The following is a 144,179-nucleotide window of genomic DNA, read 5'->3' as shown; positions in this document are numbered from 1 at the left end:
CTCACCTTCCCTGTGCAGCAGTAAGGAACCAACGGATTACCTCCCCCGGAGCAAGGAACCGACGCATCACCTTCCCAGAGTGTAAAGAACTGACTCTTCACCTTCCCTGCGACCCTTTTTGTTTGTGCATGCGGCACATCCAAAGTACTTTATGTGAAAAGTGTTGCATCTGCAATTTGCTTTGAACTGAACTATTTCTACCATTTGAAAGTCACATTTTTATTACTTTATTGTGGATTTTGTCATTTTGGACTTGTTTGGTTTTGATAAAGATTACTTATTTTTCTAAACTGATGTAGTGTCCATTTGTAGTGTTGTCACTGTATTACTGTATGTGTTCACAAATGCTTTACACACTGCCTCTGAGATAAGCCTGTCTACCAAGGGGGTGAGCAGGGGTTATTTTAGAAGGGTTTCCCCCTTACCCTGACTAGAAGCAAGGGTCCCTATTTGGACGAAGGTACCTTCCTCTGCCAACTAGAGACCCCCATTTCTAACATTGATGGTCAGCAGTGACGATCTGGACTTGCGTTTGTGTCTTACATACAGTTATTAGTGTACACTACTAGTACAGTGCAGACCATTACACAACCACATACTATTTTTCCCTGTTTCCCTTTGGAATTTGGTTGTTGGAACTCTGGTTAGTTGTTGCGCTTGTTGGGCCTTGTCAAAACGGAAGCCAACTATTGGCACCTGCACATCTACAAGATGAGGCAACTAAAAGTCTTTTGCAAGGAGAGGGGGCTACCTGTGAAGAGGAGATCCACAAGGCAGAATCTTGAGGCAGCCCTGCATAGCTATGAGGTGCTACGCTGGGTGCAACACTAGCAGATGACTCTGAGGAGGAATCTGAGGGGGAGGATCCCCAGCCTGAATATGAAGAGGGCAGTGGCCCTGAGGAGGAAACATTTTGGGAAAGATTGGCTTGTGAAGAGAGGAATCGTATTTGTGCTCGTGACTGGAGGCTGAGGAAGCTAGACCAGGAGTGCGAGGAGATAGAGGGAGCCTTAGCTGACAAAGAAATGTGTGTAGCTCAGGAAGTGAGCTTGGCTGGGCTGGAGGTGGAGTCCAGCTCAGATGGTGGCAGCAAAAAGGTGTTATCTAGTGCTGAGAAAGATGTACACACACCCAGAGATGTGACGCCTGACTTGAAGGAGGGGGTTGGCATACACCAGGGGGTTCAGGTTTATGAGGTAGCTCCAGTGGTGAGCAGTGTTCCTGAAGTGGATTGGGGAACTGGCACAGGGGATCATATTCCTAAAGGTGAGAGGTGCACTCTACTGACTCTAGTTGACTGGTGCAGGGAGAGGGGTTCCCTCATGGTAGAGGTCCTGGTCTGTTAGTGTGGAGACTGCCCAGAAGGGAGTGGGTTGAATGACAGGGACAGTCAGACACTGTCTTGCCCATCTTAGGAGAGTGATGTGGGGTACTTGCGTGAGGCACTGGATGGTGAGGTGCAGGGTAGCTTGGTTAACACCTGAGTGAGGCTGTGTGATTCAATTGGTGGAGAGCAGATTTTAAGTCCATGTTTTCCAGAGCTATGCCAACACCTGGTGGAGCGTGAGTTCTCTGACCCCAGGGAGCTGACACTGGAGGCAGACCTTTTGGTGGATTCCGGCGGTGGCTCAGGTTTTCCCAAACCAAGTGAGGTAGGGGAGGGTCGTGATGTCCCATGTCCCAGAGTAGTGGGAGGAGCGTTGGGTCCCATGTCCCATCTCAGAGGAGAAGGAGTGGGAGTGGGCTGTGTCCCAAGGTGCCTGAAACCCAGTCTCAAGGCCTGGTTGGTTCCATGAGGGAACAGCAGGAGGGGGGCCTAGTCTGTACCAGGAGGCCATTCCCTGAGGGGGATCCCAAGGTGTCTGTAGAGCTGTGAGAGACTGCTGTAACTAGAATTCCACCATCTCTGGTGTCTGGCAGCACCTCTCCATTTGAAGGGGTGTGTGAGTCCAGAGAGAGGGGTGAGGGGGGATGCATTCTCCAGTGGAAGGACCAGTGGGTCAGGGGTTCCCAGCTCTGAGGTCAGAGCCACCCAGGACTGACCCTGGTGAGGCCTCTTCTGCCCTGGGGGGGTCTTCATGCTCTGTCAGGTAGACAGGAGGTGGGAGATCTGCGCCAGGCAGACTCTTACACAACTCCAGAGGAGTGTTTCCCTTGGGGGGCATGGTGTACTCCCCCAGAAGTCCTGGGTTGCCAGGCACAGGTCCAGCCTAAGGGTACAGACCCTGGTTTGGAGGGCCAGGGTCAGGCTGTCCCCCTGACCTGAAGAAAGGATTGACTACTAACAATACCCCTAGCGGGTTGTCTTATGGGGGCACTGCTCTAGGTGGATGGGTGCAGGGCCAGAATAAGGGGGCAGGCAGAGGGCAGCCTCAACCCTGACCTCTGCCCAGTCTAAGGGTACAGACCCTAGGCTGGGATCTCAGTTGCAGGATAAAACCCCTGAACTGGTGGGCAAATTGTGCAGGATACCTGCCACAGGTGCCTTGACAATTCTGGAAGGGGGTACCGGTCCAGGTGGGAGGGTGCAGAGCTCCGAGGAGGAGAACTGGGTGTGGGAAAGCCCACCCCAGTCTTCTGTCCAGCCACGGGGTACAGGCCCAGGGCTGGTGGGTCAGTGTCAGGATGTCATCCCTGACCTGACAGGAGGGAAACATTCATTCTTCCCCTCACCCTGAAAACAATGCCATTAGTGAACAAAGAGGCAAGTCAGTTGTTATGTGCGCTCTTTGGGTAGCCTGGGTTTCTATTATTCATGAACAACATTAATAGTTTATTAAATCAAACACAGGCGAAGGTTCTCTACAGTGCACATCATAAAGTCATGCATTTGAAGTTCTCTTTTATGCAAAGGAGGGAACGTGAAATAAAACAACTGCCTAGGATCACCCAATTTGGTCAAGTGGGGAAGCCGGGATTAATCTCAGTTTTTCTGGTTTCTTATTGTGCAATTCAGCGACTAGAATTTAAATGCTTCTCTTCCCCACACCCACCATACTGGCACTAGCCCCTAGAACTCCTCCCCGACTGCCACACCGCTAGCATCAATACAGCCTTCATTCACATCGCAAACCAAACTTTGAGTCCTCTGGAAAAATGCGTGCGAGTAACCATGCTCTAAAGAAAGCTGACAGGACATCCACATGAATATACCCTAATTGGATTTGCTACTTTTTAGTGGTTTATCCTAATCCCCTGAACTCTACATGCTGACTTAAATGTTGGTTAGGTTAGGATTACATTTAGGATTACATTTAGGGCTAGTATACATAGTCCTCAATATGTTTACTTTAACCAAAGTAAAATTAATGAAGTTAATAAAAAACAATGGAATCTTTTCATTTATTATTGACATGAAAATTTCCTTTGAAACACATTTAATGTAACTATATATTAGAAATTAAAATAGCTATTAATGAAGTATTTACTATAGTGTATGGTTAAATGTATGTTTAGGTGAGGTGTGCATTTTAAATTAACTAATTAAAAGTTTCATAATAAATACTAAATTAATACAATAAAATCAGTTTTATTGGTAAAAAAGGCTGTGTGTGGATATTAGCGATGAGTAATGAATCATAAATAGGAGGTGTTGATATAATGCTGAAATTTTGATAACTATAGATGAACATGCTGACAAACTAAATTAAATTGTTAAGCTAATGGCAGGAGAGATAGTGGCGTTGAAGAGTTAATGGTAATCAGTCAATGAAAGTAGAGTTAATGTCACTGAAGGTAATGGTACCAACCCATGTGGCATACACAAGTGCACACATATGAACTGCAGAGATTTGCTCATCCTGCAAGCACATTACAGCTGTTCTATTGGTCATGGCATCCGCCTTTCTGCGCCAAATTAATGACTGTGGATGGTGTGCAGCATCAAGCATCTGTAGCCACAGGCTTTACTTAATTTGCTATCACATGTTTAGTTTATCTTGTTTTTTTCCTGAGAAGATTTTTCTATATAAAGGAATTGCCCCAACTACATCTCCTGAATCAATATGGGCCTTTGAAGAACAGTTGACCACTCATGCCTCTTGCCTACTTGAAGTAAGCATAAGTTAAAAAGACAATGGCCCTGATTACGATGTCGGTTGGAGTTGCCTCTGACCGATACCGTTTTGGTGAGGGAACCGCCCGACCATAGGTCGGCGGTTCCGAACACCTGATTACCATGCGAATACACATGGAGCGGTCACAAATTCCCATTTCTCTATGGGAGCTTGTGCGCTAGGCGGAAAACTCCTGCAGCACAAGCTCCCATTGAGAAATGGGAGTTTGTGACAATCCCTGCACTGGTGGCAGGCATCTCACGGTGCCTGCCACACGGTGCAGGGATTTTCAAGATGAGGAGGGCAATGGGGCTCTGCTAGAAACCCCCAATGTCGATTTCCGACAGCATTTCCATGTCCGGAAGGCCAACATGGAAAGGCTGTCGGAAACCAACATCATAATCCCGACTGCGGAAACGCCATCCTAAAGGGGTTATGAGGAGCTTCAGACTGACCAACAGACTCTGTTGAAAAGCGTTGGTTGGTCCCTCCGATTGCTGCCTCGACTGCACGCATCGTAATGTGTCAGTCGATGCAGTTCGCGAGTTGGGGGCAGGAGTCGCGAGTATCTCAGGTGGGCTTGCGGGTGGGGGGGTGTTGCGGGATTTGGTCTGAGCACTGTGACACGGCACTCAGCCAGGGGCTGTAGGGATGGGCATGTTCTCCATGCAGGCTGTAATGCAGCCTGCATGGAGAACAGGGAAGTGCTCATGACTGCTTTGGGCGGCCCGAGAGAGCCGACCAAACAATAACTGTGCACTTGAGTGGGCAAACCACTCCGCCCCTGCCCTGCTCCGTGAGCAGAGCAGCCCCGCCCACCCTCCTGTCCGCAAAGGAAACATAACATGATAACTGAAAGCTATTATCATGTTATGTTTCTTCTTCTCGCACTGCTTGAGAGCAGTGGGGCGACGTTCCTCCGCCATTGTGGAATGAGCCACCACTGCTCAATCAAGGTTTCGAGCTGAAAGAAGAACAGAACAGCACAAGTTCTTGCTTTAGTCTAAATTACAGCAAATCAACATTTCTGCAACGCGTTGCTTCCAACAAAACCTGTAAGACTCATTGGTAAGATAAAATATCCTAACCTTTTTGACTGAACTAAGTACAGAAAATGACAAATAAAAAGCGTGTTTTGTGCCTCCTCAAATAGCTGACACTTTTAGACGCATTAGCCCATTTCTGTCCCTAGTACCTGCCACTGCCTGGCTATTCTTGCAACCTCGTTCTTCTATGGCAACACCCTTCTTATTGAGACCTCTGCTTTTCTTGCAACTCATTCATCAGCTAGAACAACAATAAAGTAACCATGGAGAGTGCGCATGACTCCTGTGCATTATACCTACTCCTGTTACGTCTTGCCAAATGCTCACAGCTCGGTCAGTGGTCCATCGAGCATTGAATGGAAATAGCAAGAGAGACATGGCTACTTACATCTCTTAATAGAGCTGTGGTGTTACTTCTTAAGATGTCAGCAGAAGTGTTGCAGTTTTTTGGCCTGTCAGGGGATTATTCTTCCTATCGTCTTTTGGGAACTGTTGGACTTGGCTCTTTTTGCAGGGTCATCCCTAAACTGTTTGCCTTTCTCGTAGCCTTTTCTCTGACATGGTGTTGGTGGTTTTAGGACTCTGGGCAATTTAGCACTGCTGTCCAGTGTAAAGTGCGTGTGCTCTCTGTGATAAATATGGTAAGATTGGTCTACACCTGTTTGGCCATTTAGTTTACCTGTCAGTCCCGTGAGAGTGGTATCTCATATACCCAGGGCTGGTAACTTAAATGCTACTGGTGGGCTTGCAGCACTGATTGCGCCACCCACCAAAGTAGCCTTTCAAACCTATCTCAGGCCTCTGCCATTGCAGGGCCTGTTCGCGCACTGTTACTGCCGCTGTGACGTGGCACCTAAAGTGTGTGCCATGTCTGTGACCCCCCTTTTACTGCATGTCAGTCACCCCTAAGGTAGGCCCTATCTAGCCCCATGGGCAGGGTGCATTGTAGGTAAAAGGTAGGACATGTACCTTAAGTGCGTGACATGTCCTGGTAGTGACAAACAGCCATTTTGGTTTCTCACTACCGTGAGGCTGCCCACCTATAGGAATGCATTGAGGATTCCCTGATAAGTGTTTCAGTGGTAATTCCTGATATAAGAGGAGCAGCATGGTCAAGTTTAGTATATTTGAAATAGTAATAATCAATGCTGCGCAATGGTGTGCGCAGATTTATTATAACTATTTTAGAAATGCCACTTTTAGAAGTTGGCATTTCTGTGAGCTATGTTTCTGCCTGCCTGATGTGACTTGCATGTCTGGCTTTTGAGTGACAGGGGCTGGTGATGTGTGTGTGGCTCCAGGAGGGGCAGGGTGAGTCAGCACTAGGCTGAATGGGACATCTGCATTTAGAGTAGTGGGAGGAAAAGTCTCTGGACCCTGAATAGGTCTGTGCCTAGCCTGTACAATGCTGGCTCCATCCCTGTGGTGAGTCTGATCACCCAGTCCCCACCTGACAAAGGGAAAGAGGAGCCTTGTAAAGAAAGTGCTCCAATTCCCCTTTGAACCAGTTTTGGCTGGTTCCGCCAAGCCCTGTGCGAGGGCAGACAAAGCCAAGATGTCATATAAATATAGGGGCTGTGACCCCATGAAATGTTGTGGTGTTCCTGTGCTTGGGGGGCTTGCTGCTGCTGGGCCTCAGGAGGAACCACCATGAGGGACTGCCTCCCTTCTGGAGGTCCCTGTGTGCTGGCCTGCCTGGACCCAGCTCTGCCCCCTTAACCTCTAAGGACTTCTAAGGTCCTAGTGCCTCGTGGGCGCTCTATTCACCTTTCCAGGAGGGTGTGGCCTGGCAGCGCGGGGCTGTGACGTGCCCAGAGGTAATTCCAGCACGTGGGAACCACCTGCACTGTTTTCTTCAGCGGGAGCCCACCCCGCATTTTGCCGATCCGAGCGGGAGACTTCCCCACTTTATGAATATTTTATAGGCAGGTGTCCAACCTGCATTGTGGTGCATTTAGAGCGGGTGCTCACCCGCATATCTGCTTGAAAACTGGAACGGGAGTCCACCCTGCATTGGCACCTTTGCGGCGGGTGCCTACCCCGCATCCACCTTTAATTTCGCGGGTGCCCACCGAGCTTTGATGATTTATTAACAAGCTGGTGCCCACCCCACATTGATGATCGAGAGGGAGCCTACCCCGCATTTGAGGTTCGTTGCGGGTGCACACCCGTCTTGCTGCCGAGGAGAGGAGCTGCCGGCCACCGCGATCATGTGGTGACATGGAAGTCAGGCAAAGCTGCCTGATGTTGGGCAGAGCTAAGGCCCAGCCGAGGAAGCTCCCGTGAGTGCGTGGGAGGCCCATGCCTGCACGGAGGAAGTCTGGAGTGGTCCTAGTGCAGGGGGACCCAACAAGGCACATTGCCAGTCCTTTCCCCCTGCCTATCACACTGAGGAGCCGCGCAGGCTCTATGTCCAAGTCCTGGTCCCAGGAAGAGGGACCACGCGAAGTGTGAAATATGGAGGTTCCTGGAGACCGGAAGAGTCCTGCCCAGAGCCGGTGAGTGGGGGCTCGGTGTTGCACCATGTTGGTGCGGTCGAGGCACATTGTCAGTACCTGAGCGGACCCGCAGGAGAGCGGGTCGCTCCAACGTGGGCCACATTGTTTTTTAGGGCCCCAGTGGGAGTTCAGAGGGAGTGCCAGTGCCCACATTCATCTCCTCAGTTATGCCGCCGTAGTGGGCTCCTACAACGTTGGGTACATTTGTTTTGCCAAGTCCCAGTGGGGACCAGGAGGCACAGCAGTGCCAGCGCCATTATTTCTTTGGGGACATTTTTCTGAGAAAGGAGTGAGATACACTCCTGCACTGCCCCAGCACAGTGTGCACTTGGATACTGCTACATTGGCAGCCCAGCCCTGACATTTTGGACATAGGGCATTTGAGCACCAGAGAGAAGACCAGTTGGCCAGTAATTACAGGTTGTGTTCTATACTTATTATTTGTGCTTTGTGATGGTTCTGAGAGTGGCCCAATTGGCGCTGTCATGTGTATATAATCCCCTGTAAATATTGCCTAGTGCCAGTTGGCACAGTTTATATTGTGTGATTACTATTCTAATGTGTTTTGGATAATACAAAGGCTATTTTTATATATAACCTTGTGTGGAGTTTCTTTTGTGGTGTGCCTAGTGTGTTGCTGCTGTGTGTGTGTTGCGCAAACGCTTTACACATTGCCTCTGGGATAAGCCTGACTGCTCGTGCCAAGCTATCAAGGGGGTGAGCAGGGGTTATCTTCAGCGTGTAACTCCCTTGTCCTGACTAGAGTGGAGGTTTCTCCCTGGCTTTGGTGCTAGCCCTAGCCAACCAGAAATCCCATTTCTGACAGGAACCTTAGATCATATCCTCTTAGGAAGACTGTTCGAGAATTTATTCAATTAATTGTAGTCATTGTTTTTTTTACCGCTCCACTGTAACCTTTCATTATGGTGGTTTTAGCGCTTGGATGCATCATATAGGTCTAAAGCACTATATAAATGTGTTGGATGGAATTTGTAAGTTCACATTCTGGAGTTGATAAAATAAACATCATTGATTTGAGAGATAAAAGCACCTTCTATTTAGAAATTAGAAATTTTGGGGCATATCTGCAAGCGGCAGCGATAATTATCGCTGGCCGCATATAACGTGCAAAATCCTAACACCGCCTAACGCCGGATTCTATCGCCCGGTCAGCGCAATATTTACAACGCGCATTGCCGAGGCGATAGAAATTCCGGCAAAAGCGTCGATAGGCATAAAATATCGCAGGAATACCAGCGATATATCAAACAGTTAGAGAAAACCTTGTAAATAGGGAGAGGTGTATCTAGCATTATGATCCACCTCCCATGCAACATATTGCTAAGTCTTGAAATTATCAGGCGTAAGGAACCGGCGAAATACCCGGTTAGCGTTACTATTAATGTCGCTAGACGTGTTCGCGATTAACTAGTTAATAGAGAGTAGCCCTGTTAGCAATTATTACCGCGGAGTTTCATTCAGGAACGCCTACCTCGCATCTCATTAGCGATGCAAGGCGAGGCAATAAGAAAAGGGGCACACAGGCTTGGATTCACGCGTTAGCGTGTCCATGCTGATAGGGCATTAGAATTATCGCCACTTTTCGTCCCAAAACGGATGCTAAAGCGGCGATAATTCTAACGCCGTCCCTTGTAGATATGCCCCTCTATTTCTAGTTATTATTAAGCAAATGCTACCTCTTTAGAGCGTAAAAAGCAGCCCCCAGGGAAAAGAGATTGTGTACGTAGTGGTACCACTGCTGTGCAAGATAAATATTTGACCAGAATTCGTTTTGGACATATATTATTCAGTGAAAGGGAATTACCAAGCAAAGAAAAGCGAATGTATAAAATACAAACAGAATAGCATAAAATAAATCCCTGTATGCATGAACGTTTCATTATCGAAGAACCCTTCGGGGGAAAAGAGTTCATTTCAGTTTTAAAACGTTCTATTCTTGTATCATGCTGTTGTACCAGACTCTGAGGTCTACACAAAAGTCGCATGGCATGCCCTTGATGCTTCAACAAATGGGCATGCAGCAATCACTGGAACAGTAGCCATGAAACCATGGAAACCTCCTCACCCCCTCCTGCAGTCCAGCTCTCAACTCCTCTATATCTGCTGTCAATCTTACTGAATGCTGTGATAAAATAATTTTATTTTCTTCTTACTGCGCTGCCCCACTTAATGCTGTATGTATTTTAGAAGCTCCGCTGGACGATAAAATATCCTGCCTGCTCTCACAAAATCCGATGTATTTATTGGTTAAGTTCCAAGTGCTTGCAGTGGGCTGTACAGCATTCTTGAGCTTGCCTTTATTACTCACTATCTTTAAAATGCATCCCTTTAATATTTATGGCATTTCCTTGTAACACAAATTTCTGATGTTTTGTTTAGCTGGTAAATGTTTTATTTCAGTCTCACCAGGGCCTAGCTTAGTCAGTGTGGTTGGGGGAAAGGGGGTAAGGGGGTATGAATGTCAAATTTCCAAACAAAAAATACAGTGGTCTGCAAGGTGGGGAGGGGGGGGTGAGATGACCAAGGTTTAGGATGGCAAGTTTCCATGAGGAACAGCCTTGGCACTGATTGGCTTGGGGTAAGCCTCTGTCTATAGTAGCACAGTGAGCGAACATAGATGGGTTGGAAAACTTTGAATCCCAACCAGCCGACGACGACATCCACAGCCTCCTCGCTCCCACAGTTGCTACCTCCGACCACCGGACCACCGCCTGGGACCGTCTCACCATGCAGAACATCACAGACATCATGCACTCCATCCACTCAGGAGCACCCCAAGACCCCTGCCCGCCCCCCCCCCCCCACATGTTCAACCTCGGCAATAGGACCATTGGCAACAGGCTCACAGCCATCCTCAACTCATCCATCACCTCTGCCACCTTCCCAGATGAGTAGAAACACGCTAATGTCAACCCCCTCCTCAAGAAACTGTCCGCCAATTGAATTAGCTCAGGAACCAGCCCATCTCAATGCTCCCTTTTCCAGCCAAGGACCTTGAAAAGGCCATAAACCTCCAACTCACGGAATACCTCAAATGCAACAATCTTCTCGACACATCCCAATCTGGATTCCGCACCAACTACAGCACGAAACCGTCCTGATCGTGGCCACTGATGTCATCAGAACCCTCCTAGACTGGAATGAAGATGCTGCCCTGATCAATCTCAACCTCTCAGCTGCCTTTAACACTGTGTCTAACCACATCCTGATCAAGAGGCTTCATCAGATCCGACTCCAAGACGACGCCCTCAAATGCATTGCATCCTTCCTCCTTGGGAGAACAAAGAGAATCTGACTTTCACCGTTCATCTCGGAGCCAGGAACATAATCTGCAACATCCCTCAAGGTTCATCCCTCAGCCCTACTCTGTTCAACCCCTAGATAACCCCCCCCATCGTCAGAAACCACGGACTGAAATCATCTCCTTTGTAGACAACATCCAGTTCATCCTCTCCCTTTCTGTATACCCATCTTCCATAAAGGCCAACTTTCATCCGGGCACGACCAGCGTCACCGACTGAATGCAAAAGAACTGCCTCAAGCTCAACACAGATGAGATGCAAGTGCTGAGCTCTGGGAACAACACCTCCCTGTGAAATGACTCCTGGTGGTCTGCTGAACTAGGATCCTCTCTCGCCCCTTGGACCAATCCTGAAACCGCAGCATCATCTTGGACAGCAAAGTCACAATGAAGAACCAAATAAATACAATCTTCTACGCTTGCTCCCTCACTCTCAGCATCCTTCAAAAGATCTTCAAATGTCTCCCAGTCTCCAACAGACACATCATCACTCAAGCCCTCACCACCAGCTCCTTGGACTACTGCAACACACTCTACACAGAAATTACCACACACCTCCTGAAATGACTGCAGACTATTCAGAACTCAGTGGTCAGACGCATACTTGACCTCCCCAGACAGATGCACATCACTGCTCATTTGAAAAAAATCTCAGCTGGCTCCCTGTCCACAAGAGATGCCAATTCTAGATTTTGACGGTGCGGGCGGAGAACTCCGCTTTGCCACGGAGTGTTCTGAGATCTGCATACTCCGTGTTCACTGCGGAACGTAAAGTAGGCAAATCTCTGCTCACTCTGCAGCGGAGCGGAGTTGGCCACTCGCCTCCACCGTGGTGGAGGCGGGTGGCGGAGCAGAGCGGAGTTCCACAGAGTTGGATCCCAAATCCATGGACCTCCGCATAGTCCTGCTACGCCAGCTATGCCCAGGGTTAATTCTGACCAACGCCTACAGAACTCTGCATAACCAAGGACCAGCATTCATCAACCCACGCTTGAGCTTCCACCAACCCACCAGACTCCTGTGCTTAACCTTGCCCATACCCCCAGCATCTGCTGAAGCAACAGTGGAGAACTCTCCTTCTCCTACCTCTCCCTGCGAAGTCCTGGAACAGCCGCCCACCTCCATCCCCAGACTCAACCCTCTCTTCGGGAATGCCAAAGGGGACACAAGGCTCTGCTTTTTAACTAATGTCAGACAAGCAGCTTGGCTCTCAGCAACTGGATACCCTCGCTGCGGATCAGCTGTGCTTTATGAATCCTGATTCATTGATTGATTGACTATGTTGAGTGATAGCCACTGGTTAGTCTATTTACAGGTATTCATCCCGTCACCTTTTGGTTGTCTGATTGCCAGCAGTGTGGCTATAAATCGGAGATTGGAGCAGCTTTCCAAGCCTACTACTGCCAATGCTTGTGAATGTCAAAAGTATTACATTTGCACCCATTAAAGGAGTGCCCCTATGGGTCAGGTTTCCGATTTTTGATGAACCAGTCAATATATACATTTAAGTTTCAATTCCTAAAAAAAGTGAAAAGCTCTTAGTGAAATTAGACTAACAAGAAAAATGGAAACAGACATAGCAAACATGCCTCAGGCCGCCAGACCCAGCTCCTGAGCCAAGAATGCATTTGGAAGGTGTCACAACCAAACCCCACCAACCAAAACGTATGCCCATGCCCCTGTCCGTCTCACCTGGGCATGGTAGTTGCCCCTGAGAACCCATGTGTATGGTTATGTACAACACAATGACCTGGAGTCCCTGCACTGGGATAACCTATTTTAGATATATTTCACTGCACATACTCTTCTTTTCTCTGCTATGGGGAACCTTGATGGTAGAGTCGTCAAATTGGTGCATGCACTCTGGGATCCATGTTTCCAATCCTTGTCTTTTACAAATCATTTTATCAAGTGACTGATAGTCCCATTACTAAGCCCAAGTTGCAAATGGAGTTGGTGTGCCCGCAAATTAATAGGGCGACCTGAGTCCGAGCCGAGGCAAGGGCCTGGCATGGCTCTAAGAGTCCAAGCACAAGTCAAGCCATGAAATTGTTTGACATGTATTACATGCAACAAACTTAATATAAGAATATGATACAGTCTCTTCAAAATTCAAAAAAGTGTATTTCTTTAACATACTAAAACAATAGACAGTGGACCATACACGAAGTGCAGCACCTGTACCGTAAATCACCCATACAGTAACAATAATAGACAAGAATGTGTGCTAACAAACCAAAAGGGCCCCCTGTCCAGGAGCACCTCCCCACTAAATGGGAAACAACACAAACAACCACAAGATTGGTTCAGCACCGCAATCTGTCAATAGCAAAATTCGTAATTGTACAAAACTAGTAACAGAGAAAACAAGTCACTGCTAATACAAGATCGTCTTGTCTCTTTCTTCTTTTTTATTCCTTTTAATCAGAAAAGTTTTTTTCATCAGCCGACGCGTTTCGTCCTGTTGACTTAGGACTTCTTCAGGGCTGAAATTTAAAAACAAAAATATGTACAACCTTACAAAAGACACTGTACAAACACATATATAACCATATTTACATATCACAAACAATATTTACACAATTTTATGTACAAAAAAGAAAAACACATATAGAAACAAAACAATATAATTGTGCACCATACCCAAAACCTGATCTCTAATAGTCAATTATTTTCTTGATGGACATGTGCATATGTTTTAGTTTTTTTTCCTAAAATTCTGTCTTATAATTTCTTAATTGTTTTGTATAAATAAGTGACTATTAGAGATCAGGTTTTGGGTATGGTGCACAATTATATTGTTCTGTTTCTTTAACATACTGAAGCATTTCACTTTAGCTTCTCAGGATATATCAATGCATAGCCAGACATTAAATTAAAGTGATACTTTGTAAACATGAACTTGGAAATATTAATGGCTTCCCCCAAAGAGAATGCCATTAGTGAACTAAGGAGTACATCAGTAATCATGTAAATCCTAAACATTGTCTATATTCTTATTATAGAGAGAGCAACATTATAATCTATTAAATAAAAACTGATAGGTGATTGTACAGTGCGTTTCCTGAACGCAAGTATTTAGAAACACTCTCATGTGTGATAATGAAGAAAAAAGAGGTGCTGTGAAATGAAATCTTTGCCTAGGATCACACAATTTGAGCAAGCAGGGGAGCCAGAATTGATTCCTGGTTATCTGATTTCACATTTTGGAATTCAGCCTGCAGATGTATTTCTCTGTTTTTTATCTCTCTTCTGTTTTACATCAAATGTCACTTTTTTGTTATTTATTCTTGTTGTACAATAAAGTCTGACACAGACATTGCAGACCCAAGCCAGTGCCTCCAGACCCAACTACCAAGCTAAGAATGAATTTATTTGTGGGGTACCACAACCTAAATCCCCCCACCCACCTCCAAAGCTACACCCCTGAGGCTCATAGTATAATCAAGGGATATAGCAGTACATGGGTTAGTCTAGTAGGTCTATGACCTCAGATCTGCCAATGGGGAATGAAGTGGAGTGATTTGTCTGCTTCCTACAGTCGATAAGAGGGGGCTCGAAATCTGCTGAGGCCTGTTTAAGAATTGTAGACTGGTTAGGCTCCTCATATACAGGCTCAAGGCATTCCAGACTAGAGAGACGAGCACTCAGATTAATATGACCCCTTTTTTCATGCATTTGCATAAAACGTGCAGGGTTACAGGTCTAGGTCTTAAACATAGCTAAGAATGTACCTCGTCTTTAAATTGAAAATTGATTCACACTGTAGGTGTTCTCTCGCAAGCATGTTTTACAACACACATCCAAATATTGTACTTGGGGCAGTGTACTATGAAAAAGGTGGGTGTCGTTCAGGAAGAACTAATGTATCCAGGCCCCTTACCTGAGGAAACAACAGCTGAGGTGATGATCAAGGCTCTTTAAAGCAAGCACTGGACAAACCAATAAATTTGGCTTTTGAATAATGAAAGCGTTCTCTCAATACTCACTAAAACACAGCAACAGCCATCACATAGCCGTCAGCAGGCAGAATATCAGAGTCAGAATACTGTCTGTCATAAATATTTTTGTAAATGATATTTAGGGCATTATAATTTTCAGATACAATATTTCTAACTATGATACACTGACATACATACTAGTGCAGTAACAATGCAAGCTTCCCTCACAGTATCAGCAGTGCAGGCATCCCGCACACAAATAGATAGAGTGAGCATAAATAGAGCAAGCATCCTTCACACAAACAGAACCAGCAAAGGAAAGGCGGAGCCAGTGCTATGGTGTGAAGACCATTACAGCGAGAACGAGACACTCACCACCATCATAATGGCCCTAGATGGCGGAGTGGACCCTGAAACTGCAGAAATCCCTGAAATTCTATTGCATGCATACATGGTATTCGGCCAATATTGAATACCCCCCGAAAAGGTAATTACTCCATGCCTTGAGTTAAAAAAACATTCTGAAACAATGCATATCATAGATCCTTACAATGAGATAATCCTATTGAAGTCATTGCACTGACATTCATGTAATGGTGTCGATAGAGTCAACATAAATGCCTCAGTATGCAAATGGTCGCTGCATATGTCTGATGCCATCAGTGCCTGCTAACCTCACCCAAAGCATACCCCTTTAAGAGAACTGCAAGTCACTTCTCTTCTCGGATCTTGAAATGTTTTCCTTTAGCATGTGTGCCATCAAGGAGCTGGCAAAGATATTTGCTAAATCTGTGCTAGAGCAAAGCATGTGCCACCTAGCAAACCTTTTTGTAACAACTGCCTTCTTTCCAGACACACTTTAAAAACATATCTGTTTTTCTAACTCTCATGGTCATTGCTGGGTCCATTGTAAACAGCCGCACCTTGAAGGAAATTGCAATTACACACACTTTTAATGGTTTCTACTCGATCAATTAATTGAATAGGAGATTTAAACATGTTGCCAGATGAAAGAAAAAGACTACACCACTTTTATTGGCAATATAGTATAAAGTTTTTAAAAAGCATAATGAAGACCAGTCGGCTCAGTGGAGCTGGAATCTGAACTTCAACTTACAATGTGGTGGACAGTTTCTTTTAAACATTTTTAACAGCAAATATATCATACATTTGCATATCTAATCAACTCAAGCACAAGAATATATCTAAAGGTAATACTTTCTACAAAAACAGCTAGTCGCGCAGTTATGGACTGCATCTCATCCGCACATGTTATTTGTTACATTTCAACACCACCGCTGTACTACTGGTGTCCTTGGCTTGTCCCTTTAAAGCCTAGCAGTGCTCTACTCAATACATGGCTACTGCTCTGCAAGGCATAATATCCCAGTATTCTGTGCCTCTGTGCTGCTTTATCTACATATTTTCTCAGAGACTTGTTCTTACAATGCGGGTCTGTGACTTTCCATTTCTACTGTGTCTAATTATATTTCTCTATTCTACTAAAGCTCGTGTCTACCTCCCTCCCCCCAGGTCCTTACTCCATTTGTGCTTTCTATTCTGCTACCGCAGACCGCTTAGGCCTGTATTGTTCCCTTTAACACAGACCTCTGTCCACATCTTCCTACTGATGCTTGCATTGACACAAGTGGGCCTTCTTCATTTTCTACATTCATAACAACTGACATTTATTGAACTGCAAAAAGAAAGGTTTTGTTGATTCCAGTTGCACCTTATTACTTTTTATTGGTGTCCATTGATATAATGTTCAATGTTCATGTATAACGTATGACTGTGCTTGCTTTATTTTTGGACATTTTGCCACCAAAGTGGAAAGACAGCTGGTCCTTGTAGAGATCATTTCCAGTAGGTCGACTGCAATTTTAAAAAGATGGGCGGTGTAGTGCAATTACAGTGAGTCCAGTGCAACTAAAAACTGATTATCTTCCATCTTGATCTGTAACCACTGCTGCTTGGCAGGCCTCACCCCCGTCCTTCCATCTGTATATGCCCTGGGGAAGCCATTAAGAGACTTGATTTTCGACTAACTGTGGATGAGTTAGGCTTATGATGTTTTTGGCTTACATGGAAAAACATACAGAGTGGAGAAACAACAAAAGAAGAAATGGGTAGGGAGTCAGGGAGGGGAGGTAAATAGAGAGTACTCTTACGTGGTGAAGAGGAAATGACTCTGTTTGCAGATTGAGACAATAACAGACAGACAAGATGACATAACGGGAACTTAGGTACATGCTGTAGCCTGATGAGCAGACGAAAGACAACCAACGGATCGGAAATAAAGCACTTTGTAAGGCATGTTTAAGAAAGGTGGATGTGTAAGGGGTGCGTGTTTTTCTGTATGGCAAATGGTATGTGTGCAAGGTCTGTGTGTGAAGTATGTACACATTGTATACAATCTGAGTGTAAGGTTTGTAAGTGTTGGGGGTGCATTTTTCCATGTGCTGTTTCTCTGCATTTTAAGTGACGTGAGTTATGTCTATATGTGGTTTTCAGTAGTGAAATGAATAGTAGGTGATGCCCCCAAACCAATTATAAGGTGCATTGAGAGCCCTTCTTAAGGCACAGTCAAAGTGCACAAACGCACAGTGGCAGCACCTTCTAAGGGCCCGAGTGAAAATGATAAGGAATTCTCAGAAATCCCACCATACAGACAGTGAACAAATAAAATACATACTCGTTTTTACATCTTTTCATGCACATGTCACAGAAGCTTTCCATGAGTGTCCGACTAGACAAATATGCCCCTTGCGGTCTCAGGAAATTAGTGACAATAAAGTTAGACAAGCATTGGCATAGCCAATAGGTTTCGCCTTTTGTAATTTATAAGTGTTTAGCCATGCAGCACATTATCAAGGCTAAAATCCCTTTTAACACATACCTTGGTGAAAAGGGTTGATTGACTGTCATTAAAAGTACATAACACAATGCCTGGAGAAGATGGCGGCAGGTCCCTGATGCTGCGGAGGCGGCGATGACTATTTTGCGGACCGACGCCGTTCTCCCTTTTGTGTGGAGCTCAGGATGAGGAAATGATTGTATGAAAGGAGGTGGCACACGATGAGCTTCTTTTCGCTCCTTTATTCGGCCTGTGGGCGGTGCTGCCTTTAATGCGCACTACGAGGCGGCTCCGTTTTTGACGCGGCTGCCTTCTTCTTTCATCTGCCGTGCTAAGGAGATTCCCAGCATGACGCCTCAGGGAATGCACGTCAGGATTTTTTTTTTGGATGCCGTTGTGGATGCTGTTTGATGTCCTCTATTTGATCCAAACATTGCTATAAGCCCCATTCATCTGAGAGCTCGAATTTCAAGTTATTACGGTTGGTGGCATTTTCAAAACAGACTCTGCTGGTATTAGCTCCTCTCAGTTGGAGAGTCATTCTACCTGTTTCAGTTAGGCTTTGTCTTTCATGACTACTGGAACTTTCATTTTTACACTTAAACATTAAATATAGAAATGTTTTCTTTTTTATACCTGGTTATATCACAGCCATTATTTTCTCTCACGTATATTTTTTCTTCATGAAGATAGACTTCATTACTTTTATGGCGACTTTTATTGGCCTGCTACTTTATGCTGCACATCGTTGAGTATACCTTTTTGAATTATACAACCTACAACCTGCAACTAATGTATCTTTTGCTGATTTTTGTTTTTGGTCTTATTACAATAACTCAAAACTGCTTTTACAAATATTTACTGTATTTTAATGTGCCTTTTATGGGGAAGTTGAGAAATCTTAAACTTGCAGCGCCCTCTAAAGCTTCCAGGATATCTGCGTGTTCAGATTTCGATTCAAATCCAAATGGTTCTGAAATGGAAGACCTTCCTCCTCAGAAATCTGATGTTTCCTCTGGTGCTATTTCAAAAACGCACTTATCTAGTAAGCTTCCTGCTGTATCTACCAAAAGACTCAAAAACCACCCACCTTCTCCTGAGAAAACCTATCCGACACCCATGGAGGTAATACTTGAAGAGATTCAAGCTCTAAAACCCGTCATAGAAAAAACCAAAAAAAATTTGCAATTTCTAAACGATAAATGGTCTTCTTTGGAGTCAGGAGTACTCATTGTTGAACAGCGAACAGACTCTCTTGAATCTTCATGTTTGCGTATTTCATCTCTGGAAACTGAAGTGTCTCTTCTTAAAAAACAGGCAGAGGCTTTGGAAAACAGGAATCGTATAAACAATCTTCGACTTTACGGTCTTCCTGAAAACATTGAAGGTTCTAACCCCACCACCTTTTTTCAGTTCTTCTTACCCAAACTCTTGGATTTACCAGCTACCACTTCACTCAATATTCAAAGAGCTCACAGATTTGGCCCGAAAGTTTCAGCGAAACCTCGTGTGTGATAATGCTTTTTCTGCAATACACCGACCTCCTTCAAGTTCTTTTAGTGGTCAAATCCAAGAAACAGGTTTTTTGGAAAGGTCTTTGTCTCTTCTTTTCTCAAGATGTAGCCAAAATAACTGCAGATCACCGGAAAGAATTTCTTGATCTCCGTCCTCAAGTGCGTTCTCTCAATGCCAAGTATGGCCTTCTTCATCCATGTATATTCAAGGTTACATATAAAGATCGAACTACAACTTTTGATGACCCCGCAGCACTGCAGAAGTTTCTTATTCTTCATGGAGCTGATACTATGGACACCTCAAGACCTACTTAAAATGTATATGCGTTTCATGTTACGCTGTTGTTCTTTTGTTACTTGTTCTCAAACTGTTTAAGTGATTTTTAGCTCTGTTTGATGTAATTGTAATGCCTCTATAATTGTTATTTCTCCTCTTTCGCTTCTATTTCTTCATATTTTTCTTTTATTTTGCATTTTGTGAATATCTCTTTTTCATTAATTCCCTTTTCTTCTAACTCACAGGTGTTTTTACCCTCGTCAATTTTGCTCTCTCCTGACCTTCCTATAGCGTTGACATCCTTGATTGTGGTCCTTTCTGGATTCAATGTATTCTCACAGCTGTCGTTGTCTTCTTCTGGTGTAGTCTTCCCCCAATCGTGTTTGTTTTGTAGGTATGATGTTCAGTCGTCTTTGTAAGACATGTACCGTCCTTTTGTTCTCTATTGCCTCCATTTTACTGTTTCTTTTTTGTTTCTTCCTTTTCACCCTCTCTGATTTTCCCTCTTTCTTCTCCCCTTTAGCTTTTATACCTTTTTCTTCCACTTTCCCTATTCTTTTCTTTATTCTTAATATCCTATATATTTTTTACACTTTACGTATTTCTCAATTCTTTTTTATCTTGGAACTGCCTTTTTCCTTTCCATTTATTTTTCTCTACGTTTATAAAGCCAATGTAACTACTCTTTTTGTAAGCATAATGTTTGTTCATATTTCTCATACTGAGTCACATTTCGGGTTACTACCTGGAATATCAAAGGATTTAATAATCCTATCAAACGGCAATGAGTACTATCTCTCCTAGCAAACTTGAAAACGGACATTGCGTTACTTCAAGAGTCTCATATCCCTGATTCTGAAGCTTCTAAGTTAAAGAGAGGCTGGGTAGGTCATGTGTTTAATTGCCCTGCCCTAGGTAAGAAAAATGGCGTTTTGATTCTGTGCCACAAAAAGTTGAATGTTTCTGTAGTTCATCATGAAGTTGATACAGAGGGCCGATGGGTTATTGTTAAGTTGCTTACAAATAAGATTCCTATTGTTATCTTTAATGTTTATGGTCCCTCTTCAATTGATAAACTTTTTTGGTATAACTTATCAGACAAATTACTTATATAATGATTATGTTATACTTGGTGGAGATTGTAATAAAACTCTAGACCCCATTCTTGACCGACACTCTACTGTTAAGTTTACACCTTCTAAAATGCATGCTCAATTTGTTTCCTCCATTCGACGTAAAGCATTAGTTGATATTTGGAGATTGTGTCACCCTGACCTTAGGGAATACAGTTTTTATTCTGCTGCCCACCACTCACAATCCCGTATTGATTATCTTTACTTAAGCAAATCGCTATCACAACGTGCCATCCACTCAGAAATTGGTTCAATTCTAACATCTGACCATGCCACTGTCCTTGTTGATATTGATTTGATCCCCTTTTCCCCTCACCCTGGTAGATGGTGTTTTAACAATTCCCTGTTACTCCACCCCAATTTCTGTCAAAGGTTTAAATCCTTTGTCTTGGAATTTTTAGCCTTTAACAACACTCCTGAATCCCCTTTTGTGATGGTATGGGATTCCTTTAAAGCAGCCGCTACAGGTTTTATCATGAGTTATGTGTCACAAAAAAAGAAATCTTTTGAAGCCCAATCTTCTCAATTACTTAGCAAAATTAAACAATTGTAATATACATATTACCACTCTAATAATGAATCTAATTTGAAAAATCTTCTTGATGCTAAAATTACTTTTAAAGAATTGACCACTGATGGAGCCTCAAATTACCTTCTGAAAAGCAGTTCTCGTTACTATGGTGGCCAAAACATAATGGGAAAACTTTTGGCTAATTATTTAAAGATTCGGAAAGATAGAGTTAAAATAGAGTCCTTACAATGCCCTGCAGGTACCCCTATTTATAAAGATAAGGATATCTTGAATGAATTTGTTTCTTTCTATAAAAAATGTTACACTCCTGAATCTATACCGGATAATTCCGATCTTCTTGCTTATTTTCGATCCATTCCTTCTCCATCATCTAATCACATTGATTTTGATTCTTTAGGATCTGATATTTCCCTAGCAGATATAACTCAGGCTGTATCAGTACTGCGACGTGGGAAAGCACCTGGACCTGATGGTTTTACTATTGAATTTTATTCTCATTTTGCGACTATTCTTTTACCTAAGCTTTTATGTCTCTTTCAATCCTTTGGAGCTACAGGCTCCTCCAGTGGTACCTTTCAAGAAGCATTGATCTGTTTAATTCCCACAGATGATAAAGATGACTCTCTTTGTTAAAATTATCTACCTATTTCATAAGTCAACACTGATTACAAACTTTTTGCGAAGATCCTGGCCCTATGTATGGATCCTATTTTGCCTGATCTTATCGGTCCTGAACAGGCGGGCTTTGTCAAACGGCGACTTGCTTCTGATAATTCTCGAGTCTTTTTCAATATACTTAGCAAGGCCTCCTCTTAGGATCACCAGTTTGCAGCAATTTCCCTGGATGCAGAGAAAGCTTTTGACTGGATTTGTTGGGATTTTGTGTTTCAGGCTTTAAGATGGGCTGGTTTTCCTCTTAAACTGATATCTTTAATTTCTCTATTATATTCTGACCCTCGTGCTTCCATATTCGCAAACGGTCATTCTTCCGATTTCTTTTCACTTCGTAGGGGAGTAAGACAGGGTTGCCCTCTGTCCCCTTTATTATTTGTCATTGCCCTTGAACCTTTTCTAGCCAAAATTAGACTGGATGATCAAATCACAGGCTTCCAATCTGGCTCTCATCAAGTTAAGCTGTCAGTTTATGCTGACGATATTCTTTTATATTGCCCCAGTCCTGAAACATCCCTTAATCCTTTTCTTCAACATGTATCTTTATTTTCTAATCTCTCAGGTTATCGTTTGAATGCTTAGAAATGCGAAATTTTACTTTTAAATTTTCTCTGGCAAAGACATCTGTTTGATTCATTTGGTTTTTCCTGGCAGCCTATTAAAATAAACTATCTTGGTTTATGGTTCACACCTTTCTTAGCCAAAACACTTAAAGTAAATTTTGACTGCATTATTAAAAAATTAAATGATAATATTAGCTGATGGCACCCTCTTTTCCTCTCTTGTTGGGATCGGTAAGACTCTATTAAAATGATGCTTTCCCCTCTAGTATTATATATGATATTGATGATTCCTATTCATATCCCTCAATATTACTTCAAAAAAATTGATTCCCTCTTGATAACATTTTTATGGAAAGGTAAATCATCGCGTATAGCTTTATCTTCTCCCAAAAAAGATAGACCTAATGGCGGTCTTAAGTTCCACGACTTTAAAACGTATCATGCCGCTTTCTCACTAAAACAAGCTGCTAAGTGGATTTCTCTAGATCTTCCTCTATATCCGCCTCTTTGGTTGCAACTAGAAAAATACTTTATTACCCCTTTTGGTTTTCAAAAAGTACATAACACATATAATTTCATGATGAGGGCAACTGAAGGCCTTTATAAGTATATTACAGAAATGATTTAAGTAAAATTAAAAGGTCTTGGCTAACTCCAGACCTAATAAGGGCTGCAGAGAGGATGAAAAGTAATCACAGCTGACAGCACTAGGCACATTTAGAAGGATGCAGCAAGAAGGCTCCCAGATTTAAATGTTTGCTGCAGACCTCTCTATCCGACCTGTCATTCATTCCTGTGCGGCGTTGATGTCCTGGCGCTCAGCAACATGGAACTGGGAGGAGAGGGCTTTTAGAACGGGTTTAAAAGCCCCTGTGAAAGCTAATTTGCCCTCTCTATGCTTCGGGTTGAATCAGGCCAGCACCAGATAGTGGCTGGTACCTCATGTTTTCCCCAGTCGCCCATTGAGATTTTGGGAGGCTAATGGGTGTGAGTTTGATTAGTTCAAGTATTTGGTGTGTATTACTGTTTAAGAAAGTCGCTTTATGGATTGGTCGAACTGTTGTGCTAAGGGTCAGTGGAGTATGGTCGTGTTTGGGGGCCTTCAAGGGTATTGTCTTTGCATACTAGAAGGGATGAGACAGTATTGAGTTTACAGTATTCCCCAGCTGTGGTCTAGACTAGTTCACTGGCCTTAGGGCAGCTGTGGGTGGGCCGCTTCACTGGTGTGGGGGCAGGACTTTTATGTTGCCCTGTTTAGACATCGGAGTTTACACCACCCACAGTCCACAGGGTGGACCTAATCCGTCTGGGCCAGAGGGTCCAGGTTACTCGGGACTAGTACTGCACAGTGTTGGGCACTCAGCACTGTGAATATTTGGTTCACCCACTGTTAAGGGGGTGGTGATGTGTGTCAACACACTCTGACAGATTTATTAATATTAAAATGTGGCCTGCTCTGTGGTAAGTGTAAGCAAACCCTGACACAGTTCTTAATCCTATAATATCTGTTTGATCTCAGGTATGGGAGTGCTGGTAGTTGCATAAACACAAAAGTGAACTGCCCTCGAGAACAGTTAATTTTACACTTTGGGAGGTGTGTTGTACCCAAATTAAAGTGGAAGAATAAATATGTCGCCTGTGGCCCTTCTTAAGCTTGTGTCATCATTATTTGCCATGTCTTGGAACTATGTAAAAACAAGGGCAGGTGACACTATATTGCAAGCAATATAGTGCATGGCAATACGCTAGTAAGGGGAGTCATCATATCTCGCATGTCAATATTGATTCGCTACTTCGACCTTTCGCTATAGGGTTATTGCATAGTTACTGCCCGTAGCTACGCCCAGTTAAGAAGAGGGCATGCGTATCTGATTACACAGTGGTAGGTCGATATAATAGTGCTAAGCAATCAAAACAAGTGCATATTATCTGGGTCATCTGTCGTTGTTTCATCAATGCCAGATGTTTAAGATATTTGCATCTCACATATGTGCATGCAAAGCGTCCAAATGGGGTGAGTCACGTGTTTTATGCATCTCCTACACATTTGGCTGGGTTTTTCTGAGGTGGACCAATTTTGGACAACCATGTTTCAATTTGTAAGTTAAAATAACGTACAGAAAAGGTCTTGAAATAAATACATAAGACGCAGGGGTGGGTACTAGGGTGCACAATTCACTCCAGCCCATTGTCGGAACTGCTTATAGTCCTGAACTTTTCCCTTACAAATCATTGTTTTCAGGTGTGTTTGTCTAAAAATTCCAGTGCAAGCATAACATGACTACAGCACCTGCAATGCAATAGGCCAGGACTGGAAACCTCTGTAATGACCTGAAGGGAGGAAGTTACCCCAGAGGAACACATTCAGTGAAGCATTGCACAGGTGTTCTTATAAAGAAAGGCAGAGACAGTCTGATTAATATTTTTCTTCTATAAGGAAGGTGAGGGGGCAGTGAAAGTTCTACTCATAAGAAAAAGTAAACACTGACATAAAAGACTTGACCTATAGCACTACTCTTGCAGGGGAAAAACAAAAAGGAGAGAAATCCACAATCAGATTAGTGAAAACCTTCAGAGCACCATCCCCACTTGTGAAGTGGGAGGGGCGTCCAATTGTCAGCATGCACAAATGCGAAGAGGCACAGTTTAACATTGAATAATGACTTAGCGGTGATATTAAAAAGCATGGACAGCACAATGGGAAATGATTACAAGGGTCTTGCCAGGTGACATCTCGATGATCATAGAGTCAGCCGGCTGACGAGGAATGGCAAACACAGAGACTAGAATGTTGGAATATTTAGCGTGCAGTGATAATGTGACGTGCCCAGAGACCACATATCACCAGTGCCTAGAAGCTTTCCGTTACTAGTTCCATATAACTATAATAAAAATGAACTAGCAGTAGGAAACCCTCACAAGACAAATAAAAATACTCTAATGCCTTCTTATGATTGACAGGTATGCAGTTTTTGGAAAAATAATTGTGCGACGAAAATGCTATAATTCCAAAAAGACGGTCCTGTAAATCTGACTACTTCTCTTTTCCTGTAAAACAACAGGACATGAAAAAATAGTAAATGTAAAATAATAACATGATATTAAAACATAGAAGGGTATCGCTAAAGATACCTGTTAAGGGCAAAATATATGCTCTCATGTTTGCTACCCACTTATTTCAAGAGCCTTGATCTCAATCAACAGGAAATTAAAAGTGCCATAGCAATGGCAACTTGTGCTTTTATGGCAAAATAATAATAATATGTATAGATACTCCCTCTACCAATATTTAATGGAGCCTCAATTTATGTATTTTCATACAAAAACGTAAGACTGCTTGATCGAAATAAGCAGCAGTCTTTTGGTTTTATCTACATGCCTCGTGAGGTTGGACTTCTAGCTTACCTCAGACACAAGCTGATGCCACCTGGGCTGAGAGGTATAAACATATGTTTATTGAAACGTAACATGTGCAGCGGCCAAAGAGCATGTGCCCTTCAGAGATGCAGGTTTATGTGCCCCGCGTCGATGTGAGGGACCTAAGCCCCCTCCCTGTAAAACTGAAATATCTCTTTAATTTTATTTTTGTGCATGTTTATCCAGTAATACCCTCTCATGTGGAATGACATGGATTTTGCACTAACATGTGAGTGTTCCTTATTGTAAGAGGAGTTTGGGGTAAAACCGACCACCAGAAGGTCTGCCCCTCGGGCAGATTGTGAGGGTGATGCTGTCCATGGGTTGCCATTTTTTTATTTTGGGCTAGGTATGTAGGCCAATGTAGCCCAATCAATTTCTTAAGGGGTAATTTTAGGCTTACTGACACCATTTTAGGTTCAGATGACCTGGTGGCTGGTGGCAGGGAGGCTTTGTGACAGTTTTCAGCTTTAGTGCATTTGTCAGAGAATATATAGATTGTGTTTGTTAAGAGTGTGTCAAATATATTGCCTTGTGGAGTGTATTTACTTGTAGCGATGGCATCAGATGCATGTGTCTTGGAGGTGCTGCGGGTCCTCAAGGAAGCTGGAAAGCTTGACCTTGTGGTCGGTGATGAGGCCTCAGTGGCTGGTGTCGCCGCAGCAGTGGTGGCCTGCTCACTGCTGTGGAAATGGCGGCTGCAGCAGGACAAGAGGTTGTGGTAAGTGGGAGGGGCTACTCCATAGCCAGACGGGCAGCACCTCAACATTATGCCAGGGGTTAGCCGGGGTCCCCAGGGGTGGGCCGGGCATCTTCTCTGGTAGCGGTTGAGGCCTCGGGGGTGTTTGGGTGATGGGGTCAGAAGCGGGAGGGGTGTGAGGTGCAACAAAGCAGTGATGCGGCTTTTACCTCAAAGCCCGTCTGCGCCCGTCCACGCCTGACCGGGACCAGGGGCCAGAACCCCTGCATCTGGGCCCCTAGAAAGATTCTTCTATTCCAGCTCTGTGCTTAAGCAACTTAACACAATCCCAAGTCCCAGCTGTATGCATACCATTTCCTTGGACGAGTAGCATGATAGGTGCCGTTACTGTGATTTCAGACCTTCCCCACGGGTCCCCCCTGCTGTTGCAACAGGCCTCACCTACCAGCTGCTCTTGCTTAGTTGCAGATCCCTGCCTAAACATACGGCCGAGATTTTCATGCTGCTTAATGACCTTGAGCCGGAGGTTCTGTTCTTCATGGAGACATGGCTTAACCCCTGCTCAGAACCAGACATTGTCCAAGCACTTCCTCCTGGATATCTAATCCAGAGGAAAGATAGGATGTCAGGGATGGGCGGTGGGATTGCCATAATCTATAAAGATCACTTGATCTGCAGATTATTAGAGAGTCCATTATCAGACTGTGAGAATGCTCATTTTGCAATTGAATTTACCCCCTCACTGTCATTCTCGGACATTCTTATTTACCGCCCGCCTGGGTCAATGGGTCAATTTGGCAAATCCCTGATGGAGACTGTTTTGACCCTAGCTAGCCCTTCTTTAACCTTTATTCTCCAAGGAGATTTCAATCTGCACATTGACGATCCTTCAGCAACATCAGTGACTAAATTAACCCAAGACCTGATGGCATGTCAACTCCATCAGAAGATCTCCCAAGCAACTCAAATCAAGGGTCACCTTCTGATCCCAATTTTCTCCAACCTGATGGACCTCAAAGCCAAAGCTCCCTCACCAATACCTTGGTCTGACCATTTCCTTATCTCCACAAGATGGGCCCCATCAACCAGCGTACTGCATCCACACTCAAATCGTACACTGGTACGACCTTGGTCCAAATTCCCGTTGGAAGAATGGATTCGGGTAATGGAAAATACTGGACCTCATTTAGAACTTAATCCTATCTCAGACTATCTGAAGTTCACACACTGGATCGAGGAATCACTGAACATAGTGCTTCCAAAGAAATTAATCCAGAAGAAAGTAGGCTGCAATAAGAACACATGGTTTTCCCCTGAGCTGCGGGCACTAAAACAAAGATGCAAACGCCTAGAAAGGATATGGAGGAATGATTTCTCTGTAGCTAAGAAACAGGAATATAGGATAGCTATCGGAAATTATAAAACTGAAATAAAACGAGCTCAAGCTTAATACTATGCGGAAAAGATTTCCGGAGCAGCCAATTCCTCCAGAGAAACTTTTTTAATTGCAAAAAACTTCTTAAAACCCCAGATCCCCCGGTGGCCCCGGATTCACTGACCGCTGTAATGAACTCGCAGATTTCTTTGCCACTAAGGTTCACAACATTCTTAAGCATCTCCCACAAAAAGACAATGACTCCCCTGAGTCGATGGCCACGGGCCAGCTTGGAAATAAATACAATTTGGAGACCTTCACACCATTGACTCAGGAGTCATTCTTAGCCACCTTAACCAAAGTAAAATCAGGGTCACCATTGGACCCTGCACTTCTTAATGTTTTAAAGTTGGCAGCATCTACGGTGGCCCCCAGTATGACCAGTCTGATCAACTCATCCCTCTCATTAGGGACTGTCCCCCCTGAATTGAAGAAAACTGTGGTAAAGGCTCTGTTCAAAAAGCCAAACCTGGACCCGGCAGGTTTGGGCAACTATCGTCCCATTTCGCTGCTTCAGGCAATGGGAAAAATTGCAGAGAAAGTTTTCAACCATACTCTCTCCACGTTCCTGGAATCTAATCACCTGCTCCACCCCTCACAAATGGGCTTTCACCCACGCCAAGGTACAGAGACCACCTTACTGGCGGCTGTGGAGGAAGCAAGGAAGTTTCTTGATTGAGGAGGCACAGCCGTCATAGTACTCCCTGACCTAAGTGCGGCCTTTGACACGGTGAACCATCACGTCCTGGCTCACCGTCTCAGGAATTTATGAGTATCCGGCAAGGTGCTATCATGGCTCCAATCCTTCCTGGAGGATAGGTCTTTCCAAGTGTTCTCAGGGGACACCCTATCTAAATCTATCCTACTCAAGTGTGGTGTTCCACAGGGCTCATTGCTAAGCCCAACCCGTATTAATGTCTTTATGCATCCACTGGCAGAGACTGCTGCCCCCTTTGGGATCCATATAGTTACACACGCCGATGAGACCAAGCTGGTGGTGGCCTTAACCCAGACCAACCATACACCCCCGGATCTCCATCACTGCCTCGAGGAAGTCACCAAGTGGATGAGTCTATCCCACCTAAAACTCAACGGTGGCAAAACCGAGCTTATGATACTTGGCAACCAACTAAACTTCAAAGTCAACAATATGTGGCCAGCTTGTATGGGATCAGCACCCATCCCTAAAACAGAGATAAAACGTCTGGGTTTCTGGTTGGACCATGATTTCCCATTTAAAGTTCAAGCCAGGAAAACCACCGCGCTCTGCTGTGGCCTGCTAAGAATGAATTTCAAAGTCCTGCTGCTACTTCCTGACCAGGCAAAAAAACCTCGGTCCAAGCGCTCATCCTATCAAGAATAGATTATGGTAATGCCCTTCATCTGGGCGCTCCCAACCATGTCATTTCAAAATTGCAGACCATGCAGAACTCTGTGGCAAGACTGCTCACGGGAACCCAGAAACGATGCTCTGCTAAACCGGCACTACGCATGCTCCATTGGCTACTGGTGCAGGAAAGGATCAACTTTAAGGCCCAGTGCATTGCTCACAAGTCACTAGGTGGAAATTGGCCTCCTATGTTCAAGTCTTTGATCCACCCCTACAAGGCTAACAGAAGCCTTCGCTCAGACGAGATGCATCTGGCAGTGGTTCCAAGGATCAGGAAGGCCAGAAGTGGAGGCCTTCGCTTCGCGTATTATGCCCCCAAGCTGTGGAACAACTTGACATTGCAACTGCACAGACAGCCTAATCACTTAGCTTTTCGTAAACAACTTAAAACCTGGCTCTTTCCATAGAGGGTTAGGCCAACTCTAGTGACCGCACAGCGCTAGGATGCTTCCGGGTAGCCATGCGCTATACAATAAACCCTTCTATTCTATTCTAATGCCACTCAAGATCAGGGTGTGTATAAGGCACCAGCAGGAAAAAAAGTGGGCAGAAGTGGGTGGCGTCTGTGGAGCCGTTTGCACTCCTAGATGTAGGGGCGAGGAGAAGCCAAGCACGGCGAGCGTAATAGGCTGAGTCACTCACCATGTCCAAAGCAGACTGGAGCAGGAAGGAGGAGAGGTAGGAGAGGGGCCCGATTGGGGAGTTGAAGCTCATGGCAGCACCAGGTATGAGGCAACAGGCAGAGAGTTTCTCTCAGCCAGCAAAGGAGACTCTATCAGAGGAGAGTGACAAGGATGATTAGGAGGTACCAACAAGCCCTGGAATTGAATGGGACGTGGCAGACCGATAGGGGTTAGATGACTACCTGGGGAGAGGTGGGTCCCTGCAGGGGTCCACTCAGGGGTCAGTGGCCCTGGGTGCTGAAAGGTGGCTTGGGGGGGGGGGGGGGCAGGGGAGATGGATCCAGTTGGGGTTTGGAGGGAGTACCCTGGGAGCTGGGCCTCAGTCTGCCATTTTGGCAGCCAGGTTAGAATGTAGCGGGGAGGAGAATGTGGGGGACAGGCAGTTGGAGGACAACTTTTATACTGGAAACGACTAGTCAGTAGCCCCAGGGAGGGGGCTTGGGGGAAGGGGAGAGCGCAGAAGAAGTTGCACAAGGTTCAGGTTTAATGGATTGATCCAGGGCCTTCCGGGGTGCAGAGAAGCTGCTTGTGCAGGCACGAGGTGCAAGCCCACCAGTCTTGTTGTCTCTTTTACAGGTACAGAAGCAACGCAGATATTTGGACTTAGCTTGTAGTGGCTCCAAAGTGCTGGGGGGAAGAGAGGGTTGGGCCCATAGTGGTTCTCTTGAAGTCAGCTGTGGAGCCCTACATGGCTGACACAAAAAGTTCTTGCTCAACCTCGTTGGCCCCAACAGCTGGTAGGTCGAAGACGGCCTCTCGCAGGTGCAAAGCAGAGGGCAGGAGAGTGGCGCCGGTGGACTAGCAGGTACAGGTTATTTTAGCCCCCTCAGACGTCACACGTTGGACCGCAATTGGGGCTTCACAGGCGGTTAGCAAGCCCAATGTGTGTACGGGACCCAGTTGGGACACTATGATGGACTCACTGGGGATCATAGAATTAGATTATGATGAAGATAGCTTGGAAGAAGGTGATGTGAGGGAGAAGTGCCAAGGCATGAAGGGGTTTCACTAACCAGATGTCCAGGCTGTCCGATTGTGTCAGGCATTGGGTCCCTTTTGGAACGCTTAAGCAAATTTTGGGACCACTTCTTGCATCCCCTTGTGAAGAAGATCCCATCATATCTTCAAGATACAAGAGATGCCTTTAACATGATCACTGGGATCGAGATAAGTAATGAGATCAACTTGCTGATGACTCTCGACATGGAGGCATTATACACCAACATCCCCCAGGAAGCAACACTCACTGTTGTAGAGTCATTCCTGTCAGCAAAAAACTGGACCTCCCAGACTCGATAAGTTTCATAATGATGTGAAGAAGAACCCATTATATCTTCAAGATACAAGAGATGCCCTTAATATGATCACTGGGATCGAGATGAGTAATGAGATCAACTTGCTGATGACTCTCGACATGGAGGCATTATACACCAACATCCCCCCAGGAAGCAACACTCACTGTTGTAGAGTCATGCCTGTCAGCAACATGTACGACATTATCATCTGGAGGAGAGATGAAGCAACCTGCGAGTCCTTTTACAAGTGGATCAACACACTTAATCCTTTTTTAAAGTTCACTAGCACAGTTTCCTTAAACAGAAATCCATTTCCTGGATCCATCAATCACACTAAGGAATGGACAACTGGCTACAAGCACCTTCAAAAAACCCACGGACTGTAACAACCTACCATGCTATGATAGTCACCATCCTAAAGGGCTCTGGGATAACCGCCTCTGTGGCCAGTTCCTACGTCTGTACAGAAATTGTAGCTCTCTCACGGAATTCCACAACTAAGCCACACAACCGAGCAAGAACTTGGAAGCCAGAAAGTGCCCGACGTCCGTGATAAAGAAATCCCAGAAGAGGGCTCAGAACAATCACAGAGAGGCACTTTTGGAAGCTAGGCATAAAGAAGAGGAAGACATAATCACCTGTGTGACCACTTTCACACCAAACTCCAACAGGATACAGAAGGTGATAAAGAAACAGTGGCGGATTATCCAATCTGGAAACTTTGACATCCCGATGCCACGCTTCGCCTTCAAGCAAACTAGCATCCTACGAGACATGCTGGTCCACACCCACCCACAAACAAGCACAAAGAACACTTTGGAATCTACCTGCCGTCAAGGGACACTAACCCTGCTGTCAATGTGGCGTGTGCCACTTGACCAATCACTCGAAAGAAGTGGTCTTCAACCAGATCTGGATCCAACGAACCCACACCAATTGCAATACAAAAAATTGCATTTACCTGATCGAATGTCCATGTCCACTGAGATACATAGGCATGACCACCAGAACAGTAAAAATCAGAATCGTCCAACACCGGAGCAACATCCGTTGTAAAAGGAACATGACTAAAATGAGCACACACTTAATTGATCACAATCACAATCAGTCAGTGGAGGAACCATACTGGACGGTTCTTGAAACTAACATATCCTGGGATAAGAGGAAACACTTTGAGATGCAGCAGCGTTGGATTTTCCAGTTGTCCACTCACACTACAGACCTAAACAATGACATATCATGGCAAGAGCCCAACATATGACCACTCACGGACATACACCCTGCTATCACATATCCTGCCTCCTGCCCCTAGCTATACATCCGGTTGACCTTCTCTGGGTAGCCCTCCCACTTGGCCGGTAAGGGATGAACACACAGTGAATTGATGTGGGACTCCCCTTCCGACTTCGGGCCCCACTAGTTGGCATACTTTTACAACCAACTCTGATATTGCCATGGCTGAACACCCGGTTGACCTTTTCTGGGTTGCACTCCCACTGGGCCAATAAGGGGTGGACACACAGTGAATTGATATGGGATTCCCCTTCCAACCTCGGGCCCCACTAGTTGGCATACCTTTATGACCAACTCTGCTATTGCCACCTAAGTTTGTGGTCCCCCGCTCTAGACTTTACACAAAAGCGATACCTATACCTTTACAAAAGACTCTATGCACAATATACACCCGCGCTCCCATGATAGGATTCCCCTTCAGGGCGTTCATGAATAAGGGCTTTTTCATTTGGATATTATTACTACAGGTCCTGCTCTACCACACTTGCCATCACCTCCACATCAAGCAAATGCCTCCAAGTTCTTCTTACGTCATTGAGCACAGGCACTTCTCTGGCCATGATACTAGCACAGAGGTGCCACACCTGTAATTCTTATGTCTACTCGGAGGTGGTATGAGGATTCCCATAACCATACTACAGAAAACACAAGACATTTACCCATTTTGGCACTCCCAATATGGCCGCTGCATTGACGCACCACGTATGGATAGCTGTTCAGCTAGGAGAAAAGAACACGCAACCACGTGAACAGTACGTCTATTTGAGAGACCCGGCCTCGCAGCCATGGTGTTCTAGGATGACGGAGGAGGTTAGGTTAGACCAATGTGTCCCGACCACCAAGAAGTAAGTGCGCCGAGACTGGGAGCCTTCCTGCACCGCATGCGTAACTTCATGTTAAGACCCATTGCACCCTGTCGAAAACATTGCCCTACGCCTCTCATGGGTAAACTACATAGAGTAAGTGAGCGCTCTGTGAACACGGTAAGATCAGTCTGACCCTTGTCCCGGGGTTGTTCTTCTTTTTTTCCCCCCACCACTGATTGCAATTCGTCAAACTGAGGCCCCACAGCAACAGGAGCTTCCCTTTGAAATTCACATCTTTTTACCAATCAGTTATAATTTGACCACTTGTCTCCCGCAATTGCTGCCTTAATCAGATACGCTAGCATCGCAGTATGGCCCTAGCGTCGAGAACAGCGCATATTGGATTTTACTCTAACTGAAACCTGCAGAGTAAGAGTGATTTTTAATTCAAGTATCTTCTTCTGTTTTATTGACATAACCTCATTCAACCTTTATAGTTCCTCATACAATTAGAGTGCATGTCATTCTAAATATGTGACAGCTGATGTTTAACCTACGATCCTGAATGCATTATTACTCTCACAATGAAGGTGTCCCACTTAATGACATGAACCTTCCGCCTTTCCTAAGGAGACTTATCCTGCCTCTTTCGAGGTAAGTCACTGTCATGTCCAAATTTGGATCCTACCACCACATGTATGTATGTCTTCTTTCACCTGATCACATATGCGGATTAAGATATATGCATCCCATCCACCACACTGTTCCTCTAGATGTTTTTTACCTAGATATATAATTTTTGTGTATGCTTGCTGAGCTTCGATCACTGACCTTTGATCAGCGAGCGTTGGTCAGCTGGTATAGTCAGTTGGTATGGCTGATCAGACACAACGTCACCCCCTCTAGATACTTGGATGAAGTCACTTGAGCACCATTAGGGTGACAGAGAATTTAGCTTTCTAATCACCTGTCGTATGTACCTTTCCACCTTATGTCTTCCTTTCTTTTAGGTGGAACAATAGGCCGGCATTCCCAAAGGGACCAGCGGGTCAACTTTGTTGGGTCATCCCCTACTAAAGGGAGACCGAAAGCCCCAGACAGGGGCATAACTCACTTACCTCTGGTCCTGACGAATTGCCCTCCTGAACCTAGGGCCTTTAAGGCACAAAACATGTTGACCATTCCACATTAGAAGCTATTCTGGTACTTGAAGACCACATGATAGCACTATTGTTTTTAATTAGACCTGGTATCTACTCTCTAAACTTCATTCTTTGGATACCAGAGCCTATGTTAGCCACCACTCACATATTCCACTAGTTACACTGTTAGGTAGCCCCCTCACTTGCATTCATCTTTACGGCGACCTCAGATCAAAAAGATCTCCGACAAAGAGCCTCCAGGCCCGTCAGGGATTGCCGCGCTGGCCTGATGAGGAGCGCCCAATGATGAAGCATGATACCCTAACGGTTGTGTGAGGGCTCTAAGATCTGACCTTCAGGTTTTCCTATGACAGGACTATTAGCCACAAGGGTCAATCTAACATGACCGCCTTTGGCTAAGGAGGAACTAACCCTATCTTGAGATCCGTTATATTTTCCCCAGGGAGGACCTCATTAAAACAGTTTGCTCTTCCTTCCCACATTTGATTTTGACAGTGTCTTACAGGCTCATACGGAGAGGTTGCCTTGGCTTTTGGATACAGAGAGGCCCCAAGTGAGGCAGACTGCAACAGCAAGGGCACCGACCTTGACGTCAGGTAAGACCGTAGACTTACCAGGGATCCCAAAGATGGTGTCCACAGGGGTTGATGCTGGAGAAATGCCGTGAGGGGGAGAGGGCATTTACATAACGCAAGATGTGTGTGGGCACCGTCGAACAGCACAGGGCTAAGAACGAGCAAAACAGGGTGAATAAAACAGAGGATGGGTAGGTGCAGAGACCAGTAGTGAAGGGGCAGGAGAAGTAGGGAATAAAAAAGAGGGTCAGAAAAGAAAGGAGCTTAACATACAACACTTGCAATATGTAGGGGACACGAAGCCGTTGGGGACTCACCTTATGTTGGTGACAAAAGAGCGGATTTGGAAAAGAGAATATGTGGAGATGCTGAAACTACTCCGCCAGAAGGTGCGCTCCAAGGAGCTCTTGAAAGAAAAGGATTATGAACTGGCAAAGCAGCCCAAGGGTCCTCTAATGATAGAAAATTCGACCACAGCATTTTTTATTTGTGCCAGAGTGTATTGTGAGAAATATCCAGTGGGTTGTGTTTCCATGTTCAAGTACATGAATGTAATTCGTAAGGCTCAAATAATGGGGGGTGGATATGCATGGGCCCAATATGATGAAGATTTTAGGGCGTGTTTGTCTTGGGATCTGGAGGCAAAATGGGGGGAACTGGATTCTGATCTATGGCAACACACAATGGGAGCCCCAAAACTGCGTAAGACCATGTTTACAGCTAGTAGTTTGCCAATTGTATATTACCCCATTCAGGGCCATCCTACCCGGGGCGGGTGGGGATGGCAGCAAAGGCACAGACAGGGACAGGAGACACTTGCTGGGATTTTAATAAAGAATTACTCACTCTGGAATACTGTAAATTCCACCATGAGTGCTCAAAGTGTGCGGGCTGACATCCCCTCGTCAATTGCTTTGGAGCCACTGCCCTGCCCACTGCACCAACAACAACTTTCCCTGGTTTTATGCTGGGGGAGGGAAACTCCGGGATCTGGGGCAAAAGACTCTTACTCTGGTTAATATTGACAGGTTGGAGTATTGGCTGGGGTTTTACGGGCGTCCTGAAGAAGTGGCGTTGTGGTGGGAGGGGTTCCATTGGGGATTCCATTTAAAGTATAAGGGTTTGGTGGTTGGGGGGGCAATTTGCTATCAGCAAAAGAGCACAGGCAGGTGGTTCAAGACAAATTGGAGAGAGAGGTCTCAACAGGCCGGATGGCGGGACTCTTTCACGATTGGCCGATGAAGAACTTGATAATTTCACCTGTTGGGATGGTGCCTAAAAATGAGAAGGGCCAATTTCGTTTCATTCAGCACTTCTCCTGGCCCAAAGATGGGTCAGTGAACAATTTAATTTAGGAGGAAGTAGCATAAGTGAGGTACTCCTCAGTTGACGTGGCCATGTCACTGGTGATGACGTCAGGCCCGGGGCCTTTGATGGCAAACTGTGATGTGAAGTTAGCTTTTCTGCTACTTCCTGTGCACCCTGCCCATTTTCAGCTCCTATGTATCCACTTTGAAGGCAAGTGGTATGTGGACAAAGCCTTGCCAACAGGATGCTCCATATCATGCACCCTGTTCGAATGCTTCAGCAAATTTTTGTTGTGTTGTTTACATGGCAGATAGGCCATGAGCTGGTAACCCAATACTTGGATGATTTGTTTTTCAAGAATGCACCCAGTTCGGCAGAGTGCCAGGGTCTTCAGGTAAGATTCGAAGAGCTCATGGCTGACCTAGGTTTAACTCTGAAGCCGGAAGGGTCAGTAGGTCTCAAATGGAGCTACATTTTTGGGCATTTGAAATTGACTGAAAGAATGGAAGCCAGGTTGCCACAGAACAAAAAAGAGAAGATGCTCGCACTCCTAGCATGTTAGCAAGGAAAAAGGTGAAAGTGAGGGAAGTACAGTGCTCTTGAGTCACCTGAAATTCACATTCAGGGCGTTAAGGGCAGATAGAACCTTCTGCAGGCAGTTGTGTCAGGCTGTCTCTGGGTTTTCTTTACCTCATCACCATGTCAGGCTGTCAGCGGTGGTCAAGGAAGACTTTGGAATGTGGTAGTTCTTCTGCAGTCATTCACTGGCATTCCCTTAGCACGGCATGATGCTTTGAAGTGGGATGTTCAGATTTTCTGGGATGCAGCTGATGGTGTGGGTTTCGGTTTATACTGGCACAAGAGATGGTGTGCAAAGCCATGACCAGATACCTGGCTCCAAGGGGGTAGAAGCATAGCCTTCTTAGAACTTTTCTCTCTGGCGGTAGCAATAACTCTGTGGGGTGAAGAGTTAGCACACAGGAAAGTGCTCTTTAGAGTCAACAGCATGCCAGTGGCGGAGGTGGTGAGTCAACAATCTGCCAGGGACCCTCAGGTACTGAAGTTTCTACAGGTTTTTGTGTTGGGAGGCATGTGGTATGACATATCTTTTAAAGTGCAGCATGTTTCGGGAGTAGACAATGGCATTGCGGATGCTTTGTCTCATTCACAGTGGGGGAGATTCCATGGATTGGCCAAGGACGCCAACAGAGACCCAACGCCTCTGCCAATAAAGTTGTGGTCTGTGGGCAACGCCGCATGGCACAACTGGTGGTAGGTTCCCTTGCTGAATCGGCATTGATAGCATACTTGCAGGCATGGAAGGTATTTCTGGGTTCAGAGGCGTGCCGTCAGGAGAAAAGTTGATTGAGGGCTGAAGACGTGATTCAGAACCTACTGCACTTAATAGAGAGGGGTCAAACTTGGATTACCATTACAGGGAAATTGGCATGAATTGCCTTCATGGGCAAATTACAATAGGGTCACCCCCCATCTTCGGGTGAATTGGGCCGCAGGATGTTGGAGGGTTGGGTGCATGGGCAGGGGGGACAGGTTAGGGAGACAATATCTTGGAGATTACTGGGCAGGGTGCTGAGTCAGTTGCCAAAGGTGTGCATCCATGCGCCAGAAGCTTTCTTGTTTTCCACACTTATGACGTGGACATTTGCAAAAATATAGCTGTCTAAAATATTGATTTTTTAAATTAGTGTTATGTATTTTAGTATATATATTTTAAATGTATGTGATATATTGTTTATGTTTTTTAATATCTGTGTTACATTTTTACCTGTTATCAATTTTATTTGAATTAAATTTAGCATTTTTTAGTTCTATTGTGGGTTTATAGGGGATTACAGTGGGAAGTAATTTAATTATAATGAATTAATGATATTGTTTTCATGTCATTTCACACAGCTTTATTCGATCTTTGTAAACAGACCATAAAAGCACAAGAATACATGTAAAAAATTTCCAGATCAATAAATATCCATATATACATTAGTTAAATCATTTTTAAACAAATTTTGCTGTGGTCCAATTAAAACCTTTAAAATCAGTTATAGTAGAAATAACAGTTCATAATATGGTTACAGGGTGCTGCTAGAAACTATGCCTAACCTTTTCCTCTCACTGAGGCAGGCCCATAAATATGAGGCAACACAGAAACAGACAAATGGATCACGTAGGGCTTTTAAGAAATACATTGCGACCCAACATAGCCTAAAATGATGATGCCTCAGAATTGGCAGTATAAACAATTTCCTTTCCTGAATGTTTTTGACAAAATAGTAGGATATGCAGGTCTGTCTGCACCGCAAGGTTGTTACAGGGGCAGCAATCGAGATCTGCTTGCCTATACTTTTTTGTGGATATCCCAGGAGTAATGGGATCATGTTTAATCTGAAGTGCAGTAAAATAAATCTGTGCTGGGCGTGTTTATCTGTGCTATGTAATGGAAACCATCTCCTGGTATTGACGGGACCAAGTCATACGCAATAGTAGAGTGATGGATCAGTTTTTTGCCCCTGCGGGCGTATTCTGCTCTTTGGGAAGATAGATCTTTTAACCGTTTCTTCGTGACCCCCGTTTTTCCATCCCTATAGCCTTCAGTACAGTTTCTACATGATTTAGCCACCCAATTCTTTTGTAATAATCTAGGTTGCAGCATTCTCTTATAATGGCTTGTGTCAAGTTGACCATAGTTCTTTGCCAAATAGATAGCCACAAGAGGACCGGGGCCATTCTTATGGTGTCGCTCAAAAAGGGGAGCCCTAATTCGAGATGTAAAATATAATTTGAAGCCGATTGGGGTAAGGACACACGTTTTTTAAAGAAGGAGTCTTCCATTTGCTCTAACAGACCAGTATTGGCTAGCCCCCACATGCCTGCTCCATATGTTGTGGCTGATTTTATTTTGGCTTGGTAAATATTTTTAGTTACGTCCAGTGAGCTTCCACCCAATTTTTTTGCAAATCTTTGAAATGCGTTTAGGCTTCTTTGCATACCCTGGGCTCTTGTTTTTACTGGTTTGGACCAAGAATGATCCTTATCAAAGAACACTCCTAGGTATGAAAAGGAGTCCACCACCTAATTTAATTGCCGGCCATCTGGAAGTGTGGGAGTTTCTCTCTTCTAATCTCTCCGGCCACAATTATGAAAGATTTTGTTTCATTTACTTTTAAGTCAAGGGAAGCCATAAAGATGGAGTAAGTTTTAATAAGTTTTTGTAGGGCCAGGCCGTTCTTGCCATCAGCACCGCATCATCAGCGTATGCCAAAATCGGGAGGGGGGTTTGGTCAAATTTGGGTACGTCCAAAGAGAGGGCAGACAGGGAGGACTCAACTCTGTTCGTATAGATTGAAAAAAGGAACGGGGCGAGCAAACACCCCTGTCTAACTCCTTTTTCAATTTTAAAGTGAGGTGTGCGCTCCCCCTTTCTACCATACCTTACACAGGCAGTAGCATTGGCATACAGCTAGCGGATGAACCCAATAATCGGGGGGGTCTATACCCATGTCCTCCATCATGGACCATAGCTTAGAATGTGACACACAGTCAAAGGCTGATGTTAGGTCCATGAAGGCCATGTATAGTTTCCCATTTCTGCCCTTCGAGTACTTCCCTATAGTTAGGGAAAGGTTTAGGCACTGGTCGACTGTCCCCATACCTCTCCGGAACCCATGTTGCGCCTTCATGATTATATTATGTGTTTCTGCCCACTCCTCCAGTCTGACCAATAGGACCCTCCCCATTAGTTTGGCGGTGGTATAGAGTAGGGATATAGGGTGGTAATTCTTTGGTGAGGCCCTATCCCCTTTTTTATAAATCGGGACTATTACGCTATGGTTCCACGAAGGCGGTGGGCCTACTAGCACAATGCTGTTAAATGTGTTTGTAAGTAAGGGTACCCACATATCACAATCAATTTGGAAGAGGTCAATTGGAACACCTGGTGCCTTGCCCGGGATACAGGATTTTAGTGCCCTTCGGAGCTTGGGTGTAGTGAAGACTGAGGAGTGTTAGGTGGAGAGGGTGTTTGTTTGAATGGAGGAGGGGTTAACCTAAAGATCTCTTCAAAATGTCTCACCCAAGACTCTTCGTCTACATGAACATCTAATACGGGGTCATTAGTATCTTTAAAATAAGGAGTGCTTTGCTACTGCCCGAGCTGGCTGCTTGTTCAAGATCATCCCACGCCTGTGTTTTTAAGTAATTCTCTCTCACCCTCCTGGCTATTTTATATTCTAAGCGTAGTAAACGGATCTTAGGGTAGTCCCTGGGGAGTTTTTTTAAAGAGTTTACAAGATCTGTTTTGGCTTTAGTGCAGGCTGAGTCGAACCACCCCTTTTTTGCCACGAAATTTGATGACTTTCCCCGCGTAATTGCTATTTTTATTTTTGCCAGAAGGGCAGTGAATCTGGTGATCATGTCTGCGGGGGTTAGGTCTTCTCCCAGGCATTCTATAATGTCTTTCTTTATGTATGCCAGAATTTCAGGGACCAACTTTGATTTTATTACCACTGTCCATTTCAGTCGGTAACCATTTTTTCTGGACAGGTTCACATCCGCAAGAACCAGATTATGTCCTTTGGGTGTAGGAAGGATGTTTAGCTGAGTCCGTAGGATGGTGTGGTCGCTATGGGGTGTGAACCTAATGCTCTTAAGGTCAACCTTCTGTAGTAGATGTCCCGACACTAAAACAAAATCAATGGTGGTTTCCTGAGTGCCTCTTCTAAAAGTTAACCCTTGCCCTTTTTCATTAGACTCGCTTAATATAAACAAATTCCACTGGGATAACAAATTGTATAAGGCCTCTCCATACCCATTGTGCGAGAAATGCAGGAGGGGGTTACCGTCGGTGGTTTCTACACCACAAACTCTAGTCCCAGTAAGTTTACATAGATGCGTATTAAAATCCCCCGCACATATGAGATTCATGTTTCCCCCTTTCTTCCCTTTATACAATTTGTCAATCTCCACCGCTAAGGCATCCACCACAGCCCTAGAGTTTCTCCCAAATTCATTGTCATAGAAGTTGATAAGAGCACAAATATTCTGTTTCCTAATGTCCAACTCTAGTATCTGGAAATGGGTGTGAAGCGGCCCGACTTGTCTGACTTGGAATGGTAGGGTATTTGAGATTAGTGTAAGTAAGCCCCCCTTTGCCCTTCCTGAAGCTGCAGGCACAGCTGGGGAGTGGAAGGAATGAAACCCCATAGAAAAGGGATGGTCTGTTGCCCAAGTTTCCTGAAATAGGACTAACTCCATATCCTGCCACTCATTCAGCCAATGTTGGTTCATTAATTTGGAGGCTAAGCCTGACACATTCCACGATAACATATTTGCTCTGGAGCCCTTGATTATATTCGTGGAGGGTGTGGGGGTCTGCCCAAGTCCCTGAGTTCCTTGTGCCAGAGTTACATCTACAGGGACCACTTCAAAAGCTTCTGGATTAAGTGGAGGTGCCCGCAAACTGTTTTCTGCTATGGCCGTGATGGGAGATTTGATGGATAACTGGGATGGTGACAGGGTTAGTCAATCACAATCCTCCATGTTAGACAGGGTAGCGAATCTATTTTGTAGACTAATCCCAAGATTTATGTTGGGACCCCCGTTCCAGTCAGTTAATAAAATCCTAGTTTTGCCCATTTGGGCCCTCCCCCTGGGTTCATCCGGCCGGCATAAAAGTATTCCAACGCTAGGGGTATTATCTGGGTGTTCCCTAATGCAGGAATATGTAGATTAGCCAGGAGGGAGGCACTTGCGTGCGAGTTATTAAAATTGATTACCACGCAATATCCATCATAATGTTAACTTTGTCCCCCCACCCATCCAACTCTCCTGGCCATAATCAATTAATGAGCCAACACCTTCCTCCCCCGATCGATCACGTTAACATTATGCAGTAACCAGTGCAGACATTTGTCCATTAACTGTCCAGTAGTTTCACTCTGATTTTCATGGAGGAGAGGGACGTTTGCCAGAACCAGGACCAATGGGGCAGCGGCAGGTGGAAGATGAAAGATGTGATGCCTGAACATCTGTTGCGCTCCGACATTTTGATCTTGGCTTCTTGCCTTATGTGCAACTCTAATTTTTGCCTTCTGGTATAATAATGTCTGGGAGGTGATGGCTCTTTCCTTCGGGCCTGAAAGGCTTTGCATGGCCCCAATTGGATTGGCATTTTGGGGAGTGTTGGAGTCTTGCATTAGATGACTAGCAAGGCCTCCAGATGGTAGACACGGTACTAGTGGTTGCTTCAAATTTGCCACTAGAGGAGTGTCGCGAATTCCAGTTGATGGTTTTTGAGTTATGGATGTTTATTGGTGGGGGCGCTGATGGCAGGCATTCTGGCAAGTAGAATCTGATTCTGCTATTCCAACTCCGCCAAGCGGAACAAGATTTGGGTCGGTTTGTCAAGAATAGTACCTCATTTATTTTTCCTATAATCTCCAGCCTAGCCTCTATGCCGCTAGAGTCCGGAGGTAACAAAGTGATTGCTTGCTCCAGTAAGGATATTACCTTTGGGTTCATGGCGTTGGCCTTCGTTTGGGCAGGTTTAGGTTTCAGGGCACGAGTGGTGTTGGGTTTTTTGGGTATTGCACCATTGATGGCCCCGCCTGCCCAGGTTCGTTTGGCGGGTGGCAGCGGTGAAGAATAATTCAGTGGGGAGACAATCTGGGGGGAGCGATCTAGGCCCCTTCCTGCGGCAGGTTCTGTAATGTGGTTTACAGGAAGACAGCCACTCTTATCTAATACCAGGACTGTTGGAGTTACAGGAATTGGCAGCGTTGTAAGTGGTAAGGTGACAGACTCAGGAGGTGGTGTCAGGGATAAACTCAGTCTTAGTGAGGTAGAATCCAGAGAAAGACGTCTTTCGGTCAAATCTATCTCATGGGAGAGGACACTTGCTCTCTTAGTAGGAAGGAGTCCAATGTTGCTCCGACCCTCCCTCCGGACTTCTCTTTGCAACCCTTTCCTTTCAACATTGTTGTAGGCCGGGATAATAAGGGATAAACTGTACCTTAAAAGGAATGCATATGAAAGGGAGTAGGCCCAGCCCAGCCTCCTCCGGGCTCCTCCGGGGGTGGACAGGCCCGCCCTTGGCCCGGGCGCGTCCCGCGCTGTGGTAGGATTCCCTGAATTAAGTAGGTGCCTCCGGGCGCGTGGTCAGCTGGTCTGGTGCAGTGGTGACAAAGGAGCCTTGGACGTGTTGTCCAGTCCCGCTCGTGCTCCCAAACGAAGTACCAGAAGTAGCAGTGTTGGCGGTGTCCTCTCAAGCGGCAAGACGTGTTTCCATGAGTTTTTCAGGTAGCCGCTGGACCCGGACTGGACCCTCCTGCTTCTCTCGAGCTTCCCCTATTGTTTTATTTATTAATGTTTATTAATTTGAGATTTTATAGTGTTAATTGCGGGAAGTATTTTTAAAATTAATTATTAATTTTTTGTTAATTACAATTAATTCATTAATTGAAAATTAAATACGGAAATAGTGTAATTAATTTTAGGTGTGGATTGTAGGGTTTATAGTGGTATTGGGTGGGAAGTAATTTATTTTTAGTTATTTATTAATTAGTTGTTAATTATTATTAATTAATTAATTGAAAATTGAATATGGAAATTGTGTAATTAATTTTAGGTGTGGGTTGTTGGGTTTACAGGGGTAAAGGGTGGGAAGTAATTTATTTTTAATTAATTAATAATTAGTTGTTAATTATTAATAATTAACTGAAAACTAAATATATAAATTGTTTAATTAATTTCAGGTGCAGGTTGTGGGGTTTATAGGGTTAAAGGACGGGAAGTAATTCATTTTTAATTAATTAATAAGTAGTTGTTAATTAATATTAAGGGGCCGATTTCGATCTGGGTCGGAGAGCTCTCCGACCGAGCAGGATTCTGAGAGTTTTCCGACCGAGCCGGACTCCTGCAGTCTGTCCGAGCGAGTACGATGCTGCCGTATGCTGTCGGACTCGATTCGGTCGGACTCCCATAGAAGTCAATGGGAATCGGTCGTACGACGCTTACATGGGTTCCCATTGACTGAATGGGTACGTTGCGCACAAGTGTGCCCCCTACAGTGGGTACATGTTGGTGCCATCGGCACCGTACATACCTGTGTTGGGGAGACCCATGGGTCTCCCCCTGTGCCCGAGTCGTAAGGCTGCGGGTGACGGGTGGTCCGACGCGGACCGCCGAAGTCCGCCTCCGGGAGCTTTTGTGAGCCGGACGCTCTGACTCGATCCGGGTGTCCGATTTGAGCATCGTACTAGCTTGGTCGTGAAACGTCTCCATTGCGCAGCATGGTTTGCTTGTGACCGAGTCGTACGGAGCGGTTCGGAGCTGGAAGCGATTCGGACGGAGATTTTGCACTTGTTCGCATCGTACTTGGACGTCCAGACCTGTGTTCGACTCGGTCGGAAAATAAGCCTCCGAATCCGATCCGCTACTGCCGAACCCGATTCGGTGCCCTTCCGACCGAGATCGGAATCGGCCCCTAATTATTTAATTGAAATTGCAATATATAAATTGTGTAATTATTTTTAGGTGCGGGTTGTGGGGTTTATGGGGTAATGGGTGGGTAGTAATTTATTTTTCAATAATGAATTAGTACTTACCTGTTAATCATATTTTATTAACTGGAAATTAAATACAGGAATTGTGTAATTGATTTTAGGTGCGGGTTGTGGGGTTTATAGGGGTAAAGGGTGGGAAGGTAATTATTTTCATTCTGGAAGTACATTTTATTTTTAATTTAGATTTGGGATGTGTTTGGTGTTATAGGGTAGAATGTAATAAAATAAATGTATGTAATAATGTTTTTGTTTATAAATAATTTCTAGCTAAAAATACTTGTTTATTGAAAATTATTTCTATATTTTATTTAATATAGTATTTGAAGGTATTCACGATATGTATTTAACATTATAATATGTTTTTATTTTTTTAATTTATAATATTAAATATATTTGTATTTTTTTTTTTACATATTTAATTTTGTTAACTTATTTTATTTTTCAAATATTTGTTGTTGTTGATATTTTGTTTGTTTTTAATTTTGAATTGACTGTAGTGGGAATAGTCATTTTTATCCCTCAGCAATCCAACACTTTCCTTACTGTTACACTCACTGGAGTGGGAGTAGTAATTTTTACCCCTCTGCTATCCAACATTTTCCCTACTGTTGCACTCATTGGAGTGGGAATAGTAAGTTTTGCCTTGCCGCTATCCAACACTATCCCTACTGTTTCACTCACTGGAGTGGGAATAGTAATTTCTACCTCTCTGCTATTCAGCACTTTCCCTACTGTTGCACTGACTGGAGTGGTAATAGTAATTTTTACCCCTTCACTATTAACTTTTTAAGTTAAGATTATTTGTTGTTTTTGTTAAAATGTATATAATACTTTTTTTTTTTAATTACGTTTATTATTTAATATTTTTTTTTTTTTTTTTTATATAAATAAAAAACGATATTTTTATTTCTATATTTATGTCATTGATATTTTTTTCCAATATTTTTGGACTTACCTTTATAAATATAGGATGTCGATATTTTTAAAATCTATATTTATGACTCGATATTGTGGTATCGGGATGTTTTGGGTGTCGATGTTTTGTCAGTGAACCATCAGGCAAGAGCAGTTCTATAAAATTTGACTCATTTCCAATTGTACTTTTTATATTGATGTTTTTGTTATTTTCATTAGTAAAGCACTCATGCAGACTTAATTTGCAATTGCAATGAAACTGAATTGTTCCCCTACCCTGGAATTCTCTTAGAAGTTCGGTTTTGTGCTTGGAGTTTTCACGAGATGAGCTTTTGGACGTTAGAAACTCGCGCGGTGCAGCCGCCCCGGGAATTGTAGAGTTGTCCCTGGCAGAACCGTCATCGCGATGCAGTGCTTTAAATGGGCCCGGTACTGTCCGGTACGGAGTACCAGCACTTTGTTTAATGTGGGAGGGTACCGGCACTTCTCAAGAGAAATGCTATACTTTTAATTGGAGAGTACCGGCACTTCTCAGAAACAAGCAGATACTCTGCTACAGAGTAGCTGCACTTCTATTTTTCCATTTCAAGCACTGGATAAGAGGGCACAGTCTGCATCTTTCTAGGACTAAGGACAGGGGCAGCTACACTATTTTGCCTCGTTTACATGAGTGCACCGACCTTGTGGAGGTACAGCTTCAGGCGCGTTGAATCATTTTGGTTACATACTGGGCACTAGCGGTCGGCCGTTATTCTAGCTTGGCGCAGCAGAGCGCAACGTCGTAAACTCCCCCCACCCCCGCAAACATAAATGCCAATTTAGATACCAGTCGCCGACATAGCAAGCTGGCTGTTTTATTGCTTCATGTCATCTAAAGCGCTTGCCATCTCCTCCCTCTACAGAACCTCAGCTCTACACAAACCCATCTGGACAGAGCTTTTTCCAATGTTTTTATTCAGAAACCCAGCAAAGGGTTTTCAATGTGCCACTGGCACCAGGGGTGGGTAGTGGGCGCGAGGCAGTGGGTGCTTTGTTTTCTGCACCAAAACCGTTTCTTCAGATACTGTTCCTGGTGGGGGTGGGAGCCTGTGAAACAGTGAAAGGTAATAATAAAAGGAAACGCGAGTCAAGGGTGCAGCGAGCAGACAAGCATTTAAAGAGTAGAAACATCGCCGTGATCGTTTTATGGAGCAGACAAACCGCCTTGGCCATTTCGTCGAACACACAAAATACCACAGTGATTTCTTCGACCATATCAAAGGGCACGGTCATTTCCGTGAGCATCAGGCAAAACACCGTGTTAATGATTTCACAAGCAGGCTTTTGCACATTTCATCTTTCCTAAACTTAACTGGACGATGTTTAGCAAAAGTGCTGAGATCCTGGTGAATTCCACCGTGCTGACCCAGAATAACAAGCATTGGCATAGCCAATAGGTCTCGCCTTTGGGACCTTGTAAGTGTTTAGTCATGCAACAGTTGATGTTGTTGCACCAAAGATATTGTGCTGGATAACTAAACACTTAAGGTCCCAAAGGCGAGACTTATTGGCTATGCCTAACCCTGTACTATAGCAGCTAGAGGTGTGGTGGGTGTTGACATGAGCCACTTGGCTGATAAGGCACTAAAATGTTGACTCTTTTGAGAGCTTTGTCTGTCTTCAGGTTTGCAGAACAGAAAGAGCTGAGGCGTTTAGGCCTACGGCTGACAACTGAGCCAAGTGCGTGAAGGAGACAGAGGACTGAATGAATAAAAAGTGGAAAACCAGAAAAGTAGAGGCATCAGACAGATAGAGGTACATAGAAAGATAATAAAGTAAAAAATCAAAGAGGAAAGAAAAGAAATAGATTGCTAAATATAAATGGTGAAATGAGGAAGGGAAACAATGAAGGAACGAGGAAGGATACAAGTATGAATGGAAGGATAAAACAAAGAAATGTGAAGGTAAGAGTGGAAGGAAGTGTGAAACAAATGAAGGGTGCAAAGAAGGAAGTGTGGAAGGAAGAATTAAAATAGGAACAGAAGGAAAGGGGGTTGGAGGAAAAGAGGAAAACAAAGAAGGGTGAAAGAAGGTTTGGAAGGATGAAACGACGAGTGAAAGGATGGATGAATGAAAAGAGGACTGGAAGACTGCTGGAACAAAAGGATGAATGGAAGGGTGGAAAGATGGAAGAGTGCATGGAAGGGAGTTGGGTGGCTGGATGAGTTGAGAATGGTAGAAAGAAAGGATGGGTGAATGAATGAACAGTGAAAGGATGACTGGGAGGATCGATAGAGGACAGGAAGGAGGGAAGGGTGAAAGGATGAATGAGTGAATAGATGGATATTAGGTGAAAGGATAATAGAAGAGAAAGTGATTGATAGAAAAATGTGTGGGTGGATGGAAAGGTGAAATAGTGGATAAATGGGTTGTGGATTGATGAAAAGGTATTGGCTTTGTCATTGTCTTTTACCCATGTTGTACAGCAGCACGGCTGCCGTGTAGCATGACTGAAAGAAAAAACAAAAGTGGTATAATGCGGGCAGTGCTGGCTATGTAATCACTTTTGTCAAAGCACTACAAAAGCAGCACTGAGCTATTTTTGAAATAATTTTCAGCCATGCAACATGTCTAATAGTTATGGGAAAAGTGCTAGGACGGCGGGCACGGTTTATTATGTTATTAGAGCAAAGGTTTGAAACACGTGTACATGTATATTGGTTTTCCATATCGTGACAGTGAAATGTGCCTGCTTTGCTTTGCCTGCTGGTGCACACGGTCTCTACACATGCACTCAGTGGACAGAAGAGAATGTGTATATATATATGAGCACTTGCCATGCTTTGCAATATGAGCTACTCATAGAACCCGGGGGTCAGCTGATGAGTAGTAAAGTCCCTGCGCTGGCCTCTGCTTTCTGTTTGGAATTATTAGCACGGGCCTCATTTAATGGACGTCTGGGCTCTGTTTTTCTAAGCGCCATCCATAAATCATCATCTATTTCCTTTCAGACCAACCCCCTCCACAAACAGTCACCCTTGAATGCGGATCATTTCACCTAGCAGTATAGTGCACCACTATTGATACGTTGAATACAAGCCATGTTTTCTAAGGCTCCTCAGCTGGGCTACAATCTGGAGTGTCTTGTGCTTGACATACTGCAAACATACCTTATAGCATTAATGAGCTCTGTGCTCGAGCCCAGCCTGGTGCAGCCATGCGTTTGTTGTGGCTCCATTCATTCCAACTAACACGTTATAGCACTTTTTTCGTAGCGCTCGAGTGCACCTCAGCGCTATTTCATCATAACTTTCAGCCATGCAACACAGCTAAAAGTTATGGGAAAATCGCTATGACGGCAGGGTTGCGAAGTTAAGAATAACAAGCTAACGAAGAGGGAGGGGGAGATGGGAGTGGGGAGAAGGGAGTGGGGTAGTGAGAGCAGACAGCAAGGGGGTGGAGGAGGCTTAATGAGCCATGACAGAAAGGCAGATGGCGGCTGTGGGCGTGCACGCTCACGTGCACTCAAGCTTTAGGCCACCAAAAGCCTCTGGTGGCACTTTTAAAAGCCACTTACTAAATGTCTCGAAGAGACAGCATGCGCTGTCTCAGGTGAGACCTAAAAACAGGTCAACCTGCTGCGGAGCCAGCCTGTTAACTGGAGACAGACCTGTTGTCCTCCTCTACCCCAGGTTAACGCTCTCATGGCATGGGGGTTTTTGGAGGGACATGCCAGTACCCCACCAATATTCACACAGGAGTGCAGAGGCATGCACACAGCCGATGCACCTACTTCCAAACACGGGCCTCTTTGGGCTAAGGATGCGGGCATCAGTGGAGTGTGGCTGTGTGCATCCTTCACATTCCAATGCAACACGTCATTGAAAAGGGAAGATGTGCGATTAGGGCTCACTGTAGCTGGACAGCATGGACCAAAGTGAAACCATTCAGCTGCCATAGATTATTTGTGTTTATATGACAAACGAGCTGGGGAGGAGAACTGAAAGCCGCGATGGCCGCCGAAGCCCTGAATTGCTTAGCAAACAAAGAAAAAGTGGTTTGGAAAATACATTAGATAATTAAAACTGGTGGAGTAAGATTGCACTTGGTCACTGCTCTTGGGGAGGGATATGCACTTCCAGCAGCATAACAAATGCATGCCATAAACAAATAGAAGGATAGCTACAATGACACCGGCAAAAATCAAGTCTATGGGTAAAATGTAAGCCCACAGACTGAACACAGCATGTTTTGAAGAAACAGCGCATGCACTGCCTAAGCTCGACCTAAAAAGAATCTTTAAATCTAATGTCTCTTCTCTTACTTCACTTCACCTCCTCTATTGCACCTTCTCTGATTACTTCCCTCTCAACCTTTGTCAGCATCTCTGTGCATTTAAACCCTCTCTCTATATCAACTGTCAATACCGCACCTCTATCTCTCTCTCACCGTCTCAATACATCTCTATCTCCCGCACCACTCTGTACCACTCTCGCACCCACTCACCTCTCTTCCTACCACTGTCTGGGCATCTACATCTCTCTCTCAAGCTCACCTCTATCTCCTCACCTCATTGCACTGTTTCCTCTCGTCTCCGTGTATCTCTGCTCCTTCAACTTAACCTTTCTTTTAACCACATCTGTCTCTGCACTCCACCTTCATTTCTTTCTGAGCCTTCTCTTTACCTCATTTATTTCCTTCTCTACCTCACACACAACTCTTACTACCTCCTCTCTCATAACCTGCTCTCACTACCTTACCTCTACGCTTATCTCTCTCTCATCACTCTCTGCCCCTGCTTCTCTACTTTAACACACACTTTCAACCTCACATCTCTCTACCACTTCCTCCTTGGGCATCTCTCTAGTTTGTCTCTTTCTCTTCCTACTTCACCAGTCATGCCATCTCTCTGTACCTATCAACCTTGCCTTTCTTCCTCTACTGCTTGGCTATCTCTGTACACCTCACCTACCTGCCCTCTCACTCTGGTACATTTCTATTTGCCTCATGAGTCATTACTCTTTGCCTGTCGTGTTTTCTGTACTTTTTTTCATTACCCCCTTTCTCTACCACACCCCCCTCTATCCCGCGTCTTTTTACCTCACCCATCATTGTAGCCCAACCCTCTCTCTACCTTTCCTTTCCCCACCTCCAGCTTTTTCTAACTCACTCTAAAACCTAACACATCACTCGAATTCTTTTTATCTGCTTACTCCTTTCTCTTTCCACCTCTTGGTAAATTTTTGTCCTACTACCCCCTCTTTCTCTTCTTGCCTATCTCTCTACTGCATCTCTACCTGTACCTTCTTTTAACTTCTACTTCACCTGTCATTACAACATCCTGGTCCTTCTCCTTTCTCCAGCCCCCTCCCATTTCTCCTAATGAGCAGGGTCTGAGAAGTGCACACACAGAAAATGAAGAGGGGGACAAGGCAGACAAAGAGAATGAGAAAATTATTAGGCCTCACCCAAAGGAATGGTGAACGTCGTAGGAGAAATGCTCTAGACTAGAACGTGGCCTTCACATATCACCTGTGATAGAGATTAATTTAAGCATTGCTTACATCACTTTGGGGTATACTATCAAGCATGGCGTTAAAATTATCGCTGCTTTGGCGGCAGAAAACCGCCGCTAAAGCGGCGATAATGGGCTTGATAATATGCCGCAGAGAATTCCAAAAGAAGCCCATGTTGACACCAGAACATGGACTTCTATGGGAATTCTCAAGGGCATATTATCAAGCCCATTATCGCTGCTTTAGCGGCAGTTTTCTGCCGCTAAAGCGGCGATAATTTTAACGCCGTTTCTTGATAATATGCCCCTCAGTTTTTTGTTGATTTTCACTATTGCAGTGAAGCGGGATTCAGCAATCACTGCTGTGTTTGAAGAGCTCTATTATACATTAGTCTACTAAATAATGACCATGGCATCCTCACCGAGCCTTTCCTACAATCGAAAGAAGAAGCTGGCTAAACGCAGAATTCCACGTAGAATATTGTTGTTCCAAGACACACAATCTAGTACCCTGTCCTAACAAATGCCTTCATCAATGCTTGTTCAGACTTTCTCTTGGTACTATTTGGCTGGTGGACTCCTTCTGACAACTTGAGATTTCAATTGTTTTTGCTTGCCCATGAAAGTTTAATGAATAATACAATATTGCTTGGCATCGCAAGTGCTTGAATTATTTGAAAACGTTTTTCTGAACAGGGTGCTCTAAATTATGTTTTTTTCGGAGCCCCAAACATCTTTAAGATGGCACATGAGTGCATTGTCATAGCAGTGTTTGGTACTTAGCCCTAGAAAAGGAGAGCTGGTGAATGGGTGCTTAAGGAAGCATTAGCAACATTGTGCATGGTTTTAATACTAGAGAAGCACGGAGCTGTGCAGGCCAGATTTAAGTGTATGTATAATCTCAATGCTAGTATTGTAGGGGTTTCTCCATGTCGTGTTTGGGCACAATGGAAGCGCTGAATGAGAGGTCCTGATCTGTAACAGCAAGGGTGCTGCAGGTCAGGGCACATTGGCAGAGCTCTGTTTCTTACGTGGAATAGCAATGGATGCTGCAGTTTAGCTTCCTGTGTGAAGAAGACCTAACAAACAAGCATTTGCAATGCAATAGGTCTCACATTACTGAAAGTTTGAGCTATTGGCGTTGTTGATAATAATGCAACTCCAATAGCTTAAACTATCAGTAATGCAAAACCTCTTGCATTGCAAATGAACAAATGAGTGGCTAGAAGCTCTCAAAGTTCAAGACACTAGAAAAAGTAATTCCCCGTTAAAGCAGGTGGCAGATAACCTGTAAAGTCAATAGTTTTTTTCAAAGCGGAAAAGTTTCGGATCTACAATGTACATGTGTATGGCCCTATATATATATTATAGGGAGTGTACAACCATGCCAAGGAATTTCTAAGCATGTTCGGTCTATAAAGAAAATGAATAGATTTGCAGGTATTTTCTATGAAAGCTCAGCAACCAATAATGACATCATTCTGATGAAGGGTTTTTTAGATTATAATTCTATTGCCTACTAAATCTGAAGTATTTTTTCTTTTTGCACAGCCATGCCTTCTGATCTGGGCCATTAATTGCTCACTAATGCATACTGCAAAGAACCGGGTCACACAGACAAATACGGCATAAAAGGAACGTTTATCAAATAGATAATGTCAAGAATCAATTGAGGGAATCAAATATTTTCCATACAGCGGTTAATCTAGATGTTTTTAGAAAAGGGGCACCAGCATTTAATTGACTACACCTGCTTGTGACAGTCTGCCACAAGGTGGCACTGTCTGGCTAATTTTGAGATGGCCACAACAACAGGTAATTAATTCAATATAGATTAAAAAAGAAAATGCATTGCAAGGATGGGAGATTGCCAGTAAATGGCGCTCAGGTGTAGACACGCAATGAGATACAAACACACATTGCTACCAGCTCGTTTTGCAAAACATACAACTCAAAACAAAAGCTGCGCGGGCATGCCAAGTACTCACTGTATGGCGCGGAGGCTTCGGGAAGAACCTAGGCACATACAAAAGGCGGACGCTCCATTAAGCAATAACCCCGCGAAGCAGAACAAGTTACGTGTGGGTGATCCCATGAAAGAGTTGAACAAGCAGGAAGTGGGATAAGGGAGGGGGTGGCAAATGGTGTGCACTTTCGCGGCCAGTTTGATGTTCTCAGTGGCCGCGCGGCTCACTGAGAACATCAAAGCGGTCGCGAAATGATCACGCAGGCTGCCAAATGGTGCGCGCGCCCGGCGCACATGCACTTTAGTTGGCGGCCTGAAAGCACTAGTTTGCACTTCCAAATCCCCCGTTTACAAAAGCTCTTGCGAGAGCAGCGCTAAAGCGCTGGCTCAGGCGAGACCTAAAAAGAGGGGAGCCCAGGCATAATGGAACTTGTCTATCAAAAAGACATGCATGCAGAGGTTTAAAGCACCTGCTAAAAGGATATTTCAGGGAATAGATGAAATATCCGAATGGTCAACAGCAGGCAGGCAGTTAGCAACCTCTGATGTACTCTGTAAATTTTCTATTCATGGAGAGGCGTCTCATGCTTTCAAGCACTGGCCCTTGTTTTATTTCAAGACAGAAAACTGCAGATGAGAGGCCATTGTGGATCAAAGATAAGCAAGTATGGGGAAGAGGGAAAGAAAAATGCAGAGCGTGGAAGAGGGTTGATGTTCAGTATCAAGAAGCGGTGATTAAAGATGAAGAATGAAATAATACCATCAAACAAGTAGAAACCACCAGCCCACTACGTTTCTGGGCTCCAAAAAGCATGTGGCAGCCCTGGTTGTACGCGGACGTAGAAAGTGACTACTACAAATCTACACTAATGGTGCCCTTTGCTGGACCTACGATAGGTAGTTTCACTTGCTGATTTAATGGGTTTGGACCCTTAAAAGATGGACATCGACTCACCAAAATGCCAGGATTGGTGAAAGTTTCACATGCAGCAGTGCCATGTAAGGTATCATCAGAGGCCATACTTCATGATTTATGCACGGTATTGTACGGTGCCACAAGTCAAAAAAGGAAGAAAGAGAATATGACCAAATACATCACCTTGTACAAAACAATGTTTCTTATCGTATGTATTAAAGTGCAGCATACATGTGCATTAAAGCAAGTGAAATGAGTGCTCAGTTTAGTGTAAACACGCAGTGCTCAATGGATCATGCAAATAGCTCGAAAAGGAGGGAGAGTGATCACAATAAAATCGGAAGTACGGGGAAAGAACACAGTAAAGTGCAGATTCGGTAGTATCGAAGAAATCGAAGCCCCAGATTAAACAAACACATTTCTGTACACCGAGGTTATTAAATGAAAGGTCCGTCTCACCCAGCTGGTTGTAAACTACGTTTCAACCCATATAATAATAATGAAGGGTCATCATCAGGACGACGGCGCAATTAGTCCGAGCAGAATCAATCAGCGATGCTGCATCAGAGGGAGAACACTATTAGACCCAAGAATTCCATCAAGCAATCAATAAATTAATCCATTAAAGACGTCATATAATTAAGAGGTCATATCCAGGGTACCTGAAAATCACTGCACAAGTATGTATAAGTCTTGTAGGGAAACAAATGAATCTATGAAAAGTAGAGAGACATCCATTCAAAAAGTGTGGGTGGAGAAATCCAATTCACTAGTAATTAAGTCAGAGTTTCAATCAACGTCCTTGGCTGCCAAGTGTGTACCGAAGATGGTTACACACACACGGGATAAATAACAGAAACCAAAATAACAGCCTGCTGTATTCCTATTTGGACTTGTGGTGCAGCGCAATACATTTATTATGGTATTGCATAAATCATCAAGTATGATCTCTAATGATATCTGATAGGACACTGTTGCATGTGAATGTTTCATACCCAGTTCTTTTGGGTCAATGAGTGGCACCTGTGGTTGGTATTGAGGAGCAGTGAAAGTGGCATCACTCACCTTTTGACTCAGTGTGACATCCCTGACTTGGATCCTTATCCCACCATAAGTCCTCCAAAGCCTCCTATTTAAGAAGTCAACAGATTGGCAAGAAGTAGAAACTCTTGAAAATAATCAGAACTCCTAGACCTTCACTTACTTTTTTCCTACCTTTGCCTTCGTGATCTGTAAGACTTGGATATCAAGGGCACTAGCAGAGGTACAAAAGGCAAGCCAGAGGTAGCTGATGCTGCCCCCGGCAAGTCTCAATTGTTGCCCATGCCCAGACACCTGAAGGAATCTTATCAATCCATTTAAGATGATCAGCTAAATGGCACTGATCAGTAATGCAACCTAAACAAAGACTTGCCATCTCTCAAGGTGCCACAGTGTGGCCCTGTAAGAAAGTGTGTTACTGGTTGACTGGTGTGTGAACCCTGCTCAAGCAGCAGCTACAATCCTTGTTAGCGTGAGGCACAAGCAAACCATGCATTAACTTGTGCTCAAACCCCTGGCAGCTTGGCACAGATCATTAAGGCTTAGTTCAGAAGCAATTTGTAAAGTATTTGTGCAACACTTCAAACAGCAATAATAAGGAAACACCACACAAAGAGTATCCCACACCAGATTAGCAAAATAGAGTGGTTTTTAAGAAGTAAAACAAGACCAAAATAACAAAAATCCAATCAGTAGAACCGGTGGTATGCAATTTTAAAGACTTCAGTGAAAATATCGCAAAAAAGCACAAAGCACCAACTATGGCTACCTGGCTGCGCCAGACCAATTCAGGATGACCATGATGGAGCACGGGCTGGATCAGGGGCGGCTCATAAGTTTTGGAGGGAGGGGAGCAGATGGGACACACACACATGCAAACATAACACTCACAACCATGCATTCACACACGCGCGCACAAACACATTCATTAACAACACTCTTTCCCAAACATTCATACATACAAGTACGCAGGCACCAAACAATAATTTAAAACCAACACACACACTTACATGCAGCCAGCTCTGCACTTCTTCTGCAGTTCTAGAAGGCTTGGGACTGCTGCCTTCCCTCATTGGCTGACCTAAGCCTTAGGTCAGCCAATGAGGGAAGGCAGCAGTCCCAACGTCATCACAAAGTGGGATGGGGTCAGTGAGACTACTGACCTCACCCCACTATGTGATGAAGCGTCACTGATTGACACTCGACCCTATGCGCTTCAGGTCTTAATTACTATTCCAATGGATGGTTACAGTTCCTACATAAAGAAAAATAGTAATAGCCAAAGGATAAGCTATAGAAAGTAGGGGACGTCTCCAAGGGCAAAGTGAGTGTGCAGAGTGAGGAGAGGATACTCCTTGTGGTACTTGGTGCCCTCACACACCCTTGCGGATGTTTAGCATCATCATTGGGCACAGTTGCTCCTCGTGGGGGTGGCGCTGCAGTCCCTCACGGGCCCTTGGTTAGGGGCTCTCTGGCGGAGTTCTTTTAGGAGTTGCCGCATTTGTGAGTGTGGGTGTGTGGGTAGCAGTGTGCTAGTGAGTGCAGATTATAAAATTGAGACAGGGTCCAAAAATAGTTTAATTGGGAGGTCCCTGGTTCAAATTAAAACATGGACGGGGATGGAGATGCACGATAGTGCTAATATGAGAGGGGAAACAGAACCAAATAAAGTCCCACTTCTCTCAACCCGTGTAGTGTATTAACAAAAGTGCTCTAAAGAAAGTCAGGTCAACATGTTTCGCGCTATCTGATGGTCCCTATTGGATCCAGGAGCGCTTCGTCAGGACCAAAAAAAAGAATATTAGAAGAAATGGGTTCGGGAAAAGACAGCCCGTAATCCCATTCGTTACCTAGGTCTGGTATGCTTGACAATTCGTGTCCAGAATCCGTTATTATACGTAAATCCTGTATCATAGCCCTCTCCAACTTGGTGATGGGCTCCGTCAGCATGAGCCGCGTTGTAAGGTAAACTCGTAGCCTTACGTTGCGGGGTGACCTACCCGAGCGTTGCTCTGCCGGTAACCTTCAGGGCTTAAAACTGAAGCACCCAGGTACGAAGCAATCAGGGACACTACCCCTCGTCACTGAGGGGAGGGCCTCAGGAACCTTGGCTGAGCCGAGAACGTAACGCCCAAAGGAGCTGTGATTTTCTCAGCCCAGCAAAGTTCAGTTCAGGCAGGCAGGAGCCAGCACTAAATGCGCATGTCTGGCTCCTGGCTGCCTGAACTGAAAGTGAACAGGGTCTGTCAGGCTGACCTTTATTTAGCCTGACACACACTGTTCATACAGGGCAAAAGGTGGAGGGCATGGCCCCTCCGCCCAAATGGACCGGCCGCGCCTGGGATGGATACAGGAGCCTAGTTAAGCCTGCTGGACAAAGCACCTTAAATCCTGGTTTCCAGAATGTTGCAAGGGTTCGCATCGACAATGTGTAGTGCAAGGCAATGTGTTGGTTCTGAGATATGACAAGGCTGTGATGCGAGGTCCTGCATCGTCTTAAGGATCCAGTCGATGAGGGCTTGCGATGCAAACTCCTGCATCAAGTATGTGCTGCGCAGTCGTGGTGATGCATCTGATATGAGGAACTGCAAGTCTGCGATGTGGAGCTCAGCATCATCATCAAGGCTGCTGTTAATGAGGAAGCATTGTGCCTGCGTCGAGGAAGCATAGTGCAGTGGCACTTCCGAGGATTGGCAGCTGCAAGGGCAATGCAGTCCTTTGCAGCAGGTTTGATCCACACAACAGCAGCAGTATGTCAGTTCTGCTTGCGGTCTCGCCATGCAGCAGAGAAAATGCTTTGGGTCCGCTGGGTCCAGAGAGGTTGGCAGAGCACCTTAAGCTCAATTCCAAGGGTCAAGACTGTGGTGGCACCACTTGCCAGGGTGGCCGAGTCAAGGTGCTGGGGATGAGGTTGTTGTTGGAGTCTTCTTTCCTTGAGGCTCAAGTCAGGAGGCCAGGCTACTAGCTCTTGAAGTCACTCTGGTGGTCCTGGGTCAAAAGGCGCAGGTATAGTCCTTCTCACCCAGGGAGATGGCAGCAGACAGCAGGTCAGAACAGCAGGGCAGCAGTCCTTCAGAGCAGAAGTCCAGCAGAGTGGCTGTCCTTTCAGCAGCACAGCAGTACTTCTTCCTGGCAGAGTATCTGCAGTTTCAGATGTGTACTGAAGAGTTGGTGACTGAGGTTCAATATTTATACCCAGTTCTGCCTTTGAAATGAGGTAAGCTCCTAGATGTGTCCTTGGATGTGCATAAATGCCTTGCCTCCTTGCCCTGGCTCCAGACTAACTACAGGGGGTATTCAGCCCTTTGTGTGGAGCCAGGACACAGCCTATTCAAGTGTAAGTAGGGCTATTCCCAGCTCCTCTCTCTCATCCTGCCGATGATGGCCCATCCAGGCACACCTAAGCTCTCTATTGTGTGTGGCTGTTTAGGAGGAATACAAAAAGACAAACTGTCAACTAGACCCACTCATGTGACCTAGAGACAGGTTGTGGGCATCAAATGGCTGAGGTAGGAATATGCCAACTTTTTAAAAGTGGCATTTTCAAAACTATATTTTAAAATCCAACTTTACCATAAGTTAGAATTTTTCATTACAATTCCAAATGCACCAAACATGAATGAGTTTGGAGGTTAAAGCTTATGTAAATGTAATAAGGTAATGTTATCCTATGGGAGATGTAGACCTTGAAGTAATTAAAAAAAGGTTTTGTAAGGCAAAAGGTTTATTATGTCAGGTCAAAATGGCAGTTTCAAACTACATACAGGCTGCAATGGTAGGCCTGAGATATTTTTAACCCCTTCGCTGCTAGGCCTTTCCCCCCTGTGCGAAGCCTTTTTTGGGCTATCTGGGGTAGTTCGCGATTAGGCCCCTGTAACTATTTGACCACATAAGGTATCCAAGCCAAATTTGCGTACTTTTCTTCCAACAACATGGGGATTCTAAAGGTACCCAGGGTTTGTGTATTCCCCTGTAGTGGAACCAGAAATTAGCCAAAATACAGCAAAAGTTTTATTTTTTGGGGCAAAATTGGAAAAAAGGGCTACAGATGAAAGCGTCAGATTTGTTCCATGCAAATGGTATCGAAAAAGGGGTTGTGGTGCTGAAATCACCATCTTCCCAGCTTTCAGGGACAAGCAGACCTTTGTCAGAAAATCAAATATTTTTACACAGTATTGGCATTTTTCTGGGACATAGCCTATTTTTGCTATTTTTTGTGCTTTTAACCTCCTTCCAGTTAATGGTAGAAATGGGTATAATTTCCCGGGGGCGGCAGCCATCTAGAGAAACCTACCAAACCCACACATTACTAAAAACTAGAGACCCAGGGGAGTCCAAGGAGGTTTAGCTTGCATGGGTCCTCCAACGTTTTCCTACCCAGAATCCCCTGCAAACCTCAAATTTTGATGAAAAAAATCACTTTTTTCTCAAATTTCTGTGTAGGAAAGTTCTAGAATCTATGTGGATACACAAATTTCCTACCACCCAGCATTCCCCCAGGTCTCCCAATCAAAATGGTACCTCTGGGTGGGTCATGTACCCGCGACAGGCAAGGGCCCAAAACGTATTGAGGAGACATCAAAATGACCTATCACAAAACAACCTGGTTTTGCAAGGGGGGTCACCTGTGTTTTTGGCCCCGGGCCGGGTGGCCATCTTGGGTAACTACAAAACCCACACGTTTCTGTAAACTAGACACCCGGGGGAGTATAGGGAGGGATGGCTTGCATGGATCCCCCAACGTTTTCCTACCCAGAATGCCCTGCAAACGTCAAATTTAGATGAAAAAAATCGCTTTTTTCTCAAATTTCTGGGTGGGAAAGTTATGGAATCTACGTGGATCTACAAATGTCCTACCACCCAGTGTTCCCCCAGGTCTCCCAATAAAAATGGTACCTCACTCGCGTGGGTGGGTCATGATCCCGCGACAGGCAAGGGCCCAAAACGTATTGAGGAGACATCAAAATGACCTATCACAAAAAAACCTGGTTTTGCAAAGGGGGTCACCTGTGTTTTTGGCCATGGGCCGGGTGGCCATCTTGGGTAACTACAAAACCCACACATTTCTGTAAACTAGACACCCGGGGGAGTACAGGGAGGGATGGCTTGCATGGATCCCCCAACGTTTTCCTACCCAGAATGCCCTGCAAACCTCAAATTTAGCTGAAAAAACCCCCACTTTTTTCTCAAATTTCTGGGTGGGAAAGTTATGGAATCTACCTCGATCTACAAATTTCATACCACCCAGTGTTCCCTTAGGTCTCCCAATAAAAATGATACCATACTCGCGTGGGTGGGTCAAGTACCCGTGACAAGCAAGGGCCCAAAACGTATTGAAGATACATCAAAATGACCTATCACAAAACAACCTCGTTTTGCAAGGGGGTTCACCTGGGTTTTTGGCCACGGGCTCGGCGGCCATCTTGGAAAACTACCAAACCCACACATTTCTGAAAACTAGACATCCGGGGGAGTATAGCAAGGTATGGCTTGCGTGGATCCTCCAATGTTTTCCTATTCAGAATGCCATGTAAACCTCAAATGTAGCTGAAAAAATTACTTTTTTCTCAAATTTCTGTGTGGGAAAAGTCTGGAATTTACATGGATCCACAAATTTCCTACCACCCAGCGTTCCCCCACGTCCACCGATAAAAATTATACCTCACATGCGTGGGTGGGTCAAGTACCTGCAACAGGCAATGGACTAAAACGTATTGAGGAGACATCAAAATTACCTATCACAAATCAACCTGGATTTGCAAAGGGCGTCAACTGGGATTTTGGCCCCGGGCTCGGAGGCTATCTTGGAAAACTACCAAACCCACACATTCCTGAAAACTAGCCACCCGGGAGAGTCCAACAATGTATGGCTTAAGAGGATCACCTAACGTTTTCCTACCCAGAATGCCCTGCAAACCTCAAGTTTAGCTGAAAAAAACAAATTTTCCACATATTTTTGGGTGGTATCACTGTGCCGGCCCAAATGTACTACCCCACAGCGTTCCCCTCAGTCTCCCGAGTAAAATGACACCTCACTTATGTGGGTGAGTCAAGGGCCTGTGACTGGGAAGAGCCCAAAACATAGGGAATAAGGGAATAGCACATAGAATTCTAAGCACTCTATGTTTTTTAAAAATACGTTTTTAGCCAATTCTACATTGGAAACCCACACAAGTTAGGTATCCTTTTACTCGGGACACTAAGGAGAACACTGTGGGGTAGGACAATTGTGCCGGCACAGTGATTCCACACAAAAATATGTGGAAAATTTGTTTTTTTCAGCTAAATTTGAGGTTTGCAGGGGATTCTGGGAATGGAAACGTTAGGGGATCCACGCTTCATAAATGTGTGGGTTTGGTAGGTTTCCCTTGATGGCGGCAAGCATGGGGCCAAAAAGCCAGCTCACCCCAAAACCAGGACCTGGGGGAATGCTGTGTGGAAGGAGATTTGTGGATCCACGCAGATTCCAGAACTTTCCCACACCAAAATTTGAGAAAAATGTGATTTTTTCAGCTAAATTTGAGGTTTGCAGGGGATTCTGGGTAGGGAAATTTTGGGGGACCTTGCTGGGTGTCTAGTTTTCAGAAATGTGTGGGTTTGCTAGGTTTCCTTAGATGGCCGCCGAGCCCGGGGCCAAAAACTCATGGGGCCCCCCTTGCAAAACCAGGTTGTTTTGTGATAGGTAATTTTGATGTCGGCTCAATAGGTTATGGGCCCTTGCCTGTCGTGGGTACTTGACCCACCCACACAAGAAAGGTACCATTTTTCTTGGAAGACTTTGGGGAATGCCGGGTGGGTGGAATTTTGTGGATTGATACACAAACTCATACATTCCAGAACTTTCCACCACAGAAATGTAAGGAAAATGTGTTTTGTTTGACAAATTTTGAGGTTTGCAAGGGATTTTGGGTAACAGAACCTTGTGAGAGCCAGACAAGTCACCCCATCCTGTTTTCCCCTTGGTGTCTAGTTTTCAAAAATGTATGAGTTTGCTAGTTTTCCCTAGGTGCCGGCAGAGCTAGGATTCAAAATCTACAGCTAGGCACTTTGCAAAATAGTGTCAGGTTTTGCTGTAAAATGTGGTGTGTCCATGTTGCGTTTTGGGCCATTTCCTGTTGCGGGCACTAGGCCTACCCACACAAGTGAGGTACCATTTTTCTCAGAAGACTTTGGGGAACACAGAGTGGGTGGTATTTTGTGGATCCACACAGATTCCAGAACTTTCCAACACAGAAATGTGAGGAAAATATGGGTTTTTTGACAAATCTTGAGGTTTGCAAGGGATTCTGGGTAACAGAACCTGGCAAGAGCCAGTCAAGTCACCCCATCCTGGATTCCCCTGGGTGTCTAGTTTTCAAAAATGAATTGGTTTGCTAGGTTTCTCTAGGTGCCGGCAGAGCTAGGGTTCAAAATCTACAGCTAGGTACGTTGAAAAAAAAGGGTCCGTTGTCACAGTGAAAATGTGGTGTGCCCACATTACGTTTTGGGCCATTTCCTGTAGCGGGCACTAGGCCTACCCACACAAGTGAGGTACCATTTTTCTCAGAAGACTTGGGGGAATGCGGGGTGTAGGTGAGTAGCATTTGCTTCACATGTTTACCCCACCTTTTGCTGGTGTTTCACTGTTTTTCGACTTTAGTCTGGCTGGGACCCTGCTAGTCAGGGCCCCAGCCTAGCTGCTTCCTCTTTAAAATGATTCCATGTACTTTAGGTACATTACAGATTGGATCTGAGGTGCCCTTATAAGTCCCTAGTATATGGTATACTATGTACCCAGGGCATAGGTACCCCAGAGGCCTACCAGGGGCTGAAGCATGTATTGTGCCACCCCTGGAAAGCCACCCAAAATGACACCACAGGTCTGCTACTGCAGCCTGGGTAAGGTGGTGCATTCACCCCTAACTGTGATATAGGTTACCTATATCACTATATATATATATATATATATACACATATAAACCAACAAGTTACTCCTATCGCAGGCCTTATCAATCCTGAAGGTAGAGTGCTTGGTTCTTATGTGAGAGGGTGCCCCTGCATGAGCAGAGCCCCTCTGCAGCATTCAGAGACCCTTCTCTGATGCTGTTTGTAGTGCAGCCTGACCATATACACTTAAGTGCATTATAACCAAACGGTAAATGCTAACTTTGGATTGGCTGCACGGAAACATGTCGTGTTTGGTGTCAAACACCTTGGAATCATACCCCCACACCAGTAACTGGTGTGGGAGTATGATCCCACCCTTCTAGAGGGAGAGACATGACAGCACTGGTATACCCAGAAGTAATTAATAGAGCCCTGGCATCACAAAATGGATGCTACAGCCACAGACACAAGTCTGGCCTCCTACTGTTGACCAAAACTCTGGCATGGGAGGCTTGAACAATAGGTTTCCTGTCACAGGGAGGTGTACCCACCTCCCAGACAAGCTGATGTGTTTTGGGGCTGGGTGGGAGCACTGAAACCAGTGGCGTGAAACTGGACAAAGGAAATGGGTGTAGCCACCTCTCTTTCCAAAGCCTCCCAAAGGTGGGTCCCCAGGGCTAGTCCAACCCCTTCCTTAGGTATAAATAAGGAACCTCTGTAACCAGAACTTTAGATTAGCCTGGATGAAACTCTGAAGCTAAATCCTGGACCTTCAACGCTCTGCTCAAGACCAGAGGACTGATGAAATCTCCCTTGGGGTCAAGGAGTGACTCCCTTGCTTGACAGGCACCAATGAAGCAATTTGCCGGTCTGCATTATCGAAGCTCCTGTCGGACTCCGAAGTATTTGCAGCCCAGGAAGAGGATTATCTGACATCTCAGCGTTGGCAGACTTGTAGCCCCCTCCTCGAGCACTGAATCCACCGAAGATTGTCAGCCTGGTCATTCCCAGTGACCCGTGGGCCGCCATTTTGTGTTTCATCTCGAGGTCCCTTCGCGATCCCTGGTCCGTTGACTGGTGGGTCCCTGAGGGGGTAACTTTGAATTTCCTTGGGTTTCCCTGGTTGCTCCAGACGTGCCCCGACTCCCTACCAAGTGGTGAGTCCCACAGACCTTGTTGGTCTGCACCGAAGCCTCTTTCTCGTTTCTGCGTGGGTTGCTGTTGCCAAGGCTTGATGTGTCTAATCCAGGCACCGATGCTGCAGCACTTGACATCCTTCGTGAGACAGCTTGAAGCCAGCTCTTGGTCATCCTTGACGCCTTCTGGTCCTCGTGGCTGAAGAGTCAAGCTTCACCTCTTTCACCTGCAATCACCCGACATCGGTGGGCATCTGTCCATCGCCTTCCTGGTCACTGTCTAGTGACCCAGACTCTGTCCCCTCTGCTTTCAGGCTCTTCTCATCTTCGATCTAGGCTTGGATCTCTTCGGACACTTCGCATCTTCACGGCAGCAGCACTTCTTCGCCAGCTCCCATTGAAATCGACGACGCGACCCGGCATCAAAAGACACCTATGCCCCCGGCTTCCCTGGGTGAGGTAACATGAGTACTCCAGTGCTTCCGTGGGTGCTATCCCTAGAACTTCCTAAGTCCAAAAGGGTTTGGTCCTGACTCATTTCTAAGCGTCCCTAATCTTTAAAAATCTAACCACGACTTTCCCCATAGAAGCTAATGGGAGCTCGTGGCTGTGTTCACACACTGCACACGGCCCCCTGGGTCCCCTGTGTCACTACCTTGGGTGGTTCCTTAGGGTCCCAGCGATTCTACAGGCTCTAGGCCTTGTGTCAAGATAAGTTGTGGTTCTTATACCACTATTTTAGTATATGGTTTGGCTCACCCCTAGGGACTTATGTGTTTTGACCTCTAGTCTTATAAAGAGACTAGGAGGGTGTGTTTAGTAATAAATACATATATTTCATATATATACCTGGTGTGGATATCTTTCAATTAATGACTCAAGAGATTATAGACTGGTAAAACAAGCTGCTTTACATTCCTTCAAGACTTAGCCTGAAGGCTGCTTTCCACAGCTTCCACTAGGATAGCCTTCAATAAAGGTTGTCTTTAACCTATAACCAATAAGGGGTTGTTTGGACTGATACAGGGTGCCCACTATAACTAGTGGACAGGATATATCAGGCCGACTTCTCACACGGGGTGGGTAGAATTTTGTAGATCCACACAGATCCCAAAACTTTCCATCACAGAAATGTGAGGAAAATGTGTTTTTTTAAAACTAAGTTTGAGGTTTGCAAGGGATTCTGGGTCACAGGCACTACCTCTATGTTTTTGGGTTTGGGTAGCCTGAGAATTGTATTAATGGAATTAATAAATTTCCTATTGCAATGGGCAATGTGATCATTCCACAAACCGTTAGATGCAAAAACCTGGCCCAGATACGGAAAAGTGATGGTGCTAGACAATCTGGTAGAGTTAGATACAATAGAAAGGTTAAAATACTTCTTAGTCCCACATGACATTAAAAATGATTTCTTAAAATTAGTACACAGATCTAATGTTGCCATAAATTCCACAAAACCGTTGACCAAAGCTCTCAGGGCATTAGGGGTACGCCCCATTAGCACAGCATCATCTGCATAAAGCAGCGCAGGGATTTTATTCCCGTCGATGCTAGCGACGTCCTCAGTTAGGGGCAGTAGAGATTTAGATAGGTCATTGATGTATAAAATGAATAGGAGGGGGGCCAAGACACATCCCTGTCTGTAGGGATCGCGCTCACGAGACGGTGGCCACTTGTGAACTACATGTCGTACGCCATTTTTTAGGTAGGTCGCAAATGCTAACTTAAGCGAAACAAACACAAAAGAATAATTAATACAAAGAAATTAAGATTCTAATGTCAATCCCTCACTAATCTCTTTATGTATTAGTATTTTCCGAGCACATAGCGACATTTAAAGCAATATATTTACCTCTACGGTCCTCCACGAGAATGCAAACGTCACAAAAGCAACATAAATCATGCGATTTTCTATTATCTCATGTACTACTATTAATATGCGTACAGATTTTAGTTAATAAAGTTATTTTGCCATGCAAATACCAATTTCCCACATGTAATTGGTATATGCAAATGGTTGACTTAATCTCACACTGCACTCCGTTAGTAAAATTATAATTAATGGTTTAAATAGTTAGTTTTCTCATGCAAAATAGAAGAGGTATACAAAAGTTTGCTCTACCTGCTCCATCAATCCCCCCTTTAGTGATTTTTAACATCACCACACTACCTAAAAATTTATAATTTTTTGTAGATAGAAATGAATTCAGTTCTCTTAATATTTTGTTAGATCACATTACTGTTTCACCTGTCTCTTCTTCTCTTGTCTTTCTATACATATTCTCTTTCCACTCTTCAAATTCTACTTCTCCAAATTCCCTTTCTTTTCTTTCTTTCTCTTTGTTTCTTACAGTTTCTCTTTTTATGTGTTTTCATAGTTTTCTTTTCTTGTTACATAAGCATCCTAATCTTAGAATTAATACTAAAAGTATCACACATTTTAGTGGAAATAAGATCTTACCTATAAAGGTACTACCTAATTTTAGTAGAAAAACCTCCAGTGGAGCAATCTCCTCATACAAATCAGTTATATTCTTTATATATGTCTTTAGATCTTGACTTTCGTCAGGAATGTAAGTACAACAATGTTGAACTTTCAGCATTCCACAGACTCCACCCTCTTTTGCTAAAATTATATCAAGGGCAAGTCGATTTTGCATTACCATAGCACGCATGGCTACCATTTCAGTATTTAACAATAAAAATCCTCCAGCAGTGCTTGTTGACAAGCGATCCACTACTGTTGATAATTTTCTAATTTTATGTGTATTCAGAGATATTCCAACTGCTGGTATCAGTGCTCCGAAAATGTCTCCTACAATTTCTGACCAAGATTCTCTTCTTCTACGTTTTAGTTGTCTACCTATCTCATGTGCACCATCTTTTCCTCTTCCCACATGAAATATCTTTGGGAAAACCAGGCCTAGATAACATGTGCCATACCAATGGTCGGGTAAATGATAATAAGCTTTGTTCACACAGATAAAATATAATCCAGGAAATACCGGATCATTTCCTCCTTTAAATCCCCATCCATCCATGATTCTATAAGTATCATGGCAATCACTGGTGCCTACAAAATAGTTATCATATGCAGTTTGATTTCTTCTAATACACAACTTTCCTTTCTGGGGCCAATCTAGAGCCATTGTTGGACTAGCTTCTCCTTTCAAATGTTTCTCTCTTTCAACATCCCAAACTGTCTTTTCTTCTTTTCCCTCAGGTACCTTCTTTTGCATTTTTAGTCTCCTTTCTTCTACCATATCTAAAAAAGTCTTCTCCTCTCTTTTCAAACTACAAGTTAGACTGTTTCTAAATATTGACTCTAATGTTAATTCCTTAGTTTCTAAGAAAAATTCACCTAACACTTTAGCAGGTTTTACTTTATTCAATTTATTGACTACAAGTACTTGTGAAAATGTTATCTACATCTGAAAAATAATATTCTAGTTTCCCTATTGTGTAAAACAAACTTGCTAATACACTACATGTTATTCCATATGTCACTGGAAGGTGATGGTAAGTCACTCCCTCAGACATTGTTGCAGGCAACTGCATACATACGTAGCAGTCCCTCACGTCCATTGTCTTAACATATTCATACAATAATTTTGAAAAAACATTGTTAGACAAATCAGTTATGGACCTATCTTTATGTAAGTAATTTTTATCTATGTTAGTAGGATAAATCTTCTGAATCTTTTTTACTTTAGTTTTATTCTCACTATGACCTTCTATTGTTTCTAATGTAATTTTAAATGAGACCATTAAAGCTAACGCACTCCACAGAAGCATTAGTAATCCTGTACAACAACAACACATTTTGAACCATCTTCTAAGGAACACACATTTAGATTTTCTATTTTCTGTGTTTGCCATTTTGAAAAATGATCAGTGTCTTTTGATTTAGCTTCTTCTACTTCACAACTAGTTTTTGTCTAACCCAAGGCTTAAGCACCTACTTGGTTCTTTCAGTTTATGTCTTATCCAGTAAATTTCAATTTTCTCCTTTTGGTGTACTTTTGTCTCTTCAGTTTGGCATTTGATCGTCTTTCACTTTTCTTTCACAATCTTGTTTCAGAATTTCCTGAACATCCGTCTCTTCCCCGATGACGGACAAGATAACTCCCAGGATTTCCGATTCTTCGTCTTCCTCAACCACTTCTGGTACAGTCACCTCTGGATCTCCTTGGCTATCTGCCTCTTCTCATACTTCAGGAAGTGCCACATACGACCATTCTGGTGACTTATACTTCTGGTTGGGTCTTCTTGTTCGCTTCTTTTCTTCTGATGGTGTCTGTTCAATTTCTTTTTTTTTTCTTGGCTAGACACCTCATTCACTTGTTCAGCTCTAGATGAATTTACTCGTATAAATCTGTATCTCAATCTCTTAATCCTGTTTGGCCAAATCTCATCCTTTGCTGGCCTTTTTTGCTTAACTACCTTCTCATTTCTCTCAGTTCTCCATGCTCTTTTCCTCGGAACTCGACCTTCTGGTACTCCTTCGTCACTGTCCTCTGATTCAGTTCCAACTTGACTTTTACTTTCAACAGTCTTTCTTTCCACCACTTCCTTTTTCTTACCTACTTCTGTCCCTCCTCGTGGTTCTTCCACACAATCTTCCTGCTGACTAACTGTCCCTTCTTCTACCTGGATGTATGGATTCCCTACATCTCCTCTGCGGTCTTCCGCAACAATCTTTCCCTTACTCTCTGTATCTGGTACCTCACCATCTACTTCTGTTATTTAAGGTGGAATTTCTCTTGACCTCTCACATGGAACTTCTTTATCAAAAATGTCTTTGACAGTCTCTTCCCTGTTTTTATTTTCACTCTTATGTGCTTGTGCTGTTTCAGTGTCTGAATCTGAGCCAGTGTCAGAAATCTGCAATTTTCTTCGCAATGGAAGATTCTCTGATGCTACAGCTGGACTTGGTTCAAACTCCCGCCTTTCAGGAGTTTGTCTTGTTCTTATTTCTTCGGTATCTGATTCGGAACTTGTATCAGATTCTTCAAAGTATTATCCTTCTTTGTTATCCACTGTATTTGGAATTCGTAAAGTGTGACTAGCATGAATCCAATTCTTCACTCCTGCACATTTTACAGCTGTTGTCGTGGTCAGGATCACCTGACGTGGTTTACCCCAACGTGGGACTAAACAGTTTCGTCTTCTATGGACTTTTATTCTCACCCAGTCACCTGGGCTCAGATCATGAGCTGGCTTCTTTTCCAGAGTGGTGGCATCCGATCCAACCTGATGAAACACAGAATGAACGGAATCAGCCAACCCTTTGCAATAATCCACACCAAGTCATCAGATATAGGCAATAGCTTGTTGACTGGTATGAAAACATGTCACATTGCTCTCCCCATCACAATTTCATGGGAACTCAAACCTGTGTTCCTATCTGGAATAGATCTAATAGTCATGAGTACCAGAGGCAAGACATCAGGCCATTTCAAACCTCTGGCTAAACACATTTTTCCCAGTCTGTTTTTAATGGTGCCATTTACTTGTTCCACCACACCAGAAGCCTCTGGGTGGTAGGCACAATGTAGTTTCTGTTGTACATTCAATGCTTCACAAATTAATTTCATGATTTCATTAATGAAATGTTTTCCTCTATCAGACTCAATCGTTACTGGAAAACCAAACCTAGGAATGAATTCTCTCAATAATACCTTAGCTACTGTGATTCCATCACTTCTTCTCGTTGGGTATGCTTCCACCCATTGTGAGAATAGACAAACCATCACTAGAACATACCTCAACCTGTTGCAGGGGGGCATTTCAATGAAGTCAATCTGCATTCTGGTGAAAGGCCCTGCTTCTCGTCCAATCATTCCCAGACTTACCACTGTTTTTCTTTCAGGATTGAACTGCTGACATATAAGGCATCTTTGACAAAGTCTTTCAGCTACAAGTCTGAATTTGGCATTATACCATGTCTGTTTGAAAAGTCTGATCATAGCATCTCTCCCTACATGTGCTTGTCCATGATACATCCGTGCCATGGTAGAAACCATGCTATCAGGCATGACTGGTCTTCCATCCCGATAAACCAACACATGATCTGTTTCCCGTGGTGCACATCCTGCTTTTACACACTGTCTCATTTCCTCATCTCCTGCTTCTTCCTGCAACTGTCTCACTTATTCCCATGTAGTCACAGTGTCAGTAAACAACAAGGGACATGAATTAATTTTTCTTTCTCTCCCACGATTCACAGAGTTCTGATTGCGTGCACAATACTTAGCCATGTCGTTGGCAAATTGGTTGCCAGCTGAAATATAATCATTAGATTTTGGGTGAGCAGGACATTTCACTTCTGCTAACTGCTTAGGAAGCTGTAGTGCCTCACGCATTTTTCCAACCATTTCAGCATTCCTTATAAGAGTTCTACTCGATGTCAAAAACCCTCTTTGGGACCAAATTTGCCCAAAGTCATGAACTACACCGAAGCCGTACTGACTATCGGTTATCACAGTCACTCTCACATTCTTTCTCAACTTGCATACTCTTGTTAATGTAAAAAGTTCAGCAACCTGGGCTGATTTTACTCCTTTCAGACAGGATGCTTCCAGTACAGCTGCTACCGTACATACTGCACATGCTGCACTCAGAATTCCCTCATCTGTTCTCAAGCATGATCCATCCACAAACATCACATTGTCACTTTCTGTCAAAGGTACATCTTTTATATCAGGACGTGGTTTGGTACAGAAATCCAGCACTTCCAAACAATCATGATCCACGTCATCTCTGACTTCCACATTCTCAGCATCAGGTAACAATGTTGAAGGGTTCACATTCAGACATCTCACAAGGCTCACATTTGTTGCCCCTAGGATGACTTTCTCGTATTTAGTCAGTCGACTATGCATCATGAACTGAGTGCGGCTCCTTGTTAAAAGGATTGCCACATCATAAGGTACAAACACTCTCATAAGATATCCCATCACAATTCCTTCACTCTGTTCCAGACTCTTACAAGTGGCTGCTACAGCTTTCAAACAACCGGGCAATGCTACAGCTACAGGGTCTAATATAGCTGAAAAATATGCAATCGGTCTTCGCAATTTTCCATGTTTCTGTATTAACACAGAAAGTGCACATCCATTCCTTTCACTGCAATAATGCTCAAATTCTTTCTCATAGTCAGGCATGCCAAGTGCTGGTGCTTCACATAAACTATCCCTCAATTGTTTAAAAGCCTGTAACTCTTCTTTATTTAATTCAATGGGATCTTTTACATCACTCCTTGTCAAGCGTACCAAAGGTTTTGCAATCAAGGAAAAATTACTAATCCACTGACGACAATATCCAACCATTCCAAGAAACATTCTCACTTTTCTTTGTGTCATTGGGGCTCTCATTCCTTTTGTTATCTTGATTCTATCTGCAGTTACTTTTCTTAATCCTTTTTCAATTTTGTGGCCTAAATATTGTACTTCTTTCTGACAGAATTGTAATTTCGATGGGGATACTTTAAGTCCTCCATCTGCCAAATGATTCAACAATGCAATGGTATCCACTACACAGGCTTCTCGAGTTCTCGATGCCACAAGCAGGTCATCGATATATTGGACTAACACTGAACTATCTGGCATTTTTAAACCTTCTAAGGACTTTTTCAGAATCTGATTAAATATCGAGGGACTCTCTGTATACCCTTGTGGGATTCAGCACCATGCCAAAATACCTTCACCAAACCAGAACGCAAAAATCTGTTGGCTATCAGGGTGCAAAGGTATGGAGAAGAAAGCATGACACAAATCAATCACTGTGTACCATTCTGCATCATGGGGAATTTGATACAAGATGGATTTGGTACAATGGGACAACATGATACAACAATTTTATTTATTTTTCTCAGGTCTTGTACTATTCTAAAAGTTCCGTTGGGCTTTTTGAGACCCATAATTGGTGAATTACATGGACTGCTCATTATTTCTCTCAATATACTTTGCTTAATCAATTTCTCTATTATAGGAGTGACTCCTGCAATTATCTCGGGTGTCAATTTGTACTGTGGAATATTTGGGTAACATACTCCTTCCTTTATAACAATTTTTACAGGATCTACATTTTTCATTAATCCCACATCTTCTCCTGTGAAATCCCATACCTCCGTTTTTACTGTCTTTTTCAATTCTTGAGGCAATTCCTCGGGGTCAAATACAGCAAATGCCTCGGTAATTTCAGGTTCCATATTAGCTATTGTCATTTTGTATAGTACGTCCTCATCAGGAGTCTCAAAAGCTATTCCATCAGAAGTACAGAATATTGTGCAATTCATTTTGCACAGCAAGTCTCTCCCTAACAAATTTACAGGACTTAAATCGCACAGGACAAAACGGTGCATCTCAGAAAATTTCCCTATGTTAACTTTAACTGGTTCAGTGAGATACGTTTTTATCTGTCTGTTGGATACTCCAACTATTTGGATTGTTACATCCGAGAGAGGAAGATTTTTAACATCAGCTGACCTAACAGTTGAACGAGTAGCACCAGTATCTACAAGAAAAGTAATGATTTCGTCATTAACTTTTCCATCCACAAAAGGGACTGTCTGGTCTACTTCTAGAGTTGCGCCAAATACGCACTCTTCTTCCTCCCCTCGGCACCGTCAATAGCTTTCTTCTGACTCACTCTCATCGCGTTGTAGCCAATACTGCAAAACTGCACTAGCGCGCGGCAGCTTAGTTACCTGTTCTTCGTTGTAGAATCCTGTTTCATTACTGTATTTCTGTGGATTTACGCTCTGTGGGAAAAGGTGGTTTTGGCGCCTGACACTGTTGAGTAACAACCTGCTGCTGTCGCTGCGGTTGACAACTCACCTCATTCTGCACCTGTGGATTCAATGGTGCATTATCACCATTAGCACTTGGGGGAAATTTACACTCGGTTCTTCAATGCCCTATTCTTCCGCAATTATGACATGGCCATTTCTTTTTAGCTTCATCTAGACTAACCTGTCCTTTCCCTTTCCCAATATTGGGTTTTTGTCTCATGTTCGGACCATTTGCTTGTTCAATCAATTGAGCTTCTTGTCTTTCTGCCACTTTTACTTGTGCCCACATGGCCGTTTCTTTTAATTTACGCTGCTTTGCTTCAATCTCATCGCTAAAATATTTTGCGTGTCTCAGTACTTCATCTATCATTTTTATTTTGCCAATCTACTGTATGCTGTTTAATCATTTCACTTATTTCCAGAAGTAATCCATACACAAATTGATATACAAAATGACTCAAATCCTTTTCACTTAAATTTTCATCACCACTGTATTATTTAAAAGCCAAAATTAACCTCTCATAGTAGGCATGCACAGATTCTTTTACCTCTTGAGGAGTTCGATAAAATTTTTATCCAATCAGTTTCTTTAGGAGGCACTTTATTTTTCAGGAAAGGAATTACTTGCTCATATTTTCTCATTACTTCTGGATCAGGGACACCTGTTTTTGGATCTCTAGGGTATTCTTGAGTAGGCCAACCAATTGTGATTTTACATTCTGTCCACAGGTCTGCGTGTACAATTATGTCAAATAAACTATTTAAATCAACCCATGGTACTTTTGATAGTTTTACGAACCGGTCTACCTGCCTGTACCACTCGACTGGCTTCTCGCGCAATTGAGGAAAGTCATTTGTAAATGACAAAATATCTTGTCTGGTCCAGGGAACATGTACATAACCTCCACCTGGAATCTCTCTCATGGGACATTCAGTCACTACCTTTTTTTTTTCTCTTACTGGATACGCTGCAAATGTTTTGTCTGTTGCATCGTCTCGTTTTCGAAACCATCTACTTTTCCATTTGTCTACATCGCCCCATTTTCTCAGCAAAATGATTAAGTCTTTAATCTGAGTTGTTCGCCCTGCAGTATTCAAATTTTAAATATCCTTTTCAAAAAATCTACTCTGTATGGTTTTTGCAATGACTTTACTTTTTCAAAGTCGATACCCATTTCACTTGCTACTTCTTCTAGTCTTTTGTGTAGATTTCTTGCTCTCCATGTTATACATTTGCATAAAAACATCAATTCTTCATCCTGATAAGCTTTTAACTTTTCTGTGGGAATGGTTCCTACTATTAATTCTTCTAATACTATTTTTAATTTGGACACATCTAAAGGTCGAGTTTCAGCATCCTTTTGCTGTAAACTCCTTAACCATTCACTCAATTCATCAGAAGTAGGACCAACAGGAATCATTTCATTTCGTGTTTGTTCTAAACTTTTTGGTGATCCTGGTACTGATTCTGTCGTCATTATTGCTCTATTCACTAGACTCTGGTTTACTGTCAAATTTTTAGAAATACCTACCACTTGTCCCCATGTATTTTCTCTTGAACTTCTTCTTTGCATTTCATTTTCTTTATTACTGTTGTAAGGAATCGTCAGACAATTCTCACTATCCTTTTGTTTATCAAAAATAGGCATTACAGGTCCTATCGTTACAGGAACAGTTACAGCTTCCATGTTTTTAGTCAATTCCCTAATCTTTTCAGTTAATTCTAAAGTAGTCCTTGCTAATTCAGCTGAATACTCATTAGCCATTTTACCAGGCTGTATATTTTCTGTTTCTCTAAAGGGATTATTTCTTCTTACCTCGTGTGATATTGACTCAAATTTTACATTCTGTGGCGATTCTTTTACTGGGGCACTTGGTGTCAATATCGTGGAATTTTGTTGGTACGGGGGTGGATTTTTATAAAACATGTCCTCAGGAACATCATCCTCCGATTCATGCACACCATACTTGCAACCTTCTGATCCTGTATTATTTCTTTTTTCTGTACATTTTCTACTACTGGTTTCCTCAACATTTCTCATAGGGAACATCCCATCAGCCATATTTGCACTTCGCCATCTCTTCATTCTATCATCATGGTTCTCTTGTCCATATGACCTTCCCAAACATATATTTGTACCTTCCGCCACTCCGCTGTCGTTCTCTGTAATACATCTCATCTTCCCATTCTGTCAATGCTTCAAATTGAGTAGGTCTAGGTCTCGGTTCTAGTTTCATCATTCTTTCTCTCAAATTTCTCAATACCGCTAAGTTGAACGAACCATGTTCTGGAAATGCTAAAACTCCATCATCTTTAGTGTATTTCGCCCAATTATCCAACGAAATACATGTATGATATCCGTATTTTGCAACCATGAAGGATGCAGGCGATTTTGGTGGAAGAAGCAACTGTCCCTCTCTAGTCACAATCGGTTTGTCCTTTTTAAACAAACCCTTAATTTTTCCAAACCAGGACTTTTCCTCTTTTTCTGGTGGATAGTAATACACCACTTTCTCTATTCTGTGTATCGCTAGATTTCCCTTACGACTATTCTGTTGTCTTATCCAATCTTAGCGCGACTCACACTAACGCACCAATCCGGCGCGTCAATGTCACCTCTGTAGTTCTCCAATCCCAGTGCGGCGCACACTAACGCACCAATCCGGAGTGTCTACGTCACCCTACAATTCTCCACTCTCAGCGTGGCGCACACTAACGCACCAATCCGGAGTGTCTATGTCACTTTACAGCTGGCCAATCCCATCGCGGTCTTTCTGACGTCAGCTTCCTCGCTACTCCTGCTTCTGCTGACCCCTCCTTTACTAAATTTATCGGCAAACTTTCTCATACACTTCTTTACTCAAAATTCTGTTAGTAACAACATAAAAACGCCACCATTATCTGTTTGGCTAACAAAAGGGATAGTCTTGACCTTTATCACAAGAATTCCGTCTTTCCCGAGAGCAGCGCTACAATCTTCCCTACTACGGAATCATTACATCCGTCGATAAAGTAGCACTTCCCTCTACCTTACCCTTCTAGCAAGCATTAACTAACCGTTTCTCTGGAAATAAGACACCTAGTTGGAGACGCTCTGCTCCTGAGAAATAAAACCAGAGTTTCACAGTTGCGTTGAATGCTATTTTCATTCATACACTCTCATACGGAAAATGTAGTTCATTCACACATAATTCTGTCTTTTACAAGAGCAGCACTACAATCTGCCCTACAACAGAATTATTACACTCCTTAATAAAGTAGCATCTACTTTATCCTTCTATCAAGCTTAGGAAACACCTATTACCTTCCCAGTGATAAGCGTAATCAGAGTTTACGTGGACTCCTGGTACTTAAGGCCAAAATTTCACAGGTGGCCTTCGCTACCCATACACCTCTTTCACACAGAAATTTCCCTACTTGTAACACACGACAATGTCACCAAATCGAACCCAGACAATGCGTTGTGCAACTTCAATCGTCACACGTTTTCCCCGTGTACCTACAGGGAAACAATAATTTAGTCTTTCCCAAGAGCAGCGCTTACCTCTGCACTACTACGGAATCATTACATTCGCCACAAGACATCCGACTTCCTACATCCCAGAAGTCTTCAAAACAACATAGAACTCAACGCAACTCAACATAGAGTGTTAATACATAAACCAATACTCATCCAAACATCCACAACCAATAATCAATAAAAAATCAATAAGTAGTGATCAAATCTATAAGCAATAGTCACCAAACCAATGCAATAAAACCATCATTCTGCTACCAGAAAAACTGATCCAGCGCGAGACCGGGGAGAAAGGGGCAAAATATATATATACCGTTATCTTCCCTGCGTCGCAGACCCATCGTCACTCTAACTCACTCACACACGCAGTCATTGGTGGGGCCCATAACACCAACACTCACACGTCACCATTCCCGAGTCTGCACACAGGAGGGATGAATAATTCAAGCACTGGACATGTGGGGAGTACCTTATAATCTATATGGAAGAAAAAGTTATTTTACAGAATATACATCTGCACTCGTCACCTATAGATTCCTAACCCTAAACATCAAGGCACTCCACCATTTGGTCGATGGACCAATTAGTTGGATTGGTTGATGGTGATTTTAGAACCAGTTAAAATACATTTAAGACTCAGAACCCTTTATCCTTTCCACTGAATAACCACAAACTCGTAATTTCTGTTAATCAATATTTGTTTATCTAAATATTATTTCAATTAGCTTCAACATTTATGACTAATCAAAGTTTAGAAATGTACTTAATTAATACAGATTGCAGGACATTCATATTTACCTATTCTTGCTATCTGGATTTTCTCCAATTCATTTGGCTCTGCATAACCAAATTAAGCCGTTACTTGTCCAAATAAAGCAGGCCAAAGCTCAAAGTCAAAAGTTCTTTGCTCAGCACGTTACAGTCCCAAAGTTCTCCAAAGGACCAGAAATCGTGCAAGCATCTGTCATCACCTGTGAAGTCGATAAGGGTTTGCGGTCATCGAGCAAAAGGCAGCATCGCGCCCCTCCCTAGTCTACTACCGTTTTTATAATGAAATTCGGGATAACATGAAACATTTTTAGGCCAAGAAAGTATGCGATTTGCTGATTGGAAAGGTCCGATTTTACATCATGAAGGTTCACATGGATTTTGCTGGTTCACTTCAGAAGAAATTATTGTCCTTATGCGACTTGTAGGTCCCAATTGCTCATCTATACCAGTTTTTACTGACTGAAGTCTGGCAGTCCACCAAGTTCCTATCCTTGACCAAGAACACTGTGGCATAGGTTATGTGGAGCTCTACGGAGCCATCCGAGTCTGCGCAGTAGGGATCGCGCTCACGAGACGGTAGCCACTTTTGAACACCATGTCGGACGCCATTTTTTAGGCAGGCCGCAAATGCTAACTTAAGCGAAACAAACAGAAAAGAATAATTAATACAAAGAAATGAAGATTCTAATGTTGATCCCACACTAATCCCTTTATGTATTAGTATTTTCCTAGCATATAGCGACATTTAAAGCAATATATTTACCTTTACGGTCCTCCATGAGAATGCAAACGTCACAAAAGCAACATAAATCATACGATTTTCTATTATCTCATGTACTACTATTAATATGCATACAGATTTTAGTTAATAAAGTTATTTTGCCATGCAAATAGCAATTTCCCACGTGTATTTGGTGTATGCAAATGGTTGAATTAATCTCACACTGCACTCCGTTAGTAAAATTATAATTAATGGATTATATAGTTAGTTTTCTAATGCAAAATAGAGGAGGTATACAACATTTTGCTCTACCTGCTCCATCATTCCTTTCTGGAAGTTGAGTTTGGCAGTGGTGGGGTCTTTGGTGAGGGAGAGGATGAGCTGGGTGTTATCGGCATAGGATATGATGTTGAGGCTGTGTTGTCGGATGATGGCTGCGAGGGGGGTCATGTAGATGTTGAAGAGGGTGGAGCTCAGGGATGAACCCTGTGGGACTTCGCAGGTGATTTTCATGGGGTCAGAGAGAAAGGGTTCGAGTCTGATCCTTTGGCTTCTTCCGGTGAGGAATGATCCGATCCAGTCCAGGGCTGTTTCTTGTATGCATGCATCATGTAGTCTGTTGACTAGTGTGCGTGGGAGATGGTGTTGAAGGCCGCTGATAGGTCGAGTAGGATGAGGGCTGCGGAGTGGCCTTAGTCCAGGAGGGTGCAGATGTTGTCTGTGGCTGCGAGTAGGGCGGTCTCTTTGCTGTGGTTGCTTCGGAATCCGGATTGGGACGGGTCGAGGACGGCGTTCTCTTCAATGAATCGTGTCCGTTTTCTGTTGACTCTTTTCTCTGCAACTTTGGCTGCGACGGGGAGGAGCGAGATGGTCCGATAGTTCTTGAGGTCGGTGGGGTCAGCTGTGGGCTTCTTGAGCAGAGGTCTGACTTCTGCGTGCTTCCAGACGTCTGGGAAGGTGACTGTTTTGAAGGTGGTGTTGATGGTGCATTGTAGTTCGGGTGCGATGGCGGACGCGGCTCTGTGGTAGATGTGAGGGGGGCAGGGGTAAGTGGGGGCCCCCGAGTAGATGCTTTTCATTGTTAAGGTGGTGTCTTCGGCCGTGATCGGTATCCAGTTGGAGATGGTGGGCTGGCTGGTGTTTCTGGGGGGTGGGGGGCCGTCTGTGGCACCCCGTGGATGGTCGATGAAGTTGGCGTAGAGGTTTTTGATCTTGAGGTGTAAATAGGTTCCAAGCTTGTCACAGAGGTCTTGGGATGGGGTGATGTCTGTGGCTTTGCTGCGTGGGTTGGTGAATTCTTGAATGACACTGAAAAGTTCCTTGGAGTTTGTGGAGTTGCCCAGGATTTTTGTTGTGGATGAAGTTCCTCTTGGTGGCTCTGATCTGGTTGTGGTAGTCCGTCATGGCGTCCTTGTAGGTGGTGTGGTTTTCGGTTGTCTTGGTATTTCTCCAGTTCTTCTCCAGGCATCTGCAGGTGCATCTGGCTTCTTGTAGAGCAGTGATGAACCAGGCGGCTTTCCTAGGGTGTTGTCTGTTGGGGTTGTGCAGCAGGGTGAGCTCGTCTGCGCAGTCGGTGATCCAGGTGTGGCGTTCTCTGGCTGCGTCGTTTGCATCGGGGGCCCAGGTGTGGTTGTCTCGGGTGAGAGTGGAGTTCAGTTGCTCATCGGTAACCTTGCACCAGTTTCTTCATGGGGGGCGTGGGGCTGGTTTGGGTGCCGTGGGTTTGTTGATGGCGAAGTGTACGCAGTGGTGGTCGGTCCATGGCGGCTGCATTGTGTGGCTGAATTGGACGCTGTTTTCTGCTGCGAAGATGGGGTTGAGGGTGTTTTCTGCTCTGTGGGTCGGTGTGTTGACGAGTTGTTTAAGTCCGATGTTGGCGAGGTTGTCACAAAGGATAGTGGATCTGGGGTCGCTGGGGTTGTCAAGGTGGAAGTTCAGGTCACCAATGAGTATGTAGCTTGTTGAGGCGATGGTTTGGGGTGCGATGATGTCAGTGATGGTGGTGGCAAAGGGTGTCCAGGGGCTGGGGGGTCAGTAGATGAGGGTTCCTCAGAGTGTGGCTTTGGGGGTGGTCTAGATCTGGAAGTGCAGGTGTTCGGCGGAGGGGAAGGTTTCGCTGGAGGTAGTGAGGCAGAGGGTGCTCTTGTGGGCAAGGCCCCCTCCTGGGTGGTTGGGGCGGTTTTTCCTCTGGATCTTGTATCCGTCTAGGATGGCGGTGCTGATGTCAGGGGCGGAGGATGCATTGGTCCAGGTCTGTGAAGAAGACGATGTCGGGCGAGAGAGAGTCGAGTAGGTTCGAGATTTCAATGGCGTATTTGTGTTTGGAGCATATGTTGAGGAGGATGCATTTTAGGGTGTTGCCGGTGCAGGCGTTGGCGGTGTTGGAGCCCGGGTGACAGTGAGGGTCTGGCAGCAGCGGAAGCAGGAGAACTGGCTGTGGGTTGTGTTCGGCGAGGCATTTTGGCATTCTCTAAGTTTCGCAGGGTTGAGTGCGAGGAGGGTGGTGGTGTCGTAGCGCTGGGTAGTGGGAGGCCCAGGGTTCCTGGTGCTGGCCGCGGTCGGGTCGCGGATGGGCGCAGATGGGCTTGCCTTTAGCAAGCCTTCAGCGCAACCGCACAGCGGACATTAAGTAGGGGAGGTGGGAGGGAGGAGAGGCTGGGAGGCGGGAGCGAGGGAATTCCGGGGAGGAATTATGGGGGAATTCCCGGGGGGAATTCCCGGGGGGAATTCCGGGGGGAGGGGCTGCAGGTGCTAAAGGCGAAATGGACAGGCAGGCACGAGAAAATTAAAACAGTGGTGGAATTAGAGAAAGACACAGATGGGCACAATAACAGTGGCACAACAGTGAAAAATTAAGAAAAAAAACAGCTAAGAAAGGTTACCATGGTTGCAGGCAGTCTGGTCCCAGTTGGTGCGGGCAGCAGGCGCAGGAGAGGGCAGCAACCTCGAACCTCCCAAGGAGGAGGTCAGGGTCTGGAGGCAAGAGATGGAACAGCAGAGCTGTGGGGAGGGAGTGGACCTAGACCGATCGGCATTGGAATGAAAATGCAAATTGGCCTCGGGAGGTTGGGGAAGCTCTTCCCCAACATCCGGGGGCCAATAAAAAAAAAGGGAAATGCCTCTGCTGTCTGCAGCAGAGGGATTTAGTGCCCCTGTTCTCATGACGGAATGGTTCTATCATGAGCACAGGAGCACTGGTGCTCATGACGGACTCATTCTGTCATGAGCCCTGAAGGGGTTAAAGGGCCACTTAAGTGAGTGGCACAGTCATTGCTGCAGGTCCACTATGAGCATTTAATTTACAGGCCCTGGGCACAGGAAGTGCCTCTTTACTAGCGACCTACTTGTAAATTAAACATACCAATTGATAAGCCAATTCTATCATGGTTTAAGGAGAGAGCACAAGCACCTCAGCACTGGTTAGCCGTGGTAAAGTGCACAGAGTGCTAAAGCCATCAAAAAAGAAGTGAGCAAAACAGGAGGTCTGAAGGTAAAATGTTAGTGGGAAAACCACGCCAAGGATGCCAAGTCTAACAGTCACGCTTTCAGAACTCTTCACATGGTCACCAGGAGAAGAGCTCATATCACACTTAGTAATGGGTGACAAGGAAACTCCTGCACAGAGTGGGTTTCCAGCTGGTTGTGGAGACTCTTAGCAGTTGAAATCTGTTACAGGATTTCCAACGTCCTCAGCACAGGAAAGGCAGCAACCAAAACCTTTGACTTCTGTGTTTAGGGAGGAGAGGGTTGGGGTTGTGTTCAGCAGTATGAGCATGGAACCCTGCATCTTTCCATGTCTCCGCCCCCTTCAACCACCCTGCAATTATCATCAGCTACTGATGGCTAAGCCACCCGTTCATCAAGACCTGACCTCCTCTCTCATTGGACAACATAAAATTCAAGGTCTACAGGTACATAAACCCCAGTTGCTGATAAAAAGCAAACATCATCACACACATTCCTTGACAGTACCGGGAAATTCCAAATGAAACACTTAGGGGCATATCAACAACAACCGGCGATAATTATCTCTAAGCGCACTTAGCGCCAGGATAATTATCGCCGTCTAGCGTGAATTTTTATCGCTGAGATAGCGTGCTATTAGCAACGCTTATCTCATTAGCGATAAAAATCCTCACGCTAACAGGCTAACGTGAGATTATCGCTGGAAAGCCAGCGATAATCTCACGTTACCTTGTTGATAGGGACAGGCAAACTTAGCCATGATATCCTCCTTCCATAGGATATCATGGCTAAGTCAGAAAAATACCAGATGTAAAAAAGCAGCTTTAACCGCGGTTTTTTTTGTCTCTAACAGGGTTAGCGACATTCTTGATAATAGGAGAAATGTCGCTATGCGACATTTCTCCTATTATTTTACTCTGGAACGCCCCCTTTGCATCTCATTAGAGATGCAAGGGGAAGTGTAGAGTAAAAGGGTGCTAACATGCAAATTTGCATGTTAGCACCCTGTTGTTGAGGGTTGTTGAGGGCGCTAGTTTTATCTCTCCTTTTTTGGCATTTAAAGCCAAAAAAGCAGAGATAAAGCCCTTGTTGATATGCCCCTAAGAGTGCGTATTAATGAGATGAGAATTCTGTTTTTGATTTATCGCAGCTCTGCTTGGGTAGAAATCAGCGCTGCAAATGAGCTCTGTCCCAGTCCTTAATTACTTTCATGCAAAACAGGCTGGGAGCTGTGGAACAAATTGAATATCTGTTGCAAACCGGTTGTCCTCTCTTTTAATGATCTTCAAAAGGCTCCAGAAGAACTAGCAGCCTATTTAAGTCTGCAAGTTAAGAGGATGCTAAAAAAACACACACACAAAAATGAACCTGCTTCTGATCACACTCATCCCTTCAAACCCAAGTTCTTCTCTTTATTGTGTGAACACCCTTCTTTTAACTTGATGGCTTCAGCAGAAGCTGTTTAGCACTCGCAGGACTCTTTTTAGAAATTCTTCTTTCCAATTACAGACTTCAGTGCATAACGTGTGTTGTGAATGTCCAGAAATAAAGGCAGAGAAGTTCGCGGCAGATCTCTTTGACTGATGAGCTTTTATTGATTACCTGTTTTCGAGCACAAACATGCAGCTGGCGTCTGCGATGGATTCTGCGTTAGGTCTCTGCTGGCGCTTTGTGACGGGCTCCCCACCTTGAAACTTAAACATCAATCATCAGTCTCGTGCTAATGACTCTCACGCGTGAAGACAGGCACAGAATTCGACTTCCGCTAAGCTCAAAGCCACCATGGTCGTGTGCATGGGAGCGGAAATTCGAGTGATGTCTAGCAGGGTAGAATCATTTTGTTTCGGCATCAGAAACCCAAAACAACAAGCACTGGCAAAGCCAGTAAGTCTTACCTATGCATTAGCAGAGCAGCTGCTGTGCGTCATGGCTAAAAGGTAGAAAAAAGTTGTTTGACGCGGCCAGCACTGGAAGTAGGAAGGTAGTAGCAGCAACACGGACTGTGAGAAAGATGAAGCAACACGACATCAAGGAAGAAGAAAGAAGAAGAAGCAACATGGACAACGAAGAAGCAGTAAGAGCAACTAAGATAAAGCAATTAGTACTTGGTCCATGCTCCAGCCAAAATAAAAGAAAGCAAAGTCAGCACGCACAGGTTAATTAGGAGGCAAATCTAAAAATGAAACACAAACTTAAATTTTAAAAAGTAGAAAATATTAGTTAGCAGTGTTGTGTTCCTGCTTCTTGATTTCAATACAGTAAGAAAAAAACAGGCATATTTTTAATACAAGTACAGATACGAGAGAGAGGTGTGCAATTAGCATTTACATTTCGCAAACAACTAAATCAAGCCTGCATGATGTAAAATGATGAAAAGTAAATAAAGTCTTATCAAATGAAATGAGACACCAATTAATTTTGACTGCTTGTTTTCAAATTGTACAGACTGGTCTGAGGAGGGCTGGGCTGACAAGACACAACCATGTCCTCCTGGCCTCCATATAGTCATGCCATCCTGCAGTGTGGAGATGGTTTCAATATTTTTGCTAGAGATGATTTAGAAATTTCGTCTGACCATACTGTTGGTGGAGATGGCCATGCTGGAATTTGAACTGAGGAACTGCATGTCATGCATGTCTCAAGTATGACATTGCCAATCTATTATCTCAGTTGCAAAAGTCATGCACTACCCTCACCACTTGCAGACAAGAGAAGTTCCTTTACAGTGGAGGCTGGCAGAGAATGGGGGTGGCGGGGAAATGGGAGAACAAAATATAAATAATAAAAAAACTTACCGTCGCACAGCTGCCATCTCTACTCAGCTTCGCTTCCTGGCGAGTCCGAGAAACAGGAAGCACACAGGCTCCCCTAACTCAATCGCAATGCAGCGTTGTGATTGGTCTGTAGTTCGGTGCTCAGGGACTGGGAGCCTGTGCATGTTCCCCAACAGGCTGTGCATTACAGCCTGGTGGGGAACATGCAAAGTGCGCATGACTGTTTGGCTGGCCCAAGATGTCGGGCCAAACCGTCATGCACACTTAGAGTGTGCATGAACCACTCCTCCCTCTGTGACCCCAGTCCCGCCCAGCCCGCCCCTCTGTGACCCCAGTCCCGCCCAGCCCGCCCTAACCCAGCCCGTAGCTCTGCAAAACTAAATTATAATAACGATGCTATTATCATTTTATTTTTCCTCTTTTCTGCTCTGAAAGCAGTGGGGCAACGCTTCTCCGCCTTAGCGGAGGAGTCGCCTGTGTTCCTTTTACTATGTTGGAGAGATTAAAAAATTACCTGTACAGCCATAAAAAGAAAATGGTAAGAGTGTATTGGTGCTGCAAAAGGAAGCTTGGCTTCAAGTGAAGTACTTTGATGAGTGATTGTGAAACCAACCTGACTCTTGAGTTCCATCAATCATCAAGGAGGTTTCGCTGCAGACTGTGAAGAGCCATAAAAAAAGAAAAAGAAATACCATGATACAGGGTTATACCAGTGTAGAAAGGGCAACCATGATAATGCCCCAAACAATTAGTGAAGGAACAGGCTTTGATGTGTGGGAGTGACACCCCCCAATATTGTTTTGGAATCTCCTAGATAGTCTCTGGGATACCTGGACCACAATGCACATGGCCAAACCCTCAAAAGTCCGCTGGATGCACTCCTGGATGGGGAATCTTGGTGGAGATATTGCAGGTGGGCTCTGCTAACCTGTAGCTTACACAAAATCCATTCCTTAATCCTTACTGATGCAAGGCTTAGTCTCCAAGGCTGTATTACCAGATTGTGCAGCAGGTGCAGTCATTTAGAGTGCAGGTCTTTGGGTGAAAATCCAGATTCCACCAGGGCCTGCTTTTTTCCCTTGTAGTTTCAGGTAGCAGGTATGAGTGACTATGCAGCACTCACATATTTATTCAGTGTTCTGGGGCGACAAGCAGGGGGGTATCTCTGTCCAATGAGATGCTGCATGCCACCCTAAAGCATGACAACTTCCTCCAAAGTGTGGCATATTTTTGTCCCACAACGCACTGCACTTCCAAAATCCAACATGGAGGATTTCTCTCCCAAGCAGTAAGAGCTGTCTAAACCAACCCACAGTGTGGCTCATTTTCAGTAGCTCACCTCTGCAAATTCCTCTACTAAGCCTGCTCTCTGGCTGGGGCACAGGATGTGGGGGTAGGTACGCCTGGCATTCCTTACTGATCTGCTCTCTTTGAGCTCGGTTTGATTTACTCAGCCCCCTCTTTATGACCTATTCTTCTCCACTGCAGACCTCTCTTCATCAGATAACCTCTGCGCCAACCAGGCCACTTATCACCTAATCAATGTAATCTGGCTAAGCCTGTTGAAGCTGACCAATCGGCAGAGACCACTTGAAGGCTTGATTTTGGCTTACAGAAGAGAAAGTTCTATAGCTTCTCTTCGGTACTAGTTATGGTAGATTCAACAGTAGCAAGTTGTTGACTTTATCAAAACCAATCTTTTAAGTCCTTGAATTATATATTTACTCCTCTCCTAGTAATAGTTACACCTGAAAAAACTATTGCCATGTTAGCCTTTGGAGTTAAGTATCTACAATGGGGAAAAATTAAATGCCCATTTTTTTCCTCACCTTGGCATGTACAATATATTTTATAAGGTCCCTGCATACAATTACATGGCCATCCACACCCGCTAGATCTAGGGGAGATTTTGGGGGTACCTTATGTTCAAGAAAAAGGTAGAATATCATTTTTAAAGTGTCCATACCACCAAAGTCAAATATGCATACAATATACTTTTAAAGGCAGTCTGCAAAGCAAGGATGCCTTTAACACGACAGCAGTGCACGCATGAAAGTGCAGGAAATCTGCTGGGCCTCTAAACTTCCATGTCCCATTATATGCTAGGATCTATAGGTAGTTTGCACCCCCTTGCCCTATTCAGTTCAGTTTCAGTTCAGACAAAAGTTTATTTGGACTAAATAGTCCTTAAACACATAAAATCTCAATAAATACAATCTCATATAAACCTTATCTTAATAAAATCCCCCATAAAATTCATACATATAAAATTATTCAATCATTCCACCTTTTTATTTAAAATACTATGTATCATATACATATCTATGGGAGTAATTTTAATTCTATTCACCTTTAAGTATTTTTTTAAGTTTTTGAATAAACTTCCCAATGGCACATGCTATATCCAAAATATGCATCACAGTTAAAAGGTCTACTGCTTGTGACCGATATTTAATATGATACTTTTTAAATATTGGACATAAAACATTTTCCTTATATCCAGAACCTTCCGTCAGTCTAGTAAAATGTGCAATATGTCGCAAGTGGTGCCCAAATTACAAGTGCATTTCCTTTTAATATCAATCATAGCTCTTTTTACCCCGTCATTAGAATTGCAAGGGTTAATACCAATTCTTAACCTTAATAGTTCTCTTCTTATCCAACGACAGGGGAGTGCATCTATATATATGAAATGTTGTTCGTTTTGCCAAGAATTAGCCAGGAAGCGGACAGATCTTTTCCTCATGAGATACTATTGGTCGAGCTATCGAGAAACTTCGCTCCCTAATGTCTTAAGTTCCCTCTTGTCTACCTTGATTTGTAATTTCTGCGGGCATAACTTGATCCTGATAACACTACAGGCTTTAATTATAGTTTCCCTTGTCCCCCTTGCCCACTTCATCCCACTCTGCAGTATCTCATTTCTACACCACTGTGATATTTTGTACCCTTCCCCACAACCCAGGCGCTGCCAGAATCTTAATAACACCATACATGCCATTATATCCCATGATTTCAGTCTAGTTTCCAGTATTACTGCCTGACCCATTGAGGACTTGGGCAATGATAATCATTTTTCAAACATTTCCCTTCTTCGGCATCCCACCTATTTTTGCCACTCAAATATAATGATTCTGCTCCATATTGAATCTGTGGTGGTATCATAGCTGCATACGCTTTTAATGCCGGTCTGTCGGAACTATCTCCATAGTTCCTATTGAATTTTTTCAAGCCACTGACGGAAGCAAGAGCCCTTATTCTTAATGCCTCAAGGTGAGTATGCCAATTTAGATTTTTCTCAAACCACATCCCAGGTGCCTATATTCATTTACCTTTTCCAGCTTCGTGGAGCCCATAATCCAACTGAACTTTATTACTCTTTTTCCTAAGCTCAATACCTTTGTCTTTCCCATATTTACCTTCAAGTTTTTTAAAGCTGCAGTATTCGTTAACATATTCAGCTTTCTTTGCAGACCTATCTCTGTTTGATCTGTTATTACGAGATCGTCGGTATACAGTAAACATGCAATATGTTTACCATCTAACTTTGAGCTGGCACCCCTCACAGCACCCAAAACTGGGGGTAAATCTGCTTTGAATAAGGAGAAAAGTAGGGAAGCCAAAACGCACCCCTGTCTCAGCCTATTTCCATTTTGGATTTTCTGCGTTAGGTTCCCTTCTTAGGTTCCCTTCTTTATCCAGAATCACCTGAGCCCAATTACAGGTAAATAGCACTTGAATTATCATCAACAGATCTTTAGCCCTGTTATATACTAGGGACTAAGAGGGTCTGTCAATGTCAATTGTGAGAATTTACAGTTAAGGACAGGCTGCAAGGCAGGAATGCCTTTAAAAAGATAGAAGGTACACATCGGTGCACACATGCAAGTGCAGGAAATCTGCTGGGCCTCTAAAACCAATGCCCTATAATTATAAACTAGGGACTTATAGGTAGATTTCACCCCTTGGCCCTATTATCCTCATGCCTTTAAAAGGACAAAAGGCACACCGCAGCGCACACATGCAAGTGCAGGAAATCTGCTGGGCCTCTAAACCACTATGCCCTATTATAAACTAGGAACTTATAGGTAGATTACACCCCTGGCCCTATTATCTACTAGGGACTTATAGGGTCTGTTATTGTCAATTCAAAGTATACCCTATTAGTTCTACCTTTTTAAACATAGCACCAGCCCTGGGCCTGTTTAGCAGAGCCCAGGGTACAGTCAGAGTCAGTTACTACCTGTATCATTCAGCAAAAAAAAATGAGGGTGAACCGGGCAAAAGAATGACTTTCTAACACCCTATAGGTACCTAGTATATGGTGCCAGTGGCAACCAGGGCATGGTTGTTAAATGGGTCACCAGGGCCTGAAGCACTTTTTGTGCCACCCTGAGTGACCCAAGAAAACTACTGAAAGCAGGCCTGCCATTGCAGACTGCAGGAGCATTGTAAACTGCTCAAACTCAACTTTGTCCTCACCATGTGTGGCAAATTTAATGCACTATTTTTAATATATGCCAGTCACCCCTAAGGAAGGCTGCCTAAAGCCTAGGAGGCAGTGTGCATTATATTAAAAGTGTGGACATGTAAGTGCAAGCTATGCACTTGTATGTTTACCGTTAAAGTTGTATGTTTACCATTAAAGGACACTATAAGTGATAGATGGTCCATAGGATAACATGGGCTCCAACTATGCAAACCCAAGGTTGGCAGCTCCATTATGGTACCACCTAAATAAATCAATGTTAGTATCATGTATCTGACACAAAAGCACCCAGGTGGCTATCTTAAAGGTTGCCCACCTAATCGCCCGAGCCTAATCTGTGCTCTGGCTGACAGCCCATGCTTGCTGCAGCCAAGACAGGAATCTGATCCCCAGCCAGGTTGTCTGAACTCTTCCAGGAGTCAGAAACAATGGCCTGGATGGGAAGGAGGTCACATCTCTCTCCCTGGCAAACTGGTTAATGAAGTGGCACATGAAGTCGGTGAGCTTCAAAGGCTGCACCGCCTATGATATCCAACTAGGCTACCTCACAAAGGAGGAAACAGCCCACCCAACCCCCAGGCACATTTGCACCCGGGCAGTTAGGAAAATTAGGTATTCAGGAGATGTACAGCCCGAGAATGCTAACAAACCTCTAGGGTGGACTACCTGGTCTGTACCTGGTTCTGCAATTTTTATGGTTCAAAATTGTTTTATTGTTGTAGGACATTAGCCAACCACTGAAAGTGTTGCAGCACTTATGATAGTTTTCAGAAGAAAGCAATCAACAAGGATTTCAACTATCCAAAACTCACACCACCCATTCGCTCTCCAGCTGCCCTGTCCCAGGGGTATTCACTACCTATACAAATGTAATATAGTGTAATGGTCATCAGAGGTGTAGTCTACCGAGACGTCTCCCCAGCCTGTGTTGGGTGCTCTGACTCAGTCAAGCATAGCAAACATAAGTATTTGGGGCATGTAAGTTCTCTGAATTCTTGGGACAGGAGCAATATATAAACCAACCGACTTCTCCGTGCACTGCGCTGTGGTGGTCAACCGAGTTAAACCCACCTCCGCAACCAGTGTTCTCTGCCAGGAATTTGAGTTTCAAGTTTGAAGCCCATTTCACTGGCAAGGCACAAATTGCTCATGTCTCCTCTCAGTGCTTTTGGAAACTTAAGGCTTTGCTCAGAATTCTTCACTTCCTGCCGATGGAGTGCAGGAAGTCAATAGTGCATGCTTTAATTACTTCACAACTCGACTATGCCAATAGACTTTATATTGGTCTTCCTGAGTACCTGATGAGGAGACTACAGCTTATTCAAAATGCGGCAGCTAGGTTGATCAGGAATGTGCCACTGCGACATCATATTACCCCCCATTTACGCAGCCTACATTGGCTCCCAGTTAGGAGAAGAGTGCAGTTTAAAGCTCTAGTACTTGCACACAGAGCAATCAGAGGGACTGGTCCTCAATATCTGAAGCGGAGACTTCAGAAATACAAGCAAGCTAGGGCACTTAGATCTAATAGTTGTAACTTTTTGGTCATTCCTCGTTCTCTGAAGGCAATGACCGGTGGCCATGCGTTTTCTGTAAAAACTGCTACCCTGTGGAATACTATGCCTAATCATCTGAGAAAAATAGATGCGGAAATCCTGTTCAGGAGAGCACTGAAGACATGGCTTTTCGACCTGCCCTAGATACGATGGTCTTCTCTGGTTTCTTCTTCCCCTAGGTAGAATGCTAGCGCCGGGACACTTCCGTTGGAGGTAGCCGTGCGCTCTACAAGCTTCAATAATAATAGTAATATAAGGTTGAAGAGTTCTCTGTAGGAGTCGCCTTGTGCCGTTAAGACTAGCATGAGTTTCTCATGTACCATTGGCAGTGCAGCCACTCTAAATGTGTCAGCAGCTTATCTGCGGTCCAGTGTGCCTGGATGGTCTGATGTGCTGCCCTTAGCACCAGGCTGATTTAACGGCCTGTGTGGGGTTTAAGTGGGGATTGCTTCTCTTAAACCTGGAGGAAGGGGAGGGGAGAGATGACCTGTACACAGATTTGAGCCTCTGCTCTAGATCTTTGCGAAAAAATTTAAGGTCTTAGGAGAGGTCTTTTTTTAACAGTTTGGAGATTTTCTCGTAAAGATGCAAATAAGGCTTCCAAAAAGGAGCGAGTGACCTCTCGACGGCAGGTCCTGGCTAGCAGAGAGGGAATAGTCCCCCAATGGGGTCCCAGCCAGCCTTGTAATCATATCTTTTAGGGAATGTTTGTTCGGGGCTCGTGCTGTCGTCCTCTTCAGATGCTTTGGTGACAGTCTCTCGTATGGGGATACCCAACGCAATGGCTTCGTCAGGTCCCGCTGATCTGCTCTTTGTGAGTGAAGATATCTCTTTCTGGGAGTGCAGCACTGTCTGAGGGTTGTTCAGATGCCCGAGTGGCCCCCACGGCGCGGGGTCGCTCTGTACTGCTGTAGTCGCTCACACCAAGCTGCTCCTGTTACAACTCCGGAAGGCAAGTCTGTCTGCTTTGGAGCCCCCGCGATGACGTCTTCATCTGGACAGGTCAAAATGTCTCTCCACTGCTAGGTCTCGGGCCCTCACAGTCTAGCAGATCGTTGACCCCTCAAGGAGCTTGGTACGTCTCAGACCAGAGGCCCAGAAATCAACAACATACACAGGCTGTTATGAGCCTGCTCTGCATGAGGGGCCAAGACAGCAGGTCGTGAGGTGAGAATTCATGGACGGGCACCCAAACTGCATCCATGCCATTTTTAAAAGTGGCTGAATAGTAGGTTCTGACTTAGAAAAGGTGACCTACAACCCCAGATTTCATCACCTCAGGGGAGAATTAGCTGCTGGGGAAAGTAGCCCATTGGCCAATTGCACCCACACCCCTAAGGCTCCTAATTCTATGATTTAAGGGCTACCACTGAACCCAGAACCTTATTTCTGAACCAGATAAGCATCAAAGATGACAAAGAAGAGACTCGAGTCTGTGACAACAGGACTTGAACAAACCAAAAGAGGGAGACCCTGCACCTGTGACAACACTCCTGGTACTGCACGACCGAGACTCAACCTCGAGGAAGGAGGAGTTGTCATCAAATAGTAATCCGAGGTATCTGTAGGTGTTAACCAACTCCAGTTGATGACCAGTTGTGAGGTCTCTGCTTTCTATTGCTCACTTCCATCATCTTGTTTTTCTCTCTTTTATTGACATCCCATTGGCAGATGAAAAATAGGATACCTTGTTGATAAGTAGTTGCAGGCCGATTTTTGTTTGACTTAATAATATCACATCATCTGCGTATAGAAGGTTTGAGATGTGCATGTCTTCTAGTCTTGGGAGGGGGGCATTTACTTAATTCAATGCTGTGGTCAAGTTCTTGTTTTAAGCCCTGCCAATTTTCCTGGACAGCAAGGAACCGTCACCTATTCTCACTCTTGCCCAGGTAACCGAGTATAGAAATTGTATTTCTTTTAGGAGGCGAGCGTGGATAGCCCAGTGGGCCAGTTTTTGCCAGAGGAGATTACATTGCACACAATTGAATGCAGATTTAAAATCTACGAAGCAAAGATAAACTGGTTGCTTCTGTTTATCTACAATGACCAAAAACAATAGGAGGTTGGTTGCAGTGCCTGCTCCTTGTACAAACTAGGATTGATTAGGGGGAACAATTGGTTTCATTTCACCCAGAACTGTAGATCAGTTAGAAGACCTGTGAAGTGTTTTGCCTCCGTATCTAATAATGTTATGAGACTCTAATTTTCCGGGGGGTGGCGAGCGCCCCCTTTAAAAATGTGGGTGATGATGGATCCTTTCCACAAATCTGAAATCGTCTCTAGTTGAAGAGCACTGCTAAAGACTATTGACAAATTGGATGCTAAAAAGCAGCGTTTGTCTTTCGCAGTGGTTGCGGTATTCCATTTGGGCCGGGTGCAAAATCTTGTCTGCACTTGGTATATGAATTAGTTAATGGCTCTACTGTGAAACTTAGCGGAGGAGTTGCTGTTTATGTAGGTGGCAAAGTGGTGGTTTTACTTCCCTTCTCTTGCATGTGTGTACTGTGTCCTCTAGAGGCTGAGTGAAATGCTTGGTTAAGAGACTGACCCAATTTGCTTCTGTCAAGTTAGAACTCATGGCAGCCATCAGGGCCCTCTTCAGATTGTTAACCAGTCTCCAGAAGGCTCTTGAGTTCTTCTTTTTACTAAGATACAGGGCTTCTGCCCAGAGGTTTTGCTTTACTTTTATTTTCTCCTCCCAGGCAGTTCTCCGTTATATTTTGCTTATGTCTTTAAGGTTTGTGTGCATTTCAGGGTTCCCTTGGTACCTCTTAACCAACCTTATAGCTCTGTTTCGGTATCTCCTTAACGCGACAGGATGCAGTCATAGAAATATTTTTAAGGCTTGTAAGCACACTTTGGCTTAATTGAAGCTTAAGCAAGGTTTTGATCAACAGGCGTTCAGTAGTTTATTAGTGAATAGTGACCACTTTAGTATTTGGGTATAGCTATAGTTGTTAAAACATTGCTTAAGAAAGTCAGAGACGATAGTTCCAATTGACCCTACTGTGTAATCCATCCTGCATATTTTTTTGAAGTTTGTTGTGACAGGATCCCCCAGCAAGGAGGTGACCTCTTGGTGTAAAGGGCAGTGAACCTTAAAGTCTATTATTTGTTGACCATGGTCGCTCTCATCCGTTTATTTCATCTGGTACACTGAGATCAAATCGAGTAGAGGGAGTGACGCTACAGTGTAGTCAATAGTGGAGTGTGAGCCACCAGAATGGAAAGACTATGCTGGAAGCTTGTCTTCTTGGTACCCGCCATTCAGAATTCTTAGCCCAAGAGATTCCAGGGCTTTTACCAGCAAAACAGCCTTAATATCCCTAGGGCTGTTGTTTGCAGGTTCAGTGGACTTTGTAGGACATGCCAAGATGTGGTCCTGTTGAAGCATGTGCTCCTCTTGGATGAAGGGCCCCAGCAAGTTTCTATTAGAGTCACATAAACTAAGTAGGTCCAAGGTGGTTGGGTCTTGTAGACTATCTGTTATGATGTTTACCAGTTAAGAGGACATCGTTTTCCTAGTCGGTGAGTTAGGGTGAATATAGAGGTTGATGAGCAGCAAGGGTGGCTTAGCTGCAATATGCCATTTCTGGAGTTATTACAATGTTGTTGTCCAGTTCCACCAGCTCACTTTCCGCCTTCAGTACTGCAGCTATTAATTTAGCCAGTCCACCCTTTTCGCAGCCAAAGTTATTTAATTTCTTTGCTGGATTGAAGTAGTCCGCAAATCCTTCCATTGCAAATGGGTGTGTTGCCCAAGTTTTTATGTAGGAGAATAATTTGAGTTTCTCCTATAGGGTTAATTGCTTATTGTGACTTTTGGTGTATACCCCATTTATTTTCCATGAGCACTCTTTCATGGTATACGCTTGTTTTGGTGCTGAGCTTGCGTTGGGCACTGAGGTTATATAGGGCAATGTTTTGCAGGATGTAAGGGGTGACTATCGCCATGTGGGGCTTATAACAGCCAGCCTAAGTTTAATTTGACAACACTAAACTTACCCTTTGATAATGTTATTTTTTGCCATGGCAAAAGGGAAGGCGAGGGTGGTACCTTTCTGCCAGTTGAGTTCCTGAGGATTGAGTGTGTTTGTTTGTTGCCTTCAGAGACCTGCTTCCAGGAGGGCTCCTTCTGACAGACCAATGGTGCTGGATAGGCTACTGGAAGATGCTTGCTCAGCTAATTCCTCAGACGGCAAAGTATTCTTTCTCCCGAAGGACCTCCCTGGCTATCAAGTTAGAGGACCATACCATGAGTTTGGACTCTTGCACATTATCATCCCTGGATGGAAGTAATTTCATGGCTTCAATGTCTGCTGAATTGTCGTCTTAAGAAATGGAATAGCCTGAAAAAGATTCTGGATGTTACCGCGATCAAGGTTGTTGTGTCTTCCCCTAGACTGAAATTCTGGGGTGAAGATCAGTTGTTTGTTGATCTTGTGGGCATATGCTTCACTCGGACTATCCAGACAAGACTCACAGGGTCCGTGTCAGCTTGCTCACGGGGTAGGGGAGAGTGTCAGGTGGTCTTCTCAGAGGATTAATTACAGTGGAAATGTGCTGCATTATCTTGTCTTGGGTGTGATTGACTTTTGGAGTCATTGATTGATCTGATTTTTTTTTTTTTACGTAGTTTTATATAGCGTGAACTTGACCCGAAGGTATCGGGCATCAGAACGCTTTACACGAGCACCAGTTGCATTACATGAGGACACATTCATTTTTGTTGGGCACGGGGAGATTGAGTGATATGCCCAGAATCACAGGATGTTACGCGTCTGTGCCGAGTCTCGAAACCGGTTCCCCAGATTTGAGGTCGACCAACCTAGCCAGTAGGCCAACTCCTCTCCCCATTTGATTGGTTTGGCAGGCTTTTTGGGTCAATGGGGAGGGCAATCCCCCTCTCTTTTACATACAACCAGGTTGGTGGGGCCCGAAAGGGGTCTTGTAGTTGTAGATCTTAAGGTCTGGTCTAGAGTGGAGTTCTCATGCATCTCAAGGGGGTTTTACTTTGAGTTGAAATGCCTGGGTTTGTGTCATAAACTGGATAAAGCTTTCTTTTCCTGCTCTGACTTTGCTCATGCATGGATTCTTCTTTAAGCTTTGTTGACTTATCAATCGTGTTCTAGTGCTGATGCCAGAGATAGTTATTAGGCTTTTTCTCAATTTGCTTCTTTCCTTGCGTTGCTTTTTCCTCTGCTTTTTTGTTGGAGGTTTTACTAGTTGCACAGGGGGAGAGGGTTCAGAAGAGCAAGTGATACCCTTGTGCAAACTTTTTGTTACTTTTGATTGTGATGGGGTGATGTTGAGGGCTGGCAGTCACCCTCTACCCCTGGTTTCCTTATGGTCGGCTTACTAGGGACTCTAGTGCTGCCGTGTTCCTGTGTTGCACTGACGAGCTTGAGGCATTGTTACAGAAGGAAGCATCCGTATTTATTTTAAATCTTCTATTAAAGTAGACAGGACATCCAGGATTGTTGCAAAATGTATTAATCGGGGGGGCACAAGTGCAGTCTACATAAATTGCTGTAGCATAGGTTTGTGCCCAGATTATAAAACTGTTTAGGTCGGACAGCATTTGAACAATACCTGCAACTGAGTTTGCCATGACTTTAAGCAAGTCCACTTGGATGTCCATTTTATTTGACTGGCACATCAGGGTTTTAGTGTCAATTGAAGAAATTCTAAATAGAAGATCCCGAACGCCTCAGCTCCTGTTATGCTGTGTTTTTTGAGTTTTTCGCTGCTGTTTGTCACTGGGCTCTTACATGCTATAGGTGATCCTGCATAATTTTCTGTACTTCCTTTGAGTTGTGTGCTGTGGGCCTCAGGGGCCAAGTTGTTATGAAGTCTTGGGGGACTCCAATAGCAGATTTCAACTTCCTTTTGGGAACTCAGGTTGTTAGCGCACTGACCAGGCCAGAGTGGCAGTGGCCTGAAAGTGCGTAACTACCCCTTGTGTTGAACAGGTTGCGATTTGAGCATGAGATGAGGTGAACACAGTTGGAGACATCTGCTCAACTGTGTAGCTCCGGCTGCCCAGTTATTGTGTGGTGAAATTCATTCTGACCTGCTGCGTTCTGGTAGGTTGTCTGGCAGCTTATCCCATTGCTAAGTTTTACACTGACCTCTATTGGCATTGGTGTGCTGTTTCACAGGCGTAGACAAGACAGCGAATGTGGTGAAGGTAGACTGGGAGCGGTCTGAGTTGATAGGGACATTACTGAGAGTAATTCCAGGTCTGATATCAGCCCCCAGCAGGCCACATTATCATTTGCTAATACGGTTTAGCTGCTTCATCAGCAACCCAATTACTCTGCCCAATGTTAGAGTTTAAATCCTGGTCTACACTCTAGGTGCTTGTTATCGGAGACATGGGTGCTAGGAGGGTGTTTGAGTCATCCTTAATAGTAAAGATAACCCCAACTGGGGGGTATATGTACAAGGGAAGTAGCGGACAGAGGCGTTAGCCTCCCTGGCTTAACGCCTCTCTATGCCACTTCAGAAACGCAAGTCTGCACCATATTTACAAGAATATGGTACAGCCCTGCGTTTACACCTGTGCTGGCGCTACACTTAGCAGCCTAGCACCAACACAGGCACCCTTGCACTATAGTTCAAGGGTGTCTGCGTGCAGAGGAACATTGTTTATGTGCAGGAAGGTCCCCCTGCACATCAACAATCTTTAAATGACATTTTGTAACTTCTATGTGTGCTGCTTAATGCAGCACACACAGAAGTTCCAAAACAGCATTTTTTTTTAAATGATTGTTTATGTGCACGAAGGGGGACCTTCCTGTACATAAACAATCATTGGTCTTTGCTGTTTTCATGTGTGCTGCACAAGGCAGTACACATGAAAACAGCAAAAACGAGGAGAAATAAAACATTTGTCTTTGTTGTGCCAGGGTAAGACTAGGTTTTTTCTGGTCTTAATTCTGGTGCTGCCTTCTATTTACACCTCCCTTGAAAATAGGAGGCATCGTCAGAATCAATGGGTGTTGCGGGGGAACTCACACATCAACACACATTGCCCTCCCCTTTCACGCTATGCATAGCGTGAAAGGGGGCCTTATTTACAAGGCACAGTTTAGCCACGTTAAGTGGATTAACGCTGCCTTGTAAATAAGGCAAAGCCGGGAGCCCCTATCGCCACAGTAACGTCACAAAAATTGATGTTCCCGTGGCAATAGGGGCTTATACATATGCCACCGGGTCTTTTAAAAAGTCAAACTTGTGTGGTATGTTTGTAGATTTTAGGTAGATGAAATTAAAGGCTTGTTCTCCCAGAGAGAATTTTCCTTACTGCATTTCGCTGCTGGGCAAGATAGCAATTTTTTCTTCCTCATAGTCGGAGACTGTGGTGTCATGACTCTTACTGACCGCATGTTGGCTGTTGCAACGTGAATGTCAGCATCGTATTTAAGGCACACCGGAGGCCAATCAAGAAATTAAATGAGCACGCAGGGTTCCACAGTTACGCTCATCATTTTTTCAAATGCTCACATGGCCTCTGAAGAAGATGGACTGAATCCATTGAAACGCATCAGACCAAAAATGAAAAAGACGGGAAAAGAAGCTGCCTGCTACAATTTAATAAAGAATGATATATATATATATATATATATATATATATATATATATATATATATATATATATATATATATATATATATATATATATATATATATATATATATATATATATATATATATATATATATATATATATATATATATATATATTATCTACTGGCGGTCGCCAGTAGATAGTTATAGTTAGGACCCTGTTTCCATAGGAAATCCGCAACATTCTATTTGGAATAACTTTGGCGCCGGTCGACGAATCCTCGCAAAATTTTCAAAACTAATGGGGCGCTACGCTCCGCTCCTACCCTGAAAGTCTCGGGGGGATTCGTCAAGCGGGGGCTGAGAAAAAAGGGGGGTCCCAAAACGCGTTTTCCCCATGCATTTTTCCATAGGACCTTTAGACACAGCTACAGCCCGAACGGCTGAACAGAGTTACTTGAAATTTGTCAGAGAGGTAGTCTACAGGTCAAGGAAGTGCCTTTTGTAGGTCTGGTGTAAATCTGTTCAGTAGGTCCTGAGAAAATAGCATTTAAATCAATATATATATCTGTAAGCGCGCTCTGTGAGCTTACCGTGCGCTTACGGTAAGCTTACCGTACGCGTACGGTGCCGTGCGCGAGCGCGATTCTGATTGGCTGTTAGATCTTAGTAAACATTTGAATCGGTCGAAACCAGGAAGTGTCGGCCGCCATTTTCTCTCTCGCACTCTGAGGGGGGGAGGGAAAACAAAGTTGGATAACATTAAAAGGGGCAGGCTAGACAGCTCCTAACCACCTAGCCATGGTTAGGGTGTCCCAAAAGAACCCCCAAGGGCAAAAATTCAATTTTTTTTTTTGGGAAAAAACGCCGATTGCTCTTACCGTACGCGTACGGTCATAAATAAATTTAAAAAAAAAAATATCCACATTTTCCCCACCCCCTGTGCATGGCATATTTATTAATTGAACATGTAATAGATAACCTTTCACAACGAAGCGCATAATATGTCCTCCGTGTGCGGACGGTGCGCAAAGCGCATCGTGCGTACATAGCCCATCCAGCGTAACGTGGGCACGCGGTGCGCGTAGCGTACCGCGTGCCCACCGTGCGTGCACGGCACTAACTGCGTAAAGTGGGCGCGCGGTGCGCGAAGCGCACCGCATGCTCACTGTGCGCGCACGGTGCGCGAAGAGCACCGTGCGCGCACGGAACGAACTGCGTGAAGTGGGCGCGCATGCCACGAACGGCGTAAAGTAATTTAACATTTAAAAAACCGTACAAATTCACTGAAAAAACCATAGGTTTCACACACGTTATAGTTAGGAATTAGCATTTAAAAAACCTTGCAAATTCAATGAAAAAACCATAGGTTTCACACATGTTATAGTTAGCTGGACATTTCACTCGTGAAAAACCATTGAAATTCCCCCGTTATAGTTAGTGCAGGCAACTATAACTCACGCGACCGCAATCCTCTGCTGATGACATATGTGTCTTTATGAAAAAAAAATATTTGTAATATATGTATAGCTAAAATTTAATGGAAGAAGACATGGGCAAATAAGTGTCTAAATACAGTATTAGCATCAGCAGAGGATTGCGGTCGCGTGAGTTATAGTTGCCTGCACTAACTATAACGGGGGAATTTCAATGGTTTTTCACGAGTGAAATGTCCAGCTAACTATAACATGTGTGAAACCTATGGTTTTTTCATTGAATATATATATATATGTATATATGTATATATGTATATATACATACATACATAAAAAAGTTGCCACGAAAAAAGAAGGGCCCACACAGGAAAGATATGCTCGAAATTTATTGAAAGCTTGCCGCTAGGATGAACAAGGGGCATAGCGTCTGTCTTAAAGTCCAGCCTGACGCGTTTCATGTCATAGCACTTCCTCAGAGGCATGGAGACTGCTGACGCGCAGAAACAGTTTGCGAGGCACTCTTTAAATCCATATGATACCTGCTCAAGTGGGCGTGGCCACTCGCACGGCACTATGGTATCGGTAGTGCCCCAGTCCTTCTGCAGTGAGTTGTCGTGACAAGCAGCTAAATAGGGTTAATATTAAAACCAAGTGGGGGGCTGTAAGAACCTTGTTGTGCCCAGCAGACACCTTACCGCTTTCACTGACAGCTCCTGTCCCGTCTGCTGGTCCGGCCGGTTGGCGTTACCTCGGGTCTGCCCCAGCAGCAGGGCTCCTTCCACGGCTCGGGCTGACCATTTTAAATCCATCAAAAAGTTGCCACGAAAACAGAAGGGCCCACACAGGAAAGATATGCGGGAAATGTATTGAAAGCTTGCCGCTGGGATGAACAAGGAGCACAGCTTCTGTCTTAAAGTCCAGCCTGACGCATTTCATGTCATAGCACTTCCTCAGAGGCATGGAGACTGCTGACGTGCACAAACAGTTTGCTGGCATTCTTTAAATCCATATACCTGCGCAAGTGGGCGTGGCTGCTTGCACGGCACTATGGTATCAGTAGTGCCCCAGTCCTACTGCAGTGAGTTGTCGTGCCACGCAGCTAAGTAGGGTTAATATTAAAACCAAGTGGGGGCTGTAATATCCTTGTTGTGCCCAGCGGACACGTTCCCGCTTTTCCTGACAGCTCCTGTCTCGTCTTCTGGTCCCGCCGGTTGGCGTTACTTCGGGTCTGCACCAGCAGCAGGAGTCCTTCTACGGCCCAGGCTGACCGTTTTAAATTCATCAAAATGTTGCCACGAAAACAGAAGGGCCCACTCAGAAAATATATGCTCGAAATGTATTGAAAGCTTGCACTGGGATAAACAAGGAGCACAGCTTCAGTCTTAAAGTGCAGCCTGATGCGTTTCATGTCATAGCACTTCCTCAGAGGTATGGAGACTGCTGACATGCACAAATAGTTTGCGGGCTCTCTTTAAATCCATATGATACCTGTTCAAGTGGGCGTGTGCGCTCGCACGGCACTATGGTATCATATGGATTTAAAGAGTGCCCCGCAAACTTTTTGTGCCCCGCAAACTGTTTGTGCACGTCCTGAAGAAGGTCACTGGGGGCCGCGACGGAGCTGCAGGAGGCCAGAAAGTCAGAGGACATACCTTGTTCAGGGCAGATGGATTGGAGCCCAGAGAATGCCTTCTGCAACGCCCCTAGCACTGGTGCAGCTATTGGTGAGGACTGTGTGGGCCATCGAAGTGGAGGTTGCAGCGCGATGGCCCCGCAGTGGACTGGACCCAGATTCCTCATGCACCGCTGCCCTGCCTACATCTACTAGAGACCTTCCCCTTGTGGGGGAAAGGGACAGCAGAGCTGTGCTGGTGCCCGAGAGCAGTTCCCAGACAAGATTTAGTGTATTAGGTCTGGGTGGGTGCGCTTCCTAGTGCCAGAAAGTCTGCATGAGGGCCACATTTGGTGTCCCTGTCCATAGTCCAGTTCAAACCAGTCCTGGGAACCGCTGGCTCCCACTCTGGCATGAAACTGGACAAAGGACATGGAAGGACCCCTGAATCTTCCCAACCATTTCCTTAGTGTACTTAAGGGCTTACCTGGGTGTAGGTATTTAGATTCGCCTTGGGATAAGATACAGATCAGACACCATTGCACTTCTACCATCTGGGCACTCTGGACTTTGCTGGACTTTGTTTGGGCTGGACTTCATCTCCCTTCCAGTCGGCTGCATTCTCTGTGCCTGTGCATCATTCAGGAACCTTCCAAGGCATGTGAAGCAACAAGGACTACTGTAGTAATCTCCCTTGGAGTGAAGTAATCACTCCCCTGTATTCGGAGGCACCGCAACTAAGTCGACCGGTCTGCAGATTCTGAGCTCCTCCAGACTCCGTGGACTCTGCAATCCAGCTCCTGAGTCCTGCTCTATCCTCTCACTAAGTTTGAGGCCAGTAGTCCGGGGGTTGCAATAACCAAACCCCTGAGTACCCCGTCCCCTTTGCACTTGCAAAGGCTTGTTGTCATCTTTGCAAGAAGATCTTTGGGCTCCAAGTAGCCCCATCCCTCGAGCACCTCCTGTGCCCAGAATCTTGCACCACCCCTGCATTGTGTGCATCGCGGCCTGCATCTTTTGGTGAGCTGCTTGAGTTCTTCCTGAGACTTCGGTGCCTCCAGCCTGTGGGTCCACTTGAGGGTCATATTTGTTTCCTTTATTTCCTTTGGGCTCCTCTGATTGCTCGGGGCCTGCCATGACTCCCCTGCTCTTGGTGAGTCTCCTGGGCCTTGCTGATTCCAACTTTGTACCTTTTTGACTTCCTATGTGGGTTGCATTTGCCAAGGCTTGTTGGTGTTCCCGCTGGACACCGACCCCTCAGCCCTCGACATCCTTCATGGGTCAGCTTGTATCCGGCTCCTGGTCATCATCAGCATCACCTGGTCCCCACAGCTGCAGAGTCAAGGTCATCGACATAATCCCTGAAGCACCCGACATCGGAGGGCATTCCTCTTCCGAGTCTCCTGGTCACCCCTGAGTGACATAGACTCTGTCCCCTCTGCTTGCAGGTACTCCTCTTCAAGAATCTATGTTTGGATTCCTCTGGACATTTTCTCCTTTTCCTGCAGCTGCACTTTGGTGAAGACCCCCATTGAGTTTGACGGCGGTTTCCGATGCTACTTCACACCTATGCACCCGGCTTCTCTGGGATAGGTAACTTGGGTATCACAGTATCCACGGATGGGGTGGCTCGCAAACCTTCTGCCTTCCACAGAGTTTCTTCAGGGTCCACTGGGAAGGGTTCCTAATCCTTAAAAGTCCAACCACGACTTACACGTAGAGTTGTACGGAGCTTGCGGTCAGGTTCCCACACTGCACACACTCTCCGTGGGGTCCCTATCTGTTTACCTTGGGTGGTACCTTGAGTCCCCAGTGATTCTACGTCCTCTTGACATTGTCCTGACTTGAGTCGTGGTTCTTATAGCACTTTCTTAGTACATGGTTTGGTCCCCCCCTGTGGCCCACTGTATATTAGTGCTATTTACTGTGATTTCTTTGCTAAAGTATTGAGTGCTTTGTGTCTATCTCCGTGTGGGAGAAACTGTAACGTGCTAGAGAGTGATATATAATAAATACATATTTTTTATACATACTTTGTGTGGTTCTTTTTCATTTAATCTATACTGTAAGAATGCATTCTGGTAAAACAAGCTGCTTTACACTCCTTCAAGACTAAGCCTGAAGGCTGCTCTCCACAGCTATCACTTAGAGAGCTTTCTAAGGTTGTGTTAGACCTCTTAAATCACCATAAGGGTTGTCTGGACAAGTGAAAGGTACCCACTTATATTAGTGGACATCATATACCAGGCCAGCTTCTCACAGCGGCAATAAAGGATATGGCTAGGGGTCAAAACACAGGGGCCTGACGGCCTCCCGACAGAGTTTTATTCAACGTATGCTGGGACACTGACCCCACAGTTGGTGAAGATGTATGCGGACACGTCACCAGCATGCTCCCGGAATCCACTAATGACGCTGTGGTCATTCCTCTCCCCAAGGTCAATGCGCAGGGAGCACGGGTTAATAAGTTTTGCCCTCTATCAATGTTAAACACTGACATTAAGATCCTTAGGAAGGTCCTAGCCCTTTGCTTGCTTCCTCACGTGCAGCTCATCATACATGAAGACCAAAGTGGTTTTATCCCCACCCCTAATACTTTCCAGAATCTTAGGTGGCCACACCACATGAGGCACCATCCTACAGCTCTTGAAAACCAAAATGCGCTGTTGATCTTGGTAGACCTAGAAAAGGCGTTCGACATAGTACAATGGGACTCTCTTTTTGAAGTCATGATAAAGATGGGCCTAGGGAAGAATTAGGTTGAATGAGTCCGCAGCTGTACACCACCCCGACGAAGCGGGTCAAAACAGGCACTGTGCTCTCTGCACAATATGCAGTTTGCAGAGGCATGATGCAGGGGTGCCCGCTATCCCTGCTATTGTTTGCCATGGCCATCGAACCCCTGGCAGAACTATTTAGATGAGAATGCAGGGGATCCTGCATATTAGTCTGGGGGCACAAACATATCATCTCCCGTTACGCGGATTATATCCTTTTATATCTGTGGGATGGGACACAGGATATTATGCGTGCTCTGGAATGTCTGGGGAGTTTTGAGGCGGTGTCAGGCCTGCGGTTCAATAAATCCAAGACTCATGTCTTCCCCATCTCCCCAGGTGTAGCACAGCCCCGGGCTTCCCCTCAAACTTGATGTGGTCACCCACCTCCTTTCAATACCTGGGGATACAGATCTTTCACCAACTGGAAGATCTTCGAGAAGCTAATTTGGGTAAGGCCCCCTGTTCCCTGAAGGCCTGTTAGCGGTCTCTTAATGGCTAGGATCTCTCTCACTAAAAAGGTTATGCTGCCAATGCTACTTTACTTCTTGTAAAGGTACCAGTGGGAGTGCAGCCCACTTGGTTTAAGCACCTGGATGCCCTGGTGCGGGACGTGATCTGGGATATAGGGTTTCCCTGGCCATCATTCGGCGCCCTCTGGAAGAGAGAGGATTGGGCGTTCCGGATTTTGAAATATATTTTCTGGCTTCCCAGCTCTAGCAGATTGCGAGGTGGCTTGACCAGGGTGGTTGTGGGGGGCCTATCAGTGATTGGACTCATGACATGTGTTGAGATTTTACTGGCTGGGCTGCTTGGTTCACCCATTATTCTCCAACACCCGGGGGTGCTACTGTCTGCAGCAATAAAATTCTGGCGCAGATATGTTTCAAAGACGACAGGAATGCAGTTGTATGCACTTGCGCTGCCCTTGGTTGGCCTCCCTCATGGTGAGCCCATTTTATATTTAACGCTCTATAGATGTCAGCCTGGACAGATTCTGTACTTGTCACGGTGGACGACTGCTACCACCAAGGTTCTTTACTACCACTAGATGACTTGATATAGCAGTATGACTTGCCACCGGGACAAGTCCTTACATATGAAGCACCGATATGAACCTATAGAGGCTTATGGGTGGGGGACCAAGAAGAGTCTTTGACGCATAATTTCGTACAGCTACAGGTGTCACTGGGATAAACTAGACACTTATTGACATGGCTCTACAGATACCTTCTGGGGGCACAAACACATTGTCTCCCGTTACCCGGAAGATATCCTTTTATATCTGTGGGATGGGACACAGGGTATTATGTGTGCTCTGGAATGTCTGGAGAGTTTTGAGGCGGTGTCAGGCCTGCGGGTCACTAAATCCAAGACTCATGTCTTCCCCATCTCCCCGGGTGTGGCACAGCCCCGAGCTTCCCCTCAGACTTGATCCCTTGCGTCAATGGTGCCTTCTGATGGCTCTGTGGGGCAGGTGGGAGAGGATCCTGGAAAGAGAGCTGTCGGACCCGGAGTGTTGGAGAGTTCTAGCCTCCCCACAAAAGATCTCTAGGAACAATTCAATTATATACACATAAATTATATGATACCGCACAAACTCCAAAAGGTGTATGGGGACGAATCTCGCCCATGCCCCAGATGTGGTCACCTAGATGACGATTTTCCACACATGGTACGGCATCGTCCTAACTTGAGGCCCTATGCTTACATGCTATAGGTGATCCTGCATAATTTTCTGTACTTCCTTTGAGTTGTGTGCTGTGGGCCTCAGGGGCCAAGTTGTTATGAAGTCTTGGGGGACTCCAATAGCAGATTTCAACTTCCTTTTGGGAACTCAGGTTGTTAGCGCACTGACCAGGCCAGAGTGGCAGTGGCCTGAAAGTGCGTAACTACCCCTTGTGTTGAACAGGTTGCGATTTGAGCATGAGATGAGGTGAACACAGTTGGAGACATCTGCTCAACTGTGTAGCTCCGGCTGCCCAGTTATTGTGTGGTGAAATTCATTCTGACCTGCTGCGTTCTGGTAGGTTGTCTGGCAGCTTATCCCATTGCTAAGTTTTACACTGACCTCTATTGGCATTGGTGTGCTGTTTCACAGGCGTAGACAAGACAGCGAATGTGGTGAAGGTAGACTGGGAGCGGTCTGAGTTGATAGGGACATTACTGAGAGTAATTCCAGGTCTGATATCAGCCCCCAGCAGGCCACATTATCATTTGCTAATACGGTTTAGCTGCTTCATCAGCAACCCAATTACTCTGCCCAATGTTAGAGTTTAAATCCTGGTCTACACTCTAGGTGCTTGTTATCGGAGACATGGGTGCTAGGAGGGTGTTTGAGTCATCCTTAATAGTAAAGATAACCCCAACTGGGGGGTATATGTACAAGGGAAGTAGCGGACAGAGGCGTTAGCCTCCCTGGCTTAACGCCTCTCTATGCCACTTCAGAAACGCAAGTCTGCACCATATTTACAAGAATATGGTACAGCCCTGCGTTTACACCTGTGCTGGCGCTACACTTAGCAGCCTAGCACCAACACAGGCACCCTTGCACTATAGTTCAAGGGTGTCTGCGTGCAGAGGAACATTGTTTATGTGCAGGAAGGTCCCCCTGCACATCAACAATCTTTAAATGACATTTTGTAACTTCTATGTGTGCTGCTTAATGCAGCACACACAGAAGTTCCAAAACAGCATTTTTTTTTAAATGATTGTTTATGTGCACGAAGGGGGACCTTCCTGTACATAAACAATCATTGGTCTTTGCTGTTTTCATGTGTGCTGCACAAGGCAGTACACATGAAAACAGCAAAAACGAGGAGAAATAAAACATTTGTCTTTGTTGTGCCAGGGTAAGACTAGGTTTTTTCTGGTCTTAATTCTGGTGCTGCCTTCTATTTACACCTCCCTTGAAAATAGGAGGCATCGTCAGAATCAATGGGTGTTGCGGGGGAACTCACACATCAACACACATTGCCCTCCCCTTTCACGCTATGCATAGCGTGAAAGGGGGCCTTATTTACAAGGCACAGTTTAGCCACGTTAAGTGGATTAACGCTGCCTTGTAAATAAGGCAAAGCCGGGAGCCCCTATCGCCACAGTAACGTCACAAAAATTGATGTTCCCGTGGCAATAGGGGCTTATACATATGCCACCGGGTCTTTTAAAAAGTCAAACTTGTGTGGTATGTTTGTAGATTTTAGGTAGATGAAATTAAAGGCTTGTTCTCCCAGAGAGAATTTTCCTTACTGCATTTCGCTGCTGGGCAAGATAGCAATTTTTTCTTCCTCATAGTCGGAGACTGTGGTGTCATGACTCTTACTGACCGCATGTTGGCTGTTGCAACGTGAATGTCAGCATCGTATTTAAGGCACACCGGAGGCCAATCAAGAAATTAAATGAGCACGCAGGGTTCCACAGTTACGCTCATCATTTTTTCAAATGCTCACATGGCCTCTGAAGAAGATGGACTGAATCCATTGAAACGCATCAGACCAAAAATGAAAAAGACGGGAAAAGAAGCTGCCTGCTACAATTTAATAAAGAATGATATATATATATATATATATATATATATATATATATATATATATATATATATATATATATATATATATATATATATATATATTATCTACTGGCGGTCGCCAGTAGATAGTTATAGTTAGGACCCTGTTTCCATAGGAAATCCGCAACATTCTATTTGGAATAACTTTGGCGCCGGTCGACGAATCCTCGCAAAATTTTCAAAACTAATGGGGCGCTACGCTCCGCTCCTACCCTGAAAGTCTCGGGGGGATTCGTCAAGCGGGGGCTGAGAAAAAAGGGGGGTCCCAAAACGCGTTTTCCCCATGCATTTTTCCATAGGACCTTTAGACACAGCTACAGCCCGAACGGCTGAACAGAGTTACTTGAAATTTGTCAGAGAGGTAGTCTACAGGTCAAGGAAGTGCCTTTTGTAGGTCTGGTGTAAATCTGTTCAGTAGGTCCTGAGAAAATAGCATTTAAATCAATATATATATCTGTAAGCGCGCTCTGTGAGCTTACCGTGCGCTTACGGTAAGCTTACCGTACGCGTACGGTGCCGTGCGCGAGCGCGATTCTGATTGGCTGTTAGATCTTAGTAAACATTTGAATCGGTCGAAACCAGGAAGTGTCGGCCGCCATTTTCTCTCTCGCACTCTGAGGGGGGGAGGGAAAACAAAGTTGGATAACATTAAAAGGGGCAGGCTAGACAGCTCCTAACCACCTAGCCATGGTTAGGGTGTCCCAAAAGAACCCCCAAGGGCAAAAATTCAATTTTTTTTTTTGGGAAAAAACGCCGATTGCTCTTACCGTACGCGTACGGTCATAAATAAATTTAAAAAAAAAAATATCCACATTTTCCCCACCCCCTGTGCATGGCATATTTATTAATTGAACATGTAATAGATAACCTTTCACAACGAAGCGCATAATATGTCCTCCGTGTGCGGACGGTGCGCAAAGCGCATCGTGCGTACATAGCCCATCCAGCGTAACGTGGGCACGCGGTGCGCGTAGCGTACCGCGTGCCCACCGTGCGTGCACGGCACTAACTGCGTAAAGTGGGCGCGCGGTGCGCGAAGCGCACCGCATGCTCACTGTGCGCGCACGGTGCGCGAAGAGCACCGTGCGCGCACGGAACGAACTGCGTGAAGTGGGCGCGCATGCCACGAACGGCGTAAAGTAATTTAACATTTAAAAAACCGTACAAATTCACTGAAAAAACCATAGGTTTCACACACGTTATAGTTAGGAATTAGCATTTAAAAAACCTTGCAAATTCAATGAAAAAACCATAGGTTTCACACATGTTATAGTTAGCTGGACATTTCACTCGTGAAAAACCATTGAAATTCCCCCGTTATAGTTAGTGCAGGCAACTATAACTCACGCGACCGCAATCCTCTGCTGATGACATATGTGTCTTTATGAAAAAAAAATATTTGTAATATATGTATAGCTAAAATTTAATGGAAGAAGACATGGGCAAATAAGTGTCTAAATACAGTATTAGCATCAGCAGAGGATTGCGGTCGCGTGAGTTATAGTTGCCTGCACTAACTATAACGGGGGAATTTCAATGGTTTTTCACGAGTGAAATGTCCAGCTAACTATAACATGTGTGAAACCTATGGTTTTTTCATTGAATATATATATATATGTATATATGTATATATGTATATATACATACATACATAAAAAAGTTGCCACGAAAAAAGAAGGGCCCACACAGGAAAGATATGCTCGAAATTTATTGAAAGCTTGCCGCTAGGATGAACAAGGGGCATAGCGTCTGTCTTAAAGTCCAGCCTGACGCGTTTCATGTCATAGCACTTCCTCAGAGGCATGGAGACTGCTGACGCGCAGAAACAGTTTGCGAGGCACTCTTTAAATCCATATGATACCTGCTCAAGTGGGCGTGGCCACTCGCACGGCACTATGGTATCGGTAGTGCCCCAGTCCTTCTGCAGTGAGTTGTCGTGACAAGCAGCTAAATAGGGTTAATATTAAAACCAAGTGGGGGGCTGTAAGAACCTTGTTGTGCCCAGCAGACACCTTACCGCTTTCACTGACAGCTCCTGTCCCGTCTGCTGGTCCGGCCGGTTGGCGTTACCTCGGGTCTGCCCCAGCAGCAGGGCTCCTTCCACGGCTCGGGCTGACCATTTTAAATCCATCAAAAAGTTGCCACGAAAACAGAAGGGCCCACACAGGAAAGATATGCGGGAAATGTATTGAAAGCTTGCCGCTGGGATGAACAAGGAGCACAGCTTCTGTCTTAAAGTCCAGCCTGACGCATTTCATGTCATAGCACTTCCTCAGAGGCATGGAGACTGCTGATGTGCACAAACAGTTTGCTGGCATTCTTTAAATCCATATACCTGCGCAAGTGGGCGTGGCTGCTTGCACGGCACTATGGTATCAGTAGTGCCCCAGTCCTACTGCAGTGAGTTGTCGTGCCACGCAGCTAAGTAGGGTTAATATTAAAACCAAGTGGGGGCTGTAATATCCTTGTTGTGCCCAGCGGACACGTTCCCGCTTTTCCTGACAGCTCCTGTCTCGTCTTCTGGTCCCGCCGGTTGGCGTTACTTCGGGTCTGCACCAGCAGCAGGAGTCCTTCTACGGCCCAGGCTGACCGTTTTAAATTCATCAAAATGTTGCCACGAAAACAGAAGGGCCCACACAGAAAATATATGCTCGAAATGTATTGAAAGCTTGCACTGGGATAAACAAGGAGCACAGCTTCAGTCTTAAAGTGCAGCCTGATGCGTTTCATGTCATAGCACTTCCTCAGAGGTATGGAGACTGCTGACATGCACAAATAGTTTGCGGGCTCTCTTTAAATCCATATGATACCTGTTCAAGTGGGCGTGTGCGCTCGCACGGCACTATGGTATCATATGGATTTAAAGAGTGCCCCGCAAACTTTTTGTGCCCCGCAAACTGTTTGTGCACGTCCTGAAGAAGGTCACTGGGGGCCGCGACGGAGCTGCAGGAGGCCAGAAAGTCAGAGGACATACCTTGTTCAGGGCAGATGGATTGGAGCCCAGAGAATGCCTTCTGCAACGCCCCTAGCACTGGTGCAGCTATTGGTGAGGACTGTGTGGGCCATCGAAGTGGAGGTTGCAGCGCGATGGCCCCGCAGTGGACTGGACCCAGATTCCTCATGCACCGCTGCCCTGCCTACATCTACTAGAGACCTTCCCCTTGTGGGGGAAAGGGACAGCAGAGCTGTGCTGGTGCCCGAGAGCAGTTCCCAGACAAGATTTAGTGTATTAGGTCTGGGTGGGTGCGCTTCCTAGTGCCAGAAAGTCTGCATGAGGGCCACATTTGGTGTCCCTGTCCATAGTCCAGTTCAAACCAGTCCTGGGAACCGCTGGCTCCCACTCTGGCATGAAACTGGACAAAGGACATGGAAGGACCCCTGAATCTTCCCAACCATTTCCTTAGTGTACTTAAGGGCTTACCTGGGTGTAGGTATTTAGATTCGCCTTGGGATAAGATACAGATCAGACACCATTGCACTTCTACCATCTGGGCACTCTGGACTTTGCTGGACTTTGTTTGGGCTGGACTTCATCTCCCTTCCAGTCGGCTGCATTCTCTGTGCCTGTGCATCATTCAGGAACCTTCCAAGGCATGTGAAGCAACAAGGACTACTGTAGTAATCTCCCTTGGAGTGAAGTAATCACTCCCCTGTATTCGGAGGCACCGCAACTAAGTCGACCGGTCTGCAGATTCTGAGCTCCTCCAGACTCCGTGGACTCTGCAATCCAGCTCCTGAGTCCTGCTCTATCCTCTCACTAAGTTTGAGGCCAGTAGTCCGGGGGTTGCAATAACCAAACCCCTGAGTACCCCGTCCCCTTTGCACTTGCAAAGGCTTGTTGTCATCTTTGCAAGAAGATCTTTGGGCTCCAAGTAGCCCCATCCCTCGAGCACCTCCTGTGCCCAGAATCTTGCACCACCCCTGCATTGTGTGCATCGCGGCCTGCATCTTTTGGTGAGCTGCTTGAGTTCTTCCTGAGACTTCGGTGCCTCCAGCCTGTGGGTCCACTTGAGGGTCATATTTGTTTCCTTTATTTCCTTTGGGCTCCTCTGATTGCTCGGGGCCTGCCATGACTCCCCTGCTCTTGGTGAGTCTCCTGGGCCTTGCTGATTCCAACTTTGTACCTTTTTGACTTCCTATGTGGGTTGCATTTGCCAAGGCTTGTTGGTGTTCCCGCTGGACACCGACCCCTCAGCCCTCGACATCCTTCATGGGTCAGCTTGTATCCGGCTCCTGGTCATCATCAGCATCACCTGGTCCCCACAGCTGCAGAGTCAAGGTCATCGACATAATCCCTGAAGCACCCGACATCGGAGGGCATTCCTCTTCCGAGTCTCCTGGTCACCCCTGAGTGACATAGACTCTGTCCCCTCTGCTTGCAGGTACTCCTCTTCAAGAATCTATGTTTGGATTCCTCTGGACATTTTCTCCTTTTCCTGCAGCTGCACTTTGGTGAAGACCCCCATTGAGTTTGACGGCGGTTTCCGATGCTACTTCACACCTATGCACCCGGCTTCTCTGGGATAGGTAACTTGGGTATCACAGTATCCACGGATGGGGTGGCTCGCAAACCTTCTGCCTTCCACAGAGTTTCTTCAGGGTCCACTGGGAAGGGTTCCTAATCCTTAAAAGTCCAACCACGACTTACACGTAGAGTTGTACGGAGCTTGCGGTCAGGTTCCCACACTGCACACACTCTCCGTGGGGTCCCTATCTGTTTACCTTGGGTGGTACCTTGAGTCCCCAGTGATTCTACGTCCTCTTGACATTGTCCTGACTTGAGTCGTGGTTCTTATAGCACTTTCTTAGTACATGGTTTGGTCCCCCCCTGTGGCCCACTGTATATTAGTGCTATTTACTGTGATTTCTTTGCTAAAGTATTGAGTGCTTTGTGTCTATCTCCGTGTGGGAGAAACTGTAACGTGCTAGAGAGTGATATATAATAAATACATATTTTTTATACATACTTTGTGTGGTTCTTTTTCATTTAATCTATACTGTAAGAATGCATTCTGGTAAAACAAGCTGCTTTACACTCCTTCAAGACTAAGCCTGAAGGCTGCTCTCCACAGCTATCACTTAGAGAGCTTTCTAAGGTTGTGTTAGACCTCTTAAATCACCATAAGGGTTGTCTGGACAAGTGAAAGGTACCCACTTATATTAGTGGACATCATATACCAGGCCAGCTTCTCACAGCGGCAATAAAGGATATGGCTAGGGGTCAAAACACAGGGGCCTGACGGCCTCCCGACAGAGTTTTATTCAACGTATGCTGGGACACTGACCCCACAGTTGGTGAAGATGTATGCGGACACGTCACCAGCATGCTCCCGGAATCCACTAATGACGCTGTGGTCATTCCTCTCCCCAAGGTCAATGCGCAGGGAGCACGGGTTAATAAGTTTTGCCCTCTATCAATGTTAAACACTGACATTAAGATCCTTAGGAAGGTCCTAGCCCTTTGCTTGCTTCCTCACGTGCAGCTCATCATACATGAAGACCAAAGTGGTTTTATCCCCACCCCTAATACTTTCCAGAATCTTAGGTGGCCACACCACATGAGGCACCATCCTACAGCTCTTGAAAACCAAAATGCGCTGTTGATCTTGGTAGACCTAGAAAAGGCGTTCGACATAGTACAATGGGACTCTCTTTTTGAAGTCATGATAAAGATGGGCCTAGGGAAGAATTAGGTTGAATGAGTCCGCAGCTGTACACCACCCCGACGACCCGGGTCAAAACAGGCACTGTGCTCTCTGCACAATATGCAGTTTGCAGAGGCATGATGCAGGGGTGCCCGCTATCCCTGCTATTGTTTGCCATGGCCATCGAACCCCTGGCAGAACTATTTAGATGAGAATGCAGGGGATCCTGCATATTAGTCTGGGGGCACAAACATATCATCTCCCGTTACGCGGATTATATCCTTTTATATCTGTGGGATGGGACACAGGATATTATGCGTGCTCTGGAATGTCTGGGGAGTTTTGAGGCGGTGTCAGGCCTGCGGTTCAATAAATCCAAGACTCATGTCTTCCCCATCTCCCCAGGTGTAGCACAGCCCCGGGCTTCCCCTCAAACTTGATGTGGTCACCCACCTCCTTTCAATACCTGGGGATACAGATCTTTCACCAACTGGAAGATCTTCGAGAAGCTAATTTGGGTAAGGCCCCCTGTTCCCTGAAGGCCTGTTAGCGGTCTCTTAATGGCTAGGATCTCTCTCACTAAAAAGGTTATGCTGCCAATGCTACTTTACTTCTTGTAAAGGTACCAGTGGGAGTGCAGCCCACTTGGTTTAAGCACCTGGATGCCCTGGTGCGGGACGTGATCTGGGATATAGGGTTTCCCTGGCCATCATTCGGCGCCCTCTGGAAGAGAGAGGATTGGGCGTTCCGGATTTTGAAATATATTTTCTGGCTTCCCAGCTCTAGCAGATTGCGAGGTGGCTTGACCAGGGTGGTTGTGGGGGGCCTATCAGTGATTGGACTCATGACATGTGTTGAGATTTTACTGGCTGGGCTGCTTGGTTCACCCATTATTCTCCAACACCCGGGGGTGCTACTGTCTGCAGCAATAAAATTCTGGCGCAGATATGTTTCAAAGACGACAGGAATGCAGTTGTATGCACTTGCGCTGCCCTTGGTTGGCCTCCCTCATGGTGAGCCCATTTTATATTTAACGCTCTATAGATGTCAGCCTGGACAGATTCTGTACTTGTCACGGTGGACGACTGCTACCACCAAGGTTCTTTACTACCACTAGATGACTTGATATAGCAGTATGACTTGCCACCGGGACAAGTCCTTACATATGAAGCACCGATATGAACCTATAGAGGCTTATGGGTGGGGGACCAAGAAGAGTCCGTGACGCATAATTTCGTACAGCTACAGGTGTCACTGGGATAAACTAGACACTTATTGACATGGCTCTACAGATACCTTCTGGGGGCACAAACACATTGTCTCCCGTTACCCGGAAGATATCCTTTTATATCTGTGGGATGGGACACAGGGTATTATGTGTGCTCTGGAATGTCTGGAGAGTTTTGAGGCGGTGTCAGGCCTGCGGGTCACTAAATCCAAGACTCATGTCTTCCCCATCTCCCCGGGTGTGGCACAGCCCCGAGCTTCCCCTCAGACTTGATCCCTTGCGTCAATGGTGCCTTCTGATGGCTCTGTGGGGCAGGTGGGAGAGGATCCTGGAAAGAGAGCTGTCGGACCCGGAGTGTTGGAGAGTTCTAGCCTCCCCACAAAAGATCTCTAGGAACAATTCAATTATATACACATAAATTATATGATACCGCACAAACTCCAAAAGGTGTATGGGGACGAATCTCGCCCATGCCCCAGATGTGGTCACCTAGATGACGATTTTCCACACATGGTACGGCATCGTCCTAACTTGAGGCCCTATTTTGAGGAAATACTTAAAGCCCTGGAGAAGACATGTGGGTAGTCCCCTCCCTGCACCCTTAAGGCATGTCTTTTGGGGCTGTTCCCAAGACCGGCCTCGTGAAATGTTGGAACGGGGTTCATAGTCTTAGCATTGGTGTTGGCTAAGAGATAAATAGCCATGACTTGGAAATCAGCCAGAGGTCCTGGAGCACAGATCTGGAGGGAGGATGTCACCAAGTGGGCGAAAGCCGAAGAGAGGGCACTGACTAGAAAGGAGGCTAGAGGGATACAGGCCCGCCCCATTGCAGATTTATGGACAGAAGTGCTGGTGACTTGGGAACACCCGGAAATTGGTCAGGGGGTGGGGGCCTGCGGACGATAGTGATCTGTCAGGGGGGCGAGCTAGCCAGGACACCTGGAGGCCAGACAAAGGGGGAAGGCCTCGGGGAAATCTGGGAAACATTTCTTGAGTAAGGTTGCCTCCCTGCACGGCCCGGACAGAGTGAGGCGAGGTGACAAGAGCCCCCACGCTGCTCACTACACAATGGGCATCAGCCGAACAGTACTGAATATCCTTGATGACGTTGCTGTCCCTCCCGCCCGGCCCCTGGCCCGCATGCCTACATCCCTGCTGCCTGGGGCACCACCCATGGATGTTGAAAAACTGGAGATTTGCTGTTTTTATGTATGTAGCTCCCCTGTTTATTTGTATTCTCTTGTTCTGCTTATTATTGTGTTTTTTCATGGTTTCCTGTTCTATAACTGGCATTTCAGATTTCTTGACATGAAGACCCGTAGTATGGCTGTGACGCCTGCATGCCCCCCCTCCGTAAAAGCAAGGGCTTATTCTCCCATGGTTCCAACTAGACTTGTTTTTTACCACAGTGATGGATGTCAATACTGAGGCCATATGATGCCTCTTTATCCTGTAAAATACTGTTGCTACATGTACATATATAAAATGCCAATAAAAATATATTTTTTTTAAAAGAATTGCAGATTAGTCTACTTGAGCACTGCCATTCGGTGAAAGGCAAGGAGAAGAGATTTGGCTGTAGTTTGGTTTTCAAGATGTGGAAGGTCAGGTTTGTCTGCCCCGGACTACTGCTATAAAAAGGGTGATGACAGCCAGGTGCTGAGATCTCATACTTCCTTGTGCCCCTACTGTGCGTGCTCTAGCATAAAGACAGCCACCGTGATTACTGCTGTGAGAAACATTGCTTTGGACAAAGGATGTTTTTTTCGAGAGCAGCCTGAGTAAGATATTATAAATCCCAATGTAGCACAGGTCTCATGTAGGAAAACAACAATGCATGTAGAGGACAAGGCATGTGATTTGGTGTGCAGATTTCATTCCAGCTCCCAGGAGTGAAATCACTTACATGGGCCTGTAAAGGTGTGGTATCGGCACACTGTGAGTGGAGAAGCAAAGACTTTCTATGAAACCAACCCACCTGAGAAGAACTTTCTTAAATTACTCCTGAACAGCAGTCTGCAAAACAACACTAGGCAAGTTACACACAATTGAGCTCTTTGGAACCTACTCTTTTGACTTGTGCATGAGGTGAGTATTGTCAGGGCTGCACTACACCACTTGCCTGAAGAGAAACAAACTTTAACAGCTTTACAGACTATAACATTTTAAGAATGACAACAACCAGACCTATGTTTTCAGCATGGTAGGTATGCCTACGAATCAGCCAGAAAATATTTTTAAAAATCCAACCAGCATCTGCTTGTTTTAAAATTATTAACAATATAACAGAGGACCAGCTTTACAAAGTCATTAGGTCCCAAGAAATTCATCACCCTTCAGTTTTCTAAGCCAAAGTCAGAGCAGCCTGCAGATCAGTAAAACTTAGATATGGATCTATTTGCAGACTAGTAGTCATAAAGTTTTCGCTCACAACACAAACAAGGTCTGTATTAATGTTCTTAGGAGGGAATAGTGTACATTATATTAAAATAACTCATATTTGTTCATTTTAATGGCTGAAACTCAAACGTCAGGCTACACGGACCATCTCTCTTTCACACTATTTAAGGCAAAGGAGGGGGAGCCAGCATATTAGGAGGAAGAGCCCAACCAGAGCCGAGCCAAGGGTCTGGCTTGGCTCTTAAAGGCCATGAGCAACATTATAGTCTATTAAATCAAACACAATAGCTTTTTGTACAACTAATATTCTACACTCACATATTTGAAAGTGCTATCATATGCAATAATAAAGAAAAAGGAGTTAAAATAAAATATTTGCCTAAGATCTCACATGTTAAGCAGGGAACCTGTGATTTTACCAGATTATACTTTGACCAATCAGTCACTAAGCGCGTATCAATTTTTCCTTACGTTAAAAACGTGATTTCACCACTTAGTGCATTTTTATCTTGTTTTCATGTTCCTCAAGGTATTGGAACATTTTTATTGAGCACCAGTTACATTGTTTTTGTTAGCATGGCGAGATTAAGATATTTGCCCAGAATCACAGGATTTTGAGCTGATGCCGAGAATCAAACTTGGTTCATCAGCTCCAAAGTCAGCAGCTCTGGCCACAATGCCCCAGAAGCCACATGAAAGCTTGCTGGCAAGGAATCGGGCTTTTAAAGGCCTTAAGTGCATCTACATAAGAATATACTGCACATCAGCAGGAGAGCAGGCGGCATTGGTAACAGCCGCCTGCTCACAAAGTCACATTTTCTCCCTTCAGAGGCCCCCATCCGTACAGCTATGGGAGAGTAGGTCTACTGCTCCTACAACAGTGTGCACGAAGAGAAAGCTTCCTTTAGCACTAATGATTTAAAATACTTGGGAAGTCTTTCTATTGATGAGCACTCCAGCTGATGACCAGCGTGCCTGGAAACAGTAGGGTGTGTGCGCAGGGAACATAGGTGGTAAGATTATTGTTAGGGTTCTGTAAGGGTATAGGATGGTAAGGGTGTTTTAGGATTTTGGGTGGGTAGGAGCAGAGGGAGGTAAGGGTGTTTTAGGGTTTGGGGTGTGTAGGGGTAGAGAGTGGTAAGGTAAAAAGGGGGGAGTTGGGAGGTTCCACCAAATGAAAAAAATAAGCATTTAAAATATAGGGTACATTTATAATAATGTTAAAAAATCAGGACAAGTGTGTGTGTGAGTGTGCGTGCGTGTGTATATATATATATATATAAATATATATAAATATATAAATATATATATATATTCACTGAAAAAACCATAGGTTTCAGGGGCGTTATAGTTAGCTGGACATTTCCCTCGTACAAAACCCTAGAAATGTCCCCGTTATAGTTAGTTCAGCTAACTAGAACTCGCGCCCCCGCAATGCACTGCTGATGACATCACATATTACATCACTCATGACATGGTCAGTGACATCACTGATGACATCACTGATGACATCTCAAATGACATCACTGATGACATCACTGATGACGTCATCCAGTGAGTCTGTGTTTCTGTAAAGTTTTAATATGTTTAATATATATAGGGAAAGGCCTGTTGAAGAATGAGTGGGTGTACAAGTGTGTGAATGGATGATTTTCTAGGTGCGTAACTGACTCTATAAATGAGTCATTAAATGTATCTTACTGCAGACTAGTGACTAAACTATGTGAATGTCTGTATGTGTCTGTGTGTTGGGGTATAAGTGGCTGCATGGTTTTGTGAATAGCTATATGAGTGCCTATATGGGTTATTGATTGGTTGTCTGAGTATCTGTATGGGTGCCTGAGTGTTTGTGTGGGTAGGGTGTGTGTGACTCTGAGCATAGATGTGGCTTTAAGAGTGCAACTGTGATGGACTGTATGGTTGGGTGAGTGTATGTATCGGTGTGTTAGTGATTGAATGTATATCTCAGTTATACATGTGCCAGTAATTACATATGTGAAATGCAGTGTATATGTGTGTAAGAGTGTATAGCTGCTATATGTGAGAGTGTGTGATTGCGAGAGTGGCTGTATGGATGAGTGTGTGCTTGTATCAGTAGTTGTATAAGAGCATCAGAATGTGGTAGTATTTTTATGAGTAAGTGAACTTGAGTGTGTTTAACTGTATAGGTGAGTAAATTGGACTGTGATTAATTATTTGCATGACTGACTAGGTGTGTCAGTACCTCAATGGATGATTGGCGGTGTGTTAGTGTCTATATAGGTGTATAAATGCATATGATAGTCCTCTACTGAGTGACTGTTAGTATGAGTGACTGTACAGGTGAGTGAGTGGAGGTGTATGTAGACCTAAGAGTCAATAAGTGGCTATGTAGTTATTGGTATTGGAGTATCTATGGTTTTCAAAATGGCCATCTGAAATTTTGAGTCGGTGTATCAAAGGTTATATTAGGGTGTGAGAAGATGCACTCATTTATCACACGGATGACGTCATCAGTGATGTCATGAGTGATGTCATTTGAGATGTCATCAGTGATGTCATCAGTGATGTCACTGACCATGTCATGAGTGATGTAATATGTGACTTCATCAGCAGTGCATTGCGGGGGGCGCGAGTTATAGTTAGCTGAACTAACTATAACGGGGGAATTTCAAGGGTTTTGTACGAGGGAAATGTCCAGCTAACTATAACGCCCCTGAAAACTATGTTTTTTTCAGTGAATTTCTAAGGTTTTTTAAATGCCAATTCCTAACTATAACACCCCTGAAACCTATGGTTTTTTCAGTGAATTTCAAAGGTTTTTTAGATGCCAATTCCTAACTATAACGTGCATGAAACCTATGGTTTTTTCAGTGAATTTCAAAGGTTTTGTAAATGCTAATTCCTATCTATAACTTATCTCTAAACATATCACGTTTAATGATTTTCATTGGATTTCTATATTTTTCAATTTCAGTGTGTCAATTTCATTAATTATCTTTTTAAAAAAAACTTTTTTATCACCATTTTGTAAACTTATTTTTTCAATTAATTATTTTAAAAATTAAAAAATAATATTTGTTTTTATTGGTTTTTAAAAAATATTTTTTTATATTTTTAAAAATATTTTTTAAACTATATTTTTAAAACGTAATTTTTATTGTATTTTTTAAAAAAAAATTGGGATCCGCGCACATTATGCGCACCGTTCTCGATCCCTACGCGAAAGCATCTGCGCACGGTATGCGTTGGGTACGTGTTTGATGCGCGATTCCAATGCGACCGGTACGCGACTCCTAGCCTATACGCGACACGTACGATTATGTTACGCGACGCTTACGTGCTTCCGCGATGCATCACAGGCGGTGGGTGCGCGGATCCCCCGAAATATTGAACATTTAAAAAAAACATATATATATATATATTTCATGTGAATATTAATTGAAGAGAAACTCTAAACTTCTCTTAAAAGTAATATATTTATACATCTAACCTATATTCCTTTTAAATTCAATTTCGAGGATGCGCGCTGGGTGCGTGCTGCGTAAGCGCAAGGTGCGCAGATCCCATGTGACCTGCAAAAAAAGAGATTTGATTGGTTCATTACACTTCCTGTTCTAACTATTGAAAGACCCCACCCATTTCAATCATTCTTCTTTGACCTTCTTTGGAAGAGCATCTCCTTACAGAGAAGAAGCTTTTTTGACTAAGTTTTTACTTAGCTCAAACTTTTTTTTCAGAACAGATAATGGCTTCAGGGCAGCAGGCATCTCCTGCATCTCCTCATACATCTGAGGATGATTTTGTGGAAGAGCCACCACCCACACCACGTTTTTCATCTGTGGTGTGGAAATTTTTTACCTATCCTGAGGGGCAAACTAAAACCAATGCCACCTTGGTGACGTGCAAGATCTGCAAAAGAGTGCTTTCTCGAGGGGATCCTAACAAGAAATACTCTTGCGGGACAGTTAGTATGATGAAGCTCCTGAGGACCCTCCATCCAGTAAATCTTGCACGGGAGGAATGCCGAAGGATGAGAGTTGCTCCCGCTCCTTCCGACTCATCGCAGCCGAGCACTTCAAGAGTGCATCCTTCAGCACAAAATTTGGACATCCGTCCACAATTTCAATTTTTGAAAGTGCTCTGCACTAAATGCAATGCGACATTATGCTACGGAGAGCAGTCGATCGATCTGATCTGCCGTCAGCAAGAAAGTCACCGTTGCTAGTTTTATTATTATTTTTTTTCCCTGAAGTTCATTGTTTTTTTCCTCCTGTTCTGTTTTTTCCTTTTCTTGTTTGCAGAAAAAACAAACAAAAAAAAAATTGTTCAGAAAACCGCCCAAAAAAATATAAAAGAAGAAAGAAGAAAAAATATTTCTTGTAAGAACTAACTTTCCTGGTTTAAAAAAAGAGCTATATTTGTTTTTTGTGTGTGAAAGTTTAGATGAATGTATGTGTAGTACGTAATTGACTGAATTAATGCATTAGTAGCATATGGTGAATGTATAAGTGCAGAACTATGAGGAAGTGCTGCAGCATCGCACAGTAACCTCTTTAACTTCAGTGTGCTGTAGTACTTCCGAAGCACAGGGATGCAACATATGTACATAAATATGTTGCCAATCTATGCTTCTCTCTGCACGGCTGCTTAAACTGCAGCCATGTGGTGACACAGGCACCCTTGCACCATAGTGCAAGGATATCTGTGTCATGTGCTGTTTGTTTTTGTGCAGGAAGACACACCTTCCTGCACAAAAACAATCAGTAAAGGCATTTTTCTCCTTCGATGTATGCTGAGCATTGTAGCATGCATTGAAGATATAAAAATGTGGAGAACTGAAAACAATTCTCCTTGTGCTTTCCTACACCATTTTTAGAATGGTGCAGTATTCACACACATTTCGAGATTTATGATTTCTGATAAATCTAGAGATGTGTCTTGTTCTATGAGTATTCAGTGCAATCATGCACAACAACACCTATAGAACACCCTTTCAATGCAAAGTGGTGTGTATGATGACGTTGTATTTACATGGAGTAGAAAAAGTGCACAGAGTGCCTTTTCCTCTCTTTGTAAATATGAAAGACTGTCTTGCGCAATAACTATGTTACAAAAAGTGACATATTTCTGTTTTTAAAATTGCATGCGAATGATAGAAGGTAAGCACAGAGTTTTGTCTGCAAAGATGTTCAAAGAAGAATGATTGAAATGATTGTGGTCCTTCAATAGGTACAATGGGAAATATTATGAACCCCTCAAATCTCTTTTTTTGCAGGTCACATGATATCCGATTACGGTCAGATTTCAAAACTACATAGGTATAAACAGAGTGTTTTTAAAAAATGTGTTTAAACTTTATAGCTTCTTGCAGATCTCTCCAGTCTGCATTTTGATACTTAGTTAAACTTACCTTCACAGTAATAGAAATAAAAAATGGTATACATTTTTTTCAGATTTTCTTTGCAATCTAAATTGATGTAAATTGCTTATTTTAAAATTAGGATCTGTGAAAGAAAAGAAAAAAATAGTTATAACATGTAATAATACATTTTTTTACAACACAGCATAATTTCCACAAAGTAATTTGTTTGCCTTTTTTGCTGTTCTCAGAATATATTGAATTTCACTAGAAATGGGGATTTCAATCAAACTCATCCCTTAACAGCGGGCAAAAAAAAAACAATCAGAAAGATTGTTAAAAAAAAAAAAAAACAACAGTAAAATACCAGAAAATACAAATCACACATATATGAAATGCTTACGGCTAACAAAATTATATAAATTTAACTCATAAAAACTGTAAATGTTGCCGCTTTGAAATATTCACCGAATCAATGACCACCAAAAAGTCCATAATGCAAACATATACCTTTCCTTGAGGCCAAATGGTATTTTTGCACTCCTTTTTTATGCAAATTGTCCAATGGTAGTCCTATACAATTATAATAATAAATTTCTCATAGAGTGAATTATCTTCCTAAAACTTTGGCTTTAAAAATATTAGGTAGGAATTTGGAAATTCACTAGGCAAACATTGTTTGAAAACCAACTGGGCATCATTACAAAGTGTCCAGCCTTTGTCACATTTTAGATAGGCAGTGTAATGTCCAGATGTGGTGGAAGGACCATCATGGAAAATTATAGCAATTGCTACAAAAGTCCTTCCTGATATTGATAGTTGTGCTGCTACAAATTGCCTTATTAAAGTATCCAATTTTCTTCCGTCAGCTGTACAACGTTGCATCATTAAAATTATGTATTTTCCATATTTTGTTAAAAATAATGTGGATAACATTTCTGATTTACATTGGCTACACTCCATGTTTTGATTTGCACCTTTAACTAATTTATTAAAATACACAGATTTACAGTCTGGTAATGTTAAATACAGAAATCTCTCAGTGTCTAAATTGGAGCTACATGTATACATGCAATTTTCACAATAATGTTCCCATTTGTAAGAAAGGCCAAAAATATTTTCTATTTCTACACCTTTATTTTCAAAAATGGTAAGCATATACATTAAAAATTCCTGAACATCTTGTTGGATATTTTGTGAAAATTGTGTAGAACCAGAACACACATCCAAAAGATTACGAACATCTGAAACAGATTTTATTTTACTTGTGTCTGTTGTCAATTTTTCAAAAACAGAATGCAACAGAGAACAAAATCTCTGTTGCCGATTCTGCCTAATTTGTTCTTGCAAACCTTCAAGATAAAAAACAGCATTGACCACTACATTAGCATAGCAGTTGACACCTGAACTATTTTCAAACTGATATCCAACAACCTCTTCAACAGTGTCCAATTTCTTTTTACTTGCAATCACAACATTATCTTGTGCTATTCCCTTCTCAACACCTTCAGAACAGATACTCTCAAACCTTCTCTTTCGACCAACCACACGCTTTTCAAATACAGGATATTGCCCTACATTTGGAGCATACACCCTTCTTAACCTATTATACTCTTTTACACAGTTTGCATCTGCAGTAACCTTTGTCTCATCAAAAACAAACCAGATAATGTTCTGACTCGCGACAAAGCCACATATGCCATACCCTCTTTATATACAGTAGATCCAATGTTCACCAATGTACTGTCCACACTTAATCCTTGAGATTTATGAATAGTCACTGCATATGACAGAGAAAATGGAAATTGTTTCTTACGGACATATAAATCTTTAACAAGCAAAAAACGAACTGAACAACGACCAATTTCTTTAACTTCTTCAATCTGATCAAATTTAATTTTTATAAATTCAATTCCTTCTTTTTTCTGATAATTAACAAAATCTACCACTTTACCCATTGCGCCATTAACTAACCGTTTTTCTACATCCAAATTACGCCTTAAAATTACCCGACAGTTTACACATGCATACAGTGTCTTTTCTAAACCAGCTGTTTTAGATATTTTTTTTTCTAAAGAATCCAGTTTTGTTTTCAAATTTCCCGTCAAAATAATAGTAATTCCTTCATGCTCTATTTTATCGATGGCTTCCATTTTTATAATTTCTTCATTTTCCAGTTTCAATAGTTCTTCGTTGTATATGGAACACTCTCGCAGTGTTGGCATTAAACAGATCACTGATTTATTTTCAGCAATTTTCATGTACACTTTTGCAGGAAGTACATTTTCATTTGGAAAGACATTGCAAAGTAATCGACTTTACAAAGCTTTTTTGCCATGTTTTGTAAGAACTCCAATTCTTATATCTTGAAGAACACTTCCATATTCAGCATCATTTGCCTGTCGCATATTTGTTGTCAGTTCTTTGTATTCAAAATTAGTCCAAATGTTCACATTACCAACACTACCAAGAGACTTTCTGGTATCTTCATGTGCAAGTGTTTTAAATACCGGTTGTCCTTTTACCGGAGTAAGTTGCAATAGATCTCCAAAAACTATGACGTGTTTTCCTACAAATAACACGTCATACTCTGTTTTAAGAATTTGTTGCATTCTTAAATGCACAAAGGCAAGCATCAAGTTAGACACCATGCTCACCTCATCAATAATGAGAAGTTTCATTTTCTTCAAGACTCTTGAAACTTCACAACAAGCTTCTCCAGATAGCTTGTGGTATTCCAATTTGTTCTCATGCTCTACTGGTAGCATTAGTAAACGATGTAAAGTAATTCCTTTAATGTTATGTGCTGCCAACCCAGTTGGAGCAGTGACAACACAAGACAAATGCGACTCAGTTGTTTTTTGCAGATAACTTGTAATTACTTTAATTAAGAAACTTTTTCCTGTTCCAGCTTGACCACTCACATACATTCGGATAGGTTGAAATGATGTACATGAGCACCCTTTCTTTTCATGAAGTAATCCATGGTCAATCTGCTCTTTCACTTGTTGATATATTTGTTTCTGTTCAACATTTAGGCGCCGATTCCGATCCGTTAAAAATATTCCCCGTGCGAATATTATCCGGGTTTTTTTTTACGTACGAATCGTACAAGTCCCGTACAAACTGGCAAGTACGATCCGTATGTAAAAAAATCCATACTAATCGCATTGGGAAAATTCCCCGACACGTCGTCGGGTCGGAAAAAGTGTCCGACACGTCCCCGGACAGTTTTACGTATGAATCGGGAAACTGCAGTTCGAGCGCGCAAGTACGATCCGTCCCGTCCGTCCGAATGCACAACCGTATGGAAAAAACACTGTACGGTGCGAACTCCCATAGCAACCATGGAGACGTCCAAACATGTGCCCGCATACGCGGCGTACACCCAGCCCACCCCCGTAGGTATGCGCCGTACCCCCAGCCCACCCCCCCATGTATGCGCCGTACCCCCAGCACACCCCCTTAGGCATGCACCGTACCCCCTATTCATAAGAAGGGGGGTCCCTAGGGGTAGGATGGGAAGACAGGGGAAGAGGGAACAACGGAAACCTTCAGAGAGAAAACAGGCCCCACTGTCTACACTGAACTGATATCGTTAAGCCCAAGAGTGGGTCAAATCAGATGGAAATAGGCCTCGGGCCGGAGCAAGTTCAAAAGAATCAAGAGAGCAAAGAAAATAAAAGAAACATATTTTATTGAAACAACAATATTGTGATAATGGTTTTAACCAAAAAGATATACATTATAATAAACCGTTAACCCCTTCAGCGCTGGGCGAATTCCGCCGCGGTGCTGAAGGGTTCGTGCGCGGGCGGGCCCATGACGGAACGGTTCCGTCATGAGCACAGCTCAACCGTGGCTCATGACGGAACCGTTCCGTCATGAGCATGGAAGGGGTTAATAATAGCTATAAATACACAGTCCCACACAGAGACACAAACAGACACACTCTCATTCAAACAACACATTCATATTTGTGACAAAACAAATGCAAATAGGCTCTTTATATATACAATTATTATCCGCACATAAAAAGTCGCATCCATATTTGAAACGGGCTAATACAGTCCCATTTGGTGGGAATAGTTAAGTTCTTTCAATGAGCCCACAAGGGCAGGAGCCAACGCACGTTTCGGTGTAAACTACACCTTCATCAGGGCAACGACGATGTAAGGTGTGTGGGACAACACGGAACGGGTCTATAATGGAATCATAAACAAAGATGAAAAACACAAAAAAACGAAACATCATCAAGATTTACAAATTATACTAAAAAGAAACATTAGACATCATAATCAGTAAGTTGATGTACAACAAAAACATACATATATGCATATTTCTTTCTTTAACAATTAGAGTCCAAAAAACAGCCCGAGGCTAAGGTGATATTTGGGTAACAGAGACTCAAACAGATAGGAGGCTTAAACGTAAGGGAGAACGGAGTGCACCCTGCAAGATAGGGTCTATTCATATGAGAACAAGTTTACAAACCAAGAAATAGGTATACACCCAAAGTGTGGAATGAAACGGGAATAAAAGCGTGCAAAGGAAATCAACCAATACAGTAAGACAGAGAATGCAAGTGGGAAAAACCACAAAAATTAAATAGATTTATTATTATTATAATGTATAGACAAAGATCGGAAAAAGAAATATATAAGTGATCAGAAGGAAGCAATACCTTTCACAGAACTGTATGCAAATCGGCTCTTCAAAACGATATAGAAGAGGCAAGAGCTAAACGTCAAAGGGGACACAAATGTTCTGTAGAGGAAATGAATGAACAGAGCATCAGCAAAAAACATGCAATAATCAGACCGACCCTAGGGGTCAATGAGGGCGATGTAGGCAAACAAAGTATACAGAATACCGAGTCGCAAATGAGGAACAGTATACAATATGAAAAAGGCTTACCAAGGAGATAGTAAGATCAACTATGTTCCTAGCTGATGTTTCGTTTTTTTGTGTTTTTCATCTTTGTTTATGATTCCATTATAGACCCGTTCCGTGTTGTCCCACACACCTTACATCGTCGTTGCCCTGATGAAGGTGTAGTTTACACCGAAACGTGCGTTGGCTCCTGCCCTTGTGGGCTCATTGAAAGAACTTAACTATTCCCACCAAATGGGACTGTATTAGCCCGTTTCGAATATGGATGCGACTTTTTATGTGCGGATAATAATTGTATATATAAAGAGCCTATTTGCATTTGTTTTGTCACAAATATGAATGTGTTGTTTGAATGAGAGTGTGTCTGTTTGTGTCTCTGTGTGGGACTGTGTATTTATAGCTATTATTAACGGTTTATTATAATGTATATCTTTTTGGTTAAAACCATTATCACAATATTGTTGTTTCAATAAAATATGTTTCTTTTATTTTCTTTGCTCTCTTGATTCTTTTGAACTTGCTCCGGCCCGAGGCCTATTTCCATCTGATTTGACCCACTCTTGGGCTTAACGATATCAGTTCAGTGTAGACAGTGGGGCCTGTTTTCTCTCTGAAGGTTTCCGATGCACCGTACCCCCACCCCACCCCCGTAGGTACGCGCCGCACCCCAGCCCACCCCCATAGGTACGCACCGTACCCCCAGCCCACCCCCGTAGGTACACACCGTACCCCCAGCCCACCCCCGTAGGTACGCGCCGTACCCCCAGACCACCCCCGTACGTACGGAGCATACCCCCACCCCCGTAGGTACGGAGCGTACTCCCACCCCCGTAGGTACGGAGCGTACCCCCACCCCTGTAGGTACTGTGCAGACCCCCACCCCCGTAGGTACGGTGCGGACCCCCAGCGTGGGGGTATGCTCCGTACCTACGGGGGTGGGGGTCCGCACCGTACCTACAGGGGTGGGGGTTGGGGGTCCGCACCGTATGAGTTCTCTCACAGTGGTTCCCAAATGCAGATAGACTCACAGTGTGATTCTAGACAAGCAACACTATCCCTAGGAGTTTACCAAACCTCATTCACTACTGTGCAAAGAGTAAAGGGACTGCACACAATCAACATATTTAAGTACTGCACTTTAGTGTCAAAGCCTAACCCATTTTATCAAAGCATAAGCAAAGAGTGGCTTCTAATGCTACTAAAACTTGACAACATGGCAGGTTTTAAAACAGTTATCTGTCAGCAAATACATGATGTTCCCAAATGCTTCTCTCACAGTGGTTCCCAAATGCACACAGACTCACAGTGTGATTCTAGACAAGCAACACTATCCCTAGGAGTTTACTAAAACTCATTCACTACGGTGGAAGGGGTAAGGGGACTGTACATAATCTACATATTTAAGTACTGCACTTTAGTGTCAAAGCCTAACTCATTTTATCAAAGCTTAAGCAAAGACTGGCTTTTAATGCTACTAAAACTTAACAACATGGCAGGTTTTAAAACAGTTATCTGTCAGCAAATACATGAAGTTCCCAAATGCTTCTCTCACAGTAGTTCCCAAATGGACACAGACTCACAGTGTGATTCTATACAAGCAACACTATCCCTAGGAGTTTACCAACACTCATTAACTACTATGGAAGAGGTAAGGGGACTGCACATAATCTACATATTTAAGTACTGTACTTTAGTGTCAAAGCCTAACTCATTTCATCAAAGCATAAGCAAAGACTGGCTTCTAATGCTACTAAAACTTGACAACATGGCAGGTTTTAAAACAGTTATCTGTCAGCAAATTCATGATGTTCCCAAATGCTTCTCTCACAGTAGTTCCCAAATGCACACAGACTCACAGTGTGATTCTATACAAGCAACACTATCCCTAGGAGTTTATCAAAACTCATTCACTACTATGGAAGAGGTAAGGGGACTGCACACAATCTACATATTTCAGGACTCCACTTTAGTGTCAATGCCTGACTCATTTAATCAAAGCATAAGCAAAGACTGGCTTCTAATGCTACTAAAACTTGCCAACAATACAGGTTTTAAAACAGTTATCTGTCATCAAATACACAATGTTACCAAATCCTTTTCTCACAATCCTTACCCAAATGCACACAGACTCACAGTGTGATTTTAGGCAAGCAACACTATCATAGGAGTATACCAAAACTCATTCAGTAGTGTAGAAGGCGTAAGAGTACTGTACACAATCTACATATTTAAGTACTGCACTTTAGTGTGAAAGCCTGACTCATTTTATCAATCCATAAGCAAACACTGGCTTCTAATCCTACTAAAACTTGACAACATGACAGGTTTTAAAACAGTTATCTGTCAGCAAATACATGATGTTACTAAATGCTTCTCTCACAGTGGTTCCCAAATGCACACAGACTCACTGTGTGATTCTAGACAAGCACCACTATTCCTAAGAGTTTTCCAAAACTCATTCACTACTGTGCAAGGGGTAAGGGGACTACACACAATCTACATATTTAAGTACTGCACTTTAGTGTCAAAGCATAACTCATGTTATCAAAGCATAAGCAAAGACTAGCTTCTTATGCTACTAAAACTTGACAACATGGCAGGTTTTAAAACAGTTATCTGTTCGCAAATACATGATCTTCCCAAATGCTTCTCTCACAGTAGTTCCCAAATGCACACAGACTCACAGTGTGATTTTAGACAAGCAATACTATGCTAGGAGTTTACCAAAACTCATTCACTAGTCTAGAAGAGGTAAGGGTACTGCACACAATCTACATATTTAAGTACTGCACTTTAGTGTCAAAGCCTGACTCATTTTATCAATGCATATGCAAAGACTGGCTTCTAATGCAACTAAAACCTGACAACATGGCAGGTTTTAAAACAGTTATCTGTCAGCAAATACATGATGTTCCCAAATGCTTCTCTCAGAGTAGTTCCCAAATGCACACAGACTCACAGTGTGATTCTATACAAGCAACACTATCCCTAGGAGTTTACCAAAACTCATTCACTACTATGGAAGAGGTAAGAGGACTGCACACAATCTACATATTTCAGGACTCCACTTTAGTGTCAATGCCTGACTCATTTAATCAAAGCATAAGCCATGACTTGCTTCTAATGCTACTAAAACTTGACAACATGACAGGTTTTAAAACACTTATCTGTCAGCAAATACATAATGTTACCAAATGCTTCTCTCACAGTGGTTCCTAAATGCACACAGACTCACAGTGTGATTCTATACAAGCAACACTATCCCTAGGAGTTTACCAAACCTCATTCACTACTGCAAGGGGTAATGGGACTACACACAATCTGCACATGTAAGTATTGCACTTTAGTGTCAAAGCCTGACTCATTTAGCAAATTCATAAACAATGACTGGTTTCTAATCATACCAAAATATAAAAACAGCACAGTTATCTGTCTGCAAACACATGAAAAACACAAAGGCGTATCACAGAATGGTTTCTACATGCACACACACTGACAATAAGATTGTAGACAAAAAAAGTACTCCCCACACTTTAGCAGGAGAAATACATTAGTCTGATTAAAATCAAAATAGTCTACATACATCCCCTCACAATTAAATAACTCACCTTTCAAGTTGTTTTGTAGATTAAGAAGTATATCTGTCACACACCAGATATCAGTCACACACCAGATGTTCTTATACAGAATCTCTGCACTGTGCACCTCTCAGCAAAACCAAAGAATGTCAAAGTTTCCCTCTCATTTTCCATACATATACATGTAAACATCAAATCACATTCCTTCCCACATAAATTCAAAAGCAAACACACATTTATATTAGTTAAACATTTCAACCCTTTCCAAATGACATAAATTTGAACCCTACCCCCATTCTGCCTTCTGCCTGTTACCATAGCAACAGGTCATGGAACACTGAACTGAGCACACAGGTCACAAGTTCAGCACACAATGTTGCTAATCAAAACAGCAAGTGTGCTTGACTTTTCAACATATCAGCTTATCATATATAATGTTCCTTTCACGCACTTTTTGTTAACCAATAAGAATCATGCGTTTAAAAAACAGAAACATGCACCCTAACTTTCAGTGTAGAAGGTTGTCAAACAACCAATGATTTCTTGTCTTTTTTCAAAACTTAGCCACCATTTTAGAAAAATCTTACTTTTCAAACTGTCATTTCAATTACAGAGACCATCTGAGTGCATCCAGACCTCTCTTCAAGATGCTTAAAGTGTGGATTGTGGGACACAGCTATATTTTCTGGAGCCAAAGGTATGCAGAAAACAAAGGCGTTCACAAAGACCTAGGTTTGCCAAATGTAGACATTAAATGTATTGGACAGAGAGGGTTAAAGTGGCACCAATTGATGCCATTGGTAAAAACCTTTATGCATATCCAACACCCTGACCTCACAATAGTGCACTGTGGTGGCAATGACCTAGGCACTTTGACTGGGGTAGGTCTGGAAATGCTTATGAAGGACACCTTTGCAGAATTGTTTTCACTTTTTCCCAAAACTGCCTTTGTGTATTCTAACATATGCCAAAGGCAGAAGTGGAACTGGTCCAATCATTTTTTTCCACAGATTGAGAAAGCTAGGAAACATGTGAATAAATCTGTTTCTGTTTTTCTCCGAGACTATAGAATGGGGTCCATTTACAATAACAATCTGCGCTTTCATATGCAAGAGATGTATAGGAGAGATGGAGTACACTTTACTGATGAAGGAAACAGAGTCTTTATCAACAACTTTAGACTCTGTATAGGTACTTACTTATAAGTACCAAAAACTCTCAATGAACACAACTGCTCTTTTTAGTGCAACTCAAGAACAAAACACTTAAGCTAGATGTTTATCTCCCCAAAATTTCCGTTTTTTTTCCTTGGATCCGCGCACCCAACGCGTTAGGAACCGCACACCAAACGCGTTAGGAACCACACCCAACGCGAGAGGAACCGTGCACCCAACGTGTTAGGATGTGCGACTCCTAATTTTACCGTAAAAAAAAAAAATAGCCCCTATCACTAATTTTTATTATCCCCGGGGACCCCATCCCCTGGGGCTTATAATAAGACGTTGGAGACCGTGGGGGGAGCCCCAACGCCCCAACGGTCCCAGCCGGCTCCCCGCGTCCTTCGAGAGCCGGCATTGCTTTTCCACATGGGGAGCTGCTGACATGCAGCTCCCCGTGTGAAAAAGCAATATCGTTTGGATTTTGAAAAAGAGAGCAGGATCTGCTCTCTCTTTCAAAATCCTAACGAAGTTTGCTATGGGAGGGCAGGAGACTCCCGCCCTCTCATAGCAAACAACAGTGTCCTGGGGGTGGGCACCCCAGGACACTGTAGGAGCCGGCCTTGGGGGGTGGCGGTCCCCAGGGCCCTCGAGAGCTCCAGGAGGGGGGCCACGCAGCCCACCTCCCCTATTAATACATCAAATATTTTGCCCCCGGGATTTGGCCCACCCGAGGGCTAATTATTAACGAAGCGCAGAAGCCCGCGCTTCGTTTTTTAAAAAAAATTCCGTCCGGATCCGCGCACCCTGCACGCATTTCGCGGGTTGAGAAAAAAGGGGGGTCCCAAAACGCATTTTCCCCATGCATTTTCCCATAGGACCTGTTGACGCAGCTACAGCCCGAAGTGCTGAACGGAATTACACCAAATTTGGCAAAGAGGTAGTCCTCAGTTCAGACTCGTGCCTTTTGCTTAAATGGTGTAAATCCGTTCAGTAGTTCCTGAGAAAATCAAAAGAAAAATCACATATATATCTGGGCGGAGCCTAACCACACATCTCATCGTGAGATCTGATTGGCTGTCAGCACTTCATCCAAGAAGTGTTGGCAGCCATCTTGGGACCAATATACATGATAGCATCTCATTAAAAAGCATTGCAGTTAATAGAAGGTTTTAAGACTTTAGTTACATTATAAATCATTTGTTGATGGTACCATACTCATTTTAGGAATTGTGGTGTGTTCTAAGGTGATTTTACCATGTGAAAAAGCCTTCTGCTGTGATATCATGAATCATGTTTGAGAGAAAACTATTTTCTCATGCTTTTCCCACAGAGGTTTGGAAGGTGATCTATACGCTAAACTGAGAGCATATTTTCTGTAAATTCACATTATTGTTCTCAGTCATGTGAGAATGAAGTCTGACATTCTCAGTAAAATATGTACATCCAACAAGGGCAGAGATTGTCAGCTGATTCCTTTGTGTTCTACTGCAGCTTCCCAGAGTGTTCTAAAGAACAACTAGAGCGCTAACAGTCCTACTTATGACAAACGTATAGCACACGTGAAGCCATCTTGGTTGGAATAAAGTGGTAACTCTTAAAACATTTAATTTAAAAAGGAACAAAATGAGGGGGTTCATTTTGCCATAGAAAGTATGATTAGTGCTGCAGAAAGAAAAATGAGGGCACATTTTGAGTGACTTCTCAAATCCTCTTCTATTTCATTAAAAAATTCTGATATGCAGACTGAAAACATGCACTTTTAATACCAGCAGCAGACTTCCGTGGTGAGCAGTAGCTTTACTACAGTGATCTAATGAGCAACTAGAGTGCTAACATTCAGAATTTATGGCAAATGTGTGACACATCTGAATGCCTTCTTGATGAAACCAAAGTAAAAAACTGAAAGTATTTCCTACTGAGGAGACTGCAGTAAATGAGGAAATTAGGAAACTTCATAACAAATAAATTCCCAAGATGGCCACCAGAGACAAAAGAGCCCAAATGTAGCCCAAATATCACCCAGATGTAGCCCAAGTATAGCCCAATGACAGAATGTCCCAGAGTGTTCTAACGAACAACTAGAGCGCTAACAGTCTTACTTATGACAAAAGTGTGGCACACCTGAAGCCATCTTGATTGGAATAAAGTGGTAACACTTAAAACATTTAATTTACAAAGGAAAAAAATGAGGGGGTTCATTTTGCCATAGAAATTATGATTAGTTCTGCAGAAAGATAAATCAGGGCACATTTTGACTTCTCAAATCCTCTTCTATTTCATAAACAAATTCTGACATGCAGACTGAAACATGCACTTTGAATACCAGCAGCAGACTTCCCTGGTGAGCAGTAGTTTTACTACAGTGATCTAATGAGCAACTAGAGTGCTAACATTCAGAATGTATGGCAAATATGTGACACATCTGAATGCCTTCTTGATGGAACCAAAATAAAAAAACTGAAAGTATTCCTACTTAGGAGACTGCAGTAAATGAGGAAATTAGGAAACTTCATAACAAATAAATCTCCCAAGATGGCCACCAGAGACAAAAGAGCCCAAATGTAGTCCAAATATCACCCAGATGTAGCCCAAGTATAGCCCAATGACAGAATGTCCCAGAGTGCTCTTAAGAACAACTAGAGCGCTTACTGTCTTACTTATGACAAAAGTATGGCACACCTAAAGCCATCTTGATTGGAATAAACTGGTAACACTTAAAATATTTAATTTAAAAAGGAACACAATGAGGGGGTTCATTTTGCCATAGAAATTATGATTAGTGCTGAAGAAAGAAAAATGAGGGCACATTTTGAGTGACTTCTCAAATCCTCTTCTATTTCATTAAAAAATTCTGATATGCAGACTGAAAACATGCACTTTTAATACCAGCAGCAGACTTCCGTGGTGAGCAGTAGCTTTACTACAGTGATCTAATGAGCAACTAGAGTGCTAACATTCAGAATTTATGGCAAATGTGTGACACATCTGAATGCCTTCTTGATGAAACCAAAGTAAAAAACTGAAAGTATTTCCTACTGAGGAGACTGCAGTAAATGAGGAAATTAGGAAACTTCATAACAAATAAATTCCCAAGATGGCCACCAGAGACAAAAGAGCCCAAATGTAGCCCAAATATCACCCAGATGTAGCCCAAGTATAGCCCAATGACAGAATGTCCCAGAGTGTTCTAACGAACAACTAGAGCGCTAACAGTCTTACTTATGACAAAAGTGTGGCACACCTGAAGCCATCTTGATTGGAATAAAGTGGTAACACTTAAAACATTTAATTTACAAAGGAAAAAAATGAGGGGGTTCATTTTGCCATAGAAATTATGATTAGTTCTGCAGAAAGATAAATCAGGGCACATTTTGACTTCTCAAATCCTCTTCTATTTCATAAACAAATTCTGACATGCAGACTGAAACATGCACTTTGAATACCAGCAGCAGACTTCCCTGGTGAGCAGTAGTTTTACTACAGTGATCTAATGAGCAACTAGAGTGCTAACATTCAGAATGTATGGCAAATATGTGACACATCTGAATGCCTTCTTGATGGAACCAAAATAAAAAAACTGAAAGTATTCCTACTTAGGAGACTGCAGTAAATGAGGAAATTAGGAAACTTCATAACAAATAAATCTCCCAAGATGGCCACCAGAGACAAAAGAGCCCAAATGTAGTCCAAATATCACCCAGATGTAGCCCAAGTATAGCCCAATGACAGAATGTCCCAGAGTGCTCTTAAGAACAACTAGAGCGCTTACTGTCTTACTTATGACAAAAGTATGGCACACCTAAAGCCATCTTGATTGGAATAAACTGGTAACACTTAAAATATTTAATTTAAAAAGGAACACAATGAGGGGGTTCATTTTGCCATAGAAATTATGATTAGTGCTGAAGAAAGAAAAATTAGGGCACATTTTGAGTGACTTCTCAAATCCTCATCTATTTCATTAAAAAATTCTGATATGCAGACTGAAAACATGCACTTTTAATACCAGCAGCAGACTTCCGTGGTGAGCAGTAGCTTTTCTACAGTGATCTAATGAGCAACTAGAGTGCTAACATTCAGAATTTATGGCAAATGTGTGACATATCTGAATACCTTCTTGAGGGAATCAAATTAAAAAACTGAAAGCATTTCCTACTGAGGAGACTGCAGTAAATGAGGAAATTAGGAAACTTCATAACAAATAAATCTCCCAAGATGGCCACCAGAGACACAAGAGCCCAAATGCAGCACAAATATCACCCAGATGTATCCCACATGTAGCCCAATGACAGAAGTGTGCACTTATTTTTTGTGTATTTGCAGTTTTATATAGTGCAGACTTGTCAGGTATTGGAATGCTTTACATGAGCATTGGTTACATCACACAAGATCAAATTCATTTTGGTTGTAGACATGGGGAGATTAAGTGATTTGACCAGAATCACAGAATGTTGAGCTGAAGCAGAAACTCCAACCTGGTTCCCCAGTTGCAAAGTCTGCAGCTCTGGAAGTAACACCACATCCTCTCCCCTAGGTGCAACATTTAATCAAGTGGTCAACTGGATAAAAAAACATAAAGATTACAAATAATTTAAAAGTTCTTTGTCGCTATTTGAAAACTCAGAAAATATGTCCTCATTTTAGTTTTTTAGAGCACTAACCATAATTTTGATGCAAATAAGACCCTCTCATATATGTAATTTCTAAAGGAAATACTCTAGGTATTACAGTTTTGATTACATCAAGATGACGTCAGGCGTTCCACACTTTTGTAATAAATATAAAATGTTAGCAATCTAGTTGTTCATTGGGATACTGTTGAGAGGCAGAGGCCAGGTGCACGGACTCTGAAATTTGAAGGGAGGTAGGAGAGTGCAGAGGCAACAATTTGACCACACTGGGCAGGCAGGAAGCGCAGTGGCAGCACAACAGACTATGGAGGGCAGTGGAAAGGGGGGCAGGGGCAACACACCAACAATACAGGACTGGCAAGAGAGGCTGTGGCAATATAATAGACCATTGTGGGCAGAAGGAAGAGGCAGTGGTAGTACAACCATACATGCCAACAGCCCGTTTCAGCCAGGAAACGTCCAATGTTTTTAAGCTCAAATGGGCTTTATTTGATCTGTCTCCTGTCTACAATCTCCTCTTTTTCAATGTAACTCAAAGGGGAAAATCAATACCCCAGTTTTTTTTCAAAATCTCCCTCTTACCAAGTTCAAAATGTTCGCAAGTATGGTACATTGGATCATGGTAGGCAGGAGGAATTGGGGTAGAGACATGGACTCGGATAACAGACGACAGGAGGGACATGGAGAGGTGCACCAAACTGACCCTGCATGGCAGGCATCAGGGTTTGCAGCAGCACAATACACCATACAGCGCATGCGAGATGGGAGTGCAGCACAACAATCCATAGAAAGCAATAGGGAGGGGACAGGACCATGCACATGGACAACAGAGAAGAGAGGGGAAAGTGGCAATGGTAGCTAGTTGACCATAATGGACAGACAGGAGAGAAAGCTGCAGCATAACAGACCATAATGGGCAGGAGGGACGGATCAGGGGCATTACAATGGAACAGACAAGCCAGGAGGGAGGGAATAGGGGTCTGCACATGGAAACAGAGGGCAGGGGGCAAGGGGGCAGGGCAGGAGCAGCAAGATGACCATGGAGGTCAGGCAGGATGGGCACTAGAAACAAGACACACCATGGAGAGCAACAATGAGACTATGATGGCATACACACAGACCATGGAGGGAAGGTGGGAGGGGTCAGGGGCAGCTAGCTGACCACACAGGGAAGGTGGGAGGGGCCATGGCAGCACAGAAGACCATGCATGGCAAGCGAGAGGGTTAGTGGCAGCACAATGGCTATGATAAGCAAGAAGGAGGGTGCAGGGGCATTCACAAAGGACCATGGAGGATAGAAGGGAGGGTCAGGACCTGGGCACAGACAAGAGAGTTCAGGGGAATGGGCCTCACAACAGACCGCGCGGGGCAGGCAGGAGGAGCAGTTGCAGCACAACAGACCAGGGAGGGCAGAAGGGTGTGGCAGTAAAATGGGCCATGGAGGACAGGAGGAAGGGGATAGGGGCATGGCATGTGGACAGGTAGGGTGGAGGTGGCAGGGACAGGTTACAGTCATCTGACAATGCTAGGCAGTTGGGGGAGAGTGGCAGGTCAACAGAACACTCAGAGTAGATAGGAGTGGCAGGTCCATGGAACATGGTGGGCAAAAAGGATGGAGCAGAGGCATGCACATATACATCGGAGGGCAGGGGGAAGGAGAATAGGGGCAGCAAGCTAAGCACAGAGGCTAAGCAGGAGGTCAATGATGGGCCATATAATTGGGCAATGGAGGGCAGGAGGAGTGGACTGGTACATCATGCTAAATGGAGGGCAGTGGCAGCACATCAGACCATGCATGGCAGGAGGGAGGAGGCTAGTCCATGGATTCAGACAACAGAGGATAGGGAGGAGGTGGATGGGGCAGCAAGCTAACTGTTCAGAGAAGGTGGGTATTAGGAACTTTATTGTTTTTAAAATGTGTGTCTGTGCGAACTACTTAAAATATGAACAAGTATGCAGCATAATCTCAATTTTATTCAGGAAGAGGACGTTTGTGACTATGACTCCGGGCTCACTTGGCAGACACACCCCCTGACCTTCCACCCCCATCGCAAAATGTAATGCCCGTGAAAAGGGTAGGTGGACGCAGTGGTATACAGAACATAGTCCTGAGATCACGATTGAAAATGAAAACTAGATATAGTATATGGTATAAACTATGCACCAAAAAGTGTGATATAAGATGAACCGGGCGTGAAATATAATATGCAATACATTGTGCGCAATGACAGATTCATTGGAGAGCGCGAGATAGCACAGGCACTAGCGCGTGCTATGCGATATGCGCCTTGGAGTGCAATATGCACAGGGCACCAGCAGCATTTCTATTTACAAGCCCTGGCACTCCTGGTGCACTTTGCTAGGGGCTGATAGTAAACCATATAAGCCAAACATGGAAACCAATCAATGTCAACATTTTACCATAGGGAGAGCATATGCACCTTAGCACTGATCAGCAGTGGTAAGGTGCCCAGAGTCATAAAACAGCCAACAACAGGTCAGAAAAAATACAGGAGGAAGGCAAAAAGTTTAGGGATGACCCTGCAAAAAGGGAAAAGTCCAACAGTCACTCATACATGTACTGACTCATCATATGTACTCATACACCTATACATCCTGTTACACAATGCCACTCATCCATAGAGTTACTCACACACATAGTCACTCATGCTAATAAAGAATCAAACATCCATTTACTTGCATATAAAGTTATACACACACCACCACACTTATTTCTACAGAAACTTACACATACTTAGTCTTTTAAACAATCACTTATAGAAACACATACTTATTCATACAGGAACTCTTTCAATCTCTCACTCTCACATATACTCACTTATATACACCAATAGTCACATATACTAGTTTAAAACATATGTAGTTACTCATAAAGACACTATTGAGACAGTCATTCACTCACGAACACACCCATGCACACACTCATCCACCCATACAGTCCTGCACACATGCTGTCTTCGACACATACAAACAGTGAGTCACTCATTCATGCACCTATGCACTACGTAATACCCCCCACCGAACCATACAGACACTCAGACACTCATACTGATACTCAAAAAACCAACTAATATCCTATATAGACACTCATGTAGCTACTCACCAACACATGCAGCCACTTATACACAAAGTGAGAGACTGATACAGATATTTACATATTTAAACATTACTCACTAAGCCATGTATTCACGAAGATACACTTAATCAGTCAGTTATACAATAAATTTTTCAAAAACAAATCATCCATTTAGACACATATACCCATTTATTCTTCCATTGACCTTGAGATATACATATATAAAACATATGTAATTTTCTGAAAAACACACATTCACTGGATGATGTCATCAGTGATGTCATTTGAGATGTCATCAGTGATGTCATGAGTGATGTCACTGACCATGTCATGAGTGATGTAATATGTGACGTCATCAGCAACGCATTGCGGGCGCGCGAGTTATAGTTAGCTGAACTAACTATAACGGGGGAATTTCAATGGTTTTGTACGAGTGAAAAGTCCAGCTAACTATAACGCCCCTGAAACCTATGTTTTTTTCTGTGAATTTTAAAGGTTTTTTAAATGCTAATTCCTAACTATAACGTGCCTGAAACCTATGTTTTTTTCAGTGAATATATATGTACATATATATATATGTATATATGTATATATATATATGTGTGTGTGTGTGTGGGTTCAAACTTACCTTGCTTGGTATAGGCAAATGTGTTAAAGGTATAACCATGGTTAAATTATCCGTGGTAAAGGAATTGAATGGTAAATCAAGAATCCCTTTTATAGCATCAACATTAAATGAGAATGTATCATTACATTTGGACACTGGAGGAAGGGAGCAAAGCACAAAATCTCAGATAAAGGCATTCTTACACTGGCCACAAAGTGGCAGTTTGCATGCTTGGAGCTTTTTCTAAAGAAGTCCATGGTGACAGAGGTATTACTTAAAAGAAGAATCGAACCTGGTGTAGCCATTGTTGGCATCAGCTGCTTGCCTTGGCACTCTAGAGAAATCTGAGTACTAAAAAAGGGGTATATATCCAAATAAAATGAACTTAAGATTTGGGACCAGGTGAGGTGACAAATTCATTCCTGTGGCAGGGTGCCCACGGGGACTACATATCACACCATCAGCAGTGGGTTGAAACCGGCAAGTAGAATAATACCGCAATTGCCAACTGGTGATTTGGTGGATGCAGTTCACAAATTACTAACTGATTACATCAACAAACTGAGGTTAGTAGCACGCTGCAGAAACACAACAATTTTATATTGCAGGATTGGTGTGAGTTGAATGTGCTTTGGGAAAACAGATTGATAATCCTGAAATCCTCAGACAAAGGTGGAAACATCGTTGTTATGACATCAACCAGTACACCAAAGAGAGGAACAGGCAATTAAGGGTCAGAGTACAATATCTGGAGTTAAAGAGTAACCCCATTTGTAACCACCAAAGAGAATATCATGCCGTGCTTAAGGGATGGACTGATCTGGGGCTGGTGTCAATTGAGGAATTCAGTATTTAAAGATCGACTAACCTAAGACACCTGTCATCTATTGTCTTCCGAAGGTGCTAAAAAATTAGCAGAATCGTTAAGGGAGACCCATTGTGAGCATGACGGGGGTCGCTATTAGAGAACAGCTCCAGGTTTTTAGATCTTTTCCTACGTAACTATGTCACTGGCCTCACATCTTATATACAGGACACAAAGTATTTTTTATAACGTTCCATGGCGTGCTGGTTACATAATGGAAACTATGGATGTTTGTACTCCATATACTTCTATCTCCCATGGTAGAATGGCATTGAGGCCTTCTGCTATTTTCTGAGACCAAGATCCCTGGCACTTGCCCAACATACTATGATGCCCCTCGCGATGCTGTCTTTCTATTTCACGCATAATCATTTTCTCTTCAACACGAACATATATCTCCAAAAGCAAGGCACGGCGATAGGGGCAGCATTTGCCCCCCCAAATGCCAGCATCTATAAGCCCTGGTGAGAGAAAGAGGTGGCATGGGCTGACTGTCATGCGCACCACACTAATAAGATCAAAATGTGGGAGCACTTTATTGACGATGTTTTCGTCCTATTGGATGGAGACGAGATATCATCGATTGAGTATGTTACATCTCAGAACAGTAAACCCTACAACATACAGCTGACTGTGAAATGGAGCTCACATGGAATTGAGTTCTTGGATGTAAAGCTGCAAGTGATAGGTGATTCCATTCAAACCACTGTATTTTGCAAAAAGACAGCCTGTAGTTCGATCCTGCATGGCAACAGAGGGCATCTTCACTCATTGAAATGAAGCATACCATTAAGTCAGCTTTTAAAGGCTCACAAGATCTGTTCAACTGATGATTTATTTTAAACAGAAGCCAGGTCTATGAATTTAAGGTTCTCTGACAGATGATATTCAGAACAAGTGCTTAGAGAGGCTAAACAGAGGGTCCTTACCAAAAGTAGGGAGCAGCTGTTGTTTGCAAATGCACAGGTGAATTCCACAACCACACCAAGAGATACAAGGGAACAAGACCAGGTGGCACAGTTTATCATGGGTTATAACATGGAGCATGGCTCTAGCAGTTCCCTGATCAAATGAAATTGGCACATATTGCATCATGATGAACATCTCAAAGTCATCATAGGTCAGTGTCCGAGCCTAACATATTGGAAGGGGCGTCTAGATGGATTGCTATTATTACTGGGTGGCATCTATTAGCCTAATTTTGATCAACCACAGGTTTTAGACTCTTACATACTAATCTGGACAGATCACACTCACCGCTACCAGGTACATCAGCTAACAGTATCACCAGAGCCCTGTTCAACTGGCTGTATCATTGGTAACCAGTCAATGCATGATGAGCTAGGAATCCCCAGTTTGAAGAATACTCATTATTTTTTCCTCCTCATGGACTACATGCTTGATTAGATTGAATAGTGAGCTCTGCTGATCTACTCACTATGTTCAGCGTACATCTTAACTAGGCAAGACCCTGTTGGACCACAACCCATTGCAGGTTAGCACATACTGGAGGAAACTACCTAGGCCAATTCTGTCATGGAAGTTCCAATCCCTATTGTTGGAGAATGGTGCTTTAAATTCTACTATTCAAGAAACAATCACTAATTACTTTACAGACAATGCAAACACCGCCTTCACCCTTCTGATGAAGTAGGAGACATTTGAGGTTTTGAACAGGGGGTTTGCATCAAAACTGTCATGGGGGCTAGTCACATCCCAGATTCAAAGTTACATGTCATTGAGAGGTCTATGGGGAAACTTGAGACAAAGGCATGCACTGACTATACTTTGTAGGAAGACCTGGAGAGGGAATGGGACCACAGGTGGAATGATTTTGCTGCCTCGATTGGACAACCCATGTGGTTAAGACTCATGAGAAGGCTGATAAACCCGGGGAGTAATTAGCATGGCTCATAAAACACAACATTCAGGGATGCCCAATTACATCATCAGAAACTAAGAGGGTGCAGAGCAGACTATGCAGTGGGAAATTAGCTCCTCCTTTTACTCTTACTATGCCATGCTATATCGGGGAAGCCCTCCATAGTTTGAGGCACTGTGCTCTTTTTTGGAGGGCATTACTTTGCTTCAAGTACTGGTGTGACATAGGTATGTACTGGAAGCCCACATTTCAGAACAAGAAATTAAACACTCAATACTCTCTCTCCTTAAAGGTCACTCACCTGGGAGTGACGTCTTACCAATTGAATTCTATGCAACATACAAATCTAGTTTGACTCCAAGACTCCTTCATTAATTTACTTAGGCTAGGATATTTGGGGTCCTCCCACCTTCTTCGAGCGAGACCCTTGTTGTAACGATACCCGGACAAGGCCTTTCTTATCTTTCATCCTTTAGGCTGATCTCACTTCTTTCCACATATTATGAGATCCTTAGCAAAATTATACTGCATCCTACTTTTCTACATTGCCAGATCTGGTCCATCCGTACCAGAATAGGTTTGTCCAAAGCCGGAATACCTCCCTGAACATTAGATGTCTTTATATGGTCATGGAGAAGGCACCCCGGAAGTGTCCTAGATCTGCATGCCTGTCGCTTGACCATGACTAAAACAGGCCTTTGACTCGCTAGACTGGGAATACATATTGTAGGCCCTTCAGTGCTTTGGCCCACAATTAGTGGAGTGGATCCGCCTATTTCACACTATACCCATGGCATGAGTCAAGACTGGGTGCCACATCTCAGAAATTTAACTCGACACAGATTACCCTTATCTCCTTTACTGTTCTCCCCAACCCTTGAACCGCTTGCAGTTAGGCTACGATAACAGGGCCAAGTCTGGGGGATTACACCAAGTGGACAGATCCATGTAATTTCTCTATATGCTGATGACATGATTTTTTATATTTGAGATGTATATGATAAACTAATCCCGGGGACATCAATAGTTGAGGAATTTGGAAAACTGTTTGGGCTATAAGTCAACTACACTAAATCCCTTGCGACATTATATAAACTTTGTTTTAATGTACATGTGGCTGCTTTTACGAAAACCTTTTATGCTTGATGTATATACATTTTAAGATGTTTCTTTTATGGTCATATTTTTATATGCCGAATAAAGATACATTTTATTATTATTATAATTGGTCCTCCAAATTTTTCCAAGTACTACCTGGCAGTAGAACTGCAGTGGGTGCCCTTTGGCTGACTGACCACCATCGCTGGGAAACAGGGCTTGCATGTCTGCGGCTACAAGAAAGATATCTATACAGTCCTATACTTCCTGGAAGTTTCAACTGCAGTTTCCATTTACTCCAACTGCACAC

This window comes from Triturus cristatus, chromosome 3_1 (genome assembly GCF_964204655.1).
Source record: "Triturus cristatus chromosome 3_1, aTriCri1.1, whole genome shotgun sequence".
Lineage (NCBI taxonomy): Eukaryota > Metazoa > Chordata > Amphibia > Caudata > Salamandridae > Triturus > Triturus cristatus.
The sequence above is the reverse complement of the archived record's forward strand: the minus strand, read 5'-3'. Positions refer to the sequence as shown.